This window comes from Eublepharis macularius, chromosome 9, assembly GCF_028583425.1.
Source record: "Eublepharis macularius isolate TG4126 chromosome 9, MPM_Emac_v1.0, whole genome shotgun sequence".
Lineage (NCBI taxonomy): Eukaryota > Metazoa > Chordata > Lepidosauria > Squamata > Eublepharidae > Eublepharis > Eublepharis macularius.
Window position 1 is genome coordinate 63,317,327 of NC_072798.1, and position 130,767 is coordinate 63,448,093.

Genomic DNA, 130,767 nt, shown 5'->3' on the forward strand with positions numbered 1-130,767 from the left:
GGCTGCACATAACTTGCCTTCTTTCTCCTGACTGCATGTTCTTTCACAAACACCAGTTCAGGTTTCCACATAGGTTATATTTCTCTCAAAACAACATAAACAAGCTCAGGCTGCACACAGCTTGCCTCTCTTGCCCTGACTGAATCTTTTTCCTCCACTCTCAGTCTAAAACTGCATCCACTCCACCCACACTCTCAGTCATCAACCAATCATATCACTCACTCGTCCCTCTCTTTCACTCACACTCTTCATCTATAGTACACCAAGCATTTAAAGACACATACACACATTTACTTAAAATCATTACAGCACAGTTCATTTCCCCCCCAAGTTTCTCTAGTTGGTGCACTTAAATACCTCACCATCTAGAGTTTTGCAAGGGAGGTATCATAAGAGTACCATACTCTCACAGAATATGCAACTGTGGTGTAGGCAGTGTGGACACTCTATCTTATGCGACTTTTGAATGTAGCTATTTTTCTGAGGCTAGGAATCTTAATTTTTCCTTTGCTCCAAAATATAGATTATATGGAAATATTACCTCTTGTATTAGAAGATAATAGTAGACTCAAATTTTATGATTTTCACAGCCATTTAAATGTGGTCTAGTTTTCATATTTAGTAGTCTGCTTAAAACAAATAAGAAGCAGTATGAGGTAGAGAGAGAAGAATCACAAAGGAAAACGGCACCCCATAAAAATCCATCTTTCACATAAAGAAAAATTCTGTGCGCCAAATTTGCCTGATCTTGTCAAGAAATTTGCATTTATCAGTTTTATCAGAATTTTGCATATTTTGCATATCAGAATTTATCAGAAATTTGCATTTATCAGTTTCTGCTTTTCTGCTCCACCTTTCCACGTGGCTGATACATATTTATTTTACTTTGTTTATACCCCACCTTTCCCAATATTGCGGCTTACATCATTCTCCTCTCTTCTCTTGTATCCTCACAACAACCCTGAACCACTCTCCTAATCTCATCTCATTTCACCTGCTTCTCCTTGGTTACTTGAGTCTAACTCTATCATTAATCACCATCCCTGACCTCCCCACTGTCTATCCACAACCCATCAAGGTAAAAGACCTTCTTTTCTTCTAGTTTTGTAAGCCCCTAGCATGTTATTGGCAATAAAGACACTTGTACATAAAAGCACGTCTGATATTATTGAGCACGTGGCTGAATGAACTCATGGCAGAACATCTTGTATTACCAACATGTGGCCATAAGATGCCCAGTGCCTTAAACGTGGGGAGGGGGGTGGAAAATATTCAAGATCAACCAGAGGGCCATTTTAGAACTTCACAAGGACAGTTTTGCTTCCTTTATGTTTGAGAGCTATCCCAAAACCAGGCCTGTACTTCTCATCAGCAGACACTCCTTCACTTATCAGAAACATTTCAGGGCTCTTAAGATTAATGATTGTTGCTATGTAGACAGAGTATACATTATAGCAGGATAGAGGAAATTGCCAGAACAGCAGCGCACAGGGTTAAAAAAAGCCAGCTTCCCCAGCTCACAAGATTTATTTCTGCAGCAGCAGCTGCCCATTTAAAGTTGTGAAGCTTTCAGGATGGGCAACATTTTCAGAGCAATTGTTGCTTTTATTCCTTCTGATGACTGCCAGAAATACCTTCTAGGGGACCTTGAAGAGATGCCAATTGATAAGATGTTGGACCTGAGCAGCAGGCAGCTGAGGCGATTTCCTTTGTGTGTTTGTTCTTTCAAGGAGCTGGTCAAGCTGTACCTGAGCGACAACAACCTGAACTATCTACCCCCTGAACTCGAACAGCTTCAGAACCTCCAGATCCTTGCACTGGATTTCAACAACTTTGAAACGCTGCCCTTAGCTGTGTGCAGCCTGAAGCAGCTGTGTATCCTCTACCTAGGCAACAACAAACTCTGGGACCTGCCCATGGAACTACACCTTCTGCAGAACCTCAAGACACTATGGATTGAATCCAACTGCTTGCACCACCTGCCCAATGTGGTGTGTGAACTAAGGCATCTCAAGACCTTGCATGCTGGATCCAATGCCCTACGCTCCCTCCCTGGGCAGCTTCGGTACCTGCAGGAGCTTCGTACTATCTGGCTATCAAGCAACCTTCTTAGTGATTTCCCACCTGTGCTGCTCCACATGCCTTTTCTGGAAGTTATTGATGTGGACCGCAATGCCATCCATTACTTCCCGAGTCTCATGCAACTCAGTGGGTTGAAGCTGGTAATCTATGATCACAACCCCTGCAGAAATGCACCCAAAGTGGCTAAGGGGGTGCATCGGGTAGGGAGGTGGTCAGAAGAAAGCCCTGAGCCTAGGAAGAGATCTGGTCTGGACAGGGTTAAAGACGTTGAGGATATCACTTCTCTTCTCCCCCTCCCTCTCTCTTGCAAGCTATCACAGTCCAATTAATGAGCAACTTCACTTTGCTGTTCTTCAACAGTACAACCATTGCAGCTTCCAACAGACAACAGCTGAGCAAGTTTGTCACACTTGCAGCAAAGAATGGCTGTAGAATTATACATTTTGGTGCAGTTTTGTTGTTAGAGATCATAATCTTGCACTTGTGAAGTTACTTCATTTCTGTTGTATGTACACAGGTAATACATGAAACTGCAGCAACATCCCAGGATTTAAAAACAAATCTTCAAAATTTATTATCCACAGCTGTCCACAAGAGTTTCTTCCAAAAAGAAAATCCAGCAGGAGCAGCAAACGCAAGAACACAACAAACTGCCAAGAGAGATCTGTTTTGAACTGGATATGCTTTGTATTGTTTTATAAAAGAAAAACTGAAGGCATAGCATCTGCTGTGATTTTAGGAACTGCATAGAAGTGTTTTGAGGGCAGTATTTTCAAATAACTCACCTTGCAAATCTACCTGCCACAAGTTAAGGAACAGATTACCTGGATTCTACATTAGCCTAAATGACAGCTTAGCCCACCTTAGCATGCTATCAAAGCCCAGTTAAGGCATCTGCATTGCAACTTGGAAGTGATCTAGTTAACTGCTTCTTTTACCAGGAAATGTAGGTCTGCAAGTGGAGACAAGGCCTGATTTCAGCACCTTCCCCCAAGTATGGCTATCTGGATTCTTTTGGGGGGGGGGATCATGACAGTTGAAAGTAGTAGAAATCAAAATATTGTTTTATGTATATTTGTGATTAACAATTACTGTGTTTCATACATGGTCATGTGCAACAAAATGATTTGCAGTTTTTCCTTTTCAAACTCATCATCCAAAACCGAAATTAAAGTCACATTTTTTTCCTGCCGCAGGTTCTTTTTATAGAGCGAAAACTGCCTGTTGAGAACTGCCCTGACTTGGGTAGCCCAGTAAGCCTGATCTGATCAGCTCTCAGAAACTAAGCAGGATCAGCATTGGTTAGTAATAGGATGGGAGACCTCCAACACAGATGAGGGTTGCAGAGGCAGGCAATGGCAAACCACCTCTGTTAATCTCTTGCCACGAGAACCCCACCAGGAGTCACCATAAATCAGTTATGAGGACACACTCCACCACCACTTTAGGGACTGTTTGCTAACATACAAGTGACAATGTCCTAAAAGTACAAAGTTATACTATCATTCCTTTTACGTATTCTTCTCCCAAAAATGGAACTGGGATGGATTTTTTCCTGAATGGCAAAAATCAAATACATTTTGAGGTTATGTCATTGGAAAATAGATGTTAAGTTAGAGATTTGCTTACTGATGTATAAGTGAAATGTCCAGAAAAGGACAAATGTGTATAGCCACTTCTCTCTATATTCAGCTAAAAGTGCAGCGACCATAGGTGTTTCCCACACAATTTCCAAAACGTATCTTCGCTACAAGTAGGCTTCCTTTAGATTTCATTCATAGGCTTCCAGAGAAAGCTGTCTTTACAATAAAATTAATATTTTTATACAAATCTTCATTCAAGAGGTTAGCCCTGACTGGAATTAACTGTATTGTAATTTTCAAGGTTACAGTATTTAACACAGCAATAGCAAACAATTATTCTGGACTTCATGTAAACATTAATGCCTACTATTGTTATAGTATAAAATGTGTATATTAGTTCTGATCCAGAAACAGTGTTTTTCATAATTTCACCCTGAAACTTCTATTTCCAGATATATCACCCAGTAGCAAATACTTGTCCTTCAGCTTTTTTCCTTCAGAGGAAAAGTTCCACCAGATATCTTCATCTTCCATATGAAATTATACTATTGTGAAGAAATATGAATACATGTAATTCTTATTCTTCCTAAACTGAATTTGACTGAATCCAAAAATCTAAGCTTCTTAGCAAGTTTGTGCAACAGATATCCCCCCAGAATCCAGATCTCAGAAATTCAAACGTCACATAGTGTTGGAAGCTTACATAGTGCGAGAAAAAGCCATGCTTCTGCAGAATTGTCTATTTCGTGATGTTCCTCTGAACATACAATTAACACTTTTGCAAAACTGTGAAACCTAACTACAGGTTGCCTATTGCATTACCAGTAATCTGCTCCCTGGGATTTGTGACAGCAAACAGCTATAATACAAGGCCTGTAAGAATACGGACATTCTACATACTGAGCAAGATCAATATTAAAGTCTTCAACACTATAAAAGACTTATTCCCTCAATCCTATTTATATGAAATAGACCTTGACCTCAGAGACAGAAACTACAAGCTAGCGTGCTCCAGGCAGTGATCTCCAGCCCCCGAGCATCTGCCAGCATGCCACCCCTATTCCCAGTTTTCCTGCTATAAAGCTTCTAGAGCCTTAGAATCTGGGTAAAAGTCAACGAGGACAGGAGATAATTTACCTGTATAACATCACTCTATGGTGAATCCTCTAAAATATATTAAATCCTAGCACCTATGTAGTTACTATTGTTACTGGGCATTCTATATGCTTTCTAACTAAAGCCAGAGATACTATACCTTGAATACTGGAATAGTCAACCCAGAAACATGTAAATGTTGCCATTTTTCATGTTTAATTTGCACATTTTAATCACATTTTACTCCATCCTTTATCAGATGAGTTTAGATGAAAGTACATTGTTCTCTCTCTGCTTTTTCCTTTGATTCTAACAAGACCAACCAAATTCATGGTTCAATGGGGATTTGAACTTGGATCTCCCACGTTCCTGGAATTCTAATCACTATGTCACACTTGCTTTGTACTTGACAAATGGAAACAGAATTATGTCGTTTTAAAGCATGAACAACGTTAGACAATATTCAAATGAACCAGTCCTGAATGAATCAAGTGATGTTTAGCCCATAATACTTCCCGACATAAAATGGTAAATTTGTGCTAGGATTCAGATATGTTCTTGGGTTGTAGAAACTGGGACTCAGATTTTGAATTGTTTCTCCTGAATTCCCTGTGATCTCCTCCACTATATATAACCTGTGAGATTCACAAGCTGTCAGTGAAAAACACAAAGGCAGCACCTGACACAGTTGACTGAAGCTGAGAAACTCTTATATCACCACACATTTGTTAGCATGTAGAACGCTACAGGGTTCTATACATTTTGCTTGAGCATACAGAATTCATAAATACACCAAGTAGAAAATTTTAAAAAAATGTTACTTTCATCTAGATTTAACAAGTGATCGTGATCCCAAAAAAATTTATTATAGAGAACTACAAGGAATGGAAGGGAGATATTGATGTTGTACAATTGAGAATGAATTGGTCTTTGAAATAATACAAGTTAAACCAACAAAAGAACAGTCACATGCTAGAGCTTGATATGCTGACTCTTTATTCCACAAAAGTAACACAATGAAGTATTTCTCAAATTTCTGGTCCATATGGTCTTAATGATTGCAGAATACTTAACATGGGTAGCGGTCTGGTACTCGTTTCCTGAAAAAAGAGTCAGAATTTAGTACATGGCTGTTGAAGGAGAAAAATTGTATTCCACATTTTCCTAAAACTTCTCAAGTCTGAGAGCCTTAGATTTTAAGCAAATAGTCCAAGAGTATCTATCTTAGCTAGTAGTATTGAGCGGAAAACCATAAAATCATTTCAAAAATATGGTTATAAAACATCTTATTTTAAAGCAATTACTTTTTTTCTGGGAAGTTAAAGACATTACTATCGTATAAACTGTTTTATTACCTTGGAGCTGCTTTGATGATGTCATCCACACGGAGAATCACTTCTGCTGCTTCGGCGGCACTCAGCAACACTTGCCGTTTCACCTGGAAGCTTTCAATTACTCCCAGACTCCCCATGTCTGCAATGGCACCCTTCTTCATGTCTTCAAAAGGTCAGAATAATAATAATTAGTTCATCTAGACAGAAACACAGAATGGCTTTGCATCTCATCATTTTGCATTCTCTGCTTAGACAATATAAATCAGGTTTGTGCTCATTAAAGCCCCCCCCCCAATGTTCCAGGGATAACTTTACTAGAATCAAATTAAGCATCTAATATACATTTTCCACTACATGTGTTCTTTATCTCTTTTAAAAGAGCTGCATAAGGTGTTTTGGGCTTTTTAATTTAATTTAATCCAGGCCAACTAGTAAGTCTTGATTCTGTGTAATTTTTACTGTACTTGCTGGACAGAATGCCCTGTATCAAAAGATTCTCAAAATGCATACACAGCCACAGCAACACAAAAGGATAAATTTCACTACAGAATCTATCTGTAAAGATCCTCACCAAGTCCGTAAGTAGTTTTCCCTTCAATGTGGGCAGCTCGCAGCTGGGCAACTAGGTCTGCACTGTCATAGCCAGCATTATCAGCTATGACGGTTGGGAGCTAATAAAATAAAGCGCTTGTTAGAGTATTTCTGAAGGAAAAAATGCAGGTCAATTACAATTCTTTAAAAAATGAAATAATTAAAAATCTTCACTAGCCTGGAATGGTACATGATTTTCTATTAACTGTGAACGTTTTCACAACCACTGGGCTTTCTTCAAGGGGAGAGGGATATTATAATTAGTCTTTTAAAACAGTGTAATTTAGAATGCAGGAACCACACACTAGTCAACAAAATGAGAAAAAAAATAAATATATTCTCCCCAATATGCCACTCAGGCATCATGGAAAATTCATTTATTTGTGATTGGTTTGTTGCCATTCCCACTTGCTTGTTCTCCTGCTCATGAAGAGAGCATCACTGAAGGCCTCATAACTTTGAAAGTGTTCAATCAAACCAACGACGGGATAGTTTACTGATTTTTAATTTTGAACTATTTGTTTAGGCAGCAAATTCCTTGAAAAAGGTATCGACTGAAACAGGCTCACAAGCCAGCTACCTGTTGGACTACGGAGCCGCCCTGCATTCCAGCTACAGTTTTTTCTCCAGAGCTATATTTGTCTCCCATTCTCAATTTCTGTGGACTTTATATCCAAGTATTTACTGACTGAGTCCAGACAGATGAGGTTAATTTTGGTCACACTGCTATCAACTGTGAATTTAAAGGAACTATACAACAACTTCTTATGAGACTGCGAGCCTCTGTAACTTTTTGAGCCGGAAATGTACTTCACACTTTTGGACACTATTGCAATTTATGAATTTCTTGTTTTGCACTGAAAAATATTAAAACATCTATTTTGATATATTGTTGTTCATTACTATTTATTGTACAAGCACATGCTTCTTCACTATACAAATTTATTCAAGTAACCAATGTAAAACTACAGAGTGCTTAGCCAATAACAACAATATCTTATATGTTTACAAACAAACCCAGAATAGCAACTAAGACAATACCACAGATCTTAATGGGAATGGCCAAGATTGTTAATGAAGGACTCACAGGAAGAACATGTTCACTACAACCTTGGGAGTGAGAGAGAAAAACCCTATGTACAATCCATTTGTAAAAAACCAATACACAGCAGAAACCAGAGATTTATATAACCTGTCCTAGTTTACTTCCACAGATTTGCTCAATGATCAACTAAACACTAGCTTACCATTCTCAAGGCCTTAGCAAAAGACTCCATCGCAACAGATTCTTTGCCTGGCGTTCTGTTTGCAAGCTCTGTGACAGCATTAGCCATTAGCATCTCAGAACAGCCTGTAAGGAGGAATCAAATGTATAACAAGCTGAGCAACAATCCTACTATATAAAAGGCAAGCTGTATTGGCGACGACTCACTTTTTATCCTCAAGCAAGCGCACTGCCAATGACTCTGGCCTTGAGGCCGCTGCAAAGCACCCGCTTGACACTGGAAGAGGGCCCACCGAATCAATGGCCTAAGCACTCCTCCTCATGTCTTCCCTCAGCACCCTCCCGCTCTGGCCTCCAGGTTGCTGCAAAGCGCCTATTTGCTGTCGAGAGGAGGCCCGCTGAATCAGTTTTCTAAAGCCCAATGTATTTTTTCACACAATGGACATTGTTTCCAGTTTAAAATATTTGCACTCCCATCAACAAATAAAAATACAAAGGTTGCATATTCACCTCCGCCATATACTGTTCTAGTATCTTTTACAGTCTGCGCAAGAACACAGAGTGCATCATGTAAAGACCTTTCCGCCTCATCTATGATCTGCTGCGTCGCACCACGCAGAACTATGGTGCAAGCTTCACCTAGAGATCATCAAGATTACAAAAGAAATACACTTAATAAATTTCTAGTATGATCAACCACTCAGAAATTTCAGTGACCTGGTATCTACCACGTCCCAGCTGAAATGTTACACTTGCAGCATGTTTGGTGCCCCACAAATGGCTGGGTCTCCCTTTTCATTTACAACTTAGCCTCCAACACATAACAGACCCACTGCTAATGCCCATCCCCACTCTTGAATCAACCAATTCTGTCTTAACGAAGTATCTATACAACTTGGGCAACTCAAAATGGCAGAACTGGAATGTCAAGAAATAGCAATGAGTTTGAGCTAACCTCCTTCTAATGTAAGATCTTCTCAGCCTTCCCTTTACCCCGCCATCCCAGATAAAGCCATCACTGTAATTCAACCTACCCATAGCAACTCCAGAGAAATGAATAAGTTTATCTTCACCAATCATGACTTCTTCGATAAGATTGCAGGTCCCCAGCTTTACTAACTCTGGGTGATCAAAAGTTGAAGCAATTTCACCACCTGTAAACGTAAGTGTATATAGTATGAACTATATGAAACAGCAAGCATTATGAAACAACTTCTAAAAGTTTAATTCTTTATAGGATAAAATTTAGTTCCCAAACAGCAAGGAACTGCTTGGTACCATGAACAAATGTTATGGAAAGCAGTAAGAACTAGAAATTGACACAAGATTTACAAGTCTCAGGACACAGTCTAGTGCATTCAGTTCACGGACAAGCTGAAGTAACACTGTTAGTCAAGTCATTACACCTCTAGATGCACAGCACTACATTTTCAAGCACTACATTTTGAAAACATTTTATCCACTTTCAATGTAGCAATTTCTCAACACCTTGAAATAACTGCAAATATAAAGCTAAGATTCAACAACATGTCATTCAACACCAATTCTTGAATAAAGCATTTTTACTGTACCTGTAACAAGAGCCAAACGTTCAACTCCAGCAAAATCTGCATGTTCAATAGCCATAACACCTGCAGCAGCAAACATCTGTTCTGGATAGTTATAGATCAACTGCCTGCAATTAAAATACATGAATTATAATGTGGCAGCAAGAAAGCTTATTGTTAATTTCTCTCTTTACAGAAAAACTTCACAAAGGGTCACACACCTATTGATGAAACAATTTATTCCATGCTTCAGAATACGCTCAACTTTCTCCTTCATTTTCTCTTTTTCAGCTTGTTCTATTTCTGCAACTTTTGCGGTAGAATCCACTCGTACACGGGAGCCAAATATCTAAATTCAAGAACAGATAATATTCACTAATGTCTGTGTATATATATGTACACACAATATATATAAATGAAATATAGTTTTAATGTGCTTTGTGCTAGCATTTTAATTGTTTATATTATTTTACTTGCCTGTAAGCTGCCTTGAACTGCTCTGATAGAAAAAGCAGGCCATAAATAAATAAAAATATGTATCTTTGAATGTACTTATGTCCTATCCTCTGATAAATCAAGGCAGATTACACTGCTTGTGCGCACATGCACACACACACACACACACAAACAAATCACTTACCTTGATTTTATCAGTATCCATGCCAGTATTTGCAATCAGTATTTTTGCATTTTCAATTCTTTTTGGCTGGTTTACTCCAATTTTTTTATCCAACAGAAAACCTGAAATAACAGACAAGAGTCAGACAGACTTACTTTACAATAATAAGGTTATCAGAAGGTATGAACTTTCATAACAGTCTGAAGTTTGAAATTCAGTTTCAAGATATTCAATTTTGCAGTTCTATAACATGCATGTGGAAGAAAACTTAAAACAGGAAATTTTTCCTTACTGCCTGAAACAACATTAAATATTTTTTAGACTGTAGGAAATTTATTTATACCTGGGTAAAAACCCACCAGTGACCGAATACCAAAGGCCAAAGAGAGTGGGAAAGCATATGCACTGGAAATAGGTAATGAAACTACGTCAAGGACACAGTAATATAGCTAAGCACCACATCCTTGAAAAATCACAATTAAGACTGAGATAAATGTTCAGATGCATAACAAAAGCTGACAGATGCAGTTTCCTATCAAAATTTAAAAATGAAAGACTGAGCATTCTACAAAGTAAAGCAAATAGGCAGGGTAACAGCACATCCCTAGCATCTCTAAGTTAAAGAATCTCTGTTCTAACTCAGTATACAATGGCATCACATGTTTACTTTATCTTACTACAGTAATAAATGACAAGGTTTCCGCTGATGCCTCTTGCTCTCACATACAAATTCACTGAAATAAGTAAATAAGTAAATAAGTCAATAAGTAAAATTATACCTTCATCCAAATAAGAGTCTATTAGACTTCCTCCTAACTTCTTGATGACATGAATAGCTTCCAGGTTCCCAGATCCCTTGAGTCTAAGGACAGCATCCACAGCAAGTTTAGCAAAGTGGTCTTTATGATGAGTAAGTAGTTTTGAAGACAGTGTTGTTTCTGCAATGTTCATTAGATCCTGACGAAACCTGGCTTCATTAGCACTGAAAAGAAAAATGAACTTAGATTATGTTTTATTAAAAAGGGCCCATTCATCAAGTTCTACATGTAACAGCCAGGTTTCTGAGTCGCCAAGCACAGCTGCCCGTGCTACCATTCTCCCAAACTGGAGAAACTTCAGTACTTTCAGCACACTGCTGAGCTGATGTTGGAAACAAACAAGAAGAATCTGTATTCACTCTTTTTCACTGAACATGCATATGGTTAAAAGGCTTCTGCCACATCTTCTTCAGAAAGACTGTATAGCATTACATTCTAGATAAAGAATTTAAAGTTATGTCTTACACACAGGTGTGCAGCAGTGTCATGCTTTTTTCTGTGTATCCTGAAAGGCATGTTTTTCCTTACAAACATGAGAAACTTCAGTAGCTTGACATTTAACAGCAACCAATATGGATACTGATAAGCAGTACAAGAAGCCATTAATTATATGTAGTTGTATGGCTGGTGACTACATTACACAATGTATTACAGAGCAGTGTTCTCAAATATTGAGCTGTCCAGTACCCCAAAAAGTTTATAAATCTTTGGCAACAGGTTTTGTCTTTTCGACATCCAAAGTACCTTTTTCCTTTCCTTTTACCACACTTGTGTTCAAATTCTGCAATATGCGAAACTTTTTGCAATTTAAGATAATCTTACCCAATATATTGCCTACTTCCCCCTAAGAAGTTCTTAGGTGTCTATGCAGATTTTGTAATGTTCTAAGAACCAAACTAAGACCACTACAGCAATTATTTCAAACCTATAACGTTTACCTCAAGTAGTACAAAATACCTCAAATAATACAAGTAGCATTCAACTCTTTTCCTCCCATGTACAGATGTAAAGACTATACACAAAAGAATGGCAGCAAGACAAAAAAGCCACCAGCCTGAGATGCTAACTAACCCATGATCCACTGAAGATTTCACCAAGGCGTCTCTTGCTGCTTTTGTGGCTTCTCTCCAACCAGAAATGATGGTTTGAGGATGAATCTTTCGTGCAATCAGTAATTCTGCCTCCTATTAGCAAACACATTCAATTTACTTTAGTAAGTCTGAAATGAAATACCTACAACCTGTTCTTCAACAAGCATAATTTCATAGCATACTCAGTTTTGTGAGAGCGTTTGTTCAAATGCCGTAATGACTGAAAGACAAATCCACATTTACAAGTGTGACTTACAGATCATACAAAGAGTTTTGGGGTATACTTGGATTCAACCTTGCTGCTTAAGAAACAGCTTGGCAGCATGGCAAAACATTGCTTACCTTAACTATAACTCATCCACTACTAGAAGCAAACTGATGCAGGGGGAGTTGCATTTGAGTTTTTCTTTGATCTGGCAACAGGATGGTTCCAAGTGGCAATATTCCACACGCTCCCCTCCTCTTCCACAAGTAGGCCTGGGTGACCATTTAAATGGAAGCTTTTGCCAGAGGCAAGAACACATAAGCTCTTGACATGTGTCTCTCTCTGCCTGGGCATGCAGCTGAAGTCCAGCTGCTGCACACACTAAGTGAAAGAAGTCCTCCCTCCCTCAATTACTGGAGAGCAGGGCTTTTTTTCAGCGGGAACGCAGTGGAACAGAGTTCCGGCACCTCTTGAAAATGGTCACGTGGCTGGTGGCCCCGCCCCCTGATCTCCAGATTGCCCTCCAGCAGCGCGGAGGGCAATCTAAACTCTCCTCTGTTGGGGGTGGGGCCACCAGCCATGTGACCATTTAAACTTTAAAGTTTAAAGTGATTTAAACTTTAAAAAACTCTCCCCTTGTTCCAGCTGACCCAAAGTGACGTCATTGTGTGGTCCTGAGTTCCACCACCTCTTTTCCCAGAAAAAAAGCCCTGCTGAAGAGTTACACCAGTTACATACCTCAACAGAACTCCTGTTGGACAACACAAACATCAACACATCGTGACTATGCCCTTAAACTACTGTATGGCTTCCCAGGGGACAGTAAAATGTTGATTGTGGGATGTGTTGGGACAGGTTATTAATAGCAGTTGGGAGATTTCAGGGCAGATGGGAGCTGGTAGGTATGAGGGTGGGATTTATCAAAGACAGCCAGTTTTTAGTAAGGATGCTTGCTGCCTCTCTTACCTCTGTAGCATCTCAAGAACTGATGATACAAGAAACCTTACTTCCCCTACAGTTACACTGATACTGTGCAACACCAGATCATTGAGGTTCAAAATTGCACATCTCTGTGGAATGTTACAGGAAGAGTAACTGACCTGGCATGCATAACAGAGACACAGTTGCAAGTAAACAACATGGTATCTCCATCCCAACTAACACCACCTAGTTATGCAGTCCTCTACCAACCCCACACAAGTGGCTGGGGAGGAGGGGTTGCTGTTATCCTCAAGACTTTCAACTTCTATAGACTTCCAGTAAAAACTATAGCTGGCATTGACTGTATGTTCCTTACATTAGGGACTGACAGATTAGGGATTCTACTTGTCTACAAGCTGCCTAGTTCCCCAGTGGGTACACTCGATGAGTTGATAGGGTTATTCTCAGATGCAGTGCTGGAGACTCCGATGGTTCTAAGGGCCTTCCATATTCATGCCAAGCAAACGTTGGGACCAGCCCAGGATTCTATAGCTTCTGACTGCCTAGGACCTCATTCAAATCATGATGGGCCCAAAGCATGAAAGTGGTCACACCCTGGACTTAGTATTTCTGGGTTCCAGAAAGCTACGTGGAATTTTAGGATTCCAAATATGTGCTTAGCTAAGGCTTTGGTGGGAGTGTGAAACATGAAGATCTTTGAAGCTATTGACAAAATTGCCCCTCATCCCACTTCTGGGGTGGAGCTTAGCTTAATGGTTTATCATGGAGCTCAGTGACCTAACAAGGGCCATCTAGAATGATGCTGGCAGAGAACTTGTACTGAATCCAATAGATTATGCTATAGAGCCCACTAGAAGACATATGACATGACGGTGACAGGAGCAAAGAAATGTTACTCCTCTCCTATTATCGTCCATAACAATTGTTCAAAGTAGTTCAGCACCTGCTGACTCCTAAATCTGAGCCTTTATTGTCACAGGAACAATTAGCTGCAATACTTTTGCAATTTTTTTGCTGATAGAATATTGAGGATAAACTCTGATCTGGAAGTTGGTTGTAAATATAGGTCTGCCAGATGAAATGCCTAATACAATGCCTGATCTATTTATTCTGACCCAGTTTTCATGATGGATGTTGACAGGATCCTGGAATCTGTGAAGGCCACTATTTTGCTCTGGATCCATCCTGGCTGCTAAATAATGTAAGGGCCACATAAATTAGCCCTTAGTATCTATTGAAAGTCAATCACTAAATCAAGAGCACCCTTTCTTGGCCATTCGAAGAGACAGTTACCCATTCACTACTGAAAAACATCCTTACAGAAAAATGGTGTGAGCCAGTTTCTAATCTGCCCTTTCTGGTCAAAGTGACAGAGAGCAGTAGCGGACCAACTCAAGGTTTTCTTGGATAACTCATCTGCTCTGGACTCTTTTTCAGTCTGACTTTCAGGGCAGTCTATAGGACAGAGATGGCACTGCTAGCTTTAGTCAATGATCTCCTATTGGGTTTATCTGCAGCCTTTGATACAGTGGACCATGCTATCCTGCTGAAGTTCTTGAAAGCAGAAGCAGGTATCAGGGGTTTAAATCAATCCTTATGAATTGAGCTCTGGTGACATCAGTGTGAGACCTATCCTGTGTTTCCACAGGGCCCAATCCTATCCCCCATTACTTTTCAATCTTTACAGACAAATCAATCTCCCTTAGGGTGAATCACTCAAAGTTGTCATCAATACCCTGACAATATCAAGCTCTTTTTATTTATTTATTTATTCAATTTTATTGTTATTCAATTTTATTGTTATTCAAATCTCCTGGTCATGTAGTAGAGGTCCTGAATCACTGTCTGGCAGCTGTGGTTAACTGGCTAAGAATGACCAAACTAAAACTAAACCTTGAAAAACAGAGGTAATGCTAGTTGGGAAGGCAGAGATCTTGAAGTACATTGCACGCCTCACTTTTTATGGAATTCAGCTGACCCTTGCTGACTCAGTTAAGAGCTATGATGATCCAACATTACTGCTAGAGAAGCAAGTTAATGCAACTTTCTTCCAATTGTCTAGCGTAGAAGATAACCCTCCCACCTTGATACAACTGATCTGGCCACCTGGGTAACACCACAGTAACATCAAAATCAGGCTACTGTAATGCACTTTACATTGGTCGTCTTTCCAATCAACTTGGAGACTGCAGTTGGTACAGAATGCTGCAGCTTGACTATTATTGGGAGCTAAGCAGAGCACGCATGTTGCTCCCATTCTTCAGTCACTCCACTGGCTGCCCATCATTTACTAGGCTTACTAGTTATAACATACATAGCCCTTCATGGCCTTGGGTCCTTCATATTTGTCTCTCACCCTATGCTCTAGCATGAAAGGTTCTCTTATTTGAACAGGGCCTTCTGCAGGTGCCAACCTGCAAAGGGACAATACCAGCTGCCCATACATGTTTTTTCTTCGTTGTGGTCAACATTACGGAATGGCCTGCCTGATGAGGTCAGGAAGGCTTCTCCTCTCCTGGCTCTCCACAACGCAAAAGTGAATTACTCAAGAGGGCTTTTCTACACAGGTAATAGTGTTAAGACTGTACAGAATGGTTTAGAAAGATGCTTAAGAAAAGTTTAGGGGCTGCAGTCCATACTACTGTGTATAGCTCATACTGTTCATTGCTGTAAGTTGAATCCTACTATGTAATGTTTGCATTCTTTATTGTGTTATGTTAATATTATGCTTTGCCTCAGTTCTGTTCTCAAATATCTACAGTACAAATCCTACTGCATTGTTTTTTAAAAAGCCTAACAATAAAATAAGCTAAATTTGAGCACATCAAACCATTCCCTTTATTATATCAAGATCATGTACTGATATATTAGGATAATTTCATATTGATAATTGCATGGTAAGTTCTTAATTTAAGATACAATAATTTTAAAAAAACCAGTGCATTGTATTACCCTCAGTAGTTCAGCTGCTAGAACAGTTACTGAAGTGGTCCCATCACCAACCTCATCGTCTTGAACCTTGGACATATCTATAAGGAGAATGTTACCATTTCAGCTTTGTTATTGAAATATCATACAAGAAAGTCTATACAGAAACTGATTCAGAAACAGAATTCTTTTACTTTTTATAGACTGGTACACTGTCAAACTAAAGGCAAGAGCTACACGATTTATTTGGCAAGTGTCCTGGACAATTCCTTCTGCCAACCCAACCCTCTTCTTCCAATGGATGTCAGACAAGTAGTTTTGCAAAACAAGAGCAAACTGACTTAATTTTCATAATGTTCACATTTTTTCAACATGGAATATGCCTCTGGTGCAGAAAGCAATTATGATTTAAATTGCCAGACTAGGCTGGAGACACTACCAATAATCACTATCTTTTCCACGGGATACAATGTATAAATAAAAATCAATCTCAATGCAACAAAATGTTAAAATTCATTGTCAAACATACCAACCAAAACCTTGGCTGCAGGGTTGTCAACTCCAATAGCTTTTAAGATGGTTGCCCCATCATTAGTTACTGTCACTGTGCCTTCTCTCCCAGTACTGAGAAGAATCTTGTCCTATACAATGGGTGGATTAATAAATATTTACTCTCAATGATAGCAGTGACAAAGCCAATGTTTTTCAGAATTTAGAAACATCTTACCATTCCTTTAGGCCCCAAAGTGCTCTTAACAAGGTCTCCAATGGCAATAGCCCCAACGAAAGATGACTAGAACAACAAAAACAATTCGTTGAAAAGAATGATAGTATCTAGAATGGGCTCAAGCTTGCATCCATTAAGAATGATATGCTTCAGATCTTATTGTCACTGATAGAATTATAGTTATTACTGAACTCACCAGTCGGGCTGTCTCTGCTCTCTCTTCATCAGCACCAGCTTTAAAAATGTTCACAGGTGCTAGGGACATGGATGCCTGAAATAATAGTAATCATAACAATGTATTGTCGAAGGCTTTCATGGCCGGAGAACGATGGCTGTTGTGGGTTTTCCGGGCTGTATTGCCGTGGTCTTGGCATTGTAGTTCACAATGCCAAGACTACGGCAATACAGCCCGGAAAACCCACAACAGCCCGGAAAACCCACAACAGCAATCATAACAATGCTAAGACCTGAAAATTAAGGCGTTTTACAATCCAAGAGTATCCAAGAGCATTTCACAGTATCACTGCTACATAAACTTTGCAGAACTTATCTTCAGTTTATAGATGTATTCTTAAATGTACAACTAAGTTATCAGGTTCAACTAGGGGCACATATCTGAGTTCATTTCATGATCTTAACTTGTCTATATATTCATGCCCTTTTAAAGCTGTAAGTAAACCTATTTTAGCCTCTAGTTTATCACTCCGTTCTTAATATTTATATGGTAATTACATGTAGAATATAACGTTTGAACAAGCCAGCTTTTCCAATCCCTTTTGTTAATGTTGTTCCATCCCAGATGGCATTTGTTCTTCAGGTCTCGTGATCTCCAGCATAGCCTTTCTAGTTGTTACAGGGGACTCCCCTCCTCCCTTTTTAGGAGTAGAAAAGCTAGTTGGATTCAACCTACATACTGCATTTCTTTGCCCTGTCTTGAAAAGTTCCCTATTCGTTAAGATTTTTACCTGCAGAGCACCAAAATAAGAAACAGAAAACAACACCTCTCATTTCATAAAATCACCAGTACTTTATTAGTAAATACCATACCTGAATATTAAAGTTTATTTTGCAGTAATGCTGCACTACCACTTTTTGAAATAAATAACAACTTTTTGAAATAAACAGGTGGCAGGCCTAACTACATTCCTACATGCTCAGAGCAATCCTCAACTTCAGGATTTTCATGGCTTGTATTTCATAATTACAGGGAACATTCAAACATCTTCAAATCATTCTCCAACAGTGCCATCCACAGAGCACTACACCATTCTAAATCCACCAAAGTTAATGAGAAATGTTTAATTCTGTTCAGGATTGATTGTACTTAGAGATGTGAAACTCCCCGGGGTGGGGGGGAAGGCACAAAAATCCAGACCCCGGCTTTCCCACAATGAATTTTGGGTGATGCCTTTTTTAAAAAAAACTTCTATGAAATATCTTTCCTTGAAATTAATGTTTTTTTAAAACAGGGTTTAACTTACTCAGAATGTACCGTTTTCTACCTGGTGGTCCCCAGGCCACGGGACATTCATCTGGCCTCAACAAGGGCCTTTTCAGCCCTGGCTCCGTCGTAGTGGAACATGCTCACGACTGAGATATGGACCCTGTGGGACCTGTCACAGTTCCACAGGGCTTGCAAAACGGAGATGTTCCACCAGGCCTTTGATTAGAGCCAGCAAATTGTCTCCTTCCTGTTCGCCACATACCCCGTGCTCTGCTGGTGGCCACCCTGGGCTGTGTCGCAGCTATGTCCATGGTTTTTTAGATATTTATTATAGCCTGAGTTGATCATGGTGCCAGTTGTTTGTATCATTTTTATGGTTTTTAAAATATGTATATAGTTTTAATAGTATAATATATATTGTTAGCCAAGGATGGCAGAATATAAACTAGATTAATAAATACTGGGGGGGGGGGAATTCAGATTTCTAAAAAATCCTGCTTTTTCTTTTAAAGTGAGTGAAATGTGCGAATACAGCCTAGAGTACAACAGTTTTTGCTAGTTTGCTGATTAAACCTTAGCTTTCTTTTAAATTTCATAAACATGCCAATTAATACAATTTTGCACACCAGCTTATATACAATGGGTATTTTGGTTATTATTGTATCAGTTAAATGAAATTAGTTTTGATATTTCCATTTTCCCCATAATTATTTGAGTGTTTATCTCCTTTTTAAAAATTCCCTTGGTCTTCAACACTTCCAGAAATTTTACTTCTATAAATATTTCATGAGTTGAACCAAACACAGAGCCTATATGACAACCTACCAATCTATATAACTGAGATTCAGTTCTCCAAGGAAACTGATTATGCCCGTGAAAAGTTTACGCAGGGAAGGCGGGGGGGGGGGGTCCAAAAGAGAGATCAAAGCAATTCACATTCGTTATCCCTGCCGTCATCCTCAGAACCACGCCTGCCGCTAACACTCCCATTTCAGACGGCTGAGCTACAGTTCAGGCTAGTCTTAGGTCACCGAGCCGGTTCCCAACAACTGCGACATCTGAACCGCACAGCATCCGTTTAGTCGCAATGCCGTACAAACTAACGGGCTGCAAGCAAAGGCGAGGAGGAGCAGCGGGCCGAGGGCACCTCAACTGCAAGAGCAGCATCCGCTGCTTTCTTCCCCGGGTGGAGTTGCACGCGGAGAAGGAGCCGGCTCGGGACTAAATGGGGCGAGCACGCTAAGCCCCCTCGGAGGAACGCCCGGTTGGGGCCTTTTTCCCCACAAGGAACCGCTCTCCCTCCCTCTCCTCCTCTCGATTCTGACCATTCTGGAAGCTTCGGCCGCTACTAGGCGCTCCGCGCCCGTCCTGGAAAAGGAAAGCGGAATGGCCCCAGAACCCGTCTGACTCGGCCCCGCAGTCCTCCTTACCATGGTGGCGATGGTCTCTGAGCCGCTCCTCGATCCTTTTCAACAGCCTCGTGCCCGGCGCTACGGAGGCACAATCGCTCCCCACGAGCTCCTCCAACGAACACCGGAAGTGACGATTTCTGACCGCATTTCTTATGCGCCGCAGGAAGCACTTCAGACGAATAGAACGTTGCACCCTGGGAGATGTAGTTTTCCCCAGGTTTACTAATTTAGACAGTTCTCGGTTTAAAAGGTGTCTTGTGGTACTTTAAAGACTAACAACATTTCATTCCAGTATTTCCAGGACTAAAGTCCAATTTTTCAGCATCTGCACTGTGCTGTCTCCACCTTTTAAAGGTGTTAACTAATTATCGTTCTTTCTGTATTACATGCGCCTTTTACATAATTATATTTCACAGCCCCTTGAATCTGCTGTTTAGTTTCATACCTCATACAACGAGGTTGTATGCATCTGATGCAAACGTTTGCCGCATATGAGCATCTTCGCAGTTATGAAGGTTCTGTGCCTGTGGAAAAACAATGTTCTCAATCGTAAATGTTGTAACTATCAGTTTGGTGGGTTAGATTCTCAAATTGTGCATTGACTGCTAATAGAATCTATATGATTATGTGTAACATATGGTCTCTTTGGATTGGTTGTTCTTCCTTGGTACTTCAAAAAGATTGGGGACTGCTGCCTTAAAGACATACAAGTTATCACTCTAGTGGCAGACCATGAATAGAAATGAAGACAAAATGTTGCCAGGATTGACAGTTCAGTTCTGCTATGGCATTTCTTCTCCCCTTTTCATTTCCTTTTTACAGCCTATTTTATTTCCTACTCTCTTTGTGGGTAGCCAAGACATTCACAAATCAATTTATAGATATTGCTTGGGACAGCAGCCAAAGCTATTGCTCTTTATTAGGTTCATAATTTCATAATAGCAGTAAATGATTACAAAAGCCCAGGGCTCATTTTGAGGGGGATCGCACAGGAACACAGTTCCAGCAGTTCCCGAAAGACGTCACATGTCAGGTGGCCTTGCCCACCTGACTCTCAGCCATTTTGGGCCCCTTTCAGCCTGGATTCGGGCCAAAACGGCCCAGATAGGGCTTCTGATGGGTGGTGGATCACTCTCCTGCTCATCATCAGCCTGACCATTTTGGGCCCCTTTTCAGCCATTTTCAGCCCCTTTTTGCCATTTTGGGCCCAATTTCAGCCCTGAATAGCCAGGATTGGGTCCAAAACAGCCAGAATAGGTGATGGCAAGAGGCATGGCATATGCTAATGAGTTATGCTAATGAGTTCCTCCAGCTCTTTTTCTACAAAATGACCCCTGCAAAAGCCTAAAGTAAGAACTGGCTTTGCTTGCAAAGCAAAAAGCTGTAAATAATCCCTCCTCCTCCCTAGGAACACAGGTGGTAATTAGCAATTGATTCACGAATGCCATGGCTGGGTGAGAACAGGAACTAATCAGAACAAAAAAAAGAGGAATACTTTAAGGGGGCAGTAACACTAAGAAACTCCAATTGACTTTTCTTCTCATACAGCTCAGTGAAGAATACTGAATAGAGAGCCAGTTTGGTGTAGTGGTTGAGTGTGGGACTCTAATCTGGAGAACCGGGTTTGATTCCTCACTCCTCCACTTGAAGCCAGCTGGGTGACCTTGGGCTAGTCACAGTTCTCTGGAGCTCTCTCAGCCCCACCCACCTCACAGGGTGTTTTGTTGTGGGGATAACAACATACTTTGTAAACCACTCTCAGTGGGTGTTAAGTCATCCTGAAGGGCAGTATATAAATTGAATGTTGTTGTTGTTACTACTACTACTACTACTAATTTGGACATTTTTAACCTGCTTTTCTCTGGTGGATGAGGACTCAAAGCAGCTTACACTGCCAAACAGCCACAGAAACCATCAAACAACAAAAAAATATTGTAACAATAAATCTACCTGCCATCAGAATAATCTGCATGGTGAAGAAAGGAAAAGAACACTTGATGCCAGCAGTCTTGCCACAGGTACTTCCTTTCTTCTGGGGTGGCAATTTCCTTTTATGCTGAGGGGCAGAGCAGGTGGCAATAGCTCTGTCCTTGACAGTGACACACTTTCCCATATATTGTGCAATTGCAATTTATGTTTTAGGAAACTGCCCCAAAATAGATCTGAAAAATGAAAGGACACCAGAAAAAAATCTACAATGTAATTGCTTGCCAACAACATTCGCAAGAGCCTATATGGTGTCGTAGTTGAGTGTTTGACTAAGATTTGGGAGACCCAGGTTCATGTCTCCACTCTGCCATGGAAGTTTGTTAGGTGACAATGGGCTAGTCACACTCAGCTAACCTACCTCACAGGATTGTTGTGAGGATAAGATGGAGACCAGCAGAATGATGTAAGCCACTTTGCATCCCTATTGGAGAGAAAAGAGGAGTATAAATGGGCTTGTCAGCCCCCTGCCCCCACTCTCCTAGCTGGCGGGGAGAGGCACCCACGGGAGGAGAAACACATGTGAAACGTGCACGTTCATCCATCACGCTGGAACTGATGTCATTGCTATGGTTTGCACTAATCCCCTAGTCATTAAACATCCTTTGTTTGAAGGTAAGTACTCTGCTGCCCCAGCCTCGTTTTTGTCCCTGGAGGACTTGGCAACCCTAGCTATAAATAAAGTAAAATTAAGAATAAAAAGTCCCAATTCTCAATTAAAATTAACTAAAATTATTGCAACCAAAATGACAAGTGTGAAAGCAATTTTTGTGTCAGAAGCCGCCCCCCCCCCCTCCCCGGGACTGCACATGCACGAAACTCTCCCACAGAAATACAACATAGAAATAATTTAAAATGCCACCCCATTTGTACTGCACAGGTGGGAGGCTGGCTGAACAGCTCACTACACACAGTCACACCCAAACCTTTCAGCTTTATTACATAATACACGGTCCTCATATTTAAGGCTGTCAATAGACAACATGGGAAGGCAGGGTGATCACCAGGAGAAAAGACTGATTTCTCACCCCCACCACCACCCTCGTGTCCTCACAAGCCACCAACTTGTTTATATTACTCATATCATTCCAGAGATTGTATCGCATCAGAGTGCAGCTAGAGGGTATTGTGTTTGAATCTCCTTTTCAAAGAACTCCTTTTTTATTTGTTTTATTTTACTTCATTTGTATCCCGACTTTCTCCCCAACAGGGACCCAGAGAAGCTTACATCAGCCTCTCTTCCATTTTTTCCTTACAACCACCCTCTAAAGTAGGTTAGATTGAGAGGGTATGACTGGCCCCAGGTTACCCAACAAGTTGCCATGGTAAAGCGGGGAATAAAGCCTGGCGCTCCAAGATCCTAGTCTGTCAATCTAGCCACTACACCACACTAGTTCCTTACAAGTAGAAAATTAGCATAGCAGGGAGGAGGATGGTATGCAAAGAGGATCAAACATGCATGGCCTAGTGCCATGTTCTTGCTAAGTTAACATTTGTTAACATTGGAATGAGATAAAATGAGATGCAAATAAAAAGACAATGTATTTGAATATTGAGGGCTATGTTAGAAGGCCCTCAGGACTGGACTGGATTTACAAGCTGATTGCTTGTCCTTAACATAGTCCTATATTCAGCGTTCTGTGCTTGAATACCTTGCTTCCCCCCAAGAACTCTGAAATTATTCCCATTTTGAGATTAGTAGATTTATTGGTTCAAAACTATCCTACTCAGCCTAACAATCACTGAGGCAAATGCCTTCTGTAAACTCCTTGAGGCAGGGACCACTCTTTGTTGTTTCAGCACTCAGGAAAGAATTATGCACATTATTATAATAAACTTGAACAATTCAGAGAGTTATTACCAACCAACATCCAGGACACAACAAGCAATAAAATGTACTGTTTGTGTTGCATTGTTTTACATGTTTAAATTGACTTCACTGTAAGAAATTCAAAAGACACAAGTATCACTGCACACTCTTACATAGTAAAAAATCAATATTTTATTGCCATGCTACAATTCTTATGAAGCTGGCACTGGTGAGGGGACAGTGTTGTCAATATTACGGAATACATTTTAAAATGGAAATCTGGTAAGCTCAATGAAAATGCAAGCCAAAATTAAATGGTAGTACATGGTGGTGGAAAACAAAAACATACTATGCATAGTATAATATCACTTTGTCTCAAAAGGAAGCTTGGAATGTTCAACAAGAACTGAGGGGAAGGGAAAGTTCAAACAGTTCGTGAATTTTTGTGTGAGAGAGATTTTGGCAATGGTAATACCCAACTCTTTAGACTTTTTTTTTATAAAATAAACTCTAAAAAGCTACCTTTATACAAAGTTGCTATATTGATGCCTTTATGTAGGAAAACATTTTTATAATGCAAAATTAAGACATACAACTTTACAGTATTTTACAATGTAATGACAAAGTAACATACAAAGACAGTTTTGGCTTTTATAGAAATGTATATTTATGCATTTCATAAATGCATTTGTGGCACACTGGTGATTACTGAACTACTGTCTGTTTTCATGTTAAGATTTAGATCATTTGTACCGTAACTTGAGAACCACTGTGTGGTTAAAGAGGCAAACAATGTTTCAGAAGACATGGTTGCAGGTGATGCTACAATGGAATGAAATGTTATGCTTAATTTTTTAAAAAAAAAAAAAGAAAGAAAGGCACCATACTTGCTGGTTGGGACACACCAAATCACGGTATATGTAACAAACACTATTTTCTTTTACAAAATGGAAGCATTTCCTATACATTCAGTAGCAATCAATGTCTTACAACCAAGACAACTGCCTGCATTCAAGGTTTGGCAAATATCAGGGAAAATACAGAATTAGTACCATATATATGTATTTTATATACTATATTTATATATATATTTATACATATTGCATTGGAAATTAACAGGGAGTTAAGGTTGTTGACACCCATTATTAAAAACAAAAGCAAAGTACACAGAAATTCCTGAGTGAAGGGTCTTCTCCATTTTTAAAGTGTATTTCACACAGAGAAAAAAATGCCTTTAAAAAAGCACTAAGAAAAGCAAAATTCAGACAGTAATCTCACTCTGACCATTAACAGAATTAAAATAGTCATTTGTGAAGTCTGCTAACCACATCATCTTGTTTGACATAGACATTTCATACTCTCTGCTAATAGAACATACACGCCATGAGCTGGAAGACTTTAAATTTTCTGCCTAAAGAAGGGAGCTGAGACATGGGAGGGAACTAAGATGCGACTTTATTCAAATAATCCCCTTCTTCACAAGCACAAAGGAAAATGGCATTACCAATCCTGATTTGTGGCTAATTTCACAATATTACAGGAATCATCAGGTTGTCCTAATATTGCTTAAGGCTCATCATATAGCCTTGAGATACTTCAACCAAAGCAACAAGGATATATGTATGCCTTAAATAGAAAGCTATGTAGACCTTCTGTAAGCTGAAGGTCTGGCCCTTCTGTGATAGGTTCAAAACAGCTGATCAGGGAAAACCACCTTTCTTGTGACAAGTCCTTAACATACTTGAAAGACTATCCTCTGTCAAGAAACCTAACAATCTAATTGTGAATGATGGTCCTATGTTCATGTTTATATGAAAAAGATACAATGTAATGGATATAGCAGAAAGAACATACTTTACAAAATATATAATTTACCAGTATGAAAATTACAATTTAAATGCCCTTTGCAAATATACTGTTAAAAGTAAACTCACACTGTGTGAAATATAAAGGCAATGCTGTATTAAATTTAAATCTACTTCCACACAAAACCATGTGTTAATATAGAACACACATTTGGCAAAACATCTTGGCCACACGTCAAGAGCAGTAATTATGAAGACCTTTTAATATCTGTGGACAGAGCCATTCTGAAGTGGATCAGTTAATGCTGATCTGCATTATCAGAAAAAAGAGAGAGATAAGACTGAAAAATAATGTAAAATGAAGTTTTAACTTGCTTGCACATATACCATGAAACAGATATCAGGAACCTTAACTCCATATTAACATAGTTCTTTTTTTGTAAGAATTTCCAAAGGGATTCCTGGGGCATATGGGATATGATGCATACAATTTGCGAGGGAGAACAGATCTCATGTACATTTAACAGTTAAAGGGACAAAACTGACAGGCTAGAAAAGCTGGACCTAAAATTTCCACTTGTGTGCAATTATTAAAAGTAAAGGAGCTCTGTCCGTTTGTATTTAAGAATGTTAGCACGAGGAGAAAATTAACATCATTACAACTTAAATATAGTCTCTGATTCTTCTGTTACTATGGAAATACCATGAGATATAACTGTGGTACTATTCACAAAGAAAGTAATAACCTAGATCTAAAGTTACTGACAATTTATGAAGAAACAATTAAACTCTTTATTGGCTAGCTCTAACGATGGAAAAGAGCATCAATACAGAGCTGAAAATGTTTATCTAGCCAATATTGCTAATTAAGTATGCAAATATAATTCAGGGCTTCATTATTTGCTTTTAAACTTCAGGCTACTCATTTCTATACTGTCAGCAAGACAAAACTTTGTGCAACCTGCACTTTTAAGCTTTACCTGCACCAACTTTTTTTTAACGTATCATTTTACACCTTCCCTTTCTAGCCCAGAAATAAATCTTGACAAATATCCTGTATGTGTGGAATCTCCCACTGCTGGAATTTATACATTTTCAACCACACACTCCCTACCTTCAGCATAGTGTTTAAGAGTAAGTCTAGTGGGGCGGGAGGGGGAAGATTGGGGGAAAGGGAGAACAACACACAAACACATGACAATTTTGAACTTGGAACATCGGAGATTTATGGGATTATGAAACAGAAACTAAAGCCTGCTGTTTGAAGCCAAAATATATAAGGTGTATAAGTGAATGGGAAGAATAGTGCAAATTCATTGAAAATTAGTGAAAGGAAAGACAGATGCTCTGATAGTGAATGAGGTGGCTATAAACAGTGACAACAGGAAAGACTCAATCCCCACTAACGTTGAAAAATACTTGTGCCTTTTCAAATTCATGATTTTGTGCAAGAAAATCAGGAAGCTGAGCACCAAACAGTGATTGATGAGATGCGACACCAACCATGCTCCCTTCTCTGCACAAGTATCAGTGGTACGTGTTTTTTATTAAAAAACCAACACACAATGAAGCAGATACAGCCCTTGCATTAGTTTGTTCCAAAATAATCTGCCCTCCAGTGATACTACTAGGGTTGCCAACTCTAGGATGGGAAATTACTGGCACTTTGGGGGTGGAGTCTGGGGAAGGCAGCGTATAATGTCATGGAGTCCACCCTCCAAAGCAGCCATTTTTTCCCAGGGGGAATGGATCTCTATAGTCTATAGATGAGTCTTAATTTCAGGTCTCTAGGTCACATCTGGAGGTTGGCAACAATAGATAGCTTCTACATTTGATATGACCATTTTTGTCATGCCTTCCGCAAAAATATATCAACACAGCTTCACGGTAAAATTCTAACAGCTAGCAATATCATCTTCACGCACATTTTGATAGAAAGTTACTCCATTCAATTGATGAGGTTATTGAAATAAACAAGGTAACTGTCTGGGACATGGATTGTAAGGGCTGTGTATATATTGTGTATGTTTACAGAACTGCTGAAGCACAGAAGGTGGCATCCAATACAGACTCAGTGCAAGCTCTTTTTTTTTTCTTTTTAAAGCCTACATGTGGCACAATTTTAGAGATGCAACACCTGATGAATCTCTGAAGCAGGAGTGGGGATCAGTAGGACTTTCTGTAACCAAGGAACAGGCTTCCAGCAGCCAGCACAGTTCAGTTTTACTTTGCCCTGCCTTCCATTGTGCCCCTATTTGCCCCAATTCCAGTTTTCTTTGGGAACATGGCCCTTTGAAGGAAAACATACAAAGTAAGATCAATATACAGATTTGACTGCAAGGCCTAATAGGATTTGGTCCGACACCTAATACAGACCAATCATTAATCCAAGAGCTAGATCTATGATTTTATAGAGACGGCTTCCAGAATTCCAAAACAATGAAGCACATCCTTGTTATTAAAACTGGTGAGGTTTTATTCTTGTTAGTATGGTAAGCTGTCACAAAGGCTCTGGTACTTTTTTTTAAAACTCCAAAATTATATTGTAAAGGCCTAAAATGAGGAAATATTAGCACACACACGTGTACCTTTTTCATAATAATGAGTTAAGGATTCACTGACTGCTAAAGTTATATCACAGAGGTACCAGAGAGATGCATGCATTATTTTAGGGTATCACATGGGTGAATAGTGTTGCCACGTTTCACAGGATTTTGTAGGGATTTTTTTTGTTATGCTGGTTATTTCCACTATAAGTATATGTTTGGAGCTTTCCCACTAAGCACATCTGCAAGTCCAATCCAAATATTAATACTAATGACAAAGAAAAAGGAGCCCCATATCTGCAGATGATGAACCTCTTGCCACAACTTTGATAGGTCTCCAGTAAAGTGCATATCTTGTGATCCGATAGCAGCTAAGGCTAGCCTGATCTCACCAGATCTTGGAAGCTAAGCAGGGTAAGCCCTGATTAGTACCTGTATGGGAGACTACCAAGGAAGACCAGGGAGGGAGGCAATGGCAAACTACCTCTGTTCGTCTCTTGCCCTGGAACCCTATGCACATGGCATACGTCAGATGCAACTTGATGGCACTTTCCACCATCAATTTGACAAACCAGCTAATTTTACTGAAAAGATGGGAAAGAAGCTATGAAAACTACTTTAGCTGATCGAAAATCCGAAAGAACTATCCTAGTTTCTTTCCAACATGCATGCAAGCAGGTGGTGTTCAGGTTCATAAGAAGCAAAGACAATTCTTGGGGAAACTAATGAAATGGAGGATTTACATACAGAAAGAAAATGGTAGCATATTCTACCTAGCGCACTCTAGTGTACAATTTGCAATATCCACGTATCCAAGGAAGATCCTGGCCCTGAACAGCATGGAGTATTGGCAGTCACAGCACAGATTGCTACCGTATAGGTCAAGAGGCTTACATATTATTCAGACACACTTGGTCTGCCATTGGCTTGAGTGTCAGCAGTCTCTTGCATTGCTGATCAAAACCAGAGCTGCTTTTTATACCAAACTTTTTCACAGATGGATAGAAAAGACAAGATATTTAACACCCTCTTGATATCTGACAATGAACCATCCCTTTTATTATTTCTATACTATATTTAGCAGGATATCTGAACACATTCCCATATAATATGACCAGGAAGTTAGTGCAGGCAATATACAGCCGCCTAATCTACTACAGAAATGAAGGCTAGAAGTTTAAAACTGAACAGAAAAGCGTATTTTCCAGGATGCTCTCCAACTCTTTTTGCTCACCCGCTGCAAAGACAGCTTTTTTTAAAAAACTGGATCTGTTGCACACAGGTTTATTCAGTACTCCAGGACAAGTGTCCCACAATAATTTACAATATCAATTACTTCCTTTACTATCAAAGGTTCAGGTTAGCCTGTGTTAGCTGGTATTGCATGAGTCTTGCACTGAGCATGCAACCCTATGTGCTTCTTTATCCTACAGCAGAGGGATTTTTGACCAGGGAAGATCAAAAGATGCTAGAATGTACTGGGAAGATTCAGCAGTAGTTAAGGCATCAGCTATTGACAACAAATGTGTTTTTAAAATTATTTTCAGGGATTGTATGTACTGTTAGCAGCTACTCAGGTACCAAGACTTGCTGTGGCAGCAAGCTCAATGCTTAGGAAAGAACATACTGCTAGCAGCCCAGCATCACAAAACAAGGAGACTATGGCAGTATAGTAAGGGATTTTTGCTAGAATCCGAGATCGATCTGCCAATACAGATGGAAGAGGACCAGGATCTCTGTCTCACAAAACCGAAGAGCACTACTATTTACAGAATGTGCCTCAGTACATCACATATGTACTCAAATCCAGCCTTCAAACTACAAAACTGACCTATAATTGTTTGCTTCTGAAAGAAACCAAGGCATGAAAGCACATACCAGTTATTTTCTAAGGCACCACAGCACTTCTCAACCTCAGCTATTAGTAATTCTTCTTTCCTTGTGCATGCAATCAATAAGGTTTTTCTGTTAGTGACAATATTACCAAAAGGCCTTCCAAAAGCCATGGCAATGTAGAAATTGAATAAGACAAAGCACATAAAATATTTCAAACAAAGTCTATGTACAAAATTAATAGTTGCAATCTAAATACTGTACACACAGACACACAAATGAAAACTGAAGAAAGGAAGAGTAAAGTAAAATTTGAAGGATCTCAGTATAGATACAACATAATTGTGAACCACATCACAAATGTGGTTTAGTACAACTGTACAGAAGAACCTGAAGCTGCCACTTGGAAACCTGTAGTGGGCCTAATAGAAGGCTGATTTCAGACTCTGATGAAAGGGAATACTGTTGTGATGTCTCACATGCCAACAGTGACAAGCAAACTTTGCACAAGGTGCAAACTTTCCCCAAGATGGCTAAAAACAAGTCTAACACAATTACATGGGTTGGAATCAATGCATGAGCAGATGGTTTTCCCTGTGAGATAAGGGGTTGCTTGCTTCCCCCACCCCACCCCAGTTACTAGGAATTGTATTTGTTTTTATTATATTTATATCCTACCTTTCTTCCATTATGGAACTCAAGGCAGTGTACATAGGATTCCAAAGAGATCTCCCACCCATGCACTGATCAGTTTCTATCTGCTTTAGCATCAAGCAAGATTACAGTAACATGTGCTCTATACCCTGGGCTGTTCTGGGAGGTTACCCTGACTTTCAAGAGTAACTTTGATGGGTAGAAAGCAGTGGGAAACACCCAATGCACATGCAGAACATTGGCCTTTGGATTCTGGCCAAAGAGCTTCTAGCGCTTCAGCACAATACCAACTATTTCCTCCAAATGGGATACCTGCTTCACATTAGTCACTGTTAATTTCAGTCTGATAGAGAAAAAGAAACACTGCAGCATAGACTTCCTGAAATGCAAGCTACAACAGAACATGTTCCTCAAATTCTAGTTGCTGCATTTCTTGTAGGTGGTTTTAAAGTGCATCTGGTCATTAATTCATGAAGTGTTTAAAACTGTGCTAAATGATCCTTGTATGCTTACAATATTGCTGATTTCATCAGGTTTTTTCCCTCCCAAGCCAGTCACTCTAAGAAATGGCACCTTATATGCTATTACATTTTTAAATCCGGCTTTATAAAGAGTTGCACTCTTCAGCAGTGTAACAAGCTGCTCCTATATAGAGGTCTTTAGAGAATGACTGTTGTCAGTTCTTTCCTATCAACTAAGTTCTAGTTTCTGCCAGAGTAATTCAGTCCAATTCTTCTGGACAGAAGAAATTGTACCGTTTTTTAAAAAATCCAATTAAAACTGACCAGAGAATCTCTCATTTATGACGCATGACATTCAACTGGCAGATGTGAGTCTATGGACATAACCATGAAAGACTAAAGTGACCTGCTAGCCTCTAGGAACTTCAGGCATGGCTGGTTTGTCAAAACTGGCATGTTATTCCAACCTTTAATCAATAAAATAGGCACTATAAAATATGGCAATGCTGTCCAAAAGCTGTTACTACAAATGTAAAATGAAACAGTGTTATTTAATATGCTACCTTAAATTCCCTTTCGTTAAACACACACATGAAATATTCAGGAAAAAAATCTAACAAATCTATGTAAGGTAATATCATTTAAAACTCAAAATGGAGCACTCATTCAATTAAAAAAAACTTCACAAAGGTGCAAAAAATTTAACTAACACTTTCCAGGCTCACATAGGCAAGTCAGTACTGTTATGTCTAGTTTTCCGAGAAGTACCGTCATCCCGTGGCAGTGCTTTTTGCAAGCTTGACATAGCAGCTGTTCTTTCAATGTCTATCACAGCATACAGCTCTGTGCGTCTGGTTGGAGTCTGTGGAAGAGGAGTGGTAGGAGTTTTTGGGGTCTGAGGGTTGTCAGAGTCACTGCCACCTTCCAGATCAACCTGTATATAGTTGAGCTGCCTGTGTTCTGAACTCGGTCGCCTAATATCAAAATTAAAGACTGTAGGTGTACAGTCCCGCCGTCTTGCATATTCTATTTTGTGAGCACTTGATGGCACTGTTACGTTCTCTGTATTGACATAATTATGCATGGGATCTAAGTTATTGTGGTAGCCATTCAGAGAAGGGGTCTTTGGTCCTAAACTGTCGTCATCCTCTTTACTTAGCTTGTGGGCTTCCCAAACAGGAGGCAAAGATGGCAGATTTTCATAATTCAACAATGCAGTTCTCCTTTGAGCTGAATTGTTGATATTCTGGGTATCGGAGTTACTGGATGATATCAGACGACCTCTCCTGAGCCCTGGAGCGTTAGGTATAGACAATCTATTTACATTTTCATATGCTAGTTTATTACCAGAAGAGGCTTCTTTGCGTTCATCACTATCGTATCCAGTGTCCCATTCACTGTTACTACTCCCACTAGCTTGCATACTGCTTGCACTAGTTTCAGTACTGTTCCCACTAGCTTGAGTACTATTCCCACTTGATTCCAGTTTTTCTTTTTCCATTAATTGTCTCTGGACAGGTGTTGGGCCCAAAATAAACTTGACTCCTTCGGGCTCCAGTACAACCTGGGCATCTCTGTCCTCAGAACAATTTTCTTCTTCTTTTGCCTTGCTTGATTCTGCATTAGAAACTCTTCGTTCAAGAGGTGTACGCACACTTGGCCTGTTTTTTCTTTCCTCCTGTACACCCGTTGTATTCACATATGTATGGACCTGCAAAGGACAGATTGAAGTATCAGTTGCATTATCACTCAGCTTCCATATGATTTATTTTACTCCCTTTGTTGCTCATGGCCAATGACTACATGGTTTTGTTGTGTCCTAAAACAGTATATGGTGACATGTGCATATGTTTGCACAAGAAACTATTTTTGGAGCACTTCCACATCAAAACACAAGAGTAAAAAAAAATCAGTACAAATTTATATCATGCTAACACTGATCCTGTAAATAAGAATTAGATTAAGACATGACTATGATGCATAAAAACTCAAAATTCCTTACCTGCTCCTCTGCTACAAGCAAAGGATGTGTTGATTCTTCACCTACTGAAGGAAGACGTGCACTTCCTACAGAGGGGTGTCTGCTGGAGGGATGGGATGAAGCATCTCCATAGGAGGGATATCTTGGATACCCATTAGGTAAACTCTGACCACTCAACCCAGGTGCTGATTAGAGAGAAAACCACAGTTATCTTGTTGATATGAAATGCTATTTTTCTTTAGGAAACATTTGATGGAAATATATATATATTGAACATTGTCGTTATAGGTTTTGATGGTGAATTAAGGGAGGACAGAACTTTTTCTTTAAATTAATACTATAATAGTACTATAATAAAAACACTGATATAGGTATCTTTTGAAGTAATGTACAGAGTTGGATCATACAGCTCTCTGCTACTAAGTGAGGAGACTTCTTGTGCTAGAATCATAGAATCACAGGGTTGGAACTTGGAAGTGATCTCTAGGGTCATCTAGTCCAACCTCTGCAAAATGCAGGAAATTCCCAAATACTTCACCCTCCCCCGCACACGGTGACCCTTACTCCATGCTCAAAAGACGGCAAAACTCCATCAGGAACCCTAGCCAAACTAGCCTGGGGGAAATTGCTACCTGACCCCAAGGTTGCGATCGGCCTTACCCTGAACACGTAAGAAGGGGTTACAAGAACTAAACACTGAAGGTTCTTCACTTAACAGATGGAATTACAGATCAAACCCACAGAGAATAATGAAAATAAGGAAGCCACAAAACATTATTCCTGAAAGATGCCTTGTGTACTGAATCAAGATTAATTAAGGCTGTGTCATGCAAGGCACCCAAATTTGGTATTGCCGTTTACAATACCAAACTGAGAGCCAGTTCAGAGTAGTGGTTAAGAGTGGCAGGACTCCCCACTCCTCCACTCAAAGCCAGCTGGGTGACCTTGGGTTAGTCACCCAAGAGTCCCAGAGCTCTTTCAGCCTCACCCACCTCACAGGGTGTTTGTTGTGGGGATAATGACATACTTTGTAAACCACTCTGAGTGGGTGCTAAATTGCCCTGAAGGGCAGTATATAAATCAAATAGTTATTATTATTATTTCACATATTCCCAACCAGTTCAATTTCCCTGATTTGGGGGGAAAGGTTTTTTTTTAAAGTAATAAAATCTTGAAGGAGGCATGAGCCTCCTCGGTCATTTTTAGCCACAAATTACCATTTGCTTTCTTCTTACTTCCCACTTGTACTATGGTCTCCTAAATGATGATAAGGTAAGAAATCAAAAGAGAAACTGGCTCATCCTCCAACAAACAAGCCTTCTCATCAGCACTTTTCACTCTTGAAACGGCAAGCATTCTCTGATCACCACATATCCCATCTTTTTAGGTGTGGACTTCAGCATCCAAATTTAGAATCAGCAGCCATTATTAAGTAATGCAAAATACAGAACCAGACGTCTTTAACTATGACTGTTGTATTTTGAAAATGTAGTACTGGCAATAAGAGTTGGGGCTCATGCACATACACTCCCAGCCCCTTTTAAAGGGTTGACAGCAGCTCTGCAGGATCAGATACTCCCTCTGCTCAGTCCCAGACCATCTCTTCCAGTGCAAATTGCCTTATTCCACCACCTTCATCATGGTCAAGTCTTATGGAAGCACCTTAACCATGGTATACTGTTAGAATGGTAACCAGGGTGTACTGTTAGAATGTTGAAATTGCTTTCAAATCCTGGTTAGAATTGATTATAGTTAAGAACAGTGCCAGTAGGACAAAAATTCATGGTAAAGATATGAGGGTGCATATCATTTTTGTCCCGTTTCTTATTTTACAACTGTGGTGAAGGAATTAGGAGTGTTACATATATATTGATTAGTTCTTTGATTACAGTCCTTTCTGCAACACACCATCTAAGGAGCTTACAGACAACATATCTGAGATAAAGATCTCAAAATATTCCCTAAAACCTCCCCAAAGAACACTTTTTTCCCAAGTAGATTACGTCATAATACTATTACTAATAAAAATGCATTAAAACATGTCAGTAAGTCCAAAAGAGATTTTTGATTTTTCTTAAAATTGGGGGAACCAACTGAAGGGGTAGATGCTCCCTCATTTTTATTTCTTCATTTTACCCATCTGGGTCTTCATATCTCTAGACTCAATCAGCCCTCACGAAACATGTACAAATCCACATGAAACATTAATGCTGGAAACTGATAAAATCTTGTTGGTGTAGTGGTTAAGAGCACGGGACTCTAATCTGGAGAGCCGGGTTTGATTCTTCACTCCTCCACTTGAAGCCAGCTGGGTGACCTTGGGCTAGTCACAGCTCTCTGGAGCTCTCTCAGCCCCATCCACCTCACAGGGTGTTTGTTGTGCGGATAATAATAACATACTTTGTAAACCGCTCTGAGTGGGCATTAAGTTGTCCTGAAGGGTGGTATATAAATCGAAGGCTGTTGTTGTTGTTGTTGTTGTTGTTGTTGTTGTTGTTGTTAGCACGTCAAAAGTAAATCTGGTAACTGAGTTTACATTCCACACCCAATTCCCAGACAGGAAAAAAACTTACTGGTAGGTGTTCGGGGAGTTCGGGGAACTTCCATCTCTGTTTGATGTTGGTTCCTTTCTACTACTGGCTCTTCTACCACATTTATGCTGTTATTCTGCATGATCTCTTGCAACATATTAAATAACTCTTCAGCACGGGCACACTTGAAAGCAAATATTCCTACAACAACATATTATCTGTTAGATGGTTTTAAGAAGGAAAAGGGACACTTTCAATTTTTTAAGAAATGGAGTCCACTCAAATGCATACCTTTTAAAGAAAGAGAACTATCAAATTAACCACATAGTCAAAACCTTTTAAAATGTTTAAAAACCTTTATGATCACACATTTAAACAAAGGGTAAAGTGAACAGTATACAGAACAGGGTGTTTGGTATGCATTTTAGGAAACAAAAGTTTTGTGGTAAGTTGAGTTTTGGTACAGCAAAAATTCATTTTTCAGGTATCTGCTCAATTACCAACACAAAGTCAAAAGGCTGATATAAAATTCCTGCATAAATAAGAAGGATTTGACACAAGGAGTAGGTCCATGTTAATGTAAGGGTTTATGATGAAGGACTGTAAAAACAGACCTGGGTGAAACAGACCAAGCCAATTTGATTTTGGTTTGGTGGATAGACACAGAAACAAAGTAGCCAATACCATGGATTCTCCTTTAGTATTGTTCCACTTTGTCTTTCAACAGCAGAGGGAGCCCGACTTACCGTTGTCCGCAAACAGAAAACCCATGCAGTTGAAGCTTTGGATTTTTCTTCCAATGAAAGCATGAAGTTAAAGTTGACATTCTTGTTAACGAGTGTGCGTCTTTGCTGAGTTTCAGCTTATCTAACGTGCTAGAACTACTGAACCCTACTCTATTTCAGACAAAACAATTAGCTGTGTAGAGAAAGGACATGCTGTTAAATACCAAGGATTCTCGGTATTGCCTATGTGTTAGTTGCAGTGATAGAAACATTCCAGGTGGTAGCAGTTAAGTCAGTTTTATGTATTCCTTTACAACATTCCTAACTTCAGCACAGTGATTTTTCATCACTCTGCAGCCCTATTTGGTCTACCATTGCAGCCTACAACTCACTTATCCTAAAATAAGCCATTCAAATATATGTTAATGCTCCAGAATAAGTGGACTGTTGATGGCAGTCTTTGTAATTCTGTTAAAAGGCTCATGTTTTTAATGTCTAGTTCTTGTAACGTATGGCATCATTTTTCAAAACAATCTACCACTATCCACACAGATGTATCAGGAACCCCCAAGCGCCTTATCTTGAAGCCAATGTTTATTGAAGAGGGGGCCAGTTTGGTGTAGTGGTTAAGAACTGCGGCACTCTAATCTGGAGAACCAGGTCTGATTCCCCACTCCTCCACTTGTAGCCAGCTGGGTGACCTTGGGTCAGTCACAGCTCTTCCAGAGTTCTCTCAGTTCCACCCACCCACCTCACATGGTGATTGTTGTAGGGATAATAACATACTTTGTAAACTGCTGAGTGTGAGTTAAGTTGTCCTGAAGGATGGTATATAAATCAAATGTTATTATTAAGGGGGGGAATCCTAGGCCACACAAAGTTTATTCTAAGCACAAGCCAAGCCCTTACCTATGCAACATGAACCAAGCATATGTCCTACAACACATACAAACTCCCTTGTTGCTCTGCATTTTAGGGAACATGACTGAAAAGATCTGTTTAAGGAAGTCATTGTTAATCTTCTCAGTGAGGACTGCCGGGGTCCCAGAACACAAGTTGAGAACCACCATCTTGGTGAACAAAGCACATCCTAACTAAGAGAGCAATTCAGCCTTTTAAACCACAGGACAGCTAGTATTATAAATTTGTTACACAGAAGCAGATTCCATTAAAGAAACTTCCACATAACATGTTTAGGTTTGTAATAAAACACAAATTTTTTCAACTGAAAGTACCTAGGCCAAGGGAAATAGAAAACCCATAGAGGAAAAAATAGATTTGTATTCTACAGTGTCAATGAACCACACAATGTGAGAAGGGAACAAACTTGTACATTGAACTAATTGGGATGGTGCTCAGCTCCTTCCTAGCAAACGTTTATATCTCCTCAGAGAGTCAGGCAGAGCTGAAATGTGCAGAATGTTCACTAGCAACTATTTACAGAATAAAATATCACTGCAACTGTTGTGGCTTTTCACAGGAATTTATGTTGGATTTTTTTTTTGGCAAACATCTTCTCTACCTTAGTGACCTCTTTAGGGAGGCTCACTCAATATTTAAAGAAAATTGATTCTAACTTATTTGACATCCACCAGAAGAGATAGTATTTTGGAGCTCTAGCCCACAAATGCTTGGGATAGGTTGAATATGCAGTATTGACATGCAGTCTAACAACTGCCATTGTGCCTGTAATTTTTAAAAAAGGTGACCCAACACTGTAAAACCCCATCCCTCACTCAAGAAGAAAAAGCTGTACAAAAAGGATAATATGGGTAACTGCACAAGACAAGCTATATGTATTTGTCACATTTAATCATTTGGTGGAGGAAACATGGCATTCAAATGTTTATAAGTATATGCTTTCCAATATATACACTTACTTTCAAACACTAATAAAAGACCTCAATGGGTAATTGATGAACTAACGATTCTCTCTGATACTACTTTACTCTGATATATTTCATTAACGAAATCTTCATCGATAATTTTATTACATTTATAAGATTAAAAAGCATGTACATTTGGTATTACCAAGACAAAAATACTAGGAAGAGGTTACAAAAGCAATTTACTGATACATTCCACGGCAACAGTTATGTTCATCTGAGCAAAGTAATCTGAAGATTGCACCTAGCAAATGGGTACGATCAGCAGCTGCCTGTACACAAGCATCCCCTGTGGTGGCTCTCACTTTGTAGAATGGCCTGCTTGGCGGTCAGGAAAGCTCCACAGATGGCGTCCAACAAATTTGTTCAGGAGGGTGTTTTCATAAAGAGAACAGTGATAGGAATTGTTCGGGAGAACATTTTTACAAAGGGACTAAGCCATTTACAGCACTGTTTACTGTATTCATTATCTTGTTCTCACTGACTTATTTTCTGGAATCGGTATTGCATTGTCTATGCTATGCCATGTCATGTACTATTTTACTGCACTGTTTTCTAATCCTGTAACCCAATTTTTGAGAATTCAAAAACTTGCATCCTGGAAATCTTGTTGGTTTTTAAGGTGCCACTGACTCAAATCTTGCTGTTCTACTGTAGACTAACATGGCTACCCACCTGAAGCTATAAATAAATAATACATAAATAACACAGGGCCATTACACAAACTTCCTGACTGAATCCAGTCTACATCTACACTCCAAACTCTTTCAATTGAACAGAAGAGCAGCTCTGAGGGATGAGACAAACCATCTGGCATCTTGTTTCCAATCACTTAGGTCAGTCAGGAAAACTAACAAGCAGGGCATGAAGGCAACTGTTGTTCCCCACTATTGTTCCCTCCATCCCCATCAACTGGTATTTACAGGCATACTGCTTCTGAAGATGGAGTTTCTACTTAGCCATTATGGCCAACAACCTTTGAGAGACCAATCATTCATCAAAACAAAACATCTTCTGGCAGCAAACCCCAAAATATAATTATGCCTTATATGAAAAAGTACTTCATTTTATCTGTCTCCAATTTATTGCTCATCTGTTTCAGTAAAAGATTCTGAGTTCTAACAGTATGGCAGATGGAGAGAGGGAGTACTTTCTCCACATCCTAAGACTAACACATTACTCTACAATGTCACCATTTTGTTTTCTAAACTAAAAGGATCTAGACACTTTAGCCATTCCATGTTAAGAAGGCTGATCAGCCATGTTAATCTCTTGCAGCAAACACAAAACTGGAGCCTGTGACATCAAAAGCAACACATTATTATTCTTGACTTCACAAGAGTTCATGAACTACAGCCCAGTTTGTTGAAGCATGAGCATCTATGGACAAGTAGACTCTAGCTCATGAAAGCTACTATATTTGTATTTAAGGTGTCACAAGACTCCTATTGGTTTTTGATATTTTTGGATTGACACTTCTGCATTTGCTTTCCCAACTTAATAATATCCTTTCTAAGATGAAGCTAGCAGTGCTGTAAATAGTATAACCAAGTGGCTGCGCTATACAATAATGCTAATTTTATTTTCAAATTCCTTTCAATAACCCCTGATGCAGGACCCTTTCTTTTTCACTGTCTGTATTTTAAGATGATATTTTTATTGAACTATTCATCATCAGCCTAACATCTGAATAATCATGGCAAAGTATGTTGAAGTGTGAAGTTAGTTTTTTTTCTCCATTGTTCATTACTTTTATTTGCCACGTTTACCAACATTTTGTCTATTTATGCGATCTGAAGGGATCGTACTAGAGCTCTTCACAGTCTGCACGTTTTCACCATCCTGAAAAATGTGACATCTGTAAAATAGGCCACCTCATTAGCTGCATTTAATCCCAAATCCACAAGAACTGAGTTAAATGGTGCTGCTACCAATACAGATCCTCATAGGAACACACCATTTATCTCCTGTCATTGGGAAAACTGTCCAATTTTTCCCTTTCATGCTGTTCTTTAGCTAGTTACCAAGCTGTAAGAGGACCAACTGTCATATTACCATGACACCTAAGAAACTCTGATAAGAGACTATGTCAAAGATTTTAGGGAGTCCAAAATATAATATTTATTGGGTTGTCCTTATCTACATATGTGCTGACACTCTCAAAGAACACTAAATATGTGTTATATTACTGCTGAAGCGCTTCCTTTCACAGCACCTATTCTTTGTCTCGTCACCTCTATCTGATTGAAATCCTTTAGACAACCCCCCTGGAAATGGTTTTGATGGTGGCTGATCTTTACATAATATCTTTCAAGGTGCAAAAAATTGCAAAGTTTCAAAAGGATGGTATGGCAGGCAGTCAGTTACTCCAAGGGTCACACTGAGCTGGTATAAGCTCTTTGCATAACCCTGAACAGCTCTTTTTAACACAATCTGTGTATTCTTCTGGGTCACTAAAACATGAGCTAGATAAATCCCATTCAACCTGTTTCAACAGATTTATCAAATGAGAATTCCTCACTGTAGGCTTTCTATTTGTAATTTGAATAAACCTCCGCTGTTATTTACAAGGTTACTTTAAGAAATACAAGATCTAGGCTAAATTTCATTACCACACATTTACTTATTCTTAATCATATCAACTTAATGCTTATAACTTACAGACATTAGGCTATTTTAAGTCTTCTAAAACAAAACACTTTGCACCTGAATTTCATTTACAGATTTGTGAAATGGAAGACTTCATACATACCCGGTCCAGTTTGACATCTTCGGCCACTTTCAAAAGAGAAGAGGTTGGAATCATAGCCATAGCGGCGCAGACAGAGGTAATGCCACTTGACAGAATCTCGTTTACGGGTATACAAGATTAGTTCTGTGTCTGTAAGTTCCATTATACCAGAACCCAATTCATTACCATCATCATCCACATTAATAACCTATAAAACATTTAAAAACACACATTTAAAATATGGATATTTAACGGTAAATCATTTCACAGGTACTTAAAAGTAATTAACTGAAACCCATGTATACTAAGAAATTAAACAGGACAAAGATTTTAAACTGATGTCTCAGCACTATTCCTAAGAGAAGGGCAGGAAAAAGCTACCCATATAATTTACAAATCCTCATAAATGGTATGGCTCTATGGTAAAAAACACACAGTACCAGCGGATTTTATTTCTCTCTCCACTGGATTCATGGTTGTATAGGCCACACATACTAGATAAAATAAATCTACCACAGAACTCTCTGTTAAGCCGTAATGTGCTTTTTTCTTTCCTGCCTGTACAAAACAGAACTCTGACCATCAAAGCAACAAAATCCCACGCAGAATTTTACCTTGAATTTGTTTCGATGGTTATCTGGGACAGTTTCTTTATCTGGACAGCTACAACAGCTACCCATGACTTCTTTAGAAGACCATGTGATTGCTACAACCAAAGCAAAGAAAACAATTTTAAGAAATTAAAGTAAACTGTGCAAATGGCAGCTGAATTCTATAGTCCTGCAATGTTAAAAAATAAAACTGGAGGAGGACAGAATTATACAATGTGGAGTTTATAAACAAGAGCTGTAACTTAAATTTCTGTTACACAGGCAAATTTTATAACAAATATAGCTGCTTATAAACAAACACTCATTTTTATATTCAGAGTAAATTGAATGACTGGAAAATCAATAATGGGTTGGATTCAGAGGTAATTTCTGCTGATAGAACGGATTTCTGTTAGTGAAACAGGATTTCCCTGCCTCTCCTCTCTCACTGCAGCCCAATTCTTATTTATTTATAAAGGAGATAGTTATATCTTCATTTCAGAGCAAAGTTGACAATTATAATAAGTCATTAATATAAAAACAAGCAAGCCATTAAGAAAAGCTCAGGGACATAAAAACAGCACAAAAACGATCCATAAAACAGACCTCAGACCATAAAACAGCTGGAAAGGTAATTAAAAATATGTGTAAAAAGAAATGTTTTGGCCTGGCACTTAAAAAGACAGTAAGGTAGGTGCCAGAAAACTCTCAAGTAGGAGGGCATTCCAAAGGAGAGGTACTGAAACTGAAAATGCCCTCCCTCTGGTAACTACCCACATCACCTCTGAGGGTGGAAGCACAAAGAACAGGAGGCAGACTCATGAGCTAGGTAGCATGGGATGAGATGGTCCTTCAGGTACCCTGGCCCCAACTTATTTAGGGGCTTATAGTTAAGAACCAGAACTTTGAATAGTGCCCAGAAACAGATGAACAGATCTGTGCTGTTTCTTTCAGCAACCAACCTCTGACATTGGTCTGGTGTCATGGACTGCCCTTTTAAAAGATTAGAACTGCTGTACAAACACCTGAAGGACTGTGAAGGGTTAATTCTTCTCAGAAACAGAGAGCCTTGAGAGACAGACCACTCCAAGGAATCTGATTGAGTAGCATCAGCTGAATAGAGAAAGGCTTCTGAATTGGATGCTAGGGAAAGGGGAGTCTAATTTCAGCCCTAGCTGAGAGGAGTCGAGTATTGACAGTTTCAAGATTCAGCACTGTCTGAGAACAGCTTAATGCAGACAGGAGAACTGGAGGAAAGTTGGCAAGAAAGTTTGGGAAGTAGGTGAAGACCTAAATAGATCTTCTAGTGAGAGGAGAGTTTCCCTACCCAAACAGGCAATTAGCTCTGAAGAGTGAAGAGATCCCTGGTCTGATGTGGCTAGAAACTGCCATTGGAGTCCTTAAGAATCAATTAGAAACTCAAGATGAATATTGGTATTTCAAGAGAAGAGGTTTGGGTACTGGAAAGAGTGTACCAGCCTTCCAGGAACCAAAAGAGTCAAAGAATACTCAAAGAGGGTGCACTAGTGTGTCTGGGGAAACACTGGAACAAAAGATCTCAACATAAAGATTTAAGTAACTGTAAATAGCTTAAGAAACTCTCATTAGACTGAAACATAAGAACTAAAGTCTATGCATGTACTGATTTTATCTCACGAGTTATCTATATTGAGTTACCCCAGACATTTTCAGCCCCTGATTTCACCTGAACTTTCCCCTCTATGTTAAATAAAATATTTTATTAGAGAATTTCAAAATGCCAACATTGCCATTTATGTTGGTTAAAACCAGGGCTTTTTTTCAGCCAGAACACTGTGGAATGCCGTTCTGGCACCTCTTAAAAATACCCACGTGACTGGTAGATATTTGAGCCCAAAACGGCCAGGATCAGGCCGCTACCAGGTGAGGGAGTGCTCTCCCACACAGCAGCAGTCCCTTCCAGGATAATCCAGGCCATTTTGGGCCAATAATGGCTGGGATCGGACTGCTGCCAGACAGGGGAGGGTTGCCCCACGTGGCAGTGGCCAGATCCAGGCTGATTTGGCCTCAATCCTGGCTGTTTCAGGCCCATTTGGGTCATTCTGGGCCCGTTTTGGCCCAATTTGGGTCTAAAATGTCCAGTATTGGGCCAATGCTGGGCAGGGAAGGGTTCCCCTGTGTGGCAGCAGCCTGATCCAGGCCAATTCGGCCACAATTTAGACCCGATCCAGGCCGTTTTGGCCATTTGAGGCCCGTTTCGGCCAATTCAGGCCCGAAACGGCCAGAATTGTGCCATTGCCGGGCAGGGGAGGATTCCCCCATATGGCAGCTGCCCGTTTCAGCCTAATTCGGGCCCAAAACTGCCAGGATTAGGCCACCGCTGGGCAGGGGAGTGCTCTCCCACGCAGCAGCAGCGTTCCAGGCCGATTTGGGCCCCCTGTGGAGCACAGAAGCGCTCCCAGGGTGGCTGCATCCTGCATGATGATGTCACTTTCTGGAAGTTACATCATCATATGGTCCTGGGATGGTACCCAGTGAGTTCCACCACCTCTTTTCCCACAAAAAAAAGTCCTGGACTTAAAACAAAGGGAAAAGGAAGAGGCTGTAACATTTTGGATCAATTGAAGTGTCCAGATGGTTTTCAAAGGCAGACCCATGTAGAGCACATTACAGTAATTAAACTCTGATGTGATCAGAGCATGAATCATCATGGCCAGATCACACTTTTTGAGGCACATCCATAACTGAAGTATCAGATGAAGCTGAGAGAAGGCACTACATGACACAGGAGATCCAAGTCTCCAACCATAGGCTGAGACCCCAAAGCTACAAACCTGCTCCTTCAGGGAAGTGCAACCCCTTCTAGGACAGACTGGCTCCACAATCCCCATTGACCAACAGTACCTCAGTCTTGTCTGGATTAACCTTCAGTCCTCATCCACCCCATTACCATCTCCAGGACTTCCACAGACCCACTCCGCTGTTAAGGAGAATTAGAGCTGGGTCCCATCTATGTACTTGTGACACCTCGCTCCAAGTCCTTGGACAACCTCTCCCTGAGGTTTTATGCAGATGTTAAACATCATGAGAAAAAAGATGGAGCCCTGTGGGACTCCATAGCATAAATGTCACAGAGCTACGCAGCTACCGTCTGGAACTGTCAAGTCAAGTAAGAGCAAAACAAGCAAAGCACAATGCTACCCCCCCCCCAACCCAACTGTCCAGTCTAGAAGTATACCATGGGTGATGGTACTGAAAGTGGATGAGAACTCCCCTATCAGTTTCCTGGGGAAGGTCACTGGGTGAGGAAACCAAGGATGTTTCTGTCACAAACCCAGGCCTGCAAAGGAGTCACAAAGGCTTGTACATTTTCCAAATCAACATCCTCCAGGACCTGGAACAAGAGCCCCATCACAACCTGGAGAAGTTCTGCTAGACAGCATTAAGCAGATGCAAGAGTTGCATAGAAGTAAGCTTGCTGTGCTGCCATGACCACCAAAGACCAGGGCACCTGTGTTTGGTCACTTGTGCTTTGAGTTTTCCTCCATTTTTGCTCTAGTCATCTGCTCAACTGTTTCTTTATCCCAAGCTCCTTAGAAAGGGACATGCTGGCCTCCATGAAAGGAAGGATTGCTCCTGGGCAATCATGTTCTCTAGGGGACATGGAAACTTAAGGAGCAGCGTGAGGAGCAAACTGGTGATCCGGGGGTGGGATGGCAAAAATTACCCCTACCCTTCTATTAAGAGACATTTACTGAATACAAGCTTCAAAACTATTGTGTAGTCAGCTGGATAAAAAGATCAGTACCATAAATTCACCTCACAGTAACAAGACATACTGAAAAGGAAGCTCTAAAGTAATTGTAAAAAAGCTTTATATCTTTCCTCAAACTCCTTTCAGGAACAGAAGATTATCAGTGACATAGATATCATAGGTATCCTTTGATTCAAGAAAAGATTTCAGAAACAGGTGAAGAAGAACATCAGTTTAAAGTGAAACTCACCTAGATTTGGCCATTAATATTCCTAGCCTCTGGTGCAGCATCAGTACTTCTGTCATACTTCAAAACATCTTGTTGCTCTTCCACACAAACTGCCACTTAACCTAGAGAGCCAAGATTTTTTAAAAAATTAGAGGTTTAAGAAAGGAGTTTTAACCACGAAACTGGTCCTGAAACCAGAACAGCGTAAATAAAGAGATGTTTGCATTGGTTTACATACTTACCAATGTTGGCCATTGGGGTGTTGCCTACCAAAACTGTCATTTATTTGAGGGTGGAGCCTGACCTCCCTTTATGTAAGTAAGCAATCATGGGCAGATCAATACAATATGGGGACAGGAAGTTGTTTAAAGTCATCATAACCCATTCACAATTGTGACAGTTTTTTCACCCACTTAGCATGTTTCATAATCAAATGGAGCAAGCATAATCAAATGCTTATTCCTTAAAGAAGATATATTTTGGGTGTTGCTTACATTTTGGTATTTCTGTTAGGTCTGTTATTTGCCACTTGACTGAGATAGCAGCTCCTACCAGGTAGGAATTTGAGTACGTAAATGAGGAAGCTAGACCACACAGGTAGCCAGCTCTATACTATATGCAAGCCTTGAGTATGTGGCTGTGACACATCAAATAATTTTATTTAAAACATACATTTACCACCTCTCCGTTAAAAGTGTACAAGAGTTCTACAATCAGTAGAAAACAATATAGTATCACTATGATCAACAGAACTTTAAAACAAAACCGCTAAAACCAACTTAAGATTGCACATATGACTGATGTATTAAGGGCTATGGACTATCCACAGCAGATCAAAATGGAAATGTGCATGCATTTTGACTCAGAGTCACAGAGTGATTGCTGCTGCCACATCCCCAGGCTCAAAGGTAGCAGCATCCAGAATCCTTAAGGTGGGTCCTACACCAATTCAGTTACTCCACTGAGCCACTTAAATTGGAGAAAGATTCTTTAGGCTGGAGGAATGCTCCCTGGAGAATGGTTGGATCCATTCCCAGGTCAATATGTATTTTCCTGTAGGATAAACATAAGGATTGACTACTATTTTTCTATGAAGGTGGGAGCCTTTCATGTACAAGGGAAGAAGTGCAGCAGATAGAAGGGAAGAAGATGGTAGGAAAGTAAAGAAAAATGAAGAATCAGACCTGTGATGAGTTAATAAGCTGACAGAAACATTAGTTTTGTTGCTATAACTGCTTAGTTTATGTGTTGGATTTTAGACATGAAGATCATGCAAGTCCAACCTGCTGAACAGACACGTTTTCCTTTCAAATAGCAGCAGCTGTGCATGCATTTATGTGTATACACACACATCAATCTTGCAGCAGGCCAGCTTGTCTGCGCACATTCACCCCAGATGACAACTTTTTTTTAAAGGGGAAAAGTCCCTTTTACTAAACATTTTAAAGTCAACTTACATCATACCATTACACAGTCCTTAAGCTCCTATGGGTAAAACAATTTGGTTTGATGAAATGAAAGCCTTTTGATAATACTGTACGAGTCCAGTTTTTCAAGTAAAATAGCAGCCTCCTTTGATGGTGTCTCCAAGAAAGCCAAAAGTCTGTGATGCAGTCACCAATGGTCTACCAAAGCACTGTTCAGCATTTTTGTTTCTGCATCATTGTCAGTTATGGAGCCCCACCTTCACTTGTGCAATCTAGTCTGTTTCTTTTTAAACAAATCCTTGGGTCAGTTCTTCCCAATGTCACGCAAGTGAAAACTGAGTAGCTCTACTGAAGTCTGTAGAACATATAAATTAACATAGTCCATGTGTGTTGAATTAATAAGATCAGAACCTGACTCTTATTATACAGTCACTGTTATGACTAAGAAATGTCTTGTTTGGAAAACTGTTTAATTATATGTATTGCATAAAGCATTACTTTTTCTTAAAGTAAAAATTCATTGCCAGTGGGTATTCCTTTCATCTTGCATAATTAAATCACACTGGGAAGGCTCAATTGGTGTTCTCTGGCTTACACACAGATTTTTTTTTTTTTTGAAAATTTTTTATTGGGTTAGAATCCATTATTTCCACATTTACATTCAATTTTCCCCAATTTTTTCATCTCTAACCCCCTCCCTTTCCCCCCCTTTTTGTTGACTTCCAACAGCTTTCCAACCCTTTGTCCCCTTTCCCTTACTTTTATTAGCTTCCTCTATCTAAAACAAATATATATTCTCCATTATTCTAAGCAGTACATCCTTAACTATTTTTAACATTATATGCCCAAACTGTAAGCCTTTGTTTCCATCTTAGATAAACAATTTATCCCAATTTTTCAATTTCAGGTATTTCTATATATCATAAACCATATAGATCATACATTCGTTTATATCAAACAATTTGACTTATTCTCTATATATATTACTCATTCTATCTTTTTATAATAATTCTATATATCTCTCCTCACATAGTCAATCAATTTGACCCATCTATATCTTCAGACATTCAGTTTGGTACAAAACTTGTCAGAAAAAAAAAGAAAATATTGTTAGTTAATCGCTCCTTATATTTAATCCTTATAATTAATTATTTTCTCTATGTTCTGTTTGTTAACCTATATATATCTATATATATGTCAATCTATTAATCTGACTGCTTATTAATTCACATTTATCTCTTCTCCCCCCGGTAAAGTCTCCCCCCTCTACTTCAATACTTCAGTAGTTCTCAAACTGCCACAGTTTTCCTCCCACCTCCCATTTCTTCTCCAGGTATTGTTTCAGCTTCTCCCAGTCTGTGTTGAACTGCCCTGAGTCCAGATCTCTCAATTTTCTTGTCATCTTGTCCATTTCAGCCATATACAGCAATTTGTAAGTCCAGTCTTCAATAGTTGGCACTTCTTGTACTTTCCATTTTTGCGCATACAAAAGTCTAGCTGCTGCTGTCATATAAAATATCAACGTCCTGTGTTGGGCTGGAATTCCCTCCATTCCCAAGTTCAGTAGCAGGAGTTCTGGGTTCTTATTAATTTGAAATTGTAAAATTTCACTCATTTCTCTTATTATTTCCCCCCAGTACTGCCTGGCTACCTCACACGACCACCACATATGATAGAGGGAGCCCTCATGCTTCTTACATTTCCAGCATTTATTAGAAGTATTCGAATTCCCTAGCGCAATCTTCTTTGGTGTCATGTACCAACGATAGATCATTTTATAAATGTTCTCTTTGATATTAATACATGTCGTTGTCTTCATTGTAGTTTTCCACAAGTATTCCCATGCCTCCATTGTTATTTCTTTATTAAAGTTTATAGCCCATTTCACCATTTGTGTTTTAACTATCTCATCCTCGGTATACCACTTCAACAGTACTTGGTATACCTTGGATATTCTTTTCTTATCTTCTTTAAGAAGGGTCTGCTCTAGTTCCGAATTCTCTATTCGTATACCTCCCTTTACAGAGTCCGAATTATATAAGTCTCTGATCTGTCTATACTGGAACCAATCGTAGTTAGGTGATAGTTCCTCTTGTGTCTTTATTCTAAGTTTGGATGCTTCAGTTTTAGTTATTTCTTTATACGTTAAACATTGTTGTTCATTATCAACAGCTCTCGGGTCTATCACCTCATATGGAACCACCCACAAAGGGGTTCCTTCTTGTAGATAAATTCTGTACTTCTTCCAGATTATGTATAGACTTCTCCGAACAAAGTGATGCAGGAACATCGAGTTGACCTTTACTTTGTCATGCCATAAATATGCGTGCCATCCAAATATTTTTTTATATCCCTCTAGGGCTAATAGTTTCTTGTTCTTTAATGTCATCCATTCTTTCAACCAAACTAGGCAGATTGCATCATGATAAAGTCTCAGATTGGGCAGTTGCATTCCGCCTCTTTCCTTTGCATCTTGTAAAACTTTCACTTTCACTCGGGGCTTCTTGCCTGCCCAAACAAAATCTGATATTTTCCTCTGCCATTTTTCAAATTGTTTGGAGTCTCTGATGATTGGTATTGTCTGTAGCAAAAACATTACTCTTGGTAACACATTCATCTTAACTGCTGCAATCCTGCCCAACCATGACAAATTCAATCTATTCCATTTAATCAAGTCTCTCTCTATCTGAGTCCATAGTTTTTCATAATTGTTTTTGAATAGATCTATGTTCTTTGCAGTTAATTCGACTCCCAAATATTTCACTTTACTTGTTACTTCACAATCCGTTGTTTCCATTAACAATTGTTGTTTCTGCTTAGTCATATTTTTGCATAATATCTTTGACTTCTTTTTGTTAATGAAGAAACCTGCCAAGTCTCCAAACTCCTTGATCTTATCTATCACTCTTGGCATGTTCTCCAATGGGTCCTCTACAATTAACATTATGTCATCCGCAAATGCTCTGACCTTGTATGAATAGTCCTTTATTTTTATTCCACGAATTTCATCATCTTGACGTATTTGTATCATCAGAATCTCCAATACTAAAATGAACAACAATGGAGATAACGGGCAACCTTGTCTTGTTCCTTTACTTATCGTCAATTTCTTGGTCAATTCATCATTCACCACAATTGCTGCAGTCTGGTCTCTATAAATTTCCTTAATTGCTCTGATGAATCTTTCTCCCAATTGTAGCTTTTCCATAGTGGCAAACATAAAGTCCCAGTTTAAATTGTCAAACGCTTTTTCAGCGTCAACAAAGAAGAAACCAACCTCTTTGTCACAACGCTTGTCATAATATTCAATAGCATTGATCACTGTCCTTAAGTTGTCTCTTATTTGTCTGTCTGGCAAAAAGCCTGCTTGTTCCTCCTCTATGACTTCCGAGAGCCACCCCTTCAATCTCTCCGCCAATATCTTCGCAAAAATTTTGTAGTCATTGTTGAGTAGCGATATAGGTCTATAATTTTTCACATTAGTCAGGTCTTGGCCCTCTTTTGGGATCAATGATATATTCGCTTCACTCCAAGTTTCTGGAATCCTTTGATCCCTTAAAACCCCATTCATCACCTCTTTTAGGAATGGTGCCAGTTCATTAGCCATTGTCTTATAGAATTTAGCCGTAAGTCCATCTGGCCCTGGCACCTTTCCTAGATTTGCAGATTGTATTGCCTTACTTATTTCCTCGTCAGTTACTTCACTATTCAACTTATTTCTCCAAGCTTCCGAGATTTCTGGAAGTTTGGTTTTCTCCAAATATGACGCTATTGATTCTTTGTTTACTTCTTTTTTATTATACAGCTTAGCGTAAAATTTATAAAAGGCTCTACTAATGGTAGCCTGCTCCAAATACGTTTTGTTATCTTCGCAAATTTTATTTATTATCTTCTTTTCCCTTTTCTTCTTCAATTGCCATGCCAGGTACTTCCCAGGTTTATTAGCACCCTCAAACGCTTTTTGATTCAGTCTTTTGAGATTCCACTCCAATTCTTTATTGCTCATTGCTGTTAGCTGTTCTTGAAGTATTTTAATTTCCTGGTATACCTTCTTTTTCCCTGGTCTCTTTTTTAGCTGTATTTCTTTGGCTTTTATTTTCTCCTCAATCTCTTGTCTTTTCTCCTCTTTCTTCTTTCTTGCTCTACCATTTAAGTCCATTAGTATGCCCCTTACAACCGCCTTGTAAGCATCCCAAACTTTATTGGTTGGTACTTCTTTATTCACGTTGTATTGTATAAAAAACTTTGTCTCTCTTCTCAGTATTTCCATATTCTCTCTTTCCTGTAACAAGTCCTCATTTATTCTCCATGCTTTCCTTTTTCTCTTTTTTCCAAATTTCCACATAATTGGGTTGTGATCTGAGCCTACCATAGGCATTATTTCTACCTCCTTAGTCCATAATGCTAAGTCTTTTGAGGCCCAGATCATATCAATTCTTGATAATGTAGAATGCCTTGCAGAATAAAAGGTAAACTGTCTGCTTTTAGGATATTCTCTCCTCCATACATCTTCAAGAGTCTCTTGTTGAATCAACTCAAAAAAAAGCTTTGGTAATAGTCCTCTTTTCTTTTGTGCCGTTGTAGTCTTTTTGTCTAGTTCCAAGTCTGTCACTCCATTGAAGTCTCCAGCAAGAATTATCTGGTCGTATGCAAGATCGTCTAAATGCTTCCTTAAATCCTCAAAGAAGCTTTCTTTTGCACCGTTAGGTGCATAAAGTCCGACTACCAACACTCTCTTTAAATTCCAAATACATTCCACTGCTACAAATCTAGCTTCCACATCTCTCATAACAAATTTTGGCTGTAGCTCCTCTTTTATGTACAACACCACTCCTCTTTTTTTCTTGTTGGAGGCCGCTACATATTCTTTGCCCAATTTTCCAGATTTTAAATATTTTACATCCTGCTTTCTGATATGGGTCTCTTGCAAACAAACAATGTCATATTTTTGTTTTAGTAGCCAGTGAAAAGTATTTTTCCTCTTATTCGGTGAGTTTAGTCCATTTACATTCCAAGATAATACTTTACACTCCATACTCATGATCTTGTTGGTAAGTCTTTTTCATTGTCCTTAATAAATCGCTCCATCTCTCGCTCAGATCTGATGCGTTTTTTGGCCCCTCCAAACTCAAAGGACACTCCTTCCGGTAACTCCCATCTGTACCTGATTTTCATGTCCTTCAAAATCTGAATTAGCACTTTATATTTTTTCCGGTCCAGTAACACTGATCTGGGCAGTTCCTTCATTATAATAATCGTCTTGCCATCAATCTCCAATGGATCTTGAAACTGTTTTGTCACAATCCTCTCTTTCATATTTCGTGTTGTAAACTGCACAATCACATCTCTTGGTAGTTTCCTCTGGGTTGCTATTCTCGAATTCACACGGTATGCCACATCTAGGATAGCCACAACTTCCTCCTCCTCCTTCCCCAGGTACTCAGCCAACACCTCAGTCATCTGTTCTTGCGCTGACTTTCCTTCCACTTCTGGCAAGCCACGAAAACGTAGCTGCTTCTCCATATGTTTAGTTTCTGCAACTGACATTCTCCCCTTCACCAATCTCATCTCTGTTTGTTGCGTGTCTGCTAAATTCTCCATCGCGTCTTCTACTGTTTTAACTCTCTGCTGCGTTCCTTGTAATTCATTTCGTATTGTTTCCATACCTTTTTTCACTTCTGACAGCTCCGATTTTACTGTCTGTGTAACCTCTTTAACCTCTTTTATCAGCTCCAATTTCGTGTCCTTAAGTTCTTTAATCATATCTAAAAGTTTTTTGTCCAGGTTTTTATCCAGGTTTTCTATTGCCGATTGCCACTCTTTTTTTGACATCGTGGGGCTTGCTTTAGCTCGCTCCCACGAATCCGCTCTCTTCCTTAACTCCGTGGCGTAAAATTTAACGTTTTTCTATTTTAAATGTCCCGGTCTTCTTATAGAAATTAAGTTTTAAAGAGTCCAAAATGTCGGGCGTCTTTTCTCTATGGTTTCTCTATGATTTTGTAATCCAAGATGGCCTACTTCCTCTTCCGCTGAAGCCGCGACCCTTCCCCTTTCAAAAATGGCGATTCCCTACTTCCTGCCCTCCAGCAAGGGCCGCTTCTCTCCAGCCACTCTATTGTTATTACGCACTTCCTGTCTCCCGTCTTCCCACAGCAGATCTCGCGATGGTGTCTTTTTCTCACAGCTCCAAAGCCACAGGTATTCAAAACAATAGTCCCATTTCTTTAATAACTTCTTTAAACTTAGTCTCTTTTTAAATTCGATTCCTGCCGAGTCTTCCCCTCCTTTTCACTAGTCTGTTGCAGTTTAAAAATCTACTTTTTTTCCTCTCTGTTTTTATCAATCTGTCCCGTCTCAGAAGATAATGATCTTTACCTTCTCTTCACTTTTCTCGGGTTGTAATCGCTGTTTCGATTTTAAGTTCTCCTCTCAGCTTCTTCCCCCAATCGATGCTTGGGTATGTAGGTCTTATGCCAGCCGAATTGGCCCCAAAACTGCCGCAGAGATTATAGCCGACCCGTCGCAAGGTGGGACCTCAAGGATCGGGGGGAGACTCGTTGTGTAAAGCCCCCCCTCGTCCGAGATCTAGCTCACCCTAGGGTCTTGAGCGTTCTTTGCCTGCTCCCCGCCTGAGAGCAGTCGGCCGCGGGCTATTTTCACCCCGCCGGCCGGTTTAAAACGGCAGTCCGGTCAGCTCCGCAAGTGGAGCTGCGTTAGACCTCCATGGATCCCAAACAGGAAGTCCCCGGCTTACACACAGATTTGATTGCTTTTTATACACAGCTCACACATCCTAACCCTCCACTCTAGAGCTATCCTAAAGAATATCCCATATAGAAGAATATTTAATTTATTTTTGCCCTCTGTTACCAAAATAAAATTTCACAGAAAGATCCAACTTTCATTACCAATTGTTTCAAAAGATTTGTTGAAACAAGCTATTCAGCTATATCCTCCTGCACTGTGTAAGGGGGGTGGACTAGATGGCCCTTGGGTGTACTTCCAGCTCTATGTTTTTAACTTGTAAATCATCTGATTGTTTCTTTCAGACTTAGCCTACACAGAGAAGATGACAAAGCTAGAAACTGAGTTCCCTAGACAGTCTTTCAGAGAATAACAGAAATTTTAAAAATGATACTGGTTAACTTCCATTGTAAATGTTGTGGTTTTTTTCCCCCCAAGCAAAAATCACTGTAATGAGTGAACTGGCTGTTCCCTATGCAGATGACAAATGCAGTGGAAGCAGGGCACCTAGAGACAATGTGAGGGCCTCAACACACTGGAGGGACTTCCCAGGTATCCGCAGAAAAAGGACTTAGAAATTTTCAAATTATTCCCCGTACCCATAATTCCTTATGCGTCCTCTACACAGCAACATTCTATTAAGAGAGGGAGGAGCTTTAAAATCCTGATTTGTAATAATAAGTGTTGGATACAGTAAACTGATAATAAAAACACAGAATGGCAGGTATTTGGACAAAGTCTTTCTGAAATGTTGCAGTTAATTGTATGAAAAGGTCTTATCAACATGGTGTCTAAAGACTAGGACTGATAGTTCATTGTTTAAGTGCAGACACTGAACAACAACCTGTCTTTTGGTGAAGAGATTGGGTTTTTTAAAAGTTAAATTTCAGTATTTATTAAATAACTTTCAGCTTCTTCTTTTTTTTTTTTTTAGTTTCAAAAAATTTTTATTGAAAGTGTAACAAGTAACAAGATCAACAGTAAATGCGTAGAAAAAAGATGACATCATACGTAACAATGTTCGGATACAACAATACATAAACATCAAAACACTAACAGTTGGCAATAGTCAAGTGTGCAAATATTATACATAATCAACAGGAGTCTAATACAGTGTTAAGCAAGCTATTTATAACAGCATCGGGAGAATCATGTACAGGCACATCCATTATGTCGCAGAGTAAATCCATATTTCAAATTTCGGGGTTTATAATCGCGTAGTGAGGTAGCTTAGAGATCAGCCATTCATTCTGAGATAAAAATTCCAGGAAAGGGTACCATTGTGCGTAAAATTGTGTAGGTTTGGAGGGGTTATGCAATGCTCGAATTCTGTCTGTGATCTTTTCCATCATAAGGTGGTCCCACACCACTCTATACCATATGTCAAGAGTGGGAGGGAATCGCGATTTCCACCTGAGTGCAATTGCAGCCTTTGCAGCTGCTAGGAGAGTTCTGACCAATGCCTTCCGCAGATGGGGAATATCTAGATCTCCCCAAAGATCCAAGAAGACAAGTCCCGGGCTTGGGGGTATCACATAAGTCGTGATACGGGAAATTTCCTGGAGAACCGCCTTCCAGAAAGCAGCAACACTTTTACACTCCCACCAGCAGTGCAGGAACGTACCCTGCTCCCCGCATTTTTTCCAGCAGAGTGGAGATCTGCTGGGATATATTTTCGCCAGCTTTTGGGGAGTAAGGTACCACCTGTGGATAATCTTATAGGTTTGGAGGCGCACATTGGTGACAGGGGAGTTAAGCAATGCAGAGTGCCAAACATGCTCTCTATCCTCTCGTGTGAGTTCTATCCCACAGTCCTGTTGCCATTTATTGAGCAGCGCTTCAGTGTTTAGGGGTTTGGTATCAAGCAGGGTGAGATATAGTCTTGACAGGAGACCTTTACGGTTAAATGAGTGGGAGTCCAGAAGTGTTTCAAATTTAGTTGGTGGTTTAGTCATTACGCTTTTTATATTCAATTCGTGCAGAAGATATCGCAGTTGCAGGTAGAAAAACCAGGGGACTTCCCTGCCCAGGTTGTTGTTCAAGTCTACTCTGCTTATAATACCATCCTTGGTGGCTATGTCCAACAACCTCAAGTCCCGCAGGTCATCCCAGGAGCGCAGTGCGGTTATATTATGCTGGCGAGGCATGCCCTTATGTGATGTGAGCACTGAAAAGCGGGATATGGCCGGGAGAAGGGAACGCTTATGTCTGTCCCAAAGCTTCAGCAGTGCAGCAAGGAACATATTTTGATATATGGAGGGAGGACGCAAACTTGGGGTAGACCAGAAAGTCTCTCGCAACGTTTTTGGCTGGGAAAAGGTGCCCACTATGTTTATCCAATCAGAGTGTCCAGAGGGGAGTAATATCTGGAGGATGTCTGTCAATCTGGCTGCATCAGCATAGAGCCCTATATTTGGGTAGTTAAAGCCCCCTGCTGTTTTAGGGGCGCACAAAACTTTGAAGGCAATCCTAGGGCGCTTATTCTGCCACAAGAATCGGTTTAATGCCGTCTGCCATTGGCTCAGAATTTTGCTAGGGATTTCAATCGGAATTGTTCTATACAAAAATGTCAATTTTGGGAGGACGAAGGATTTTATCAAATGGTATCTTTCATACCATGCCAGGTTTTGCTTGTTCCATTTGAGCAGGAGGTGTTTGATTTCTTTCATCTTTTGGACGTGGTTTACCTGGAGCAGCTGGGCTGGGTTGGGAGGGATATTTATGCCCAGATATCGGAGGTGTGATTTAGCCCACTGGTATTTAAATTGCCGTTTTATGTCGTTACACATCTCCTCTGGGAGATTCACTGATAGGATGGTGGATTTGGCTTGGTTTATCCTCAACCCCGATATACACCCAAAGTGAGCAAGAACAATTGCCAGAGCCTTTAGGGAAACAAGTGGGCACGTAAGAAACAGCAAGATGTCATCAGCGAATAAGCATATTTTGTAAGTACGTTTGTCTATTTCAATGCCTTGAATCCCTTCATTGGTTCTTATCTCCTCTGCTAAGGGCTCTATCGCGAGGGCGAAAAGGATGGGGGAAAGGGGACACCCTTGGCGCGTGCCTCGGTGTAGAGTGAAGGGATCGGACGCTAAGTCATTAAGTTTGATTCTTGCCTTGGGGCCTGCGTATATCGCTTTAATTGTTTGTAGGAAGTTGGGTCCGAATTTCATGTGGGAAAGGAGCATCTGCAGGTACGGGACCTCCAGGGTGTCGAAAGCTTTTTCGACATCCAAGGAGAGGAATGTGGTTTGTAATTTGTTGTGTCTACTGAATGCCAAAATGTTCAATGCCTTATAAATGTTGTCGGAGATGTCCCTATTGGGAATAAAGCCAATCTGATCTGTACAAATATAATTTCCAATGAAAGAATTGAAGCGTCGTGCATATATTGAGGTAAAGATTTTATAATCGACATTCAGCAAAGAAATCGGTCTATACGAACCGGGGTTAGAGGGGTCTTTGCCTTCCTTGGGGATCATGGTGATGACTGCCTCAGCCCAGGTTCCAGGTAAGGTCCCCAATTTATGCACCTCATTACAGGCCGATAACAGGGGCGGGATTAATACCAAAGCAAACTTTTTATAGAATTCGGCCGGATAGCCATCCGGCCCAGATGCCTTATTGCTCTTTAAATTCTTAATGGATTCCAGCAGTTCTGCGGCGGTGATTGGGGTATCCATTAATTGGCTATGTTCCGCTGCCAGTTTTTTAATGTTCTTATGGGTTGATAGATAGTTCCTAATTGACATTTTATCTGGCCTGGAGGAAGTATATAAATTTGTGTAAAATTTTGTAAATACATTCAATATTTCAGGAGATTTAGTGAACGTTTGTCCCTTGTCGTTTTTTATGAGTCTGACGTGCCTATTTATTCTCTTCTCCTTGACCTTCCAGGACAGATAACGTAGGGTCCTAGGAGAGTGGTTCCAGTACTTTTGTTTTAAATATAAGATGTTCTTTTGAATTTGGGACGTTTCAAGTGACTCCAGAGCTTTGCGCTCATGGAGCAGCTGTTTATAGGTTTTTTTGCTGCCTCTATCCTTGTGTAAGCGTTCCAATTGGTGGATTTTATCCATTATGAGTTGTTTTTGGAATTTTTTCTTCTTATTTAGAGAGGCAGAGAGAGCGATCAGTTGTCCCCTTAGTACCGCCTTAAGAGCGTCCCACACCGTTTGGGAGGATGTCGTGCCTGTTTGGTTATCTTTGAGATATTGGGTGATATCTCGTTCAATTTGTAGGACATTGTTCTCATTAAGTATGAGGTTTTTCTGGAACGTCCAATGCCTCTCCCTTTCGTAGGGCCTATCTAGGGATAATTTGCACGTTACCCAAGCATGATCCGAATAGCTTATGTCTCCTATGCTGGAGAGTAGTACTCTGTCTCTCAAATCTGGGGACACCAGGATATAGTCGATCCTGGTGTATACGTCATGGCGTGGGGAGTAGTATGTGTAATCTTTGGCCAGTTTGTTCATCTCCCTCCATATGTCCACTAAGTGGAACCGAGTAAATAGCGTGAGCATCTGTGTGTCACGATTAGGGTTCTTAGGCCTTCTTGGCACTCGAGGTGCATTGTTGCGGGGAAATGAGGATTTATCTAGGTCATAGTGTGCTACATAATTGAGGTCCCCTCCCACAATTACTGATCCCTCCTGGAATGCCTCTAATTTTCGGAGGATTTCTTCCGTGAACTCCAGTTGCTGCGTGTTGGGCGCATAGACAGATGCCAGTGTAAGCAATTGTCCATTGAAGTGCCCCTTTATGAATAAGAACCTGCCTCTAGGGTCCCGTAGGGTGGCTTTGTGTTCAAATTGGACCCTGTTTGCTAGTAAGATTGCCACCCCGCGGGATTTGGAGGAGCCTTTTGCGTGGAATTGCAATTTTATCCATGGGGCCTTAAGCTCCGCCTCATAGGATGCATGGAGGTGTGTTTCTTGGATCAGGGCTACATCTACATTCAGTTTCGCCAGGCTGGTCAGAACTCTCCTTCTCTTCACCAGGTTGTTTAAACCCCTCACATTTTGCGAGACAATATGGACATGTGGTTGTGAGGCCATTATAGAATGGGTAGAAGTAGAGTATCAGAATTGGCCTTTGAAGTGAAATGTACTGGTATTGCAGAACCAAAAGTGCAAGTATAGAGACCGCTAGCAGGCGTGTAAGGGCTCTTGCCTCAGTAGTTTATAATAGATATGAATGAGATGGCTGAAATGATCTAAGCACCAAAGAAAGGGTCAATACGCAAATGCAATAAGATTCAGGTAAATAAATCACTGTCTGGTGTTAATTAATTAAGCAATCAAATTTCATCACTTTGAAGGCAATCATGCAACAAATTCATTGGAAAGGAACGAGAAATCGTATCACAAGACACAAATGCAATGAAATGTATAGCAAGCGTAAGTTAATCTACTATGTTGGTAATTTTCAATAAATAATTAATCGACTTCCGCCCTTACCCTTTCAAAATATGGTGGGAAGCAAGCAGACTGTCAGTGGACAAAACTGACAGTTGTGATAAGCTTGTAGTCTGCTATGCTACCTCCCCTCTCCGATTATGGATGGATCAAACAGCAATTAATTCCAGGTATATGATAATCAAGTTACAATCAAGTAAGTACCAATTAATTAAAATTTCTTATTATTACCGTATGTAGGAGTAGACCAAATTAATAGATGTACCTCTTAACCTTAAATCACTAAGTTGCTTGTGGTTTGCTATGTTACCTTCTCTCTCTGATTATGGATGGATCAAACTGCAATTAATTCCAAGTGTACAATTTGCTAATCAATCAAGAATCAATTAATTAAGATGTCTGTTTGTTACCTTATGGAGGAGTAGATTGAATTGATGGATGCACCTCCTAGCACTAAATCACTAATTTGCCTAACTACCTTAACAAAGTTATGTACAATAAGCACGCAGCACTTTAATATTGTTTTTGGTAAAAGCTTGAAAGTGTAGATATATTCAATTAACTCACTATTTATACTCCTTTAAACCAACTGTCCCCAGACTTGAAATAAATGATTAATTAATTCTTGCCCTTACCTCTGCAAAATGAAGTAAGGAGCAAGCAGATAGTCAGTGGGTAAAATTGCAAGTTGTGACTGGTGTATAGATTGCTTCGCTACCTCCCCCCCTTTACTAAGGTCGGATCAAGCTGCAATGAGTTCCGAGTATCTGATATGCCAATCAAGAAGGTATTAATTAATTAAGATTTCTCTTTATTACTTTATGTAGAAGTGGATCAACCCAAGGGGCGCACCTCTTAATATTAAATCACTAACTTGCCTTAACTACCGTACTAAACTATATACAACGAGCACTCAGCGTCTTGTTACTTATTTTCCAAGAAGAACTTGAAGAGTGTATTTATATAATTATCACAAGATCTAATATTTCTCTAAAGCAACCGTCTCCAATAGAGAAATAGAAACTAAGGGGCTACACAGTCCTCAGCAGCCTCGCGAGAAATCTCTGCAACGAGGTTGCTGTAAATAAACAGAACGGAGGACTGTTTGTGTAAGGGGCTAATAAAGAAGCAATCCCTTCAATCCCACCCCAACCACCCCTACCCACGAGTAAATTAAGTAAGATTGGGACGTTCCAACACAACATATTCTGGTCATAAGTCCTACCAGTCAGAGCTTCAAGTGTCCCGGACCGGTATTTTATTATTTTTCTGAGGAGACATGGGCAGCGGTCGTTTTCTTTTCTGAGAGCTGGCCTCCGTCTCCATGGCGACCTCTATGCCTAGCTCACGTAGAAACCGAAGGCCTTCCTCGGGAGTAGAGATCAGGTGCTGTATGCCCTTCAACGAGACTCTCAATGCAGAATACCGGGTCCAGCTGTATTCTATTTGGGCATTTCTGAGTTCCTCAGTTATCTGTCGGAGTTGTCGTCGTCGCTCCAAAATCTCGGCCGGTAGGTCTGTATAGACGCTGATTCGCGCTCCATTGTAGGAGAGGAATTTTCGCGCCCTCGCCACCTCAAGCGTTTTTTTCCTCAGCCTCCAGTCGGCAAAGACGGCCACCACATCTCTAGGTCCCCGCCTCTTATCTGGATTTCTGGGGCCCACTCGATAAGCTTTAAATATAGTCAATGCATGGGTTTCCTCCAGCTTTAGCTCCATCATCAGCCAGCCCGCCAAAAAAACGGCCAGGTCTGCATCCACGGCCACATTTTCCTCTATCCCCCTAAACTTCAAATTAGCACCCCGCAGCTGAATCTCCATGTCCAGGATCTTATAGTGGACACGATCTTGTTCTGATTGTAGGGAGTGGACGTCCTCCCTTAAAGCCGCAGTCTGGGTAAGAGCCTGATCCGATTTAGCGACCACAGAGTCCATCACTATCTTAAGGTCAGTTAATTGCTGTGATAGTGGTTCCATTAAATGGGAGATTTTGTTAGAAAAGCTCGATTCGATGTCTAGCAGTAGGGCTTTTAGTGCTGGGTCATAGGAAACCGTCTGAGTCTTTCGCGCCTCAGCATTCACCATTGCGGCCGCCATGTTTGCACTCGTTCCCTCTATCTCCCCCTCCGTACCTTCTGCTTGCGAAGCTGGGAAATAGCTCTGCAAATTTTTCACCGCCTTAGAGTTGGGCTTCTTTGCAGTAAGATCTTGCTTACCCTTCATACTAAGTTGTGTAGAACGTTTTTGATGTGCTTATCGGGGTTTAGGGGTGGAATTGAACCGGAGCTCTGGCTTTAGGCGTCCATTCCTCTCGGTGCCGACGCCACGCCCCCAACTTTCAGCTTCTTGAAAGATCTTGAGAACATGCTATGGCCACATATATTACAGGTTCAATCAAAAGAACAAATGGAAAGAACCCAAGTACCATAAAGCTTTATGGTTATAAAACTGGTATCATGATTCTTATTGGCTTGACAATATGAAAGTATTCTATTACCTTAAGCTGGCAGGGGGAAACTGCCCCTGGTGTGAAGAGCTTCCTGACTCTAAGTCAAGTCCATTGACAAGATCCTGGATCTGTCTAAAATCCTAATAAGTGCATGAACACTCAGAGATACATGTGCTACATGAAACACACACACACACACACACACAGACTAGCAATGGTATATTGCATACCAGTTTAAAGAGGAATTTGAACAAGCTGTAACATGGTGCTGATGAGACAGATACGTAAGAGGGCAAATACATTAAACTGAGCATCACTGGTCTTTTTTTAGTATGGTTGCCAGGCTGCTGACTAAACTAGAACTGCTATATAATCATTGGAGTCCATCTTGTCAATACTTTCCTAGTACTTCCTTAATTTTTAAAAGTCTCAGCAGTTTTTCAGTTAAATTGATTCAAGGTTTACATGAAGCAAATTAGTCAACAAGCATCCATTTTACAATTCTCTTGGCTACCCCTGAATTACGTACATTTCAGTGGTAATTTGGTTCATATTCGAAGTATTCTATAGAGATGAAAAATCCCAGACAACTAGTTGCCAGGGCTGCTAGAGACTGGAAATAGTTTTCTTGCCCTACTGACTTGTTGGACCAGATCAAGATTCTCTTAGTTCAGCCCTGCTATTTGTCTGGTCATTAAAGGTATGCTGCTCCTAAACATAAAGACTCCATTTAACACCACGGTCAATACTCATTGACAAGTTTACCCTCCATGAATTTGCCTATTGCTTTTTCAAAGGCCATTTCCACATGGGCTATTTGCCCGAGGTTGTGCTACTGGGAAACGTTTTTCTCCCTGCTTCGCCACAACATTGTGGTACATTTCTGCATCTCCTGGATTTCCCCAGCTTTTCTCTCATCCTTTTCAAACTTGCTTTGTTGCAAAGTTTAGGAGGAAACTACAACAAAACCTGGATGGCTGCTTACTAGATAACCCTGAATTCTATTACTATGAAAGGGAAACTATTCCTTTATAGCCACTCTTTTTATATCATTTATAATTTTATGAACTTGGTTTAGTTGTCTTTTTCTAAACTAATTTATTCCAATAGTATCTTTCCACCCATCTCCCACTCCCTCGCCACACATTTTTGTACCAAGAATATAAATTTTAAATACCCTACATTTTCTAGGCTTTAATTATTCCAAAATAAAAGATGGTTGTTCTTTTAGTTCTAGCCTAACCTGTAAAAGAACTTAATGTCTAATCTATAAATTGTTAAATAAAAGCAAGCACTAATCCCACCTCAGCATGTTCAAATATTAGTTCTTCAACAGAGAATACAATGTCACATTTTAGGCATTAGGAATTCTATTCAAATAGCATTGTAATTATACATGCACATTTCATTTTAAGCAGAAAGATGCTGCAAGGGTCTCTGGCACAGCATGGAGATAACTGAGGGAATCATGTGACCTCCTGGTCATGTGATGATTTGGGAAAATGCCAAGGGGGAAAGGGGAGCTCCTAGTCTTCTAGAAAACTCTGGAAATCTTCTCTGTGGCCAACAAAGCATTTTTAATGCTTCCCTCTCCACTCATACTCTGCAACTTTGATACAAAGGGAAGAGAAGACAGAAGAGAACTTCCCAATTCAGACATTACTTGGGAGCCCATGATTAGTAGATGCTACAGATATTTAAAAGCTGCTTTCATTGCTTCAATTCAAATGAAAGCCGAGGTAAGGAGGGCAATCTAGAAAATAACATGCAGAGAAAATCCCTTCATTCTTCCAGTACCACAGCCCTGATATGAACCATGCCCATCACAATTGTTTTTAGCCTTTAAAACAGCAGGGGTGGGGGAATCCTAATCATGAATCTCCTGGGTCAGATCTGTTTTGGACTTTAGGACTCGTACATATTCAGCATAAAAGAAAGAAGAAATAAGTCAAAGGCATACTCTAGGGCTCTAATTGACTATTTTATTGTGCTTTTTAATAACTATTTTACTGGATTATTTAAATTTGTAGCCCTATTAGAAGCCACTCCAGAAGCCTTTGGCTCAGGGGCAGTGTTAAAAAAAGCAGCCAAACTTATAAACAATGCACTAAAGAACTAAGACTTCCCCCTCTCAATGTAGAAAACAAACTTACTAAATAGTACAAGATTGCCATTTTTAAACACTCATTTCTTGAAGAAAGAAAGAAAGAAAGAAAGAAAGAAAGAAAGAAAGAAAGAAAGAAAGAAAGAAAGAAAGAAAGAAAGAAAGAAAGAAAGAAAGAAAGTCCCACACAAAATTAGCCTATTTAAGCTTTTAATACTTAACTTGCATATGTTAAAATTTTCTTGTACCAGCATGCAAAGAAATTAATGCACGATGCAGAAAGCCTCAAATACTGAAAGAAGTCTGCAAAGTAATATTTTACTAAGCTTCAGAAGTAAGTGCCACAGCTGCTGCTTTCAGAACATGAAAGAGACTACGTTCAGTTTGAAAGTTTATGAACACATTTTTCAAATACCAGCAATATTAAAGGTCTCAGAAGAGGCAAGACCTTGTTCCCCAGCCTTAACATCACAATTTAATCCTTCGAACAGCTGATAAAAAAACTGCAGTTTAGTTGGATTTGACAGCTTAAGGGGAAAAAACCACCATTTTGAAGAGAGCTAAATTCCTGAAACATCTTACACAGATAAGGACTGAACCTTTGTAGAATCATTTCATAGCTCCTGCAAAAGTTAAATCTCAGTCAACTAAGCAATACTCAGCCATTTTTCAAACAATTATTCACCATATTTACACAAATTCTACATCAGTTGCACAGGTCACCACTTCCCATATAATGGACTTTTTATCATTTGTTATTTCAAAAACTGCAAATAACACATCTCAAGAGTATTAAATTGACATACACACTCATGAAGCTGTCTTAGACTGAATGAGCCCATCAATCTATCACAGTCAATATTGTCTACTCTGACTGGCAACAGCTCTCCAGTGCCTTAAGTAGAGAGATCTTTCACATTACTGTTTATTACCTGATCCTATTAAGTGGAGGTGCCAAGGTTTAAATCTGGGACCTACTGCCAGAAAAGCAGATGCTCCATGACTCAGTCACAGCCCCTCTCCTCCCTAGACACTTAAAGGTTTTTTAACACACTGTCCTCTTCAGCTGTGGAAGAGTGGTTTTGCAAAAACTTTTGAACGCCATCTCTGTTTTTGGAACATACTCTTAGTAACTAATTTATGTTTACATCTTATACAGTAATAGCAACAACAACAAAAAACATTCCACAAGTTGTGCAGATGGAAACATTTGGTCAACACATACGTGGGGTTCAATCCTGCCTAGATTTCCTTGGTCACCACTGGGGTGTTTGTGATTTTTGCTAATTCGCTCCCTGCAGCAGCCCAAAGCACCCCCTCCAACTGCTTCTGGGGGATGGGGGACTACCAGAAATAATGGAGGGGGGGAATAAGAGGTCTCCCAAAGGAGAGAGGGTTGGCAGAAATCACCCCTCCTCCTTGTGTCACAAAAATCTAGACAAGATCCAAGCCATTTTGTAGCAATAGGTGATATAAATCCTCAAGCTCAATAGCAAACACCTCCTCAAATGCTTTCATTTCTTTTGCATTCTACCTACTTAATAAGGTACACTGAACTCAAAAGTACTTAACCACGTACGCTGCTGTTTCTTCAGTCTTAATTGAAGTAGCAGTCACTTGACTGCTTTTCTGGATCCTTCAGATTACCAACCAAGAGGACATTCCAGCATGAACAAGCTACATAAATCCTTCACAGATATCTTACCCTCAAAACATCAGGCTTTTTTCAGTCACAAAGAAATGGATTTTGAAAGCTGCTAATTTTGTTTAATTACCAGCTATCGTCTGCATCCACCCCCACGAGCAAGTCATGCTGTACATCAATTACATGCTGCTAAGATCCTTGCTTGCCAAGCTTAAATACAAGAATAAACACACAAATGTATTATTTTATTGTCTCACTTTCCAGACCAAAACTGTTTCCTGAACTACCTATAGCCTTGATCAAGTTAAATTTATTCTTGCTTTTTGTATAAGAAAAAAACAAAGTACCCATCTTAGAGTTCCCCTAACGTAATCATTTAGAATAATTTGGGAAACAAGAATGGCAATGTGCACAGAATTAAATACATCAATAAATCTAGGTCTACAGTGCCATCCTAAGTAGAGTTATAGCCTTCTAAGCCTACTGACTTCAGTGGACTTAGAAGGGTTTAACTCTGCTTAGGATGGCACTGTTGGAGTATTGTCTGAAGATGGGTGTGCATGTTCCTTTTCAATATGAAATGCAAGTGATGAAGGATTGCACATATAGTATCACCATTTCAAATACAGCAGTGAGTCTGTCATACTATGCCTCAAAATAAAAAAGAGGGGAGTTTTCATGGTAAGCTCTAAGTACTTTGGCTCCTAAGAAAATGAAGTAATTGGAAGCCCCACACAAGCTTCAACAGCATTGTAAATTGCTACACACCGCCCACACAGCTTTGAGTGCTTGAGTGTGTGTGATTAGGAAGGCTGATGCATGATCACACCAAATTCCTTCCCTCAACTCACAGATCAAAAACTTGCCCTCTCAGCTACATTCTTCTTCAAACAGCCACTGTTACCCTGGCAACTCTATGCTGCTGACACAGACAGCTGGTCCATTTAAAGTTGGCCCTAGCTGGCAACTGAAATGTTTGTTCAATCAGGTGGGAATAGTCTCTCTCAATTCCAAAGCTACACACAGGAGCCACTGCTTTCTACTTTCTAACCAGATTATCATTTTTGTTAAAAAAAATGTATCACGGTACACTTTACCCTCAACATATGTACACACAGATACAAATTTGACAATGCATTCCTAAAATAAACATTTTAGTAACAAGTCCAAAAGGACAGAAAGGGAGAAAGCATTTTTAATTAATATTAGTACATGTAATGGAAGCGATCAGTGGGTTGAATCCACTGAATCAAGACTGGAGTTCCTTCCACTCATGGATACATTCTTCCCATTTCCCATTCTTCTGCTCCCATCACTCATACCATCCAAAAAGCTGTTTTTAAAACCAGGGGATCATCCAGAACAGGACAGATACAGAGGGAGGAGAGGGATTACAGCTCAAGTGGAATGTTCACAAAAAACCGTGGACTACCCTCTTGTGCAAGGCCAACGTAAGTCCCTTAAATAATAACAGAGCACCTTGTGACACTTTAAAGATTAACAAATTTATCGTGGCATAAGTCTTCATGAGCTCTAACTAATTCTTATGATACCATACATTCATTAGTCTTTAATGTGCTACAAGACTCTTGTTTTGGCTGTTAACACCACCATGCAGGACTTTTCTGTAAGCATACTTCAATAGCTACAGCCTATGTATATGTATGTTAAAGATAAATGGGAAGCCTTTACCTTCCTCAGAGCTTAACTTAGGCTGTATTCAGACATCATGGCAAAGGCTTGCTTGTGATGGGCAGCTTGTTGCTGTGCTTGTGTGCTCCGCTCACACACACAGCATAACGCAAGGGTTTCAGGTTTCGGAAGCCCTAAATCAAACTGTAGTTTTCTGTGATGTGTGAATGCACACACCTGGGTGAACTGGGTTTTGTTTTCTCCCCACAATCCAGGATTTCAAAGGATTGCACACATGAAGGGAGGAGGAAAGGCAACACACAGGCGTATTAACAAGCTTTATTCATGCTCATCACTTACAAGTATGAATTGTCTGTCATGATGGAGCCTTACTGGTTCCCAAATGTCTAGCATAGACACACTTCTTTCAAATTAAAATTGGAAGCGCACTTACAATAAAAACAGTTACTTTTAGCACGTCTAAAAGCTAAAAACCATCTGCTCTCAAAAGAGACCATCCCCTGTGTTCCTGGGCAAGCTTCCACTGAAGACATAACATTACAAGGTCTCTGAACCAGGTGTGATTGGCTCTACCATTCCTCATGAAAAGAGATGGCAAGACCACCTGCCTCTCAGAGTAGAGTGATTTAAAGAAAGGGAAGCCAGCATAATGGAACTGTGCAGACTTTCTGTGGGTGGCCTCTGTGTACGAAATATCATCATCGTCGTCGTCATCATCATCACTATTAGACTATTACTGATGAAATTTGTTTCATGCAGCACCCAGTTTGGGAATCACTAACATAACCTATTAACAAAACTTGATTAATTTGTGCACGATTAAGAGTTAAACCAAATCAGAAAGTTATCTCCTAGATTGACAGTGGAATACCAATACTCTTTTACACCCAACATCCCCCTACTTCACTTCCTGCAATGTTACACTGGTATGCATCAAAGAAAGAAAGGAACATTGACCTTACCGTGAAAAGGCCTTCTGTTTGAGGTAGAGGAAGACATTCTGATGTGTGGGTACTCCTTCTCCCATAATCCTAGGGGCAGAATATTAGGTTAACTTCTTCCTACCTCTGGGAGAGAGTGCTCCCGTCTTCAGTTTAAAGGCTTCCAGAGTTTTTCATAGAAAACCACAAAATGTGCATTGTTTGTCGGCATCAAGATATAATCTGAAAATTAAAGCAACCAAGGGACAAAGCCAAAAGGGTCAACCTCATTTCTATAGAAAAAGCATTTAATGATAACACTAAGAGCAGAAGGAAAGGTTAAGATGATGGAGACAAGTCACCATCATAGTAAGTCCAAAGTTTCTTTCTCATCTGAGGAGAGGAGGATACCTTGACATGTTGAACGTTACAAAGCTTCACCTCTGAGATGTGTGAGGAGCCCTCTGTCTCTGTTCCTTTTATACCATCTGCTGAATGACTCACCGCCCAATGGTTGCATCAGCTGCTGCGTGACTCCCATCTTGTAATAGTGTATCAATGTAGATATAGCTGCTCAAGTGGCTGCTCTACAGATCTCCAGAAATGAAGCGTGTGGAGGGCAAGGAAGGTCATGGTGGCCTGGTTGAATGGGGTGTAATCCCTTTCAGTGGTTTAAGGCCTTGCAAAGAGTATGCCATGGTGACTTTCAGTCACCAGCTGAGAGTCACTTTAGATACTTTCTTGCCTTTGGCTACTAGATTGTATGCAAAGAACACAGCATCTGATCGCCTGAAAGCAGCTGAATGCTGAATGTAGACACGTACGGCTCTATACACATCTAAGGCATGCCAGTTCTTCTCCTTGGGACTCGGCCAGATGGCAAACTTCCTGGGACCTGGAGAATGCAGAATTCACCTTTGGGATGAACAAAGGATGCAGCTGGAGAACCACCACATCTCTTGGGGGAATGCATAAATATAGATGAAGCTCCCAGTTCTGACATGTGTCTGGGAGAGGTAAGGAACAGCATCTTAAAAGTGAAGAACTTGAGTGATACTTCTTACCGTGGTTCAAACTGAGCTTTTGTAAGCACCTGGAGAACCAGTGAACTCTCCAGGAGGGAAAACAATGAACCACTGGTAGGACAGAAAGTGTTGATCCTCTGGAAAAAAAAAAACTTGACTGATGAGCGGCATGAGAGAGAGTTGTTCTTGACCTGAGATAGAACCAAGGCCTATAGAGCCCATTCGCTCTAAGTCCCTGGATGAGTCCATAAAAGAAAGGATTGTGGGAGCATCCATCTCAATCAAGTCTTGAACTTCCTGCAGCACCTTCCAATGAAGGCCTTCCAAGTGCAGCTACAGATCCTTTTAGTTGACAGCTGCCTGCCTGCCTGCCAGCAGTTTCTACTACCTGCTCAGAGAACTCAAGATCTAGTAGCCTTTGCCACTTACTCTACAAGCAGTCAGGTGAAGCCAGGTTGGGTCCAGGTAGCATATTGGCCCTGGGACAGATTGTTTAAAAGGACTAGGGCGTTGGACCAATAAAGCGATCAAATCCAAGAACCAGGATCTCCTTGGCCAATGTTCAGTGATTTGGAAATCAACAGGATCAGATGGAAAGTGGATTAGATAGATCAAGCCGCCATCTAGATAGGAGCATGGCAGCCTTCTTATGGACAGCCATAATGAGAGAAATCAGTTGGTCTTTACATTGAGGGGAGAAGCAAAGAGGCCTACACAATGTAGGCCAAACTGATCAGTCAATTGTTTGAATAGTACCTGGAACAAAGACCACTCCCCTTGGTCCAGGCAAATCTGACTGAGTTTGATCAGTTTGGTGTAGTGGTTAAGAGCACGGGACTCTAATCTGGAGAGCCGGGTTTGATTCCCCACTCCTCCACAAAGCCAGCTGGGTGACCTTGGGCGAGTCACAGTTCTCTTGAGCTCTCTTAGCCCCACCCACCTCACAGGGTGATTGTTGTGGGGTAATAATAACACTTTGTAAACCGCTCTGAGTGGGCATTAAGTTGTCCTGAAGGGCGGTATATAAATCGAATGTTATGTTATTATTATTATCAGTCTAGGTACTGAAGACACCCTGATGTATTCCTCTCAGAGAGATGGTAGGTGCTTTTCTAAACATTTCATGATCAAGATGAAGTTTCCAGGAGTACTTGCCTTTCTGGTGATTGATATGGGCCTTGGCTGTGGTATTATCTGTTTGTACACAAATGTGAAAGGCACTGAGATTTTTTCAGGAAGAATTTCCGTGCGAAGAAGACCACCTGAGGAAACTGATGCTCATGGTCTGTTTCGATCCAGCCAGGTTCTCTGGATGGATCTCTCTGCGTTTGGTCAGATGTGAAGAGACAGTCAACGAATTAAGAGAGCTGTGCAACTGCAGATAGATTCTCAAGTGACACTTGAGGGCAACTAATTGCTGGAAAGGTAGCAAGAACCACTGAATGTCCCTGAAGTACACAGAGGTCATGGGACTGTACCCACAGCTGCAATCAAGAAGCTGGGTCACAAACAATCACTCCCAAATGAGTCACCATCTGTGACAGACTCAGCTGGCTTTTTCAAAGTATATGTGGAAGCTATCTGATGACAGATATTGGAAAGTGGACAGCACACGCTGGAACTCCTTCTCTTTTGAAAGAGATCTGGTTGTCCTGGTGGAGATGCATCTGGATATTCTAAGGTCTGAGGCCTGCTACAAGGACAACAAGCACCTTCATGAAGCCCCTTGGGACTCATGCTAGACCAATGCAACCTGATCTGGTAGTGATCCCTTTCCCACATGAAACAAAGATATTTCTTGTGTGAGAAAATATGGGGTCGTGTAGAGAGGCTTCCTTGAGGCCTGTGGATGTCATAAATTCTTCTGCTGCAATCACCTCCACAACTGGCTTTATAATCTGCTCCTTGAATTTCCTGAACACAACAAGTTTGTTGAGGAATATCAGGTCCAAGATGGCTCTCCAGTTCCTGGTATTTTAAAAGCAATAAAAAAGATGGAGTAAATGCTAGGATGTCAAAGAATAGACTCTATGATTACAGTCTCGGGGAGGTGATGGATGACCTCCTGAGTGCACTGTAGCTTTGCAGGATTGCTGGAATGAGGAGTCTGTAAGAAAACGACCATGTGGGAGATTAATAATTTCAATGGCAAAACCCTGCCTAATGGTATGTTATACTCAGGCATCTGATGCCAATGCAGCAGTTCTGCCAGAGCTGAAGTCCACCTCCAACAGGCAGAAGATCTAATATCAGGTCTGTTGTGAATGAGGTTTGTTGCCTCTACTTCCTGAATTTGGGCCCTGGGTGGACTAAGAACTGGTCCTGAAGGTAGACTTAGACTTGGACCAAGTAGTCTCCCTTAGCAAGAATCTCCAACATGATGCTTGTGAGCACAACCGTACCCGCTGACACTTTTCTGGTGCCCGCCAGGTGTTTTTAGAAAGTAGGTGGGGTTAGGTGGAGCTTCTGCAAAGCATGGCTTCTGACTGGCCACTGGAGTATTGATTAGCTGTGCAGATTTTTAAAAACTTTGCTTTGGCAGAAACTGCTTCCACAGTACAAAGGTCTCCACAGTGTTACTGAAGGTAAGCTGTAGCAACCATTTTGTGGCTGGCTTGATCTCCTGCAGCAGCTGTTCTGTGGCAGCCATATTGTTGCTGTGCTCGCCGCACTGTGTCAGAATTACAAATGTGCTAACAGGCTCAAAATGTTTGGGATCCCCTGTCCTACAGTGTGCATGGAATCTGGGGAGAATCCTAGTGTTATGAAAGGACTGAGAGTTAGACCTCTTCTGCCGAATATCCTCTTTTTCGAAGAAAAGGACAAGGCCTTCTTGGTCTCTATAAGGATATTGCCCAAGGCTTACTCCCTAGGAAATGACTATGTTAGCCCTAGAAGGACATGCATCACTCAATTCTTCCTCCATAGGTTCCTTCTTGCCATCACAGTAGAAGCAATACCATATGAGGAAAATTTTATGGAGTCAAACTGCCATTGGCCACAATGGCTGAGGCTCCCTCACCTGGAGAGGATGGTGATAATCCTTTTTACAAATCAAGAGTTTCCCTCAAGAGCTTACAAAATCTCTAGCCATGAGGGCAGGGGCAGGGGCAGGGGCAGCTGAGACTCTAACACAGTACCCAACACTTTGTGTGTTCTGTGTAAGACCACCTCACTTTTTAAAAATTGGGACACCTTTAAGAAACTTTCCCCCTTTTCGTAAAGCCAGGCTTGAGGCCAGGCTGGCCAGTAGGATGCCCCCTACTGGAATTCAAGGAGACAAGGATTCTTGGGTGGGGGAGAATAGCTTCCTGCCCAATGTGGAAGCGCTGGCCCAAAGGTCAGCTAATTTCTCCTGACCTCTTTGATGAAATACTGAGGGGGAAGAAAGGTTCAGGTCATACCAAAATACCTCCATGGCCCCATCCTACTCTGACTCTGCACCCCCTTGGGTGTGGAAAGTTGCATAAAGTAGTAGAGTAAGGGAGGCAACTAATTTGAAAAAGCAGACTATATGATTGTGGGGGGGGAGGGGGTCTTCCTCTGAAAGTTCCCTCTCTTTTCTGACCAGTCAGAATCTAAGTACTCAGATACTGAGTGTAAACTTCCTTCTCTAGTCAGGAAGACCTCAAAGATGAAACCCAGGATGGGGTAGGTAGGCTTTTTTGTGCTTGTAGGTAATGAGCCAGGCTTGAAAATGAGTCCTGGTTCTCCTTGATGATCTATGCACCCACCTCCTCCTGACTGATTTGCATCTGAGCTAACGCAGGCCACTGACAATGGATTCAACAGGTTGTGGGTTTTTTGGTGCCAAACTCTTTTCAATCCAGCCTACCAGCAGCCAATTTACTCTTGTATGTTGCTTCAACAGCCTTCGGTCATTGGGCATCATGGCTTCCAGACTGCATTCCAGCATGGCCATCTCTAATTTAGTTAGTTGAGATGCAGATGGCAGGAGCGGGGGTTGGGCATCTAGTCACTCAAGCAGAGGTGAAAGCAAGAAAAGCCTGACGAGCAAAGGAGATTTTCCCCCCCTAAAAGCACATAAGGGACACAAAAGATTAACTAGGAATTCCTTGGCAAAAAAAAGGCCAAAAGGCAGCTGGAGTTCCCCTGAAGACCTGTATTTGCAAGGAGGCAGGAAAAGAACTGAAGTACGGGGCACTGCCTCTCCTAGAGGCAGGAAGAAGATGACCTAATATTCTGCCTCTAGGGATTATAGGAGGAGCACCCACTTTGCCCGGATGTTCTCCACTCCTCAAATGAATACAATGTTTCAGTTCCTTTGTAACTTACAGGAAACAATGGAACTTGTTTGCTCCCACTTCTTGGAAAAGAAAGCTTTTATAGGAATAAAATTGTAAGAGATTCTCTTAACTTATTTTTCCTAACACTGATATGCCCACTAATTTCTAGTGCTCAGGAGTTTTCCAATCCTGTCTATACACCTGACTTCATTTTACCCAGGACTGCTCAAATTAAGTTAAGAGTTTCTATTGCTTGCCATTTCACTTTACTGCTGAAATAATCAAACCTGAGCAAGGATAACATAAATGTTAAGCAATCTACATTGCAATCCTATGCAAACCTGTTCACTTCTAATCCCACTACAGTCAATGGGCTTAGACTAAAGTAACTCAATTGACATTTTAAAAATTAAATCATGCCTCTGTATGCACTTATAAACAAACTGCTGAGATTGACTTTACCAGGTATTATTCCCATAATGTGTTAAAGATTACTTTGATAATCTTCAGGGCAGAAACATCATCTCTTAAAAAGTGTAAAGGAGTCTCTCGTGCCTTGCAATTTTATTGTTCTTGAACAGAGAGGCCAGCTTAGCACTGTCAAGGCAATTGGGCATCAATAAAACAGCACCACAAGAGGAGAGTGGCAACTCTTAGAAAAGTTGCCAAGAGGCACAGCCACCTGGGACATTCTTTCCTTTAAAAAACTAACAAAAGAGTGAGTCATATTTCAAATAGTGAAACTGAGTGCTGGGGAAGGGTTAAATACCCTCTTCCTTCCCTGTACAACTATAAGGTAAATTTGCATGCATCTGAAATTTACTTAATGAATGAGGTGGTGATCTTCATAGCCTGTTTGCGCCAAATCCCCAGTACTAAAACTTGAAACTTGTGGAGTGATATACTTTTCATAATGCAGTCACTTTAGTTCCAATCAAAGTCAAGTCTGGCCCATGTAACTCTTATATACCCCTGGCTTACAGTATGCCCCACTGAACTCAGCATTATCTGGACTGAGTGACACCTGGGTGATTTGTAAATTTCCATTTGCATACAACTTCCACCGACATGCAGCAGGTAGCCAGAGATGTATTAAATTTTATAGCAAGCAGCTGCATGACAGATAAGGTTTGTTCACATTCAAGCAACTGCATGGAGCGCCAGAACAGCACGGAGTGGCAAATCAAAAGGAGACAACAGCAGGCATGCACCTCCTCTTGCATCTGCCACTGCCTTCAGTCTATTGAAGGTAGATGGTAGGAGAAGATGCTTTGCATGCAGCCACCTTGTAGGCAGCCAGGATTGCAACATCTCAAAAGGAGATGAATTCCTCCCATCATGCCTGTTGCCACCTTGGATCCTGCCTCACCTCAAGTTGATACTGCCTGTGCTCCATCCTGTGCAGTCCACTTTGGAAAGTCCTCCCTTTGCAGCACATGCCTTTTCTCACGTCTGCTGTTTTGAATCCATCCGAGACTTCAGAGGACAGCACTTCCTTGGATACTGTGGGGGAGGGGCAGCTTGGGAGGAAGGCATTTGGCGCGGCTCACTGGCTTAAACTAGCTCTGAGGATATGTGCCAATCCAACCAGCAAGTTTCTTCATTCAAGTCATATTAGGTTACACTTCATTACTGCTATGCCAGGATGTTTTCACCTGTTGAATTTCTGCTTTGTCTTACAGCTGTTAAACTCATGAACCTTGTCAGAAAACACACTGCTAGTCGAGACACCAATCACAAACATTTTACTTTCTATTTATTTGCTTTTTTAAAAATGTGAAATGTTTTTTAAACTATCCAGGAAAATTTTTCCTTACCTATTAAAAGATCATCTCCATGTTAGGGGCAGGTATACCTTAAGTTACAAAACTGACATACTCATCTTGACACCTAGTACTTTGGGGGGGGCGGGGGAAGCAAGCAAGCAATAATTAGAATTGAGCATGACTGAAACATGTCAATATTAGCACTGAGTCAAAGAGATACAATTATTATTGTGAGAATAGCTACTAGGAGCAACATGCAGGAAGAAGTGGTGATAGATTTACCCTAGGTCTTTTCTTTCACTTAAATTCTTGCCAAGGAGACAGAGAAGCAGAGACAAGGCACCCGCTCTCTTATCTATGATGCTCTAAACTTCCTGCTTATGGCAGTAACTCTTCACCTTCCATTTTGATTTTTGTACCACCAATGGCAGCTGCTTCTATTACAGCCTGTCTAGTTCTGGTGTTCCTTGAAAAGCAGATGTTTTAAAGTTTACCTATACAACGGGCTTTCATCTAGACAGCAATATGAGTCAGATTTTCAATTACCTTTCCACATGGTTATCAAAATGTGAAATATCAAACCTCCCATTTCAACTCATGCCTTCTAATGTTTCCATGTTATAGACTAAGTATAGCTATATACATTTTGACATTGAAAATTATACTTGAATCATTAGAATTTAAATACTCATCAACCATTCTGTAGACATTCTTGTCCCTGTATCTAGACTACCAACACTACCTACAGCATCTGAAAAATAATCAGAGTAGAACATTAAAGTCTTCCATGTAGTTGATTTAGGATTGAAGCATCAATAATTCCATTGTGCTAATTCTTTAAATTCAATCTGGAAAAATATTTCTATTTTAGGCGTCAGCCTCATTTCTTTAGAAGTCAGCACCAGGTCATGCAGGCATCACTCTTGCAGTTAAACAAGCTTGAAATGGGTTTAGATTTAAAATATAAACCTGCACTAGAAGCCTTTCTGCCCTCAGCTTGCAATGCTTTCAAATTTCATACAGTATTTTCAATACTGCAATGCTTTCAAATTTCATACCTTTGTTACTGCGAGTCGGTAATATTATTGCATGTGCAATAAACACAATCACATCTCACCCAAGGGCAAAATAAACAAGCAAAGATTTGAAAAGAGGCACTGTCATTCCTACTGACCAAGGATATTTCTGAACTCTCTCTAATAATGTCCACATCTTACTGAAGAAATAAGGGTACAAAGATTTATGTATAGGACAGTAACAAAGTTATTATATAACTTGCAAACAAGAAAAAAGTGGGCAACAGAAATGGTATTATGTAACAATAACAACATTCAATTTACATACCACTCTTCAAGACAACTTAATGCCCACTCAGAGTGGTTTACAAAGTATGTCATTATTATCCCCACAATAATCACCCTGTGAGGTGGGTGGGGCTGAGAGAGCTCCTAGAAGCTGTGACTGACTCAAGGTCACCCAGCTAGCTTCAAGTGGAGGAGTGGGGAATCAAACCCGGTTCTCCAGATTAGAGTCCCGCACTCTTAACCACTACATCAAACTGGCTCACCAAAATGTGCAGGCCAATAGCTGTAATATTAACTTGGTTCAAAACTTTAGGTACTATCCTGCTTGAATCCAAAGGCCTAATAGGCTAATTCTCTCTGTATTAGGTTCATACACAAACATAGCATCTCCATATTGGTGAGGAAGTGGGCCTGGTCACCACCATCACATGTGATATGGGAAAATAACATATGTCCCCAAATCTCCACTGCTTGTAAAGGGGATTGCTTGCCTGTAAGTTGTCTGTATTAGCTCTCACCAGGAGGCTGCAAATGTGTTTCAGTGTAGAATCAGACATGGTCTGTTAAAAAAGAAAATCAAACCTTAAAGTTAAGGTGTATTGGAGAGGTAGGTGGGCCATTAGAATAACCAGTGTGTAAAAGGAATGGTAGGTACATATTTTTAACAGAACTTAAAGGCTTCTTAAAAAGGGCTTACATAAAGAGAAATTGTAGAGGTGAATAGCTGCCAGTAATCCAAGTGTGAACCATGTGCAGGCTCATGCCAGTGCCTTAAAACAATTGTGTAAGGTGTTCCTGTGTATATTTATTAATTATTGTGAGATCGTGTGTGGCACTTCCTAATAAAGGACTTGCAGTTGCAACAACCAGTGTTCAGGCTGCAGAAACTTTGTGGATGATCACCACAAAGTCAATCATCAGTAACATTGTATAGTTTCAATTCTGCAAGCAGCATTTTTGATTGTGGCTCTTTGTTGATAGCTTGCTCTGAATTTTTATGTGGTTTGACTCTTTAATTGTAAAAAGTTGCAGACACCTGGCTCTCAGAGTCAAATAATTTTCATTTTATAGTTTACCCCACATTATCCATCAACTATCCTATTCATCCCATTCCCCTTGAAGATGCTGACTGCATAGCAACTGAATTCCTTCTCACTCTGGTCTTACAACAAGAACTTACCACACCAATTTCCACTTTACCCTATATATGATGAAAGTAACAAAGAAATCCATCTGTCATAGCTGGCTCAAACCGATACTCTAGCCTGTTTGCAAACAAGTAAATGCAAACTCCTGAGACCTCCAGCCCCATCATAAATTGTGCTTCTGGAAAATTAACCTTGTCTCATTTCTAATTACTTATTCACTTGCTTTCTCAGTCACATTAACTACAGAGCTATCCCATCCACTCCTCTCACACCTCTACAAAGGGGAGGGGGGGTCCTCCTCTCCCTTATCTGTTTAAACTATTGATCATGCCAAGTGTGTGAAAGGTTAACTTTGTAGCAGACATGCAAGAAACAACTTGTCCTGAACAAACAGAACTTCTGGGGGGGGGTGCCTACAGTGAAGACAATTACAGTCTGTGTAGAAGACATTAGCAATGTATACACCAAGAAAAACTAACTATGTACCCATGTCATGCCTCTTCTCCGCAGAAGTGTTTTAATTTGCTAACTAGTAATCTGAAGTTGTTTTACAGAGTTGGGGGTGGGGAGAGGTCTCAGTATTCACGTTGTAGTAAGGGATGGTCAGAACAGAATGAAAAATATTGAGAACTGCTTTCTATGGCACATAAATCCTCCCCACCCCACAAAAATATTTATGAGCAAGGAAGTTCCAATACACAAAGCCTGCAAGTTTTAGAATATCTCCATAATTATGTGGACTAAGATGGTTAATTTTACCTCTGCATGCACTGAAATGCAGAAGACAAAGCACTGTGCTTGCTGCTATGAATGCTGACCAGTTTATTTCTTTTTCCATTTGGGTTCTTTCAAAATAATCCAGTGTATCTATTTTATAGATTAAGTGCCTAGACAAAGATTGTCAAACAATCCCCTGCAGATCCCTTTAATAACATGCTGCTCTAATTCTAAGGGGTCTGTTATGTGGAGTAGAAATGGTAAGAACTTTTAGTAAAAATTATTTTTGAATTACAATATAAAACTAAAGAATAAAGATTTCAAGAAAGAAACAACATACACAGCTTTAACAGAGCAGAAGTAAATCAAGACTGCATTTTTATCAGCTGAACAAAATCAGTCTCACTATAACTGAGAACTGAGGAACTGATCAATCTACCTTTCGTCTGCCTATTTTCTCTCTCTAAATATATTTTTAAAAACCCAATCTTTCCCATGGAAGGCCAGAGTAGAAAATGTATACAAATAAAACAATCAACATACATTCAGAGCCGACAGCTTTAATAAATGTAGCCCTTACCAGTTTTCACAGATTAAAATTTTTTACCCAGCCCCCACAAATTCTTTTTCATTTGATCTAGATGAGACAGTGAGTCTGGAGCCACTAACTGGTTGCATGAGGCCAACAAACTCAGTCCAGATAAGATGGTGACACTGTTGGCGAGAACTCTGCCTGGTCAGGGAGTAGGTGTTCAGCCTGAACAGTATGGGGCTGTACTTCCCACTGAAGGAGCAAAATGGAATAGAACGGTTGAGGAATCGTATGGAGTCATGGAGAGTCGAGTGGGATAACAATTAACAAGTAGAAATCTTTCTTGCAGTGCAGTATCACAGCACAACTAAAGCGTTAGCATCATGCTCACCTAAATCTGGATCTGGGTGGTCTAGCGTTACAGTGCAATAGCCTTGTAGCACCAACTGCTGGGGTTTGGGATAAGTGTGAATGAAACTACTTGCTGTCTCTGAACATGAGAAGAACAATGCAGGATAGGAGTATCAATGTTTTCTCCTATATGTACTATATGGGCAGGTTTGGGAAGGGGGAAATCAACACTGGAAAATGTGTGTTTCATATTCAGAATCTGCCCCCCTTTTTAGGGTAGGGGATGTCATGGGCACCATATGAACATACACAGTAGAGGTGGATTTACAGATATTCTGAAACTGCAATTCTTCTTTATACTCCCCAGTGCCCGTATCTCAAAATTTGAAGAACGAAATATGTAAAGTCTTTTCCTGTTAACAATGGGAGGCTGTTCCTTATTACATTTTAAATTCACAGTAATATTATGTTGTCTTTTCAAGAGAAAAACATATTTTAAAATATATATGCCGAATTACTTTCATCCAAGCCCATTGATTTCAAAGGGTTTAAATTCTGCATCGGATTACAATGTTAATAAACCAAAAAGCCAAATGATTATGTAAAAATCCCATCAGCTAACAAACATATACAAAAAGTTCTTTCACTGGTTGAAGAATGTATGGAAACAGACAAGAAAAGTACATAATGGCCAAATTATAATAACCCTAACAGAGAAGAGAGCAGACTGACTGGTGACTGGCTGCTGTAATTTTTAGCAGCCAGGGAGTTCCCCAGCCACAGTCACGGATGTAGTTGCAGTGATTTCACAGTGCAGCCGCAATGGCACAGCAGGCTGCCAAAGATGGGTAGGACTAAGTAAATATCATTACCCCGATCACTCTTTGTAGCAAACCCAAGGAACATTCAGGGAAATTGCCCCCTCTTCTTTTAGGGTAGGGATGTTATGAATATATCCAGGGAAACACAGTTTCAACAATATAGCTGGGCTGGAAGCACTGCAACAATGGTTATAATGTTCTCAAGCCACTTCACCATGCAACTCTTCAGTGTCCTCCTTCCTTGCATGGGGATTTGATTGTTATATTTCATAATATTTAGTGGTGGCTGACAAAATTGTCAAAACCAAAATACCAATTGCCTGAGAGAATACATTGTGGAAGTTTTAAAAAGGGGTTTCCATGGTAGCAAGTACAGCCTCCGGAGCAGCATAATTTATAAATTGTATTAGTAAGCAGGTCTAACTTTTGTTAAGAGAACAGCTTATATTACAAGTTTAGGTAATTTTGGAAAGGAAAGGCCATTATTAGGGTTATACCCAATACTAATTTAAACAGTAACACGGATAATGGGCTAGTCAACTACTTGCTATCATTAAAATATATTCACATTGTCTAAAGAGCTACTATGACAAAATGCAGATGATAGAAACTGAAGAGATGCTGGGACAAAGTAAATGTGAAATTCTTTTTAAAAAACACAAAAAGAAAGTAATAGGCCAAGAATTACTCTCTCTTCTTTTGCTTTCTATAAAATTAAAGCTATATGCATTTAATAATGACTGAATTTTATTCCAACAGTATTCAAACATCTCAACTGCTAACTTTCTGAAATTTTGAAATGCTAAAACATTTAGTAATGTAAATGGACTTTGTGGGGAAAATATGTAAACACAAATAGCACACTCACAGTGAAGACAGCGAGAGACTGAGCAAAACATTTTATTGGCACTCACTCAAGTGAAAACCTTTCTAATGGCAATTAATGAAGTTCATGTACTTTATTCCAAGAATATTCACAGAGACAGCCACTCCTCTTTTGTTACCTAGTCAGCCCTAATTTTTGGTTTTTCCATTTTAATTTGCCTTGGTTCTTTCAAAGCATTCTTTTACAATGTTTACATGCTTAAATTTTCTGCCTCCTAGAAAAGGTCAAGCAAATCTAAGACTTCTTGCAGCTACATTTCTTTAATTGGTATAGTATACAGCCCACTTGAGAAATATATTTGGCAGAGTATCCTAAGCAGTTAGTTGTTAAAAAGTCTCGAATACAGCGTCTTATTTATCCCTCCCTACTAGGAAGGTTTAGTATCTTCCAGTATATAAAAGGTCACATTATTTTCTGTTTCTGGGCCAAGTCCAAATGTTGTCATTTTCAGTGGCTAGCATTTGTATACACTAGTGATGGAGAAGCACAACTTATTTAAGGCTTCATTCTACCATTATAAAAATCAAGCTAGATGTGTGCTTTAAAGAAATAAAGTCAACGAACATGAAGTCATCTAGTACTTGAAAAACTGGATTAATTTTGCTAAATAAACCATAACACCTACACATTAAAGAAGCTAGCTAAAAGTGATTTGTCCAACTGAATAATGTAGCCAACTGAAACAGACCAAAAATTATATATATATTTCCACCTCCCAGCCTATATAAATTTACTTGACGGTAAATCCCACAGGATTAGTGGAACTTCTTAGAATTCAAATTAAGACTGCACCCTAAACTATACAAATACATAGCAGCTACAGACTCAACTGACAACTATATCATAAATAATCTTAAGGAGCAGTGTGAGCCCTTTTTTGAAAAAAAGCTGCTTTAATTTTTTTGGGTGCCACTAAGCCCTTGCATTTGGGATACAATGCAACAGACTACAAAGAGAAGTACATATATGGCCATATATAGAAGAAATAATATGCTGTCATAACCAATTCATGGCAATCCCATCCACAAGGCGTTCCAGGCAAGGAATGAGCAGAGGTGCTTCACTACTGCCTTCCTTCATGTAGCAACCCCAGTCTTCCTTGGTGGTCTCTCATCCAAGAACTGTGGCCTACCCTGCTTAGCTTTCAAGTTCTGACAAGCTCAGGCTAAGCTGGGCTATTCAGACTGCTAGGCCATATATAGTATTCTAGTAATCAAGAGGAGGGGGAGAATCAGCCATGCTTGACCCAGCTGCCACTCATCCCTCTATCAGAAGTGAGCCAATTTTAGTATGCCATCATTCACAATGCATAGCTTGATTTATGTCTCATTACTGATCTTTGCAAAGACATAAAATCCCAGGCTACAGGTCAACAGAATGCCTGAAAATGTTAGTTTGACAGAAAAAGAGACTGACTGCCATTTGCACGCTTGATGCTGGCATCAATTTTTTATTTATTTATTTATTTATTTATTTATTTATTTATTTATTTATTTATTTATTTATTTATTTATTTATTTATTTATTTATTTATTTATTTATTTATTTATTTATTTATTGGATTTTTAGCCCGCCCTCCCCACAAGCAGGCTCAGGGCGGGTCACAATCATAAATAAGATACAAGAAGTGAAACCAATAAAATAACATCTCATGGATATCCACATTGCAAATGGGACACCCTTCCCCCTTTCCCTGCCCACCATACACAAGGGAAGAAAAGAGTGGAGGTGTGGGTTGGTGAACCTCTAACTCTTCAAGCATATGGAGGCAGATGGACCATATGCTCCCCCCCACCGACAGGAGACCGGCAGGGAGGCTAATTAGATGGATCCAGTGCTGGCCTCAACCATATGCCTGGCAGAACATCTCTGTCTTACAGGCCTGCCAAAAAGGTACAAGATCTTGGCGGGCCTGAGTGTCTTCCGACAGAGAGTTCCACCAGGTTGAGGCCAGGACAGAAAATGCCCTGGCCCTGGTCGAGGCCAGCCGAGCCTCCCTGAGGCCAGGGACCACCAGTAGGTGTTTACTTGCAGATCTAAGAGCTCTCTGAGGTACATATGGGGAGAGGCGGTCCCTCAGATATGCTGGTCCCAGTCTGTTTAGGGCTTTATAGGTCAGAACCAGAACCTTGAACCTGATTTGGAATTCCACGGGGAGCCAATGCAGCTGCTGCAGAGTTGGAGTCACATGTGCCCTGAATGGAATTTCTGTCAGGACACAAGCAGCAGCATTTTGGACCTGCTGCAGTTTCTGGGTCAGGCCCAAGGGAAGGCCTGCATAGAGCGAGTTACAGTAATCTAACCTGGAGGTGACCATTGCATGGATCACTGTCATTAGGTCATGGGTTGAGAGATAGGGGGCAAGCTGCCTGGCCTGCCAAACATGGAAAAAGGCAGTTCTGGCAGCTGCCTTGACCTGGGCCTCCATTGACAAGGAGGAGCCCAGCGTCACACCAAGGCTCCTGACCGATGAAACAGGCACAAGTGGTGCCCCCTCAAAGATCGGGAGCTGAATCCCCGTATCTATCCCCTCACGGCCCAGGTACAGGACCTCCATCTTCATAGGGTTCAGCTTCAGTCTGCTCTGCTTCACCCATCCAGACACGGCCCCCAATGCTCTGCTTAGGATCTCGGAAGCAGAGCCAGGCCGGCTGTCCATCAACAGATACAATTGGGTGTCATCCGCATATTGATGGCAACCCAGTCCAAAACTCCACGCCAGCTGGGCAAGAGGGCGCATGTAGAGATTAAACAAGAATAGGGAAAGTAACGCCCCCTGGGGGACGCTGCACACCAAAGGTTGATGTGCTGATAACCTCTCCCCCAACGCCACTCTCTGTCCCCAATCGTGGAGAAAAGAGACAAGCCACTGCAAGGCAGTCCCTTGAATCCCCACATCAGCAAGGCGGTGGGTTAACAGTTCATGGTCAACTGTGTCGAATGCTGCTGAGAGGTCTAGCAACACAAGCAGCGCTGACCCGCCCTGATCCAGATGCCTGCGGAGATCGTCTGTGAGGGCGACCAACACTATCTCAGTCCCATGACCTGGTCGGAAACCAGACTGGAATGGGTCCAGGACCGATGCCTCATCCTGGAAGCCCTGCAGCTGCTCCACCACCACTCGCTCAATCACCTTACCCAGAAACGGGAGGTTCGAGACTGGGCGGTAACTGGACAGATCGGTGGGGTCCAAAGTTGGCTTTTTCAGGAAAAACTTGAAATATTTTCCGTCCCTGATATATTCTGTCCTAGCTACTACTCAGGATAGTAAACAATATTTCAAATTCCTAAGTGACAGTATGCATTTACACAGAGGACTACAGAGGATCAAACTTTTTAGGTTGGGAAAGAAGAAGGAACGGGGCAAGCAAGAGTTTAGGAAGATGAAAAGTCCAAAGAAAAGAGCTACAGACAGAAATACAGAACAGGATACAGGAACAGTTTTAATATGGATGTCGAGTCCAGAAGAAACAATATGAAAATTAAATAGTTGTGCAAATAAAAAGGAAGAAAATAGTGAGACAAAGTTTAACACAAGTGTGAGGCAGACAGTGAGGTCAGGGGTGGTACTTCTTCATTCAGCAGCATGGAATCCAGGATATGGTAGAAGGGAATGTTGTTCTGATCTGCTTTGTGTTCTTCTACAGAACAGAAAATTGGCCTCTCTTTTACATACACACCCCTGTCCCTCAACAGAGTGGCACTGTGTTTTTCTAGTTAAGCTTTTCTTATTATGCTCAAGAGTTATGCGAACATGGAAAGCTGCTTTATACTACTGGTACATCTAGCTCCACATCGTCTACTGTGGCACCCGCTTTCCAGGATTTCAGAGAGAAAGGTAGGTTGCAATGCCTACTGAGAAAGGTAGTTTGCAATGCCTACTTCTAAGATCCTGTAGGATGCCAACAATCAAAACCTGAGAACTTCTACATGTAAAACACTGAGTCAAAAAGGAAGCCGTGTGCTTCCTCTAACTCTAGTTACAAGATTTACAACTTTATATGATATCTCTACATTACTACTACAGATGAATTACTACTACTACAGCATGAAATGTCTTTCATTTAATGGCACTTTTCACAGTTGTTGAATATTCTCGGGTGTCACACTTTGTGCAGACTGTCACAAGAAAATGCATTTTGTTACTGTTTATTGATTTAATGTTATCAATCTGTTTTTGTAATTTTGTTAATAATCGTAAGCGTGTGGGGATTTTTTAAGCAGAAAAGTAGGGCACAAAATATTATCAATAAATAAGGTCCAAGTATGCTACCATTACCAATCACACCTGGAAAGAACAAGTGGATAAAGCCTCAGAATGGGGGAACTCAGCAGCCAGGTATAGGGCAGCCAGACACTAGGTATTTTTCCAGCTTGGTAAATATTCAATTATAATTTAACTAAAGGACAGTCTACATGCATTCTATAGTCTAACACAATCCCCTCCTTGCCACTTACCATATTCCTATTGTCTCAAACTGGACAGTCCAACCTAATGTTACTCTGAAAAGATAAAAGCATGCTAGCCTTGATTGCAGATGACTGAATAAAAGATTCATCTATGACTGAACTAATTTCAGTATCACTGTATACTACTAAAAAGTATTTATGTCTAATGATTAATGCTGCATAAGCTGTATTATCATAATGTGTTTTATTTTTATAGGCTTCATCTGCTGTTTGAGTAGTAGTTGAATATTATTAAAAAGAACTCAAGTAAAGTCACAGTAGGAAAAGGGTAACACAGATTTGCACACCAGTTTTTTACTATGGCTTCTGTAAGGTACACAATCTACTACTAAACTAATATGTTTCAAACCTCGGATGATATTTTTGACTTATCTCATGTTAGCACAGTTTAGTATCTAGCACATCAGTTTCTATAATGTGTTTAGTTACCATGTTTCTCAATGGTTCCACCATTCATGAATATAGTTTTGAAAAGAAAGAGGGAAGAGTTCAGTCAGCCTTTTTTAAACCATGACTGTAATACAAAATGTTTCCCTCTATCTCAGAGAATTCCTCATGTGAAAACTCTGGGAAGCTTCAAGTATGTAGCCATCACCTTTTTTTAAAGGAACGGAAGCATAGCAAAACTATGAAGTAAGGTTGTCAATACTCAAAAATTGGACAGGTTTGAAAGGCAACTTTTATTTTATTCAAGCAACTTATACATTAACTAGATTTGGCACTAAATATTTAAATACCACCTTCTTTATTAAAAAATGAACTCAAGGCAGTTTATGTATGACAAAACCATATTACAGACCTCACAAATCAGACAATTATGTTCTCCAAATATAAAAGTTCATAGCATAAGATCTTTAGAATCTACCATCAAAAAACACTGTATAGGTTAAACCTGTTAAACACTCTCCTGGGTAAAACCATCTTACAGAGTTTACAAAATGCAGGGGTGAGGTATGCAAATTCACCGGAAGCCTGTTCAGGGGCAACTACTGAGGAGACCACAGTGTGGGCTGTCACATACCTCTCCTTATTATGGGAGGGGACAGTAAAAAGGAATTGATTAGGTGATCACAACTGGCATGCAGACACATACAGGGAGGGACAATCCTTCATTCCAAGTTGTGTAAGGCTTGAAAGGTCAAAATCAGTACCCTGAGTTGAGCCTGGAAATAAACAGAAAACCAAAGCAGATGCTCTAAATCTGGGGTCATATGCTAGTAATGCCAATTTGTTGTGAGAAGATGAACTGCTGTATTTTGAACTAGCTATAATCTCCTGGTTGTCTTCAAGCGTAGGCCCATGTAGAATGCATTGCAATAAATGCTCTAGGAATGAGATTAGTGGCATGGATCAGCATGGCTAGCTTGAGTGAATTCAAAAGTAGATGAAAAAAGGAAACAGCAGCAATCTACTTTCTCACAACAGAGCTGGAGTAACAACACTGCCAAACTCTTTATGCGATCTGTCAGTGACAGTGTCACCCCATCTAATATTAATAAGACAACTCTTAAACTATCAGCCTTCCCAATTGGCATCAACTGCAGCTTATCTAGTTTACAATTCAGTTTGTTCCACCACTGCCACTTAACATCCAGGCAGTGACCCAGGTCAGAGATAACAGGTAGAGTTGGGTGTCATCAGGACATTGTCTGCAGCTTTATGGCTGGGTATCATCAATCTCATTCAGAGGTCTGGAATAATGTTAAACAACATTGGTGAATGAAATTATCCCTGTGGCATCCCACACATCATATCCTGGAGGCTAACGTAGCATCCCCAATGCTCACTTTCACTGACAATGGAAAGGGCTCAGTGAAAGGATCAAAACAAGTGGATCATTGTGTCTCTCAATCCAATCCCCAATGCTCATCAAAACTGAATGAGCCACTGAAAAGATGCTGTTAAAGCCAACAGGATCAGCAAGAGGAATTTGACATATCTATTGATTATGAATATTGTCAAAGCCATCTCTGTTCCTAAAATTGAGCATGAACTGCATCAAAATAGGCCAGATGCAGATGTGTTACCAAGAAAACTCAGCTCTGTATTACAGAGTGTTCTGCAACTATTCGTTCAATAACCTTATCCAAGAATAGCAAGTTAAACACAGGTCTACAACCATCTGAAGCAACCTTAGGCAAGGAAGGTTTCTTTAGCAGCAGTCTAAGAGCTGCCCCCTTTAATGCTTCAAAAAGACACAATTGTCAAGGACCAATATATTATTACCCCCCCTCCCCAAAAACCAGACTCAACTTTCTACTGGCATTGCCTTCACAATCCCAGCAACTACTGTCTGATCTACATTTAACCTTGCACCCAAGTTGGAGAAGCCTCAAGATTTCACATACAAAGAACCTTGCAAAGACATCACAGTTGATTGTCCAATTCCTATCTATCTACACTATACTCTACCTTAGGAGAGCTGAATTTTTTAATTATCTTGTACAATTTCACTGGACAAGATCCTGCAGATGCAATGGTAGCAATATTAAAACCATCACAGGACTTTCTCCCATCTATGAATGACACCTCTATCTCACAAACCAAGAAAGTCAATTAACGCTCCATACCATCTTTTTATCCCATAGCAATAGAATAAAGCCATTCTACATGAAACTGGACTTTAACCATCATTAAAGAAAGGTGACAAGACTAATGTATATGCTTCATGCTATATTTAATATACAAATATTCAATACTTAAATGCTTAATACTTAACAACTCCTTAATTAGTACATACTAGGAAACCTCCTATGCATGCGGCAGTGCTACAATATTGTCTTTGTCATGCATCTGATGAAGAGAGCGGTGGCTCTCGAAAGCTTATGCCACAATAAAGTTGATTAGTCTTAAAGGTGCTACTGGACTCTTTATTATTTTGCGAAACAGTAGTGTTGTGGGTATTATTGTTGATTCCCACCACCACAATCTGCCATTTATAAGTTTACGAAGGGACAAAAAAATAGTGTTCAGGAATACATTAGGACTATTTAAGGGTCAAAATGAAAATACAATTATTGACCCCAATGAGGAACACAACGGGTTGGATCCGAAGGTACCTTGGGGCAAGTGGATCTGTGATTTCTTCAAATTTACCATTAGAGCTGCAGCCTCCTGAACTGTATCTCAACTTGTATCCAACTTTCAACTTTCCCAATGGCACATGTGACTAGAGATGGACGGGGAGGGGGGCGGGTACAAGAAAGATATTTCTGTGAGCAAAGATCACACTTTTTGGGGATCCAACATAATGTTATTTATATACAGCCATTTTATTTTATTTACTTTATGATCCACCTCTCTCACTGAGACTCAAGGCAGATTACACAGTGTAAATCAATGCAATCAGTACAGGATTACAGCATAAATTCAGCAACCTGAAACAAGGCATAGAGTATTAAAATGAGATGTTAAACACTGCAGAAAATGGTATTATATAAGGATAAAAATAAAGCAGCAAGGAGTAGGATAATACATACAGCAATAATGTGCATGATGCTTTACAGAGTACAAGATATAAAGTTTTTGCCCTATGAAACTTGTAACGTAAAGTTTTACATAAAAGGAAAAAAGGGGAAAAGGGCATGAAAGTGGTGGGGATACACAGAAATAACATGTTTATCTCACAAGTACAACTAATATTAAGCCAAAGATGCAAAAAGTAACATATCCCACTGCACTTCAGACAAATGTAGTACATGCTACTTCCTACACAGAAATCCATTAGGAAAATATGTTGTGAAGTGGCTCTAATTACACAATTAAAACCTTCTACACTTCCACAAACAAATGTATCTTTTTAATACAGAAGATATTATTTGTGTGTCTAAATTTAGCAAACTGCAAGGTCATAATTCATCGTAAGTTCAGGGCAAAAAGTCTAATTTTGATCGATGCTTGGCAAAGTATATTTTTAAGTAATTCAAGTATTAAACACATTACACACAACTTAAATGTATTTAATTTAAAAATGTGTAATGTTTTAACTGATCATTTCAATACTGAATGCACATATAACTCCACAATGAAATAAAATATGGGCAGTGAAATCTAAGTAGCTCTATTCAGAATCCGACTGCAATCCATTCAATGGGGCTCACTCCCAAGAAAGGAAGATTCAAGTCCAGTGACACCTTAAAGGCTAACAAAATTTTCAGTGTCAAAGCTCCCTTCTTCTGATAAGAAGGTATTCAAAGAAGGAGCTTTTACTCATGAAAGCTTATACACTGAAAATCTTGTTGGCCTTTAGCATTCACTGGACAAATCTTGCTGTTCTTGCAGAACAACATGGCTACCTACCTGAAACTACCCCATGAAAGTGTTCTTAAGTGTAAATTGTAAATACACTAATATATGCATATTAGGACAATGCATATATGTAATTTGTTTTATAAAGACTTAAAACTCAAAGAAACAAATCATGGAAAACCTGACTTCCAATTATAGGAAACAATTTATTCAGCCCAACCTGTCAAATTGAAATCTACAAGAATTCTGAATTTGATCTTTTACAACTAATTTCTTTTTTAAAAAAGCATCACCACTATCTCATCACTTTGGTTAATCATCTTGGCACACAAAAATAGCCTCTCCTTGAGATAGCCTCAAAATCTGGACTACCAGGTCTTCATCTAACATGCATTCTCAGAATGCATAAGCTTAGTTTTTAATTTTCAAAGCCGCAGTAACTTTAGAAGACTTTTAAAAAACGATTCTACAGCTCCTGAAGCATTTAGAGCTTTCCAGAAAGGCAAAGGCTTTCACTTAGGCTGGCAGTTGTGTGTGTCTCAAGCCAAATTATTTATCTCACAAAGGAAAGCTAAGAGAACAATCAAGGGACATAGGTACTCTCTGTGCCCATTGGTAACTGACCAATTTATTCATCACTCACTATTCCACATCAACTGATCTCTGTCACACGCTAACAACGAGATTCTATAATCAACATGTACTGTAATTGTGTTTCCCCCCTTTTCAAGGGATACATAGACCTACGTAGAGACAGTCAATAATTTATTCATTAAAAACCTGCAAGCATTAGTCTTCAGTGATTCTGGTTACTAGAAGAAGCTTGAGTACCAAACCTGAATGGATGCCTTTTAAAAAAAACTGCTACAAAGCCGATTAAAATGTTATTCTAGTGTGTCTTATTTTCTGCTTCAATAAGGTAATGCTTTTCTATGTCTCATATTTCTCACAACATATAAAAATATCATGGGGGAAATGGGGGATTCCATCAACACACTTATTTGAAATGCAAGACAGTAATACAGGTCTGTTAAACACTTGCATCTCTTTTTATATCACTAATTCAATATTCAGGCTACATAAGCCCCCATCGAACTCCAATGAGACAGTATCATCTAAAATGCCAGCTGACATTTATTTCTCATTTCAATAATCCAACAACTACACATGAATACTGCAGTGCAAGTGTAAGTCATCTGGCACACACCATGGCATTATCATGTTACGAGAAGCTTCTATGAGAGCACAGCAACACCCTCATTCTCCATCTGCCTTTAACCAGAACTCTTCTTGCTTCAATCCCATGGCAAGTTGCTTGGGAGAGAGAAAGAATCACTGCCTTCTACATACACACTACTTAGGCCACGGCCTTGTTAAAAAGCCTGACTGAATGGCTTCATTGATCTCACCTGCATCCATGCCCCCAAGGAATTCCATCAGCAGTTTTTGGCATTAGTCTGAACCTTATTAGCCTTGAAGCCTAAAAAATTCACAGTAAATTCAGTATCAGAATGACTCCATGTCTTGTTCTGATGCTGAAGTTAGCTATGAAGAATTTTGAAGATAACACAGACACAACCCCTGATTAATCTGGTTACACATAATCCGAATTGGCTAACAAGGAAACATGGTTGCAAAAATAAAAGGCATTATTTAAAACTCTAATTTGTAAGATCAGTGGCCAACAAGTTACCCAGTATGTCTATCAGAAAATGTCCTATACAAAGGGAACACCACACTTAGTCTGCCCTTTTGAGTGTTACTTGAAAACTGAAAAATCGGTACCATGTGTTTTCATCAGTTACAGTTTATACATTCCAATGATAAAACCAAGAAACAGAGGATTGTTCATCTTGGGCCCAAGTGTGGCATGCTGCCATACTTGTGGGCTGCTCCATATGCCAGTGCTCGACAAATCCCAGGCACCAAATCACTATGGCACCTAGAAGTTTCATTACAGCACCTAATATTTTCAACTGTGATTTTACTACAGTATCTTAGTGGTCCTTTGGAAAAGTACAAACTTACTTCACATCAAAATATGTTTTGTTGTATGATACTAAAATACACATGCATAAAGTTCTCATTATTGTTTGCTTATATGTTAACTTTGCACAATTCAGGGGTAGCAGAAAAAATTATTCTTAACCAGTTGCTTTCTAGACTAGCTCCTATATTCAATATTCATTTAAACAGAGTTTTTCAAAGCAATGTCAAAGTTACAAGAAACTGGGAAGAAGTTTGGTTATAGTTAACGTTTTCTTGTGGAGATGACATACATGGTTATCTGATATTTATTTATATACTACAACAATTTTGTCATAGCTTTAATAAAATTATAAGGACGGTGAGAAGTTTAGGATTAGGTTTTGTGGTAGCAATAATTAAAAATCATGGTCATTAAAATACAAAATCCTGAAAGCTGGAAAATGAGCCTGGCTCCTAACATTTGAGCTGACTGCTTGAGCCAAAGAAAATTTATCAAAGAAAGCCTGTGACATACCACATGCATGCAGCATAAACCAAGCTGTCCCATTATGGAAGTCTTTGACCTAACTCCAATTTGTTAGAATTCAAACTATGGTTTAACACTAGTTTATAATATCAATATATGGGGAGAAGAAACTCCAATTTGTCCAGATCACTGCATTCAAACATCATAACAAACTGAAGTCTTCAATGGAGCTCTAAGTGAGGAAAGGAGGCAGCATCTGGGAACAAGAAGCCATGTTTATGTGCTTGGCCAAAGAACCCTATTTGTTCAGGACATCTGAATGAAGCCCAAGTCTAATGTTACTGAAACATCCTCTAATACATGCCAAACCTCATTTCTCCCCTCCCCGAAAAATTCACATCTACAAAGCCATGCCATCTTGATTCATAGGGAACATTAGAAATCAAACACACTTCACCAGTTCAAAAGAGAGACAAAGATCTCTCCATTATCAGCACATGTATTCTCGAAGGCTTTCACGGCCGGAGAACGATGGTTGTTGTGGGTTTTCTGGGCTGTATTGCCGTGGTCTTGGCATTGTAGTTCCTTGACTTTTCGCCAGCAGCTGTGGCTGGCATCTTCAGAGGTGTAGCACCAAAAGACAGAGATCTCTCAGTGTCACAGTCACTGTGACACTGAGAGATCTCTGTCTTTTGGTGCTACACCTCTGAAGATGCCAGCCACAGCTGCTGGCGAAACGTCAGGAACTACAATGCCAAGACCATGGCAATACAGCCCGGAAAACCCACAACAACCATTATCAGCACAGTTTCAAATACGGCTTAGGGGACTGACTTACAGGATTTCCAAAAGGGCCACAACAGATAAAGTCCTCAGCTCCCTTGAACTATCCCTTTAAATGACAGGAGAAGCTGTCTACTTTCTACCCCTAATAAGATAGCTGCCAGAAAGAAACACAGTTCTGGCAGGAACCGAACAGAAGAAAGACCACATACTACTAAAATATTTGCTTTTGTCCTGAAATAGTATTTAGAAGTCATGGTCAAATGAATGACAATGAACAAGCTGGTACTAAATCCAGTGTATATGGAGGCTGTGCTGGTAGGGAAATTAATTGGGGGAGGGACTGAACAACTTTTGATTGATAACGTACTTGTGTCTTTATCAATGCAAGTAATGCACCTTGGCTTTTTTAGACCCAGGCTTGCTTTTTAAAAAGAAAGTGACCACGGTTGCTAAACATGGTTTATTTCACCACCAAGTTGCACAGAAAGTCTCACCGCTCCATCATAGAATTGACCTTGCCACGGTGATCCATGAATCAGTAATATCAGTAACTTGACTACTAGAAAAAGATTTGTATAGAGTTACCCACTAAAGACAAGCTAGAAGCTTCAGCTGGCAAAGAACACTGTTCCCTGCTTTATATCTGACATAGAACACTGGGATCAAGTTCAGCCTGTATTACAGCAGCAGAACTGATTACCCTTTTACTTATGGGTTCAGTCAAGGCATAAACACCTATTTTCTGGGGCCCACATACATACCCTAAACCACACCTTAAGTCAAAACTATGGGTGTGAAAAACTGTCTTTGGGCGGTTCCACCTGTCTCATGGAACCAGACCTCATAGAAATTAAGTCTAGAATATCAGTATATAAATTTTTGTAAAGCTTACAAAGCCTTTATTTTTGAGGAAGGTTTTAATCTGTGTGTAGAGTGACTTAATTACATCAGTCATTTGTAGACCACTGCTTTGTTTTCATAAATGCTGCTTGGTTCTAACTGATTGATCTTTTTACTGGAATACATCTTTTGCCATGTGTGGAGCCACCTTTAGGACAAGAAAAGGAGGACAGAAATCCCTTTTTAAAAAATAAATACTGATCTAAAGGGATACACCGGCACAAATCTGCCTAAATCCACGTATTGCAGAGCAAGCTGTGACCAAACCAGATCTCACAAAACAGGAACAAGGCAAGCCACTGTGTTTATCCCCATTCTCCACCCAAGGCTCTTTCAACACAACTGTTTTGTTTTTTAAATGACAAAACAGCAGTGTACACAAAGCTGGCACACTGCATTTGAAAAAACAGACGACGTACTAAAAGACCGAGAGAGGAGGAATGGCCCCTACCACTACGGAAAGAGTTGTCAACAAGAAAAGCGCCCTGCAGGCCCCTACCAGGGGAGAAAGGCGCCCCTGCCCGCAGCACGAGAGGTGCTCGACGTCAACAGTTCTGACGAGGCAGCCACCAGGGCAAACCCTCCAGTGACATTTCAACGGCCGCTTCAAGCCAAGAGAGCTGCCCGGCCGAGACCGCAATCAGGGCAGGCGTTCATTCGCACCAGCCCTCCACAACCGAGGCACTGCCCGCTCCATTCGCCAAGCCACGACCGCCCCCCACCCGGCGCCCGTTCACGCCTCTCTTTGCCTCGCCCGCTCCTACCCAACTCGCCCCGGGGACTCATTCGAGCGGCCTCCGCCAGGAGCCCCACGGTCATTGCCAGGGAAGCCCCTCTCGCGCCCGCAGTCCCTAAACTCGCCGTCCATCCCGACCCGAAGGAGAGCGGCTCTCTCAGGCTGGCGGCTCCCCAGCCAGGCCGAGGAAGCGACGGTGTACCGAGAGGGGCCCCGAGGGGAGGCGCAGCGCAAGGGAGCGGCGCAGCCGAAAGGGACCCCGCGCTCACCTTCCTCATGAGGCCAACCCGCCGGAGACAGCGGCCCCCAGTCTTTCCTTGCCTGGTCGAACCGGAGCTCCCGTCCCGAGAGCGGCAGCCAGGCCTCGCTCGGCCGGATTCTGCCCAGGACAACTTCCGAGGCCAGGCGGGCAACTCCTTCCGGAGCAGGGGAGGGGAGCTCGGCGGGCGCCGGTCTCCCTCGCGTCGGGGTTCCTCGCTCGTTCGCCCTTCCCAGCGGGAGGAAGGGGGGGGGCGGGTAGGCAGCCGGCCGAGGCCTCGCCCCCAGCCCGCCTCGAAGGGCGCCACCGTTCGCCGTTGCCACGCAACGCCGGAGAGTTCCACCGCTTGGCAATCAGGGTGGGGGAGGCGGCGTGTCACCGGCAGGCGCCTCTCGAGGAGTAGCCGAGGGTGGCGGGCAAAGGCCGGCTGTGTGCGAGCGAGGGCTCTCTCGCTGACGGGGTTCACGGGCTGCCTCCGTGGCCAGTCGACGCTGTGTTCTTACCAAGCGCTTGGAGGTCGCGAGGCTGCATTTTTTAACCGCAGTTTTCACAATAAACGCTTCACTTTCGGTTCAGCAAGCGAAGGGATTTTAGCCCTGTATTTGATGCTGTTTTTAAAAATAATATCCGGTAATAATATACCATGTTTAAAACATATAAGATAAGAGATCTGAGGAAAACCTGACCCACTCACTATCAATTCACTCGGATTTCCCCTAAAACGGGCTGGTGTCATAATATGCAGAGTTTTTGTCAGCTTCATTGGTATTTTTCGATCTGATGCACGTTGATTCAGCGATTCAGTAAATAAAGTGCATAATCCTAAAGGAGAAGTTCTGTAAGCACTCTTCTCATTTATTTCAGAGGGATGTACTGCTGTGTAAACATTGGACAGAACTACACAAGCGTTTACTGACTGGTTCATGCTTATTGTTTTGCTTTCCCTTATCCTGGTGGTCGAGAATGCAGTCAAGTTGTAGTTGACTTATGGCGATTCCTGGCAGGGTTTTCATGGCAAGAGACTAACAGAGGTGGTTTGCCATTGCCTGCCTCTGCAACCCTGGTCGTTGGAGTCCTATCTGGCCTTTTAAGGATTCTATCATATCTAGTAATGTTGCAGAGGAAGAAATGCCCCGCTGTCTAATGATCTCTCACATTTTTAATGCACGTGGGTTTTCCTTTATCCATTTAACCCCACAACAACATCGTGAGGCAGATTAGGCTGGGACTGGGAGTTTATGGAATCTGATTATTTGCGATACAAATCAAGAGCAATGTGAACGTTTGCTTATACTGTTTAAATATGAGAGCATTTTTTCAATATTTTACTTGTTTGCTGTATGTTTCCACTTCCCACAATGTTTGTCTTGGCTCTTGTTCCTCCATGGCACATAATTCCTTTTATTAGCTTCCTCCCTCAAAAACATTATTTGGCCATGGTGATCCATGTTGTGATCACATACAGGTTAAATTGCTGTTATGCAGTCTGTATGAATCTGCCCTTGAAAATGGTCTGGACCTTCAACTGGCCTGGAATGTGACATTCAGGATATTGTTGGGAATTGGATAAAGGGATCATATCGTCCTGTGCTGAAAGATCTACACTGGCTGCCCAAGAGTTTCCAGGAACAATTCAAGGTGCTATTTCTTACCTTTAAGACCCTTGCAGTGAAATTCTAAGAAGAATTACTCCAGTCTAAACCCATTAAAATAAATGGTCTTAGGGGTAACTCTGCTTAGGATTTCACTGTAAATGGCTTAGGTCTAGGATAGTGGAAGGGTGGTTTCTACCCTACCAGTTAAGAGCTGTCTGTGCCCCTGCCTGCAGAAGTGGGGAGTGGTGACCAGGGACTTTGCTTTTTCAGTGGCAGTACCTTGTTTTTGGAATGCCCTCCTTACTGAAGCTCACCTGGTGCCTACCTTACTTTCTTGTAGAGGCCAGGGCAAAACACTTTTAACCAAGGGGCTTTATTGTTTTTAGCTGTTTTGTGCTCTGTTTCTGGTCTGATGACTTGTTTTAATAATATCATTTTAGGCTACTCAGTGTTTGTTGTATGCGCTGGCTTGTTTTTAATGGTGTGGTTTGTTTTAATAGGCTTGTTTTATTGTTTTACTTGTAAATCTCTTGAGAGGCATGGTATACATTTTCTAAATAAATGCATGAACCACTTGAAGTGGCCAAGGAAGGACATGTAGCAGTGGAATGTAGTCAGGCTTGAGTTCCAAGAAACATCTGGTAAAACTTCACTGAGTTTAAATATTAGTATGATTTTTGGTACACCCCAGTTTATTGAGGGCATATAAAAGAGTAATGCCATTAAAATTATAGCACGTGTTCATTTAATAATATCTACAAACTGAAAGTAAATCTAACATTTAACTAGCAGTTAACTTCAAATGTATCAGTTGGGCTTTTGGTTTCTCACAAAATTCTTATTTTTAATACAATAAGAATAATTACTTCAATTAATTGTGCAGCATTCCATTATAGAGAACTAGGTTACAATATAGATCTCAGCACCACATTTTTGTCATCACTATTGTTTAAAAAAAATGAAAAACTGAATTGATTCAAGTAATCTGCCTGTTGTCTTACATTCTGAGCCTAACCATATTTACTCAGAAGTAAGTTCAGTGACATCAGAAGGACCTACTTCCAAGTAAGTATGGTCAGCACTGCAGAACTAAATTGCTCATGTGTGTGTGTGTGTGTCTGTGTGGCTGGGGCCTGCATTAGCTTCTCTTTCTCCCAAGGCATCTCAATCTTGACCTGTCATGCCCCTATTATTCCAGTCCTTGCACTCTTATAAGAAAGAACTGCTATTGTGTGGGGCTTTTGTGATGGAGATTAGACTGCATAGACTACATATTTTCACCTGTGACCCATATTGTTTTAGAAAGTAGCCAGCTCTGTAGTCTAAAGAGCAGTCAAGCAGCATAACTTGTTTTTACACAGTGGAATATATCTGTTAAATAAATTGTTCCTTATTCTTTCCCATGTTCTCTTTTAGTTCAGTGGAGAAAATCTCATTCTTCACCAGATAATTTCCCACAATCCCTTGTGGGAGCATTTCTGAGAGAAGCACTTTTGTAAATGAAAAACAGGGCTGAATTTAAAGGAGTATAAACAACCTCTGCTGCCATTCTGGACCCCACACATCTATGACTTTTTAGTCATTTGCTTTCCTGTACCAGAACAGTCATTAGCAAAAATACACTTTTACAACCACACATGGAGGCAGATAACCTTATACCTAAAATTCACCAAAGCACAAACATTGTGGGCATTTTATTCTTTATATTGAACAGGCTACTTCCAGACAGCTATAATTATTGCCTTCTGCCATGTGATAAATTGTACAATATTTTGAGCTGTAATACTATTTTAAAAGATCACAGACTAGTGCAGGGACTCTCTGCAATTAAAAGCTCCAACATTACTCAAATGTTGTTGTTTTCCTAGAACTCTACTACAGCATTATTTAGCAAGAGAACACATTGGGAAAGATTTAGGATTTGCACTTCAAGAAATTTTAAACATTCTTCTTGTCTTCTCAAGGTTGTTAACTAGGAATCCTTTAATAATAATAATAACAACAACAACAACAACAACAACAACAACAACAACAACTGCACTTAGATACCGCTCTTCTAGACAGATGAATGCCTCACCCAAAGTGGTGTGAACAAGTTAGTGTTATCATTATCCCCACAATACAGCTGGGGAGCTGAGGCTGAATGGAATTAAAACAATAGGAAATATTAACAATAATAAATGTGTAACAACAAGATACAGTTGTAATGAAAGATGAGTTTGTGCTTTCACCTTAGAATATGCCATTCAGACACAGCAGACCAAACAATATCAGTTGAAGTCTATTAGTAGTAAGTAACATTGGTGCATATTTACTTGCACAGTTATAAAGGGCACCCATCACTGATTATGTAATAATGTCTTCTAAGTGCTTATTACTTATCCATACAAGTACCTCCTAGATGAAATCTGGCAAGAAAAAGTGTGTGTGCATGTGCAAGTGCTATCAAGTCTCAGCCAATTTATGGTGACCCCACAGGATTTTCAAGACAAGAGACAAAAAGGGGTGGTTTGCCATTGACTGCCTTTGTATAGTGGCCCTGGGCTTCCTTGGTGGTCTCACATCCAAGTACTAACCAGGGTCAACCCTGCTTAATTTCTGAGATCTGACGAGATCAGGCTAGCCTGGGCTGTTGAGGTCAGGCAAAAGAAGACTGATCAATATTTACTCTTGTGTGACATCAATGTGCAGGATTTCCAAACAGCAATTATTTATAAACATCACCCCGCAAAACATGTTAAAAGTTTGACAAAGTTGCATATACTATGCTAGCAAAGTGTTGTGTTACAATATAAAGAGGAAGCAGACAATGTAAGGACAAATGAGCCTTCATGTATTAAGATTCTATATAGGCTTGTTCACTTATATGGAAAAACACTCTCCAAGCAGTGGGATCCTTGTAATAGTACCAGGTGATTCACAACTGCTTCTTTACTCATGCAGGTGGTGGGATCTGAATTTGAGGAGGTCAGGAACGCTCCCACTCTCCTGGCTTTCTGCAAACTATGCAAAACAATTATTCTGGAGAGCCTTCTACCCAGATTATAGGGCTATGTCATAAGAAATACCTCAGAGAGATGCTCTGGGAGGGACAGGAACTATATACTATGCTGTTGGGTAGACATGGGCACGAACAGAAAAAAATGAACATGGTGTTTGTTGTTCGTTGCCATACATGAACAACGGACACTGACGAACATGATCCTGTCACGTACATGTTCGTTGTTCGTGGGGGCCAGCCATCAAGATCCTTACTGCACCACTCCCAGAAACCCTACCTGAGCAGGCAGCAGGAAAGGTACCAATAATAAATAATAGCTTGGCCACAGAGCCTGGCAGCAGCCCTGGAACTTCAAGGGATAGATCCCTTCCGCACCACTCCCAGAAACCCTACCTGAGCAGGCAGCAGGAAAGGTACCAATAATAAATAATAGCTTGGCCCCAGAGCCTGGCAGCAGCCCTGAAACCTGAAGGGGTAGATCCCTATCCCATCACACACAAAGAAAATTCAAGCTCCAATGCACTCACCCTGTCTAACAGCAGCTCTCTCTCCCTGAAAGCCAGAGCTGGGAGCCCCCCTACCCCCTGTCTTTTCCTCTTGTAACAAATTTGGCGCTCCAGTCCACACTTGGAAGGAAGACCTGCCTATCAAGCTAAATTGGGCTTAGACTGGGGTTTCCAGGGCAACAGCAGGAGTTCAGACAGAGTTCAGACAATCCCTGCCTGAGTTGCCAAGGGAATTGATTGCAGGTGCCAGACTGTCTGGCTTGAGGAACAGCAACGAATGAGGCTTGCAACGACCACCTTTTCATTTAGAATGGGGCCTCACTAACAGCTTGTTCGTGAACAGCAGATTGGGCTGTTTGTGGCTTTTTTCAGTTCGTATTGCTGTTCGTGCCCATGTCTACTATTGGGTACTGTTTGCTGATGCAGATAAGCACCACTAGGAAGTTTCCAAATTGCTTAAAATGCCATATAAATCAGCTGTGTCGTTTCAGAATATTTAATCTCTATGCTTGACTTTATGCTTGTTTTCAAATTTCCTGCTACCATACCCTATTGTATCTGTACACTGAATATCCTAACTGTTGTTCATGATGGTACTTGCTCAGTGAATGTCCTAGGTGTTGATTATATTGTCTATAAATGAATAAGTTGTTGTTGTTGTTGTTGTTGTTGCTATTTTTTGCAAAGAATACGACATGATAATGGCCCTCCAACCTTAACCACATTCACTTGAAAGTAGTGGTACTGATTTGAATGGAATGTACTTACAAATCAATGTTTGCCCATAACTAGCCAGTGTCACTTACATTTTTAGTTATGAATTTTTTACTGACTATTATCCTCAGGAATTATTTTGACACATTACATACAAAGACAAGAACCTAAACAACTATATACTATTTCATTATGTTAAGTCTGCTTTGTGCTTGGGTTTCCTGAACTGGAGACAATCCCACTTTAAACAACTCCTTTGAAACCAAGATTATCAAAAGCAGTTTGCAATGACATAAGGGTTGTTCAGACCCTCAAACCAATGTTCCACTCAGATAATCATCCATCTGGGGGAAAATGCTGCCCCTCGACATTTCAGTGACATTATTGGCTTGAAGATGGGTATGTACTGAAGACGTTGGAATTACTACATAGAACAGAATAGGGTCAGTATACCTGGCATTCAGATCATCCTCTTCTTAGTATTTCCTGCAAGGGAATCCCCTACCTTGCGTGAGAAACCATTTAGGTTTGGTTGCATTCTTCCCGTTTACTTATATATAGTGAGACTCCATGTGAGTTTGGGCTTCAAGACTAGTAAGACTGAAAAGGTGCCAAAAACTGCTTGTGGAATTCCTAGGGGCAGGGATGTTGGTGGGACATTAAGGACAATTTATTTCCTTTTGTTATGCCCTCAAGTGACCATCAAGCTTTGTAGGAAAAACATAAAACAGGCCCATTCATACTAAATTACACCACCAAACATAGTATGGCAGAGATCTACAAACCAGTTAAGGGCAGAGAACCATTTTTTGAATCTGTTTTGAATCTACAAGGACATGAACTAAGGTATCAGTGTAAAGATGGCTCGCACCAACAAGAATAAATCATGATTCAGAATGTTGCTCCATTTATACCAGAGTACCTTCCTATCAAAATACTGCCTTCATTCTAGATCAAGAAAAACAGAGGATAGGTGACACCTCCAGGCAGGGACCAGTGCTCTTCCTTTGTGCACACTGCACACATGCTGCACCCTAACTCCCAAAATATCCTTTTCTCTGGCTGTTGCAGGTAGTCCCAGAAATGAAACTCTTCCACAGACCTGAAGAAGGCAAAAACTCTGGAGATCTGGCAACCAAATTTACAGGCCTATTGTTTGAAGACAATAAAATTTTAGTCAATTTTAGTCAATCTACAATATTGTCATCCTAAGAACACTTTCCTGGGCCTAAGCCCCACTGAGTAAGTTCTGACTAGGCTTGCTTAGGATTGCACTGTTAGTCCCTCTGAAATTTCTGCAGGTCCTCCAAGGCTTTACGTTGCTTCTGAAAGTCCATGCTACAATAAATGGGAGAAGTTGCTGATGTTGCTTAAAGAAAATGGGCAAACCAGGGATGCGATTTGTATAGCCTACCTCATCCTGTGAATGAAAATAAACATTGCGTAAGTTAGGTAGTATCTATAGGCCCACAGCCTATAGGGTGGCGTAAGAGCAACGATTGAAACTATCCATTTCATTTTAAATAGATATTAAGATGTGATAGCAAAAATATCCTCTTCCCTAAATAGCAATAATTCTACAGGTTTATTCAAGAACTTTTGTGGGATTGGAGACTAATGCTCTCACATTTGTCTCCCGTTGTTTTTTCCAAGGAGCTCAGAACAGCATTCATTATTCTATTTTCCTCCATTTTATCCTCACCACAATCTTGTGAGGCAGGTTAGACTGAGAAAGAGTGACTGCCTAAGATCACTTAGCATGAGGATGGCTACTCAGTATCCTACACTAAGCACACGCCTAAGCAAGTCTGCTCAGAATCCTGTTCAGATCTATTCAAGAGGCTGCTTCCACGAAAGAGGACTACATTGTGGTCATGGCTGAGTTGGGGATGCCATCATTCCTTCATAGTCAAGTTCAGTCTGACTGTATTTATTAAGAAAACATCCAGTTCTTCATCATATAGTATTTTTATTGCATTGTCTTTATTGCGTAAAAAACTATTAGTGCCAGGCCCCTGTCCCCCGCCGGGAGGTTGAGGGGTCCTGGCAACCCTAGAGGTGGATCATAAAGTAAATAAAATAAAATGGCTGTATATAAATAACATTATGTTGGATCCAAAAAAACGTATGATCTTTGCTCATAGAAATATCTTTTTGATGCAAGTTGAGTTCAGGAGGCTGCAGCTCTAACGGTAAATTTGAGCAAATCACAGATCCAGTTGCCTCAAGGTACCTTTGGATCCAACCCATTGTGTTACTCATTGGGGTCAGTAATTGTATTTTCATTTTGACCCTTAAATGGTCCTAAATGTGTTCCTGAACACTATTTTTTGTCCCTTCATAAACTCTTATAAATGGCAGATCGTAGTGGTGGGAATCAACAATAATACCTGCAACACTACTGTTTAGCAAAATAATAGAGTCCAGTAGCACCTTTAGACTAATCAACTTTATTGTAGCAGAAGCTTTCGAGAGCCACAGCTCTCTTTGTCAGATGCATGAGAGCTGTGGCTCTCAAAAGCTTATGCTACAATAAAGTTGGTTAGTCTTAAAGGTGCTACTTGTCAGACTGTGGCTTGCTAAAAGTTGCAACTCAGCCTGCCTCTTGCAATAAGACAAAAGTCTATTGATTTCAAAAGGCTTTACTGGAGATAAACAACCAATAGAGTACACATTCCAAGATACACGGATCTTAGCTGAACTTGAAAATTGTTACGAATGCCGAGCAAAAGCTGAGGTACAGAACAGCAGTTTCCTGCAGGCCCCATCCTCCCCCTCAGTTCTCAAAACAATCGGCCCGAGGGTGAGAAAGTAAAAGTTTCTCAAGGGTGTTGGAAAGGCAGATATATGTAGACACAACTTTCCTCTTCTCTCTGTAAGCTTTCATCAGAAGGCTTGCCACCTGCAAAAGAAACAATATACTGACAGGATTAAAATGGAGTCTCTTTGGCTTAAACACAATCAGAACCTGACACTACTAGACTCTTTACTATTTTGCTACTACAGACTAAGAGGGCTAACTCCTCTGGATCTATGTGGGTTAATTTATAGAGTAAGATGGCTAACTCCTCTGGATCTATGTGGGTTAAGGGCCTCAAATTTACTTTGTGTTCCACTCTCAAAGAGAATTTTTACAAAATTATGTATCAGTGGTATATGTCTCCAGACAAAATTGCAAAAATGGCTAAAGGTGTCTCAAATAGATGTTGGAAATGTGAACAACAAGAAGGGACATGCAACCTCATGCAGCCTGGCATGAGGCTGCAAAATACTGCTTTAGACCTGGTACTTCTAAGCCACCCTTTTCCTTTGCATCTTGTAATATTTTGTATTTAATTCTTAGTTTTTCCCTTGCCAAACAAATTTGGAAATATCTCTTTGCCACTGTTTAAATGGTACATCTGATATTAGAATTGGTTTTGTTTGGAACAAAAACAACATTCTAGGAAGAACATTCATCTTAATAACCTATATCCTCCCAACAGAGACAACTGTAATCTATCCCATCTCAACGTATCTTTTTAAATTTCTTTCCAAGTGTTCACATATTATTTTGAAATAGCATACATTTCTTCCCCGTCAGTGTAATACCTAAATATTTTACCCTTTTCCCACTTTAAACCCTGTTTTCTTCAACAGCTTTGCCTGTTCTTCTGTATCCATATTTTTGTTAACAACTTTATTTTTTGTTCTTTAATGTTAAAGCCCGCCAGATCACCAAATTCTTTCAATTTCTGCATCAGTGTCTCAATTCCTCTGAAGGGATCTTCCAGAGTTATGACTAAGTTGTCTGCAAAGGCTCTCAGTTTGTATGCCTCTTTCTTGATTTTTACCCCTAAAATCCTTTCATCTTGTCTGATATCTCTATTCAAAATCTCCAACACCAGAATGAATAAAAATGGCAATAATAGACACCCCTGACATGTCCCTTTTTGAATCTCACAAGATTTAGTTAGTTGACTGTTGATCGTAATTTTAGCTGTTTATGAGGTATAAATTGACTTCACCCATTTGACAATTTCCCCCCCCAAATTCATCTCTTCCAAAACTCTGAACAGGAAGGGCAAATTCAGACTGTCAAAAGCCTTCTCAGTATAAGAAAAGAGCTGCTTTTTTCTCTTTATGTTTCTCCAAATATTCCAATATATATAAACCATTTTTAAATTACCTTGCAAGTGTCTTTTTTGCAAAAACTCACTTTGGTCTTCATGAATTAAATCTTTGAGTACCAACTTTAATCTTTCTGCCAATATTGTAGTAAATAACTTATAGTCATTGTTCAGCAACGATATTGGTCTGTGATTTTTTGCCAAAGTTGAGTCTTGATCTTCTTTGGGTATTAGTGTGATATTAGCTTCTTTCCAAGTTTCTGGCATCTTTCCTCCCTGTAGGATCGAATTCATTGTGATCTGTAATGGCTGTAAAATCTCATCTTCAAAACATAGTACTTAGTGGTCAAACCGTTCGGTCCTGGAGATGTCCCTATTTTCATCTTTTTAATTCCCTTCTCGAATTGTAATTGGACCATTCATTATTTTCTGTTATTCATCTGAGATTTTAGGTAAATTCTGTTTTCCCATTTATTCGTCTAATTTTTTCAAAGAAATATCTTGACCCCTGTATAAATGTGAATAATACTTAAAGAAAATCCTTTGGACAGCACCATCATCATTTTGCATTGTATCCCCATCATACATTTTCCATATCACTTCTTTCTTTTTTCCCTCAGTTTGTATGCCAACCGTCTACCCAGTTTGTTCACAAATTCAAAATTTCTTTGCCTTGCATTTAAACCATATTTTAAGCAATCCATCCCTTGATATATGGATCCCATCCTGTTTATGAATGGGTTTCCATGATTTCTTTACTCATAAGTAATTATGAATGCTTTCTTTGGCATCAGCTGTTTCCAATTTGATATGCCTACTACTTGGACTTATAATCCAATCTGTTATCCAAACTAACACTGCCGCTCGGTAATTTTGATGTTCGGCACTGACAATCCTCAGTTTTTGTCATCCAGTTTTTGTCTTATCCTTGGTTTCTTTCCTTTCCACACGAAGTCATTTATTACTTTCTGCCACTTATAAAGAACTTTTGTTCTATATAAATTCGAATAATTTGAAATAAGGAGTTCAGTTTGGGTAAGGTATATTTTAACAGCTGAGATTCTTCCTAGCCATGATGAGATATTGAGTTTTTCCCATCTCTGCAAATCTTGAATAATTCTTGTCCAAACTTTTTCATAGTTATTTTTATACAGGGCTCATTTCGAGGGGGAATGCACCAGAACACCATTCCGGTAGTTCCCCCAAGTCAGGTGGCCCCGCCTTCCTGACTTTAAAACATTTTGGACCCTTTAGGCCTCTATTGGGGCCAAAACGGCCCAGATCAGGTCAGTGCTGGGCAGGGGAAGCGCCCCCGCCAGCACCATCCCCGTCCATGCCTTTTAGGCCCCAATTAGGGCTCAAATGGGCCCCAAATATCCATTTTTGGCACTTTGGGGCCCTTTTAGGCCTGGATCTGGGCCAAAACAGCCATGAACAGGTCAGTCCTGGGCAGGGGAGGGATCACCTGCTTGACTCCGACCAGATTCGGTCCTTTTCAGCCCCGATCCAGGCCCAAAAGGCCCAAAATGGCCACTTTCTGCCAGGATCAGGGCCAGAACTGCCGGGATCTGGTCAGTGCCAGGTGGGGGAACCCTGCCCTGCCCAGCACTGATCTGGTCCAGGCTGTATCAGCCATGATCCGGGCCCAAACAGGGCCCAAATGGCCATTTTTGGCCATTTGGGGCCCTTTTCAGATGGGATCAGGACCCAAACCACCAGGATTGGGTTGGTGCCTGGTGGGGGACCCCTGCCCTGCATGGCACCAACCCAATCCAGGTCATTTTTGGCCTGATCCTGGCCAAAACGTGCCCAAAATGGCCATTTTGAGCCATTTTTGGCCTTTTGGCCTGGATTGGGGCCAAAATAGCCCTGATCGGGCCATTGCCAGGTGGGGGAACATTCCCCCGTCTCGCAGCAGCCAAATCCTGGCCATTTTGGCTGGGTTAAGGGGTGTGGCATATGTTAATAAGTTATGCAAATGAGTTTCTGCAGTTCTTTTTCTACGAAATGACCCCTGTCTTTATAGAGATTTTCATTTTGTGATGATACATTTATCCCTAGATATTTTATCGGCTTTGTAGGGATGGCAGAATCCGTTATCTTTCCAATCTTCTCTCGTTCCTCTGTTGTTGTTGAAAGTAACATTATCTTTGTTTTAGTTTTATTCAGCTTGTATCCAGAGTACAGTACAAATCTTGATATTTGTTCCATTACATAAGTCAGGGAAATGAGTGGATTCGTCACTGTTATGACCACAACATCTGCATAGCTTTTCATTTTATATGTCTCTTTCCCCTCCTTTATTCCAGCAATTCTGCTGTCTTGTCTAATTCTTACTGCCAAAATTTCCAGTGCAATAATGAACAGTAATGGTGATACTGAACATCCCTGATGTGTTCCTTTTATTATTTCAATTTTCTTCGTAAATGAACCGTCCACTATTAGAGTTATGTTGGCTTCTTGCCACATCTGTGGTAATATCTTCTTGTTTCGTATCTCACTCATCGCTTGTTGCAAAGGTATAGCCAATATATCCTCAAAAGATTTGTAATAAGCAGCCATAAATCCATCCAGACCAAGAGCTTTTGCAGCCTTCAGCTTTTTGACTGCAGGGTTTATCTCTTGTATCGTTATTACTTGGTTTAAGATATTTCTGTGCTCAATCATGAATTCTCGCATTGGTGTCTCTTGTAAATATTTCTCCATCTCTTTTTCTTTCATTAGTTCTTCTTTATAAAGATTGCAGAAGGAAGCTCTGATTTGATCTTTCATTTCTTGCTCTCTAAATTACTTGATTGCCTTTCCTGATTCAGAAGAAACATGATTCAGAACAGAAAGTAGACAAAGCAGAAATTCATCCAAGGATCATAGCAGATCACAATCCAATAGAGATAACCTGTCAAACTGAAGATAAGAAAGAAAGATATTTGGCGTGTTCCTCTTCTCTCTCTCTTTTCTCAGACAATACGCCAAATATCTTCCAGGTTTGTTTGCAGCTTCAAAATGTCTTTGTTTTAGATACTTTAGTTTCTTCTGAATTTCTTCTGCCTCCAATAAATCTACTTGGTTCTCTAGCAGCTTAATTTCTTCCCAATTCCCTTTATCCCCTGTTCTTTTGTGATCTTGTTCCAATTTTTTCAGTTTTTGCATTAAATTGTCTTTTACTTTCAGCTTAGCTTTTTTCTTTTTGGATGCTATTGCTAACAGTGTTCCTCTTACATAAGGTTTGCTGGCTTCCCAAATTATTATTGGACTAACATCCTTTGTAGTATTTATTCTGAAATAGTCAGTCAATTCTTCCCTGCATTTTTGCAATACATCTTCCTGTAGCAATAGAGCATTATTCAATCTCCGTCTTCTTTCTTTCTTATCTCCAGTTTGACAGGTTATCTCTATCGGATTGTGATCTGCTGTGATCCTTGGATGAATTTCTGCTTTGCCTACTTTTGTCAAAAGGCTCTTGGATATCCAACACATATATATTCTAGAGTACGTTTGATGCCTATCTGAGAAAAATGTATAGTCTCTTTCCTTTTTATGTAGCTGTCTCCAAGTGTCCTCTAATTCCAAGGTTGACATATAGTTGAATACACACTTTGGAAGGTTTTGTCCCGACCTTGTAGATCTATCCATTTTAGAATCGAGGACACCATTCATATTTCCAAAAATTAAGGTCTCTCCTTGAAAGTTTAATAATTTCTGGAAGAATCTCTTATAGAATTTCTTTTGGCAATTGTTTGGTGCATATAATGAGATCACTGCCCATATTTGTCCATCAGAAAGCCTTATTTTTAAGGACATATATCTTCCCTCCTCATCTTTCAGTTCTTGAAGAATTTCCATGCTTTGATAATTAACAAATATAGCCACACCTTTTTTCTTCAGTTGCAATGATGTTATATAGACCTTGCCCAATTTTTTACAATTTAGTAAGTGTTCTTGGTCTTTTTAAATATGAGTTTCTTGAGTGGATATAATATATGCTTTTAGTTTCTCCAATTGATTAAAACTTTTTGATCTTTTAAAGGGAGAATTTAGTCCATTCACATTGACTGAGATTATCCTAAGTCTGTTCATTTTGCTTTCTTTTTCTTCTTTTTCTGCTTCTATTTTATTTTTTATTTTATTTATTTTATTAAATTTCTATCCCACCCTCCCCGCAAGTGGGCTCAGGGCAGATTACATCATTTAAAACACAGTCACAACAATAAATACAATAATCCATAAAATTCATTAAATTAATAAAACATTTAAAATCCTTCATTAATTAACATAACCGAATAAATATCAAAATGACCACAACCATGATATAGCTATTTGCTTAGCTTCACTTGGATAAAAACCTGTAGGTAATACTGGTCTAAACAATCTAAGCAAGAATGCACTTAGCAAAGAGGGAAACTGGGTTCCAATCCTCAAGAGCTCATAATACGTTAGTCAGTTTTGAAGTTGCCTCAAGAGCCCATCTTGCTTTAACCTAAATCATTTCACAAAACCAAACAATTCCCAATATAGTTCAACTCCCCTACTCACTTGCAGCATGCAAAAAAAAAAATAGCTACCAGGAAATCAACCGGGAAAGCTTTACAAAAAGTTGCTTCTCCTTTCTTAAGTTATAAATGACTACAGTGGGTGCTCATGGGCAGGCAGGAATATTAAGATCTTGAACATCTGAGAACTTGCTTGTAAGGCTATGACATTAACCTTTTGGGCAAGGGGGAAACACACTGGACAAGCAGCTGCTTCCTTCTACGCACTTTCAGTAAACTGAAAAGCAGAATAATTATACTCACTATTTGCAAACAGCACCTAAAACACCCCCATTCCGTTCTTTTCCCCTCCAAGCCTTCTAAACAAGCGAGACAAAAAGACATGTTAAATGCTGCTTGGCACAGCTTGGCTTATCAGGGGAAAGAAAAGGAGGAACAAAAAATAGCAAGGAACAGTGAAGTAAGATGCGAACACAACACCCAAGAGGAAAAGAATTTACTTATTGCTCCTTCTTTTTCTGGAGAATTGGTGTCGTCCAAGCTCAATGATTGACCAGTAATATCCGATTCTAAATCTTGTAACGAAGCTTCCACTTCTGTAACTGATGTTACTGTTTTTTTCCTTGACTAAAAAATATTTCCAATCCACCAGTGATTTTCCAATGGTATCTTATTTCTTTCTGTTGCAAAACTTTTGTCAAGGTCCCAAATTCTTTTTTTTAATTGTTTTTGATGGTTGGTGTTGAAACTTTCAAAATTCACTCTCAAGATCTTGGACCACAATTGTTTCTGAAATACCATGAAATCTCAAATTTTTGCTCCTAAGTTGAATTTCTAACATCTCTATTCTTTGATTAGCATCTGTTAGAAACAATGACTGTCGTAATTGTAATGTTTCAATTTGGTCTTGCGACTCAATTGTTTATATTACTCTTTAATTTCTTGAATACTTTGCTTGTTTTCTTCAATTTGTTTTTGTTATTTCATGGAATTCAGTTGAGACCTCAGTCTTTAAGTTTTGTATATCCTTCCTGATTTCAGAAAATGTTTCTTGCATCTTCTCATCTGTTTTCTTGAGCTGGGCTGACAATTCCCGAACCTCTTTCTGGATCCCTCTGACTTGATCCTTGGTATTTTGAACCAGTTCCATCATTAGGGCCTTACACTGCAGTGAAAGAAAAGATAAAACTTTTTCTGCTATTAGTTCTATTTCAATGCAGAAATAGATTGAGTACTATGACACACCTATGAGAAATAGAATTGATCAGCTCAGTTATGAATCAATGATTGATAAGAAAGGAAATGTAAGAACTTGGCAAGAAATTCAAACTCAAGGCAAAAATATCTCATGGCTGATATATCACCAAATAGTATCAAGACTAAAGGAACAAACTCTGGTGGTAGGTTGAGAGAAAAAACACAATTTGAACTATTAATATCTGGAGATCTGAAGCATCTCTTGGGGAAGATCAATAAAATCTTACTCCAATACCACACAGAAACAGAGCAAGTAAAAACCTATATGATAAAATGGATGTAAAACTGTCGAGATAGTTTCTCCAAACTATCTTGATGAATTTATGGGAAAATGTATGGACTAAGGACATAAAATTTACAGATTGCCAGTTATTGAGAAGAGAACTAGTATAAAATGTTCTTCAGATGGTACACTACCCCATTAGTAAGGGTTACAGTGGTCATTGTTGGAAATGTCAAAGCAACAATGCAACATTTTATCGTATGTGGTGGACTTGCAAGAAAATGTGAAAATATTGGATAAAGATACATGAAGAGATGCAGAAGTTTCTTAAACTAAGATTTGAGTTAAATCTGAAAAATATGCTCTTAAACATCCTACCAACTAATGTTAGGAAAGAAGAGGGAGATCTTTTCCGTTACATGGTGATGGCAACAAGAGTATTATATGCATCAAAATGGAAAATAGATACTTGTCCTGATGTGTCACAGAGGATAGATAAGATTTAGGAATATGCATCAATGGCTAAATTAACTACTTCTGCATAATAGACTGATAGCTGAATTTTGGGGGAAATGGAGGGAATTTTTTGACTATTTAGGCAGAAATTAACACTAATTAAGGTAACAGTATAAAAACAAGAAGATAAAACATTGAGAATTAAGGGGTGGGGGGGGGAGCTGATATTGTAGTTTGTATAAGTAACCAAGGAGAGAGAAGAAGGTCTGTTACACAATTATGTTTAGTTATGGCAAATTTTGTATGTATTGTTTTATTAGCACAATGTAATTTTAAATGCAGTGCTTGTATAAGTTTCAAACTAATTCCAAATGAACTGTTTATATAAGATTGTATAAGTCTCAACTCAATTTCCAATCTAGTGTTTGTATAATCTTTCACTATGCACTTTCTATTTTTTTACATCTTTTCTTTTTAAATAAAATTTCTTAAAAAAAATTCCTTTGCCCCGCATAATTCAAATTCTTCTCATATTCCCTTGTTGATAACATGTATAGCTGTGATTGCAAATATTTTATCTCTTATAGTACCTCGTTATTACCTGGGGCCTTTTGCAATTCTTCCTTTTTTATTTCCTGCAAGAAATGTTGCATTTTCTCTTGCTTCTTTTTAAAAACAAATTAAAGGGAAATATTTGTACTGTGTGTTCTAAATATGACCTACATGGTCAAATATCAGAGGGCAGCAGCGAAGGGCCTTTTGTGCATGAGCTATTTGCTCCCTGTTTGGCCCTATACTGTGCTGGATGTTTTTCTGATATACACACAGCGTTCAGTACCTTCAGTGGTCATCCTGACACTACTGTAGGGTTTGCCTGAGTTAAATGAATGCTGGTTTCTTGTGACTTTTTCTTGAACGTGAGAACATTCCAAGTTTGACTCCCATGCAGATGTTTACATTCACCTTTCCTCCATCCTCCCTAGATTTGGCCTTTCTCTGATTATTGGTCTGTTTGGCTCCTCTCCCCCCCCCCCCACACCAGCTCCTAGGGGGTGCTTAGCCCACCTGTTACATACCACAGTCCTCTCATTTTGCTTTGGCCATCCTAAGGAGTATCTCTCCAATCAACACCTATATTCTACTTGTACAGATGTAAACTAAATGTTTCTGGATGACTTGAAACCCAAGGCATCTCTGCTACACAGTGTAATTATAGATCACTCTGCTTATAATCACAGCAGTTAGAATCACCCACGCAAAATGCCTCCTGCAGGCTTAGGGATCGTGTGTGTGTGGCTCACCTGCAGGGCGCTTCCCCCAGGCTCTTGAGCTTACTTCAGTTTCTGCCACTCCAGGGATGGAGGTGTGCCTCTCAGCAGCCTCCCCATGCTACCCCTTTTGCCGCCACCACTTCATCTCCCCAGCCATGGTGGTTTGTGTGCAGAGGTTGGCCAACGTGGGCTTTGTGGTATGCTGGTCTGGCACTGCCTTGCTGGGGGTGGACATTCTGCTGTTGTCAGGACTCAGGGCCAGGCGGGGGTAAGCCCTGCCTGTGCAAACATACAAAAAAAATAACAAAAAAGGAACCAACAAACAGAATTAAATAGGGGCACCCCTGGGCTCCAGCCTGGGAGTGGGAGGTGCCCCCTCTCCTGATGGGGCTGTGGGGGGCTTCTGTCTTGCAAGTGCCCCCCATTCACCACCCACCTCACTCCAGCTGGTGGGGAGGGCACATTGCATCCTCAGGCAGAATGTTAACAATTGGTTGCTTTGGTGGTGTAACAATTATGCAAAACAAGTGACATATACAATGAGGTAAGCATTTTCACAGGATCTTTCTTCCAGTTAGAACTTTATTTCCCATAAGCAGGGGAACTATGCAGACAATTAAAGCCAGAGAGAAATCCAATTCCAATGCGGAGGTGTATATTGAAACAAATAACAACAGGCCAAATAAATGAGCTTTCACTTCTGAAAAGATCAGGAGCAAGGCGAGAGTGCCAAAAGGGCCTCTGTAGGGTCATAACTCAAAAGACTAGACCAAAGTTGTAATCAACATCAGTTTTTGGTTGAAAGGGGTTTTGTGCTGGAATCCAAAAAAGAATCCTTATTGGTTAATACCTTCCAGCCATTAACTAACTGAACAGAATGGACGCCAGCAGGCCTGGAGACTGGAAAGTTACCAAGCCATGAGTCATAGGGGATGACTGACTGAATGGCCCCACGCCTCAGAGAGAAGCAGAGATAACGAGGCTTCCTGAAGGGATTCTCCTTCATCCCATCAACACCCTTCCATGCTTCCCCTCACCCTGCTAACCTAATCAGGCTATTCAGCCAACCTGATAGCCTTCCTGTCCAACACTTACCAGGTCATCAAGCTATATTTTTATCTATAGTACACCCCCAAGGTAGTAATGTCACACCTTTCTCAATTTATTGTTCTGCCTCTGGACAAGCCATTAAGATACTGTCTCTGGAAGCAAGACATCAGTTTTCCTCCAGGGCACATTTCACCCTATAACTAGACTGTCCAGCCATATGCTTGGTGTGTGTTTGTCTTGGTACCTACTCACACACACACACACACACACACTCCGTTGGACTCCTTCTTTCTATGAATCACTTGTTGTTTTGATTCTCCTCTGTGGACCTTCTCCTCCTCTCCTAGACTGGTAAATATCACCAATTCCCCCAAGCTTCTTCCCTGTTTCCTCACTGTTTTCCTAGTTAGGTCTCTGTGTATGTTGTGTGTGATTTTCTCTGTGTGTGCCTTTTATTGCTCTGTTAATAAAGAAACCTTTCCTTTAGAACATCTGTCTGCATATCTGAGAGTTTGCTAAGAGAACAATCCTGGTATACATTGGTGGAGATCCCAGTTACTTCTTCTCACTTCATCTCCTTGAATTCGAATTCCCCCAACTCACAAGGAGACACACACACACCATTTGGGTAACAGCGCTACTCATAGAACTACAAAAAGACCAGTGTCGCACAAAACCTGAACTTTCCGAATTTGATTGAAAAATGCTTTTGGCTGTTATTGTTTACGGACACCAAGCAACACCTCCCTATCTCAGATAAAATTCACAGCATTGGAAAACAGAGTGAAAATTAGTTCAATTTTATACAACTGTATTAGGATTGCAGCCCCTTGATGCCATTCATCCAATCAGAGTTTCTAGGACTGAGCTATTGGATCCTAGCAACTAATCAGCATGTTTCTGGCAAGAACTCGGTGACCTAGGAGCTGAACATCTGCACAATCCCTGTCTCCTGGTCTGCAAAAGAAGGAGAAGCCACTTCCATCCCCTTTCCTTGAAGTGGAAAATCTCTGCTCCAATTCTGAAAAACTGACATTAGTCAGATAGATAGGAGAGCTGCTCACTATCTATCCTTCCAAAAGATTCACAAAGACCCAGGGAGAGTGTCACTGGACCCCAATTTGAGAAACACTCTGCTGCCCCATGAAACTAAGGAACCTGGTTTGTGCTAGTAACGATTGTCCTTCAAACTGGTAATTGAATTCATAAGCCTGAATCCAGGGCTTTTTTTCAGCAGGAACGCGGGGGAACGGAGTTCCGGAACCTCTTGAAAATGGTCACATGGCCGGTGGCCCCGCCCCCTGATCTCCAGACGGAGGGGAGTTTAGATTGCTCTCCGCACTGCTAAGTGGCGTGGAGGGCAATCTAAACTCTCCTCCGTCTGAAGATCAGGGGGCGGGGCCACCAGCTGTGTGACCATTTTCTCCGAGGGCAACCCACTGAGTTCCACCACCTCTTTTCCCAGAAAAAAAGCCTTGCCTGAATCTATTTTTTCCAGATCCATGAAGTAATTTAAGGATAAGTCCTCCAAAAGACCACTTTTGTAAGCAACTGAGAAAATTCACATCTGACAGTTTTTCTTCCTTAACTAAAGACTGAATTGCCCAGGTTTTTGAAGTTTATTTTCTTTCACTAACATTTACCAGCAGCAAAGTTCCAGTATGTTATCATTTTGAAAAAATTTTTAGTGTACTAAAAGACAGTTAACTGTAGAAACCATTTTATTATAGGTCTTGGGGGAACATGCCCATTCCTTGCCAAAAGTTCAATTAATATTAATGAGAAACAGAAAGCTGTTTGCACACAACTGCCACCTGGTGTACAATGTACAGCTAACATATTTAAAATGTGCCCACTGTATAGCTTCAAGAAAAGAAGATTATACCATGCTTCTAAACTTTTAAAAATAGAACTGCTTCTAAGAAGGCAAATGCAGGTCTATTCAGCTTTAGTAATGTGGTTTATATTCAATGCAAAATCTAAAGTAGAAAAGATCATGTCTGTCATATAAGAGGAACAAGAAACCGATTAAATAGAAAAGCAATTTATACCTAGCTGACATTACTGTACATTTCATTCTACTGAATTTCTTCCCATTTCAAAAACTCCAGTTTATGAGATACTATTAATTCTGAAGAGCTGCTTGCTTTTCTAGCTTGGTATAATCAACATGGCACCATCACACTCTAACTACCCTGAAGAGGCTAATTAATGAACTGGATTAATTATCCAAGGATAATTAATGCCTCTCATTCCTTTTCTCCCACTTGAAAGTTTGTCTTTTAACAAAAAGCATTCTTTTTTCTAGTGTCCTCATTTTAAGCTATTAACGTTAGAAAATATTTCACCTCCACCCTCCAGTTGTCATGACCCCAGCATTTTCTTCTATGTTTGGCAATACTGGGGAAGATCATAATGAGAAGCTGGTGAGATAAACTGTACACAGAATCTTCCTTATGAAGACCTTGGGCTAGTTGTCCACAAGGGTGTAGACTTTCCAATTTCCTGGGGGGGGGGGGCTGGGGCAGGGCCAGAGGTATTGCTATGCCAGTGACATCACATGGAGGAGCCAATGACATCACAGGGAGGGGCTTCCATTGCCACCATCTATGGAGGCGGATCCATGGGAGATTTAGGGAGGGGCTCCGCACAAATTTAGGGGGACCCAGGCACCCATGGGGACCCCCCTAACAATGCCCCTGAGCTGGGCCAAACCTAGGAAAATGTGGGAGTTGGTCAGTGGTTATAGTGATATCTCAGCGATCTCTTGCTGTGTCCTGTTTTTGAAATTCACTTTTAGGATAGTCACTTTATGATCTATAATTATACATACCATGTGTATAGGACAAACTAATGGTCACAAATTTGACACTAAGAAAGGCAACACAGAAAAGCCTGTAAGGGAATATTTTTAAAGTTTTCCCGAACGTTCATTTACAGGAGTCTTGATTCTGCCTTATTCATAAGGGTGACTTAGTACTGAAATTTACTAAATTATGGCATTGCAGATGCCTTCGTTTGGTAAATGCATGGTTGAAGTCTGAACCAGGGCAGAATACAAAACAGTTGCTGTGCACTCGATTTCTGAGCAGTGTACAGAGTGCAAAGTAGTAGCAAACTCCCATCTTCTTACCTCAAAATCATATCCTATAAGTGAGTACAAGCACATTTTGAGGCAATTCAGAACAGTGCTAGTCATGACCCCAAGAAAACTCGCAGTTAGACTACCTAGGATTTTATATACCTTGCTTTCTTAGCACACTGCTTAAACTCCACCTTAAAAAACATTATTAACCAAATCACAGCCTGGACACAGGGCAAAAGGAAATTTTTAAAAGGCCTCTGATCTGCACACACACACCCTTCCAGTCTTGTTCATGCAGATAGGGCTGGCTTCTCATTGCTTCAGAGAGACAGCACTCATTTTTAGGAATTGTCCTTTTCTGCAATAGATACCACCTCTCCATTTAAACATGGAATGGGAATTGAAAGAGGAGTTTAGGAGTGGCTGAAGCAGCCCCCCCAATACATTACCATGAAAAAAACTAACTGTTCTCCCACATGGAGCAAAAAAAAAAGCCACAAACAAACAAACAAGGTATTTCAACAAGGAAACATAAGGCCTACCCTTTCCCAGTGTTCCATTTCCAAAACACAATGTAATGATAAGGTTATTGGAAAATAAAATAGATACTCACTTTTTTCCCAGTTAAACGGAATAGAAACAGGTTCTTAACAGAGTAGCATTGACTGCAGAGAAAACGTGATGATGGGTGGCTGGAGCGTGCTGGCTGATGTGAGTGTATAAGTTTTAAAAGGGAAGCAGTTTTAGAAAAGTTTTAGTTTTAAAAAAGAAATCAGAGTTCTTTACTATAGAAACTCCATACTTTGATAGTAAAGTGAAGAGAGCTTCCTACCTACAGATCTGTTCTGAGGAGGAAGTCCTCATGAGTAGACATGGAAATGGAACAAAAAAACAACAATGACCCAGCAGGTTCGTGATTCGTGGGTTTCATGAACCACGGAACTGGATCAGTTATGAACCAGTTCGTGGTTCGTGGGGTTTAAATGCCCCTTTCTGGCCTTAACAGCGGCAGGGAAAGGGGCATTTAACAGTTTAAAGGGCCCTTTCCTGCCTTGCAAGCGGCAGGTCCCTTTAAACTATCAGCTGGCAGGTGGCAGGGGCCCCCCTCCACAGCCTGCCAGCTGATAGTTTAAAGGGACCTGCCTGGCAGGGCCCTTTAAACTGCCCAAACCCCAGCCCCCCTACCCCCCCAGCCCCAGCCCAGCCTCACACTTGCCTTATCCTGCAGTGCAGCATCCTTCCTCTCCTCCCAGGAGGGGCAGGAAGGCTGTTTTCGGCCTCTTCCACCTCCCCGGGGGCCTGCAGGGTGACGGAAGAGCAGCAGCCATTTGAGGGGCAGGAAGGCCGTTTTCAGCCTCTTGAAGGGCAGGAAGGCCGCTGGGGTTTGGACAGTTTAAAGGGCCCTGCCAGGCAGATCCCTTTAAACTATCAGCTGGCAGGCGGCGGGGGGGGGGGGGACCTGCTGCAGCAGGGCCCTTAAAGGGGCAGTTTAAATGGCCATTTAACTGGGGAAATGGCCATTTAAACTGCCCCTGTAAATATGACCCAACAAACCAGCATACAGTTAGTGGAAGTTCCATGGAAAGGAGCTTCCATGAACCCTGGTTCACGAACCCCGAACCAGCCTGGTTCATGGGGTTTTTTGGGTCATATTTAGGTTCGTGCCCATCTCTACTCCTGAGTAGTAACCTACATATCAAAGGGCAGTAAAGGAATAAACAGTAAATAAATCTCTGGATTTATAGCTGTCAAAATCTCACACGCTCTCTGGTCCTTTCTTTTATTTATGTAAACTACTTTAGTCGCCCACAATGTAAAAGAGAGACAAGCTTGGCTGATAGTTCGTAAGCTTTGTGTTCCCTTTGTAGGATCAAAAATCTTTTAGACATTTAACCCACTGAAGCCATCATATACTATTTAAGACATTACTTCAAAAAATAGTTTCTTGATCGGAGGGGAGAGAGCACATTTTGGGGAAGTTTGCCTTCTTTGTTTTTTCCCCCACCTATCTTTTTCTTAGATCCATTACCCCATTCATGTGTCTGAAGATCATTATCTTCTTGAAAATGGATTGGAAAACATTTTCATAAAAACTTTCTCTTGCATTTTTTGGTGCATATATTGTTGCTAGTGTGTAAATCTTGCCTTCCAGGAGCTTGATTTTCAAAATCAAATATCTTCTATCAGAGTCTCTTAATTCTTCTGTAACATTTATTTGTAAATTGTTTATACAAACCACCAGGGCTTTTTTTCAGCAGGAACGCGGTGGAACGGAGTTCTGGCACCTCTTGAAAATGGTCACATGGCCGGTGGCCCCGCCCCCGGATCTCCAGACAGAGGGGAGTCTGCACGGAGGGCATTCTAAACTCCCCTCTGTCTGGAAAGTAGGGGGTGGGGCCACCAGCCATGTGACCATTTTTGACGAGGGCAATTTAAACTTTAAAAAACTCCTCCCTTGTTCCAGCTGACCCAAAGTGACCGTCCTAACTGTTCCACCACTGAGTTCCACCACCTCTTTTCCCAGAAAAAAAGCCCTGCAAACCGCAATACCTTTAAAAATGATAAATTCTTAATAAACACACTAATACATTCAAGCAAAAAACAGGAACAAAGCCCCAAAGAATCATAGAAATTATAATATGACATAACGGGGGACAATCCTGTGCTTCATCGGCTATTGTAACTGAGACCCTCATGTAAGCTCTGAGGGGTCTTGAGCCCCTTAGCCCCCATGTAGTTCACTGGCTGCCCAGGGGGGGGCTCAGCCCCCCCTGGCCAAATCCGGGGGGGCTCGAGCCCCTCAGCCCCCCCCGTAGTTTACACCTATGGTTGTCCATGGGTACAGCATCATAAGAAAAATTATACATGAATGGTAATCAAAACCAAGATACACAAAAGGTGTATTGTACTAAAACAATATATTGACCAAGATTCACAAACACCTTTTCTGGCAGGCTCATTGTGCTTATTAAAGGCTGCACAAACTTATGCAAATAGTTCGAGGAGTTTTGGAGGAATTATAGATTATATCTAGTATGGGGTGTTAACAAGCTACAGCAGTTATACATTCATTTTAAAATATATATTGGGTATTATCCAAAGTCAAAGATAAAAGAGAAGCATAATAAAATCAGTGGGCAATGAAAACAAGTCAGCAGGAGAAAGCTCTCCAAATGAGGACAGTTCTGCATGCCTTGAAGAAGCTACACAAAAAGGCCTTCCATACTTTCCCTGGCAGCCCATTCTATCAAACAAGGTGCCACAGAAAAGGCATGTACCATTGTTGTGGATGTTCACAACTGTCAAATACAGGCACAGACAGCAGGGTGTGTTTAGCAGTCCTAATCTGCACTTATACAGGGAAGGGCAGTCCACAAGATCATTAATGGTCTTATTTAGAACCAGCTTTAAGTGAGCCTAGAAGCAAACTAGAAACCATAAAAATTGCTTTAAAAAAGGCCCCCCCCCAAAGGTGTGTGGTTGCATTTTGTTCCAACTGAAGCTTCCGAGTTATCTTTAAGGGCATATCCATCCACGTAGAACTGGACCCAGAAGGGAGAAACATTAACAAATGTGATGTAAATGGAAAGAAGCATTTCTAGCAACAATGCCAAGCTGTCTAATAGCAAGGCTGGGTCCAGACAGGATCAGCTGGGAGTCGGGACCCATAAAACAGCAGTATGTTAGTCTCTTCCACAGCATCCGCCTTACCCATCAACTCTGTCTTGTTTGGAGTAAGTTTTACTTGTTTGCCCTTATCACTTGTTCAAGCATCCAGGCACTGATTGAGGACAAACATAGTAGTATCTGGGGGTTCACTAGTGTGGTACATATATCTGAATATGATTAGTATATGTTGACAACACCAGGCCCGAAATATCCAGATGATCTCATTCAGTGGCTTAATATAAATGCTAAGCAGCATATATTTAACTCTGAACCTTGAGGGACTCCATAAATAAGGTGTCAGGAAGATGATTCCACCTCCACAATGGAAACTGTCCCCCCACTAGACCAAAAGCATAAGAGTGCTAAACCAGAAATCCATGGCCTATGCTCTATAATCCAAGAAAATGGAATGATAAACTGTATCAAAAGCTGCAGATAGATCTAACAGAACAGGCACAAATTACTTGTCGGTCTGTTGGTGCTTGTTTCGACATTTATATGCCTCTGTTCTACCCAACAGGGATTCAAAGTGTCTTACAACTTTGTTATTCCCTGCTTCATTTATCCTCACAACAACCCTGTGAGATAGGTTGGACTGAGAGAGTGTGGCTAGTCCAAGATTGCCCAGCAAGCATCCTTGGGGATTCAGACCTAGGTCTCCTATACCCTAGCCTGGTACTAACCACCACACCACACTGGCTTTCAATCAGGGACACCAGGACGCAGATCCATAACTAGATCTGAAGTTGAACTGATACGGACCCAAGAAAGATGTAATCATTCAAAAAGCACCTGAATTAGTTCTGCAAATCAACAGCTTTGCTTAGAAAAGAAACTGGCTGATAATTAGCCAGACTGTCTTTGACCAGCAGGCTTTTAAAAAAGAAGGCTTTCATTCTCACTTAGCCTGAGAAAAATTGCCCTTCAACAGGAAGGTGTTAATTATTCTGCCTAACTACTGGGAAGATTTACAGCGAAATCCTAAACACATCTATTCAGAAGTCAGTCCCATTAGGCTGAAAGAAACTTACTCCCAACTATGCATAAGACTGCCCCCTTAATTAGCTTCTAGAACATCTGAATTGCAATTGGTGGTCTTCTCTACCCAGAGCACCATGTCTATGCAAATCAGGAAGAAAGCATACCAGATAAGCCATGCAGCTGACCAATACATGCTTTCAACATTGCCAGTACCGGAGCTGTATTTAATCTGGCATCTGATTACAAGCAAATAATCTAGCAAATGCATCCCAGCAGGCTACTGAGTATCGTTTAAAAGATTTGGGTATAGGTGTTTAAAGGCATAAACCACTTTAATGAACTCCACTGGAAGAGATTCTATTGATGTAACTGCAGTGGGAAGGGTGGGAGGGGGGGAAGTCTGCATTTCCATCACCTTTACAATTCAACCCTTTAAGTCTCTCATTCCAAATTGTGCTTTACTTTAAAGTGTTCTAGATTGAGAAAGACTACAGATGATACTCGGTATTTGCAATCTCGTGCGAGTTTATACAAACTGGAATCCTCATCATCTGCCAATCTGTTTTAAATTTACAAGAGTATACAACCGTCTGTGCAGGTGGGGGAAGGGGCAGGGCATGGTAAGAGTTTGTCTGCTCCCTAAGCTACCCCATCCTGGGAATGCCACCCAGAACTGGCAAAGAGTTACGCCATCAAGAACTGCAGCATAACTCATAGGTGCCAATGCAGCAGAAAAGGCATAATGCCCTCTCACTCACAAACTCCAGTGTAGCACAGCATGCCAGTTATGGCCCACCTCCCCAGCGGAGGCCCATCCTCTCTCCTGAACCCAATAACAGCCCCCCCAACATTACATAAACCTGAGTTTGGACACCCCATAGCTAGGGTTGCCAACTCTAAGTTGGGAAATTCCTGGAGATTGGGGGGTAGAGCTTGAGGTGGGTGGGGTTTGGGGGGGGGAAGGCCCTCCATGGGAAATAATGTCATAGAGTTCACCCTCCAAAGCAGCCATTTTCTCCAGTGAAACTGATTTCTGTACTCTGCAGAACATTTGTAATTCTGGACGATCTCCAGGCCTCATCTGGAGGTTGGCAGCTCTATCCATAGCTCAGATGATAGGGCAGGTGGCACAGGCCTCTGTCTCTGATTTTTCTGACTTGCATACTTATCGAGTGCAGAGTGTTTCATCCTGATGATGGGACATACGCAGAGAGGGCACTAAGCACCACTGAAGGTCATTTAGCAGTTAAACCCAAGGTGAGGAACAAAATTGCTTGCTATCATGTCTCATTTCAGAACTCTTTCAGGTCCCCATCACTGAAGCAGCAATCACATACTGACCACTAAGTAGTGGTGGGACCCAGTAGGCTTGGTTTAGGAGTCTGCACCAGTCAGGGCCAACATCAGCACATGGCGAGGTAGGATAGCTGTCAGGGCCTGTGGCTTCTGGTAGGGCCCACCACTGCTGACTCCCTCCTCACACATCTCCTCTGATGCCTGCAGCCCCTTCCATTGCCTGATTGTACTTTGTCACCTCTACTTCCAGTTGCATATGCTGCCTAGTGTTGCTGAAGAAAGGCATGTGTTGGTGCACACAAAGCATTTCTGGTGGCCATAGCAGTGGCACTCCTAAATGCACCCACCACCCAGGACCTTCAGGGAAGGGTGTGCAGGCAGTGTGGGCAGCTCTGAATGCAGGTGGTGGGAGAGCTTGCAAGTGGACAAAGGAAGGGTGCACAGGCAGGTGGGGGGCACAGGAGTGGGAGGTCATGAAGGAGAATAGTGGGCATAGGTGGGATCCTGAGCACTCTTTGCTCAGGGTCCCTAAAAATCTGGAACCATGCCTGGCACCCACCTCCCCTTGCATGCACCATCAGGACTGCCTCGAGAATGCAGGCTTCTACAGCTGAGGCTAGCAGTGCAGGAGTATGGAGGCAACCTGAGGCAGCTGCACCACAGTATGCCCTATGTCATGAAATTGGGCATACTCCTAGGGAAGTGTTCCTATGAGTGCTAGTTAAGATGCTGCAGGGGTGTGTGTGGCACCTGCTGGCCTGCAGGATCAGAACTCTATACCACAGCAGAAGCAGACAGACACAGTTGAGGGGCAACCCACAGTGGCTGTGTGTCACGAGTTGGACCACAGACCCTACAGGGGCCCCACTGGCATGGCTACAATGGTCACGACCTCTGTGCTGTTTGACAACTTTGCATGTCTGTTTGGCATCTAGGCAGGCAGTGATTCAGTAGGGAGACCTCAGAAAATGACTTTCCTAGTGCAGTATTAGATGATTGCAGTGTCTAATATAGATCCTGTCACTCTGCTATGGGGCTGCTATCTCTGGTTCCAGCCCAGCTCCTGCAGTATCTCAACTCAGGCAGCCACCCATCCTGCAAGTCTACCCTGCTCGCCTGCTATGATGGGAAAAGCTCATCTCATCTCCCCCCTTCCCATTCACACCCTGCTGGTTGCTGTGTGCAGCTCACTCAGGGAGAAGGCTGGGATAGCCCAAGGAGAGAGATGTCTGCACTGCAGTAGGAAGGAGGAAGCAGGTCCCTGGGTCTCCCGCTCCCCCACAGCACAGCTGACATATGATAAGCCATGCAGGTTGACAATGCAGGGCGCAAGGGATCATCCAAATGATGGATGTCCAGGACAGCCCATTGGATGGGTTGTCCTGTTTCCCCTTTTGTAGTTTTCAGGGGGAGGAATGTCATCTCCCAAACATTTGCCTGCCTCTGGTGACTCCCATTGAACAGAACAAACCAGAAGCCCTTGCCATACTATCCTACTACCTTAGCCACAGCTGCCTGCACAATGTTGTTTGCCCAGTCCCATGAGGCTGGTGATGTCTAAGCTGCAATGCGAGTGCCTATGCCAGGAGGCATTCCTCTTTTGAGTCTTCTTGCTAGCAATTAGGTCGCTTGTCTTGGGTGTGGGTGTTAAGGTTCAAGGTGTCAGAATTGTGGCTAGATAATGTCCTTACTCCAGACTACCTTCTGCAATTAGACAACAGTCCATTGTTTCCAAAAGGCTTTTACTGAAGAATTAGTTCATTATAGTCCACTAGCCTGAATACAATATTCAGGATGGTACATATGCATTGTTACCAATGACAGGCAAAGCATGAGGTACAAAGTAACAGATCACAGCAGGCCCATCCTCCCTCCACAGTTCTCAAAACAACCCCTTTGAAGTTAGGAGAGCGAGAGTTTCCCAAGGCTGGTTCTTGGTGGAACATCGGTAGCCAAAACAATCCTTTTCTGTGAGATAGCTGCCTGGGAACCTTGGCACCTGTGAAGAGAGCACAACTCTGAGAGGATAAAAAATGGAGTCGGTTAAGCAAAGGCATACAAGACAGCATTCTGGACCTGACATTCTGCCCTCCCTAAGATGCTCCCCCCCCCCAGGTTTATGTGGGTAGCGAGAGTGGAAGGCGTTAACTAATCTAGGAGCATGAACATGTACAGAATTCACCCACTCATCAAACCCAGAATCAAAGTCCTTCCATCTAATGAGGTAAAACAACTGATTTCTTTTTATTTTAGAGTCCAATATTTGTTGAACTTCATAGTGGGTTTGATCATCTATTAAGGTTAGGATTGGAGGGGCACGGGTGTGCCACTGGTCTGCAGAGGGAGCTTTTTTAAGCAAGCTGACATGGAAGGTATCATGGACGTGGCGTAAATTCTTTGGTAAATCTAAGGCAACAGTCACTTTGTTGATTACTTTGCGAACAGGAAAAGGTCCTAGGAACTTTAATTCTAGCTTGCGGCTGGTTTGGGTTACTTTCAGATTCTTTGTAGAAAGATAGACAAGATCACCCGGTTGTAAATCCCATTCCGCCGCACGGTGGCGGTCGGCGTACTTTTTGTAATCCTGCTTGGCTTTGACAAGGTGTTTTCTTATTTGAGTCCATTGTTGAGCTGCTTCCCCCCACCATTCGGAAACGTCCTTGGAAACGGCAGTAGGAGGGGGAAGCGCTTCAAACGGGAATGGTTTGAAGTGGAAGCCATAGACGACTTTAAAGGGAGTTTCTCCTGTAGAAGCGTGTACACTGTTGTTGTACGAGAACTCTGCCAAGGGGAGTAAATCAAACCAATTATCCTGCTGGAAATTAATATAACAACGTAGAAATTGTTCCAATATCTGATTAGTCTTTTCGGACTGTCCGTCGGTTTCTGGATGATGGCTTGAACTTAACCCTTGTTCAATGCCCAGTAGTTGCAAAAGCTCCCGCCAGAAGTTGGCAACGAATTGTCCGCCGCGATCCGAAATCACCTTTGATGGAAAAGAATGTATTTTTACAATGTTTTTTATAAAGATGTCTGCTAGTTTTTTAGCAGAAGGAATAGTGGAGCAAGGTATAAAATGAGCTTGCTTGGAGAACAAATCAACTACGACTAAAATGCAAGTGTGCCCCTTTGAGGGGGGTAAGTCAGTGATAAAGTCCATAGAAATTATTTCCCATGGTCGATTTGGCGTTTCTAAAAGCTGTAAGAGTCCTGGAGGTTTGCCCTTTTGGGATTTAGCGCTGAGACAAATAGGACAAGATGCTACATATTGGGAAATGTCTTTGCGCATGCCTGGCCACCAAAATTGTCGTTGCACTAAGTGAAGCGTTTTTAAGTATCCGTAGTGCCCGGCTGTGGGAGCATCGTGACAGCGTTGCAAAACTTCTTTTTTTAAACTTTTGGGTACATAGAAGCGATCTCCCCAAAGCCATTCCCCTTGATTGGATTGTTGCAGCTTGTCTTTGGGCACGTCCCCCCCCTCTTTTTCCACTTCAGCTTTCAGTTTTTGTCTCCATCCCTGATCGGGTTGAGGGGGTTGGGTTGTGCTGCTGCGTGTAGTTACCACGCTCCTAATTGCGTAGGCGAAAAGACTGTGTCAATTGTTTCCTCCCTTCTGCTTTTGTGCTGGGGCATGTGTGATAGAGCGTCGGCCAAAAAGTTAGTTTTGCCCGGCAGAAAGTTTAATGTGAAATTGAACTTGGAGAAGTATTCCGCCCACCATAGTTGCTTAGTCTACGGGGGCTGCGTAGGGCCTCTAAATTTTTATGGTCCGTCCACACCTTGAACGGGTGACGGGCTCCTTCTAGCCAATGTCTCCATGTGGTGAGAGCAGCTTTTACGGCAAATGCCTCCTTTTCCCAAACATTCCAATTCCTTTCAGCTTCTGAAAACTTTCTAGAAAGGAAGGCGCAGGGTTTGAGCTTCCCGTCCTCCCCCCGCTGCAGCAGTACGCCCCCAATTGCAGTATCGCTGGCGTCGACTTGCACTATGAAGGGGCGGTTTTCATCGGGGTGTTGTAGAACGGGTTCCGAAATAAACTGCGTTTTGAGGTGATCGAATGCCCTTTGGCATTCAGGTGTCCAAGACAACCTTGCTCTTGGTTTCTTGGCTTGCTCCCCCTTGTCTTTGGTTTTTAACAGTTCGGTTAGGGGGAGTGTAATTTGAGCAAAATTTGCAATAAATTCTCTATAAAAGTTGGCAAAGCCCAAAAAGGATTGTAGTTCTTTGCGGGTCGCCGGGGTTTGCCAGTTCAGGACTGCTTGAATTTTGCCGGGATCCATTTTCAAGCCCTCTTGGGAAATGCAGTAGCCTAAGTAAGTGAGTTCTGTTTTGTGGAACTCGCATTTGGAGAGCTTAATGGGCAGTTTGTTATTCATGAGAGTGGTAAAGACCCTTTTTACAAGGTCCACGTGTTCCTCTTCAGTTTCTGAATAAATTAAAACATCATCTAGGTACACCACAACACCTTTATATAAGAATTCATGCAGTACTTCATTGATCATGGACATGAAAACCGAGGGGGCCCCAGCCAGGCCAAATGGCATAACCAGATATTCATACTGGCCGAGGGGCGTGTTAAAAGCGGTTTTCCATTCATCCCCCTCTCTGATACGAACATGGAAGTAAGCGTCTTTTAAATCTAATTTCATAAAGACCTTACCTTGAGCCACGACGTTGAGTAGATCTCTGATGAGCGGGATGGGGTAGGCGTTGCTGGAAGAGACAGCGTTAAGTCCCCGAAAATCTGTGCACAGTCTTAAGCCCCCGTCCTTCTTTTTGACGAACAGAACTGGCGCGGCATGGGGGCTGTTAGCAGGACGAATGAATCCTCTTTGAAGATTGAAGTCAATGAACTTGCGGAGCTCTTCCCTTTCATTAGGACTCATAGGATTTAGACGGCCTTTGGGCAGTGCGGCGCCCGGTAGAATTTCCACGGCACAGTCCGTCCTCCTGTGAGGAGGTAAAGTATTAGCTTCCTCCTCTGTGAAGGCTAGGGTGTACGCTCTGTATTGCTTGGGTATTTGGTTGATTTCTTCCTGGGTGAGGAGAGCTGGCTCAGTGATGGTAGGGTTGTTACCCCAATTTTGATTCCAACAATGATTTTTGCAAGATTCATGGGTGAACGTGATGCTTCCCTCTGCCCAGTTGATGTAGGGGTTGTGATCGCACAACCACCGGCTTCCCAGGATCAAGGGGTATTTGGCAGTGGCACTAATAACGAATGAGCTCACTTCCCAATGATGCCCCATGCCCGTTATGACCGGAGTGGTTTCAGTGGTGACTGGATTCATGTTAGTGCCATCCATTTGCTCAAAAATGACTGGTATTTCCAATTCTTTCACAGGAAGTACTAGCTCATTTACTAGGGCTGGTGCAATAATGTCTCTGGAGCAGCCCGAGTCTATTAGGGCTTGCACACGGATGTGCATTTTTTGTCAGGGTTCACCAAAGTTACTGGTATGAAAAGTATGGACCCGTGGGGTCGGTTCGAGACCGGACCTGACTGAGGTTTGATCTGCCGTTTGGGTCCTTTTACGACAGATCCATTTCATTTCCCGAGGAGGGACTCTCTGGATTCTCCCCCCCCCCCGTTAGGGCTGTTGGATCATATTCCATAACTTCTTCCAGTTCTAATCCTCTTTCGGGAGGGTTTTTTCGAGAAGCTCCTCTACCTCTCCCTGTTCTGGGAGCTGGCGTAGGGCGCAGTGGCACCGGGTAGGCTGCGGGGGCTGGGTGTCTTAGTTGGAGCAGAGGTCTTTGCACAGGCTGGTATGGGCATTGCGCCGCAAAATGACCACTTTGACCACACTGCAGACACAGCCCTTGTTGCCATCTAGCATCTCTTGCTCCACGAGTAGCATATCCAGCCCCCCGACTTCCTCGAGCGGGAGTGGAGGAGCGTCTTTGGCCCGTGGGTTGTTGGTGTTGTTCCACCAACCGAACTTCCAGCAGGCGATTTTCTACTTCACAGGTTAATTGGATCCACCCTAACAGCGTAGGAGGGTTATCTTGCATGAGAGCTCTGTCCAACAATTTGGGGTTTAAGCCCTGTTTGAATAAAATGATTTTGGTGGATTCTTCGCACCTTGGGCATTTGGCAGCGAGTTGTCGGAATTTTGTGGCATAGTCTCTAGCCGACATGCTGCCTTGCCTAATAGCCTGCAACTCAGTTTGGGCTCTGGTTTCTTCTAGGGGATCCTCATATTGGGCTCGAATAGCATCCACTAGCCCTTGGAGTGTATCCAACTCAGGGGCCCCAATCTCATAAAGTCCTACATACCAGTCAGCTGCCTTGCCTTGGAGACGTGATCCCAGGTGCTCGATTTGACTGGCTTCACTCCCGAATAGATGCCCCCATCGATTGAAAAATTGTACTACTTGAACAAGGAAGAATCCCAATTTGGAAGGGTCTCCATTAAACGTAGCATCCAGCTTGACCCAACCCATGGGAAGATCTTGCCTGGGGGCTGGTGCTGGCATTGGGTAAACATCGAGCGGGGCGAGTTGTAAAGGAGGCTGTCGCGGTGTTGACGGTTGTTGCGGGGGAGGTTGCTGAGGTTAAGGTTGAGGTTGGTGCGGTGGAGGTGCTCCCGGAATCGGCTGGGGAGGTCCTCTAGGTGCAGGCTGTAACGGCGCTGGCCGTAAAGGTGCCGGCCGTCCCTGCGGTGGGCCTCGAGGTGCTGGTAAGAGAGGAGTGGGAGCCGGCCGCAACGGAGATGGATGAGGAGAGATGGGTTGGAGAGGAGCCGCACCCCCTCGCGGCCCCGGCATGCCCGTCCCGGGGATGACTCGTGGTGTAGTTCCCCTCGGGAGGCTTGGGGGCTGGTTTGCTTGGGTCGTGGGTTGAGGCACTACCGGGGAAGCGGGCTCCAGCGGTTGTCCTGGTTCCCCTCCTCCTCCTCCGGTCCCACTGCCAGCGGGAGTGATTGGGCAATCGGGACGGGGGTCTTCTGGACTCGGTTCCCCAGCTCCCCCGCCGGCTCCGGCTTCATCTGTTATGACCGGTTGTTCGGGACGGGGTTCTCCTGGACACGGGTCTTCTGGGCAGGGTCCTTCCCCGGGGACAGAATCCTCGTCTCCCGTTTCTGGTGGCTGTTGCGGCCACGGTTGGATAGGGCCCTCCGGACGAGGCAGAAGACTTTGCAGGTTAGACAGACTTTGGCTGATGTCTGGTAGACCAGCTGGCGGTTCACGACCTCCGTCCCCCGCCACGAGCACTGAAAGCAGGTGAACGGCGTTTGCTAAACTTTCTTCCATGCTTGCTAGTCTGTCCTCCAACACTTGCACTCTATCCGTGGTTTCCTCCTTTTGTTCTGTATATCCCATAGCTCCAGTAGTCTGCAAGGTCTGCATAGTTTCGTCTTGCGGTCTCGTGGTTTGCGTCTGTCGCCACGGCAAGGGTATCTCCACTCCTTGTTCCTCTTGCGATCTCACGGCTAAAACTCCTTTTGTTAGGCCGGTGATTGCTGATATGCCTGAGTCAATTGCAATCGTTCGGCTTTGAAGCTGCACCCATTGGTGCTCACTTACATCTTGTTGCCCCGACCACGGGGAGACTTCCGCATAATCCCAACTCAGGGCGCCACGGCGGGACGTCTCCCATTCCGTTTGTTCGGTCGTCCTGTTCCAGAACAGCCACGGTCGGCCACTGGTATGCTCGGGTATAGATTCCAAACTGCGCCGGCTATCCAGCTGTGTTTGCGTGAACATCGTGCTGGCCCTCCGTTCCCTCGTCTCCCTTGGTCTTGCACCCCACTGCGTCGGAGTGGGCAAGGAGAACAGTGGTTCGGCTGTAGCCCTAGGCCGAGTATCAGCACTGCTGGGAGCGAGGGTATAAATCGTAACCGAGGAGCTGTCTCCTCGCGGCACAGGATCCTGAGGTTCCAAACCTTGAGAGCCGGGAGAGGCATACGGGTCAAACAAAGGATCCCTGACTGGGACAGCTTTGGAGCTTGTCTGATCCAGCTTAGGCATTGGAAAAGTGGATTGGTAACAAAATGTCAGAACTGTGGCTAGATAATGTCCTTACTCCAGACTACCTTCTGCAATTAGACAACAGTCCATTGTTTCCAAAAGGCTTTTACTGAAGAATTAGTTCATTATAGTCCACTAGCCTGAATACAATATTCAGGATGGTACATATGCATTGTTACCAATGACAGGCAAAGCATGAGGTACAAAGTAACAGATCACAGCAGGCCCATCCTCCCTCCACAGTTCTCAAAACAACCCCTTTGAAGTTAGGAGAGCGAGAGTTTCCCAACGCTGGTTCTTGGTGGAACATCGGTAGCCAAAACAATCCTTTTCTGTGAGATAGCTGCCTGGGAACCTTGGCACCTGTGAAGAGAGCACTTAAACACTAAGAGGATTAAAAATGGAGTCGGTTAAGCAAAGGCATACAAGACAGCATTCTGGACCTGACACAAGGCTGGCTTGTCTTTTCTTGCTTTTGTTTAGCAGAGGAAGGGTGCGCGTGACTTGGAGCAGGAAGCACTTTTGCTGCTGGTCAGACCCTTGTTGGGGGATTGTCTGCTGCATGGCCATCTTTCCCCTGGGGGATACTCAGGCCGCATTTGTTGGGGTTGTGATCTTGCTGTTTTCCTCCCTGTCCTCTGGTACTCTTGGGGAGGGGATGGCATTGAGGGGCAGTGGCTGCATTAGCAGGCTGCACGTGTGCCACTCGGAGGAAAATCCACACACGTCACTGCCTGATTGGTATTGCCAGGGTTGCTAGGACTCTGACATGCTTGCTGTGAGGTCTGTGCCTTGTGGAGGGGCATGTGCTTTCCCTGGGTGGAACATTCCTAAGGATCCAACCAGAGCCACTGCTGTTATGTGGGTAGCTGGCAGCCACTGCCACAGTAGCCCTCAGGTTTGGGCTGCCCATCATGTTCAGTGAACCCA

The 130,767-nt window shown here is 41.2% G+C and overlaps 3 protein-coding genes across 3 annotated transcripts; 1 reads left to right on the forward strand and 2 right to left on the reverse strand.

Annotated features, from left to right (window-relative positions):
* The first annotated feature begins 1,574 nt into the window (after positions 1-1,574).
* Positions 1,575-2,411, forward strand: LRRC10 (leucine rich repeat containing 10). Its single transcript, XM_054987766.1, has one exon. The coding sequence runs from the start codon at positions 1,575-1,577 to the stop codon at positions 2,409-2,411; it is 837 nt and encodes a 278-aa protein (XP_054843741.1).
* A 3,328-nt stretch (positions 2,412-5,739) lies between these two features.
* Positions 5,740-19,775, reverse strand: CCT2 (chaperonin containing TCP1 subunit 2). The gene is made up of 16 exons (XM_054989202.1): positions 19,662-19,775; positions 16,984-17,058; positions 16,788-16,853; positions 16,590-16,701; positions 16,085-16,161; positions 11,966-12,078; positions 10,856-11,058; positions 10,098-10,198; positions 9,679-9,806; positions 9,482-9,585; positions 8,945-9,064; positions 8,421-8,549; positions 7,933-8,036; positions 6,666-6,765; positions 6,116-6,257; positions 5,740-5,860 (listed from the first exon to the last, which is right to left on the reverse strand). The coding sequence occupies exons 1-16, from the start codon at positions 19,662-19,664 to the stop codon at positions 5,830-5,832; spliced, it is 1,608 nt and encodes a 535-aa protein (XP_054845177.1). The 5' UTR covers positions 19,665-19,775; the 3' UTR covers positions 5,740-5,829.
* Positions 19,776-23,613: 3,838 nt separating this feature from the next.
* FRS2 (fibroblast growth factor receptor substrate 2) lies at positions 23,614-94,293 on the reverse strand. Its single transcript, XM_054988274.1, has 7 exons — positions 94,171-94,293; positions 45,166-45,266; positions 41,207-41,298; positions 40,614-40,800; positions 35,293-35,451; positions 32,741-32,904; positions 23,614-32,449 (listed from the first exon to the last, which is right to left on the reverse strand). The coding sequence occupies exons 3-7, from the start codon at positions 41,270-41,272 to the stop codon at positions 31,460-31,462; spliced, it is 1,566 nt and encodes a 521-aa protein (XP_054844249.1). The 5' UTR covers positions 41,273-41,298; positions 45,166-45,266; positions 94,171-94,293; the 3' UTR covers positions 23,614-31,459.
* Between the last annotated feature and the right edge of the window lie 36,474 nt (positions 94,294-130,767).

Coding starts and splice junctions, on each gene's coding strand:
- CCT2 (XM_054989202.1), bottom strand. Junction 16,854..16,983: donor GAGCAGAGACAGCCCGACTG/GTGAGTTCAGTA, acceptor TTGTTGTTCTAG/TCATCTTTCGTTGGGGCTAT. Junction 9,807..10,097: donor TGGATACTGATAAAATCAAG/GTAAGTGATTTG, acceptor TCTTGAATTTAG/ATATTTGGCTCCCGTGTACG.
- FRS2 (XM_054988274.1), bottom strand. CDS start 41,272: ATGGGTAGCTGTTGTAGCTGTCCAGATAAAGAAACTGTCCCAGATAAC. Junction 35,452..40,613: donor AAGATGTCAAACTGGACCGG/GTATGTATGAAG, acceptor ATGTTGTTGTAG/GAATATTTGCTTTCAAGTGT. Junction 32,450..32,740: donor TGCTTGTAGCAGAGGAGCAG/GTAAGGAATTTT, acceptor TGTCCTTTGCAG/GTCCATACATATGTGAATAC.
- LRRC10 (XM_054987766.1), top strand. CDS start 1,575: ATGGGCAACATTTTCAGAGCAATTGTTGCTTTTATTCCTTCTGATGAC.